Consider the following 144,179-nt stretch of genomic DNA (forward strand, 5'->3'; position numbering starts at 1 on the left):
ACATTACTTTGCCCGAAATCATTAGAACTGCCCAGGCCTTCCCCAGGTTTGTGGAGGAGGAAGATGCGGATGACCTTTTTAGAGAAGTGACAAAAGAAGAAGTAGAAAATGTAATAAAGTCCATGCCAAAAGACAAAAGCCCAGGACCCGATGGATGGACCATAGAACTTTTTACACATTTCTTTGAATCAATTGGGGCTGAGCTTACTGAAGTAGTCGAAGAATCTAGAGTTAAAGGGGAAATCTATGGTCCTTTCAATGCAACTTTCATTGCACTTATCCCTAAAACAGAAGATCCTGGCTCTTTTGAAGATTTTAGGCCTATCTCTCTGTGCAACACCATTTATAAGATTATTGCAAAGATCATCGCCGTTCGCTTGAAACCCTTTTTATCTGGCTGCATTTCAAAGGAACAATTTGGTTTCTTGGATGGGAGGCAAATTCATGAAGCAATAGGGGTAGCTCAAGAAACTATTCACAGTTTAAGACAAGCAAACAAGAAGGGGGCAGTGCTTAAAATAGATCTATCAAAAGCTTATGACAGAGTCAGTTGGATGTATTTAAAGCTTCTGCTGACACATTTGGGGTTCCAGGTGGGTTTCATAAACTGGATCATGGGATGTGTCACCAATGTAAACTTTGCTGTCCTGATTAATGGAGCTGCTTCTCAATTCTTTAGAAGCCAAAGAGGTCTGCGCCAAGGATGTCCACTTTCTCCTTTGCTCTTTCTACTTGCAGCGGAAGGATTGAGCAGGCTTATGGCAAAGGCAAAACAATCAGGTTTGGTAAAAGGTTTGGAAGTTGCTGTCAACCTGTTTATTACTCACCTGCTCTTTGTTGATGATATCCTTCTTTTTACTAATGGGAGCATAAATGAAATTTTAGAGATTAAGCGCATTCTTGATCTGTTCCTAAAGGCTACAGGGCTTCAAATAAACGAGAGGAAGTCACAACTTATTTTTGAAGGGTTCAATAGGCAGGAGGAGAATATGATCGCAGGCCAGCTGCCATTCGGCACTTGTAATATGGAGCAGCCCTTCAAATATCTGGGTTTTTGGCTAAAACCATCTTCTTATAGAAAGCAAGACTGGAATTGGCTTATAGCGAAGATTGAACAAAAAATAACCCATTGGAGCTTTAAGTGGCTTTCAAGGGCGGGAAGGCTTACTTTGGTAAAGGCTGTTCTCCAGGCTATTCCGGTGTTCTGGGCTGCTCTGACTTGGATTCCAAAAGGAACACTTCACAAAATCAAGCAGATTTGCAGTAGATTCTTATGGTCTGGATCAAAGGAAGATTCCGTGCTCCCATGGGTGGCATGGGACAAGATAGCAAGACCAAAGGACTGGGGTGGTTGGGGATTGAAAAGCCCCACAGATTTCAGTCTGGCACTAGCTGCAAAATCGGGCTGGCGGGTTATCACTATGGAAAATCTCTGGACAAAGGTGGTAAGGCGAAAGTACATTGATCCCACACCTCTGGAAGATTGGATCAGAATGCCAAATAAAAAAGGAAGAAGCTGCTCTGTGATTTGGAAAGCCACTACGGAGGCTTTCAAGATTATTGAACAAGGGCTAGCCTGGAGAGTGGGAAATGGAGAAAATGTCAGGATTGGAAGGGATCCTTGGGTTGGGTGTAACGAGGGTTTTGCTCTTTCCCCTGGTATGCTAAATCACCTGGATGAGATAGGCATCAGGAACCTAAGGCAGATTGCAAACTTGGATCAGTACTCCATTTGGGGACAGGTTTGGAGGTCTGAGGTCGAGATAGGAATCGATCCTGTTTGGAGAGTGGAATGGCAGGCCTTCATCCAAGAACTTAGGAGATCAAATATAAGAATTTCGGACAGACCAGATGCTCTGGTCTGGGCTCATGCAGAGACAGGCTCATATTCGCCAAAGGCTGGCTACAGCTTTCTGATGAAGAATAAAGGATGGAACCCGCCAGTCTGGTGGTCAAAACCTTTATTTAAGCTAAAGTGCCCTAAAAAAGCAAGAATTTTTTTCTGGTGTGCCTTAAATCATAAGATCCCTACATGGGAAGTCTTGCAAGCACGCTTCAAACAAGGACCGGGTAGATGCCCTTTGTGTTTCGCTGAGTCTGAATCCATCTCGCATCTATTCATCCTTTGCCCCTTTACAAAACAGGTGTGGGCTGAAGTGGAAAGACTGATAAATGTAAAAATCAGATGGGAAGGTGACTGTTTGCCCACCGCTTGGGAAAACTGGTGGAACCACTTTCAAGAGAGGAATTTAAGGAATTTACCTCCCATTATCTGCTGGGGTATCTGGATTGCTAGGAACCGAAGCATTTTCCGTGAGCAGCTGACTCCGGGGACAGCTATTGCCATCCAAAGCAGTGCCATCCTTGAAAGCATTCCTATTAAGGAGGCTTCCACAAACGCTATCCCGCGGAAGGAACCAAGCATCAGAGAAGGGATCCCGTGGGCATTCTTTGATGGGGCCGCTCAAAACGACTACACGGGGGCCGGTTTGTGCATACACCTCAGTGGCTCACATTCTCTCAAAGCTTCGGTGGGAATTGGAAGGGGGACAAATAATTTCGCTGAACTCACTGCCCTTAAACTTCTCCTATGTTGGCTTGTTCAAAAACATATCCTCACAGTTCAGATTTTCGGTGATTCGTTGAATGTTATAAATTGGGTATTGGGGAAGCATAGATGCCAGAACTATTTGTTGTTGCCTTTACTTGAAGAGATCCAAACTATAAAACAGCAGTTTAATGTTTTCTCAATTGCTCACATATACAGGGAATTCAATGAGGAAGCGGATAGATTTTCTAAAGAAGGCTTGCGGCAGTCTGTGGGTGTTTGGAGAATAACAGAACAGGAAAATGATCAGATCCGTGTGTCGGATCAAGCTCCAAACATATAAAATTTTCTCTAAAGATGCTCTATTACTTAAGCTGTTTTTTCCCTGTTAGCGGATAGAACTTGATGTCTTCGCACAAACTGATATTACTCTTATGGTTTTTTGTTTTTAAAAATGCTCTGGTTTAAAGAGCGAACTATATACTGGTCAAACTTATATGTTTTGATCCTGGGCTGTTTTCCATATGTATGGAAGCCCAGGAAGCTCTGCGGTTTCTTATATTTGACAGGACATGCACTACAGGAATGGCTGTAAAAGCCGGTTTCAGTTGAAGTTCTTAGAGCCCTGAAGGGACGTTAATGCTTCTAACAGAGGAGTCTTGGCTCCTAAACAGGCAGTCTATGCAGAATGTTAACTCAAAAGCATTGTAACTTTTTTATATCTTATAAGAAAGTTCGTTTTTTTCCTGGGAAAAAAAAAAAAAAGGCTTCCTACGCTGAGAGGTGAATAAAGCAACTTCATTGGGGTACTGAACGTGCCTACTGACAACAAAACAATGATTGTGTTTCCTTGGGGTGACTCCCTGTATTTACTGAACAAACTCAGTGGAATTAAAGAAACACAGGGGAATTTTCTTAAGTTTGATTATCCAAATATTGGTATACTTACTATCCTTCCCCCTATCGAAAATTTGAGGTATGACTAACCTTGTAAATGTGTTTGAAGATGAGAAAGGAAAGGAAGAGACTATATCTCTATCTAGGGTAAGTAATAAAGCTGGGGTAATCTACATGGAAAATAAACACTTCTTGAAAGAATGAGACCTTACACTTAAAGGAAATAACCTAAACAAAGAAGTTGGATTTTTACCAATGTGTCACCAAGTGTTGACGTTGCGATCAACATCTTCCAAATTTTTTCCTATACTTGAATTTTGGAGCCTAGTGAGGATCTTGTGATCTGTAATTCCATGGTCCCTTCATGGTTGATTGATTTTTTATTCTTCTTCCCAGATTCTAATTGCCAATTTCATGTGCTCACATATGCTCAGTCCTCGATAAATTCATAAATGCACTTCTTTCTATGTAAGATTAGATAGGCATTGTGTAGTTCCTGAGAATAAGGCTTGTGAAATCTCCAGGAATATTTATTGCGCAATGTTCAACATTGTGTAATATGAAACCTATGCCAAAAATTAGTGCACACTCTCCATTGACAGACTCCCTATCACTTTGGTTGCAATTTTACTACTATTCTAGTGAATTTTCTCAATTGTCGCTTTTGCGCACCTTTTCTTTCACAAGTGTCGCTTTCACTTTTGCAGCTATTGTTTTTTAATAGTTTCACTTTAACAAGTTTTTTTTTCAATTTATCTTTCCTCTGGAATGCATCTTTTTCACTTTCTTCAACTTTTGCAAGTGTCATTTTTATGTTTTCTTACTCTCGCAAGTGTTGTTTTGAATGTGTTGACTATTGCATGTGTCACACTTTGGCATACTACCAGAGGTATCTCTAGCACAATATTATACAATATTCTACATTATATCCTATATATCATAAGAGTATGCACTAGAAACTTTCCCCCAACTTAGCACACTTTCTGATCATAGTCGATAATTGTCTAGCAACTTGTACTCTAAATGTCGTAATTCTACATTTTAATTGTCGTGCTTAGAAATAAGTGTTGCTTTGCCATCGTTTCAAGGTAAGCATGCTGATTTAAATATTGTGCATATTTATGGCTCATTTTTTATGGAATTAATTTGTTATCATGTTTTGGAACTTGTTTGTATGTTCTCTCCTCTCTTGATCCACTGATCCCACACTTATCTATTTTCAGGATTTTCCCTGTCTTCGTACCTTTCTTAGTCAATGGATGAGAACATGTCACATTTCTAGTCAACAGTAATGCATCCCTTAACCTATGAAAATTCACATGGTGCCATCTTGAGGGCCTCCTCCTCCATAATCCATTGTGCAATATTGAACTACAGTCTCTTAGTCTCCTTCTTTCTTATCCTTGAAAACTACACCCAAGACTCAGTCATGCTTTCCTCCCTAGCACATGGGAAATTCTAGTGGATAGTGTAGCCTCTCCTAGACCACTACTAAATATGATTGCACAATTACTTGATTTTGTCCTCAATCACAACAAATTGCACAGTTTTAGTCAACAAGCCATTAACCCTTGTCCACTAGAGTTTCTCACTACGCAAATAACCTACTTAAACTCCCTCTTTACTGTGCATTGTGCATATCTAGTTAGCAGTGAGACACCCCTAGACCACTTTAACTAAAAAATTCACTATGATTTCCCTCCTTATTTCTTGGGTGGTTGCAATCCCTAGGCCCTTCGTCACTACATCCAACGCTACATACACATGATTGACTCTTTTTCTTAGCCATCTTGGATATCTTCTTCATCCTCCTACTCAATGCAAGTTATGAAAGCATTAATATTTCACCAGGTGATGAGAATTAAATATTCATGAGCCTCATTGTTCAAATATTTACCCCCTAAACTTGAGCACTAGATATTTTTTCAGGTTAGCTCCTACCATTATACATTGAGAACCTTCAAAGCATAGTCATCAACCCTTGTTTCTTGTACAAATTCACTGCACTGAGTTTTGATCAGTTCTTCTTGTATAGCACATGGATAATTTCTAGTTGATAGCAAGGCATTACCCATCTCCTTGCAATGAAAAAATGTGCAAAAAATAGTCTCCCTCTCCTTCATAGTGTAGTGGGAACCTTCCTATAAAAGTGACTTGACTTTTTGTTGCTTGCGTTATCCAACTACGCAATCCTCTCTTCCTGTGAGCCTCCCTTAGTGTAGTGCACATTCCTAGTGGACACAAAGTCCACCTCTGAGTCTCTGTAGTCCTCAACTATGCTAGCATAGTATCCTACCCCTCAAGCACTACACATTGCGCAGTTGCAGTGCCTAGTCTTGCTTTCTCTGTTGACTATAACCCCTCACGGTGCCATTCCTTGATTTACCCTTTCTCCCTTAGTTCAATGCATAGTTCTAGTGGAAAATGAGGTTCTATAACAATAACTATGAAGCTTAACTACACTATCAATATCTACTTTTTCCTTTAGCCGTAAGGACTACACAGTTTTAGTCAGTAAGCTCATCAACCCTATCTCTTACACTTTCTCATTCTGCTAGACCTTGAAGAACTCTTCCTTATAGCGCATTGCACATTCCTAGTAGGTAATGATGCCTTCCTCAGCTACTAATGACCTCAAATATGCCATCCCCAACATGCCTTCCTTTATCAGCCCGCACACAAGCTCATCAACGTTAACCTCTTCCATGAGCAAATTATAACTAGAATATAAAATTATCTGGACTAATGTTGCCTTGTAATGAGTGAGCTTCATCTACGTATGTACCATCTCAACATGGAAAGGTGATGCTCAAGGAAGATGTCAAGGAGAGGCTACAAAGAAGCACTTGCAAAGAAGAACCATCATGAAGATCTAAAGAAATCTTGGAACATGACAGAGTGATGGACTCTCATGTTGCCTTGGAAGGTTCCAACTTTGATCCAGACCCTTTGGAGAGTGAAGATGAAGTAGCATGAAAAGAAGCTTGGCATTTCCATGCCATCATGAAGTTCCATGTCATCATTTCCAAGTTATGGCTTGTACAAGTGTCATCAAAATGTTATATCTGTCAATTTATCTTGCCACATGATGTGGAATGTAATTATTTATTTTCAAGAAAATTACAAAACGTAAATGTGTGGAAGTCCAAGATTCACATGTGGAATATGAAAAGTTACATGTGGACCAAAGAGTCAATAGAAGTTCAAAGGTCACGTAGGAGTCCAAGAGTCATGAGGGTGGCTCAAGAGTCATGGGGATATGAAAGGACATTCCTCTTGCTATAAATACACCCTTATATCCAAGAAAAGGGCTTCTGGAGTCTTATTTTTTGGAGAGTTATCCTTGGCTTCTCTAGGTTGGCATATGAGATAGGTCATTCTTTGGAGAAGCAAGAAGTGACTTAATGTTCCACCATTGGAGCTAGTGGATCACCATTGTAACTGTGTACTTGGATCTTTCAGTTGATTGTTAGAAGCTCATTGAGCCAATAATTTTAATGCATATACCGTGAACATTGTAATACTAATCTTTAGATGTTTGTGGTATATGTTATTTTCACATGTACTAAAGAAATTGAACTACTTCATTGTCTTTGGTGCTTATCTTGTTGAATGTGTGTTGTATTTTCTTTAATGATCATTGTGTCTATGTGAACTACTTCTTATATAATTAATGAATCTTTCCTTGCTCTCGTGTGCCTCTCTTAGGATAGTACTATTACTTTCCTTCTAGAGACTCACTCTTACTCCCCTCTCGTGAAATCCTTCTTTTACACATTATAATTAGTGTTTCACAGTGTCGACTTTCTTGTTGATTTCAAAGGTTATGTGCATACTCTATTATATTATCCATTGCAACTAAAGAAAACCTTTGATTTATGGTGGCCAAATTGATACTCTGGATGGGGCTCCTACTACAAAATGTGTGAGGTCTAATTGGGACTTCATACTAGGGATACCCCTTGTATGTTGGCAGTATCTAGAACCATCAACACCCCCTTATATGTTACCATAGAGATGAGCCTCCTTGAATCCACCTTCACCATATTTTAGCTCCCAGGAATTTTTCCATGGTAAAGGTATCTCATAGTCTCAACATGCCTATCAATGTTGGAAAACAAAATTTTCCCATACAATTAACGACCTTTTTTTCCTCCAAATTGCTACCCACCCCAACAAAGAAAAGAATATTGGAGTTGGTGAATTTAATTTAAGATAGAAATAGGGGTCATGAGGGTATAACATAGATAAATAGGAAGGATATCTTTGAGAAGGACAAGGTGCCCAACAATGCTAAAAGTGTAGAATGTCCAACCTACTAACTTGTTGTTGAGCTTGGTTAGAAGGTCCTTTCATAATCTTCATTTGAGATAATTATCTTCCAAGGGAGCTCCTAAGTATTTCAATGGCATTTTGCTAATTTGGAACCTGAGGATTCTCACTATATGTCTTTGGACTAAGACATGAGTATTACAAAACAAGACTTGATATTTTGGCTTTATTGATCTCCATATCCGAGGCTTGAGAGAATTAGTCCAAGATTTTTGAGCAACACTTTTCCTCTTGGATAGTCGGGATTCCCAAAATCATGGTATCATTTACAAATTGTTGGTGACTCAGAGGGAGATGCTCTCCAAAAAAGTGTATCCCTTTGATATTTGTTTCCACCACTACCACTTTGAAAGCTCTTCTCAAAACTTCCACTACCAATATGAAGAGAAGGGTGAGAGAGGATCTCCTTGACGAATGCCCCAAGAAGTTGTGAATGGACTAGTGGGAGAGCCATTTATAAGGACAGAAAAGAAAACAAAAGAAAGAAGGCTAGTAATCCATTCAATCCACTCTTGATCAAAACCAAAGGTAGTGAGAGTGTTGAAGAGGTAGTTCCAATTAAGCTTATCTATGGATTTTGAAATTTCCAACTTGAGTAGCATGCCATGTTTCATAGAAATTTTTAAATAATGGATAACTTCGTTGACTATAATGTTTCCATCCAATATTTGGTTACCCTCGACATATATTGTTTGCTCCAGTGAGAATATCTCTAGTAGGAGAGGTTTGAGACAATTGGCGATAATTTTGGTAATGAATTTGTATATAAAACTACATATGGCTATGGGCCTATAACTACTAGTATCCTCCACCTTGTATTGCTTCATCATTAGCATGAGGAAGGTCACATCTAAGGCCTTCAAGATGGATTTTGATTACCTATATTCCTCCACAACATGTTAGACATCTTGCCCACTATAAACCAACAACTTGGAAAGAATATAGTCATGAACCCATCCACATTAGGAGCTTTATTACAGGGAATTTCTTTAATTACTGCCTCAGCTTATTCAAATGATATTTCCCTAAGAAGGGATTCATTCTACTGCCAAGTTACCAAATATGGGATGTGATTCATTATCTGTTGGATTGTTTGTTTCCTATTGGGAATGGGATCAAAATATCTTGATAAAAGTGATTCATCTATTGGGATATATCCTGATAGCCTTGCAATTTCTCCACATCTTGGTCGTTGTTGGAGGAAACTGTTGGAAATAATACTGAGAGGGGGGGTGAATCAGTATTATCCGATCAATAATTTAATTTCCCAAACAGATTTGTATACGCTACTTCAGCTAAGTGAACTAGCGTGTATACGTGACTGTACTTAATGCAACCAATGTATATGTAGAGAACTTTTGATTTACCCCATTTATCATGCATTGAAATTTAACCAGTATATTAGAGATTTATTAGACAGTGCAGTAAAAGGAGAATAAAGCATCACACATAAGCAACACACATGAACACCAAGAGATAAGGTGGAAACCCAATGTGGGTGAAAACCACATGTTGTTGTCATCTCCGCCTTCTTTTAATAAAAGAAAATTTGTTTACAATTTTGTATTGGTGAAGACTTATACCAGTACGCAGGCTTCTACCTGCAGAAGGTTACAACCTTCTCTCATTCTCCAACTTCTACTAGAAGGGAGCTACAACCCCCTAACTCTTGTACTAGACGATATGTTTACTAGTACGTAGGTGCTGACCTACAGAAGGCTACAACCTTCTCTCTTCCTCCAGGGACCATGTTTCATAAATTTTCAGACTGGATCCATCAACAACATTATAACTGCAATTCAATCATCAAATACATCTACATCAACCAATCACTAAAACTCAAACATCACTTTCTGAATCACCCATAACTGAATCGATCAATCACTTTGACAGTTAATCTGATCAGTCAAAATATTGTCACTAGAATACAGTCACCAAAACTCAAACCAGAACCCAAAATTCTGCCACAATAAACAGAAACAACTAAAACATACTTTATGACGTATATGCTACTTCCATGTGTCGAACCTACGTGTATACGAGCTTTTATCAAAGCCAACCAGCGTATACATTTGAAAATATTAATTCATAATTCTATAGCTATTCCAGACTTAAGTTATACCCAAATCATAATATTTACAGAACAACACATGCGTTAGTATTCAGATCTAGACTATACATAATCAAACCACATAATGATAATTCATTTCAAGCCTTAAGATCTCACTCCATCATTAGATCTTATCCTTCACCAATCGTTGAGGTTCATCCTTGGTTCAAATCAAGCACAATACCATAAGCCAATAACCTGCATACTAGATCTCACACTTCATCAGATATTCGATACTTGCACACCTGGCCTAATGATCTTCTCCTCCTTTTATAGTTGTAGGCCTTTCTCAATACCATGGACCAAAACAACTCAGGACCAATACCTTGGACCAAATACCTAGGGTCAATACCTCAGACCAGATACCTTGGACCAATACCATGGATCAAAATACCATGGACCAAATACCTTGGACCAAAAATTTAGTTTCCAAGATATACGCTCTTTTCCTTCTATGAAAGTGCATGTGTACGTATACTCTTCTTGTGTTCAGTGAACCTATGTGTATATGCACTTTGGTTAAGGTGAACCTATGTATACCTATCTTTCTTCATTCTTTGTAGTCTGATCTGTAATTCTTTATTGTTAACCTGTTGTACTGTGATCTTTCACCTGAGTGAGTTTCCATCAAGGACAACACCTGTATCATAATGCCAACAATCTCCCCCTTTGGACTTGATGGCAACAACAACACCAAGTCACTCTCCCCCTTTTACATCAATGGCGAAGGGTCATGCTCCCCCTGAGTACATGCTAAATTCTCTGATATGCTGAAATGTACTGACTGAGCTCCCATGATTGAGTCCATGCTCCCCCTGAGCACTAGCAAAGTCTGTAAGAAGATTTTCTAAAAGAATAACATGACTCTATAAATCAACTATGTGAGGATGACCTTCCTATCACCAATGACTCGTACATCCATCTCCCAACCAAGAGGGGATATACCAAATTTGACTCATCCACCGAACCAAGTGGGGATATACCAATTGTTGATACATGACAAAAACAAGAAATATTACATCATCCATCCCATGCATAGTGGGGTTACAAAATAGGTCTTTTCATGACCTTTACATTAAATGATATACATGACATCTATAATAAGGACAATCGATCTAAACAATACCATGATAGTCATCAGCAATTACCATATATGATTTGCACCATCAGCAACATCAGGATCAACAGCCTGTATATTTCCATCATCAAAAGAGTCACCTGAATCAAAACAATTATGTGGATCTATACCAAGATCTTCTACGATAATGCCAACAATGCATTATTAGAAGCATATGCTCCCCCTGAACCTGTGCCAGATGTTCACTGTCAGATCTGATTATTGCATATATCAGTAAGAAATATCAAGGCATCATCATCAATCAGATATACATCAAGTTATCAACAACTTATGAGGACCAACATATTTCCACATGTTATCAGCAGATTGTAACCATCATTAAACAAAGCAGATAACTGACTAAACCATATCAGACCCTTTTTTCCTGAGTCTGTCCCACTACTTTTCCTCAAACCAACATATACGCGACTGTGCCCACACAAACCCGCATATGTATGTGACTACGCTTCATGAAACTCGTGTATAACAACATTTCTCTGAAAATAGGATTTAACAGTGGGATGATGCAGCAACTACTCCCAGCTTTTGTCTGAGATATTCAAATGTTTCTCTGGGTAGTGGTTTAGTGAATATATCAGCAACATGTTCTTTGGAGGGAACATACTCCAATTTGACCTTTTGTTCAAGCACTTGTTCACATAGAAAATGATATTTGATGGGTATGTGCTTGGTCTTGGAGTGCATGACTGGATTCTTTGAAATACTGATGGCACTTGTATTATCACATAGAATGGAGATGGGTGGAGTACATGTGATCTGAATGTCTTGCAAGGTTTGCATCATCCAAAGTAGTTGTGTGCAGCAAGATGCAGCAACCACATATTCTGCTTCAGCTATAGATAATGCAATTGAACTTTGTTTCTTGCTGAACCAAGACACTAACCTAGAACCCATATAGAATGCACCACCACTAGTGCTTTTTCTGTCATCAACACTTCCTGCCCAATCTGCATTTGTATATGCATGAAGAGTAAGATCTGTATCTCTAGGATACCATAAACCAAAGTTCTGTGTTCCTTGAAGATATTTGAAAATCCTTTTGACTGCCTGAAGGTGTGATTCCTTTGGATTTGCTTGGAATCTTCCAACTATTCCTACTGCATGCATGATGTCAGGTCGGGTACCTGTTAGATAAAGTAGACTACCAATCATGGATCTGTAAGTTGGTTGATGTATTGTTGTTGATTCATCATTTGAGCTGAGACTGCATCCTGTTACCATTGGGGTACATACTGGTTTAGAATCTTCCATGCCATACTTTTTCAAGATCTGTTTGAGATATTTGGTTTGTGAAAGAAAAATACTATCTTTATTTTGTTGAACTTGTAGACCAAGAAAATAGGTAAGCTCACCAAGCAAGGACATTTCAAATTCTTTCTGCATTACTGAAGCAAAATTCTGACTTATGGATTCTTCATTGCTACCAAAAATGATATCATCAACATAAAAAATAATTATTAGCAATTTATTAGTTTCAATATTTGTATATAGATTGCTATCTGCTGACCCCTTTGAAAACCCTGTTGGTGGAGATATTTGTCAAGACGGTAATACCAGGTCCTTGGAGTCTATTTTAGACCATAGAGAGCCTTTCTGAGTCTGCATACAAGTTTTTCATCATTTCCAAGAATGAATCCTTCTGGTTGTTCAATATAGACTTCTTCTTCTAAGTCTTCATTAAGGAAGGCAAATTTTACATCCATTTGGTATATTTTGAATTTCTGAAAACTAGAAAGAGCAAGAAACATCTTTATGGCTTCAAGTCTAGCAACAAGTGCAAAAGATTATTCAAAATCTATACCTTCTTGTTGAGAATATCCTTTACGAACAAGTCTGTCCTTGTTTCTAATAACTTCTCCATTTTCATTCAACTTGTTTTTGAATATCCATTTAGTTCCTATGATATTCTTATCATGAAGTTTGGGAACTAATTCCCAAGTATTATTCTTTTCAATTTTCTCAAGTTCTTCATTCATGGCCTTGACCCAACATTCATCTTTGCATGCTTCATGTACATTTTGAGGTTCGTTGGAGGATAGTAATGCTAGATAGCTTGAGGTTTCTGTAATAGTTCTTCTTTTCTGTACACCTGCCTCTTTTTCCCCTAAAATTTGAGTTTCTGGATGATTTTTCTGAACATACCTAGACGGAGTCTTTTCTTCTACTATTATCTCTTCTTCTAGTGCTTTATTGGTTTCTTCTTCAGAATTATTGTGATTTGATGTGGGAAAATAATCCACATCTTCTTCATTGTCATAATCTTTGGTTTTATCTATTTTGGACTTTTGCATGCTTCATCAACTACAACATCAATACTTTAAACAATTTTCCCAAGTCTTTTATTATAACATTTATATCCTTTACTTCGGGAAGAGTAACCAAGAAGAATACCTTCATCTACTTTGGGCTCAAACTTACCAAGTTTTTCATCAGTCCTTTTGATATATCATTTGCTTCCAAAAACTTTATAGTATTTTACCATAGGAGTCTTACCATACCAAAGTTCATGTGGAGTTTGAGTGTTGTTTACTCGAACATTTGCTTGGTTGAGAATAGTTACGGTGGCAAATGCAGCTTCACCCGAGAAGGTTGCAGAAGTTACAGATTCATCTAGCATAGCTCGAGCTATTTTTTGAACAGTTCTGTTCATTCTTTCTACCACTCCATTTTGCTGAGGAGTCCTTGCGGTGGAGAACTACCTTTTTATTCCATGTTGTTCACAGAAGTCAAAGAATTCATCCAAGTTAAATTCCCCTCCTCAATCAGATCTGAGGCATTTGATTTTGCGATCTGATTCATTTTCAACCAAAGCTTTAAAGTCTTTGAACTTTTCAAATGATTCATCTTTATGCTTTAGAAGACCTATCCAACACATTCTGGAAAAATAATCAATGAACAAAATAAAGTATTCTTCTCCACGAGGTGACTTTTTCCTTGATGGTCCACATAAACCAATATGAACAAGTTCAAAAGGCCTACTAGCTGACCCTTCTTTTTCAATGAAGTGAGATCTGGTTTGCTTACCGAATTGACATGGTTTGCATATTGTATTTTCAGGAATTTTGATTTCTCGAAGATCGCGAACAACCTAGAATCTGCATTTTTTTCTTATTTGAGAAAATCTTAGTTGTCCCAATCTTCTGTGCCATAGCCAGTTTTCATCATTTTTTCTTAGATAGCACTGTTGTTGTCCTCCCTTGAGTATGTATAAGTTGTCTGGAGTTCTTGTACCTTTGATCACGGTTTCTCCTATATCAAGCTCACGAACAACACATCTGTTTGATCAAAACACCACTTCATTTCCTTGATCACACATTTGACTGACACTCGATAGGTTATGCTTTAAACCATATACATACATAACATTCCAAACTTTAACCTTTTCTTTCAAGAAAACGGATCCTTTACCTTTTATGACAGCAAGAGTGTCGTTTCCAAATGAGACATTCTTTTCCTTTTCTAAGGCATTATAAGAGTGAAGTTTTTCTTTGTCACCTGTCATGTGTTTTGAGCATCCACTGTCAATGTACCACTGATTTTCTTGTCCTTCTGCATACAAGGCTATACCACATCTTTCTGTTTGAGGTTATTTCCTTCTCCACATTTTGGGATTTAATGGAGTTTTCTCCTTTTGAGATATTTGCTTAAACTTACTCCTGCATTCAGATTCTTCATGGCCAAAGTTGTTACAGATTGAGCATTCTATTTCATTTTCAAGAAGAGAAAAGTTATTGTAGGAACTTTTCTTGATCCTTGTCACATTCCTTTGATTTCGTCCTTCTCTAGTCATGATGGTTTTGTAAGCAACACATTGAGCAACTTTGTGTCCAAAATTATGACATGAGAAACATTGACCATTAAAGAAGTTCATGCAATTATCAAATCTATTGACCTACTGATTGTAGTTTCTATTGATATTCATTTTGAAGCAAATTGAGTATGATTTACCTGAGGTTGGTTGTGGCTTCTATTCATCCTTGAAGCAAATTGAGCCTGATTTACCTGATGATCTGCTTTATTCCTTTGTTGACGATTGTCATGTTGTTCACTGTTCTTTGCTGCATCAAGATAGCTTTTAGTGGTGGTTGACGGCTTCTGTGATTGAGATGCTTCTTTAGTATATCCAAGACCTGTCTTTATTAGAGGAGAACGCTACACTTTGATAATTTCATTTAAGGTTTCTGATCTTTAGTAAATCTAAGATTGAGAGATTTTGTTTTCTCAAGATCCTTTCTTAGACCCACAATTTCACATTCTAGTTTTTCATTGTGTTTTTCTCTTTCAGCAAGTTGGTATGTCAAGGTATCTATAATCATATTCTTTTCTTCTAAACAGATTTTAAGTTTAGATATTTCTTCATGAAGGTCATCTTCCTCTAAAGCATCCCAAAAATTATCATCGTCATAAGCCATTAGAAGTCTATAGTCATTATTGTTTTCATCTTCATCAATATTTGATAAACCATCACTATCTTCATGAGTATAGTAAATCTTTTTACTTACATTTTGTTCTCTATTCCATTTTGCAGATTCCTTCCCTTTATCGTATTTATCTTTATGAGGACATTTGGCAGCATAATGACTGACTCTACCATAGGCAAAACATTTGAAAGGTAGTTTACCTCTAAATCTTCCGAAACCCCGTTGAAGCTTCTTGACAAAGTTTACTTCATCTTCTTCTTCTAAAATATGTCTTGATTCATTGAGTTCTTCCTTTCCTTTTGCTGAAGCTTTAAATGTGACTTCTCTCATATCTAATGGGCCTCCTTTTCTCATCTCAAAGGCAGTTAAGATTCTGTGAAGCTGTGTCATAGTGATAGTCTGTAGATCTTGTTTTTCTTCTATGGCAGATACTTTTGATTCAAATTTAGCAGACAAGGATCTTAAAACTTTCTTAACTAAGGTAACTTCCTTTATCTCTTCACCCAGATTCTTCATAAAACTAACAGCCTCATCTATACGTAAGAATTAACTAGCTATACTTTCATCATTGTGCATCTTAAGAGTTTCATATTGAATTCTGAGAGTTTGCAGTTTAGCATGTTTTACCTGAGAGTCTCCTTCGTAGCTTAGAACGATTTTGTCCCATATTTCTTTGGTTGATTTGAGCTGCATAATTTTGACAAACTCTAATTGTGACAGGCTTCCCAAAAATGTATTGACAACCCTGGCATTGGTTTCATATTTCTTTTTACCTACCGTATCTGTAGGAATTTCTAATGGAAATGTATATCCTCCTTCCACGATTTCCTAGACATCTGTTCCAAGTGATTGTAGATAGGTTGTGGTTCTTATCTTCCAATAAACAAAGTTTCTCCCATCAAAGATTGGCGGTCTGATGGATCCCACACTTTCTTGATTACTCATGATGATGGATCTCCCTTCAAGCGATCAAGCTTCTTCTGAAGGACCTGCTCTGATACCAATTGTTGGAAATAATACTGAGAGGGGGGGTGAATCAGTATTATCAGATCAATAATTTAATTTCCCAAACATATTTGTATATGCTACTTCAGCTAAGTGAACTAACGTGTATATGCAACTGTACTTAAAGCAACCAACGTATATGCAAAGAACTTTTGATTTACCCAATTTATCATGCATTGAACTTTAACCAGTATATCAGAGATTTATTAGACAGTGCAGTAAAAGCAGAATAAAGCATCACACATAAGCAACACACATGAACACCAAGATATAAGGTGGAAACCCAATGTGGGTGAAAACCACTTGCTGTTGTTGTCTCTGTCTTCTTTTAATAATAAGAAAATCTATTTACAATTTTGTACTGGTGCAGACTTATACCAGTACGCAAGCTTCTACCTGCAGAAGGTTACAACCTTCTCTCGTTCTCCAACTTCTACTGGAAGGGAGCTACAACTCCCTAACTCTTGTACTAGCCGATATGTTTACTAGTACGTAGGCACTGACCTACAAAAGGCTACAACCTTCTCTCTTCCTCCAGGGACCACATTTCATAAATTTTCAGACTAGATCCATCAACAACATTATAACTGCAATTTAATCATCAAATACATCTACATCAACCAATCACTGAAACTCAAACATCACTTTCTGAATCACCCATAACTGAATCAATCAATCACTTTGACAGTCAATATGATTAGTTAGAATACTGTCACCAGAATACAGTCACCAGAACTCGAACCAGAACCCAAAATTCTACCACACTAAACAAAAACAACTAAAACATATTTTATGAGGTATACGCTACTTCCATGTGTCGAACCTGCATGTATATGTGCTTTTATCAAAGCCAACCAGCGTATACATCTGCAAATATTAATTCATAATTTTGCAGCTATTCCAGACTTAAGTTATACCCAGATCATAATATTTACAGAACAACACATGTGTCAGTATTCAGATCTAGACTATACATAATCAAACCACATAATGATAATTCATTTCAAGCCTTAAGATCCTACTCCATCATTAGATCTTATCCTTCACCAACCACTGAGGTTCATCCTTGGTTTAGATCAAGAACAGTACCATAAGCCAATAACCTACATACTAGATCTCACACTTCATCAGATATTCGATACTTGCACACCTGGCCTAATGATCTTCTCCTCCTTTTATAGTTTTAGGCCTTTCTCAATACCATGTACCAAAACCACTTAGGACCAATACCTTGGACCAAATACCTAGGGTCAATACCTTGGACCAATACCATGGATCAAAATACCATGGACCAAATACCTTGGACCAAAAATTTAGTTTTCCAAGATATACGCGCTTTTCCTTCTATGAAAGTGCGTGTGTATGTATACGCTTCTTGTGTTCAGTGAACCTACGTGTATATGCACCTTGGTCAAGGTGAACCTGCGTATACCTCTCTTTCTTCATTCTTTGTAGTCTGATCTATAATTATTTGTTGTTAACATGTTGTACTATGATATTTCATCTGAGTGAGTTGCCATCAAGGAAAACACATGTATCATAATGGCAACAGAAACACTATTATGGTGGTGATGTTGTAACATTGTTCTGTGGAAGAATGTTGTGTTTTTATCCCCTTCTTTGAGCTAGTGTACTCTTGATTATTGTTGCCAGATAAGTTCCTATAGCTTTCACCACTCCTCGAGTTGGTTAAGTGTAGAGGCTTCTTATTTGATTAATTTTTATGATATACTATGAATGATAGCTTCCTATTGTGTGCTCTTCATTTGTTCTTCCAATCTCTATTTTTCTAGTGATATGTTTCCATATTTGTATTTGTTCCATTCTTTAAGTTGAGCCTTGATCTACTTTAGTTTCTCTTAAATCCTATAGATTGATATACCCTCTATATTTTCATTTTATTACCACTAGGTAATTATGCTCATGTGAAATTCAGGATGCTAGATCGAAATTTTTTCCAAACAAAAGGGTCTATTTATGGGGTAAGTTTTTATATCAATGTTTAGATTAACAGGCCAGTGATTTGAGCCATGGTTGGGAAGGATGGAATCTTCCAAGAATATGCACTAGTTCATGATTGATTCTAATACAAGGAACCAATATAGATTGGAGGTAATTTTTTGGGAGCCTCCTCATCTATTATTCAAAGTAAAGATGTCGGTTATTGTGTCTAGATCGGCAAGGTGAGACAATACCATTATTTCCTAAAACTTGGTGTATGAAACTTCAAGTATTCTTATGCCATGATTATTTTAAAGTGGGTATTTTATTATATTGAAATCACCACCTAAAAGCTAGTGAGAGGGGGAGAGCATATTATCGGTATGGGTGATTGAATGGATGAAATTGGGTTTATCCTTGGGTAAGGGTGGTCCATAAATATTTGATAGGAAGCATGTTTTGGTCGATCCTATGAACTAAAATTGAATAATGAGTATTCTTTATGTGGAAAACATGTTTAAAATAAGTACTTCCTAGGCATTCCAAATGATGCCCAAGCCACTAGATTGACCCTGAGCATCGAATGCTACTGATTTACAATTGTGACCCCATTTGTTCATCATTTTTTTGATTACTTCACTTGAAAATTTAATATCCTAAATCATCATGAAGGTAGGATGTTCTGAATACCATTTTTCCTTAAAATTCCTTTTCTTTCCTTTATAATTAAGGCCTCTGATGTTCCAAGAGATGATCTTCATGGTAGGGGTGTGTTTATGGAGAAATAAACCTTTGAGATCAAATTGATTCTCCATGAATTAACTAGGATATCCCCTAGTTCATCTAATATTTTTTTATTTCTGTTTATATCCTTTTTATTTTCATCCTTATGTTTTTTTACAATTTCCTTCATTGGTTGGGCTTGGACTCCTAACAATCCCATGTTGGGTTGACTTGTTCAATTTTTTTGAGCATATTAGTGGGATTTAAGGAAAGATTTGCCAAGGATATTAAACTAATGTTCTAGGATGGAGTTTGAATCCTTGTCTTTCCAGGGTTTGGAAATTTTGGGAAGATTGAGAGATTCTAGATCCATGTCCTCATTGAGATACATAGAGGGATATCAGATTCTTTCCAACTTTGGTTGGTCTTAGGGAGGGTGATTCAAAGGTGGAGAGGTTTAAGTATGCAGATTAACGAAGGGTTTAGTGGGAGGTTGGAATCCTACATATCAATTTTAGGGGACAGTGACATCAAAGTGGGATTGTGGTTATCTAGGGTAGAGAGTGGGTTGAAAATATTGTTTGTAGGTGGTTTTTTCCTAGATTGAGGTGACGATGGGGGATGGTTCTTAGGTCTCCAATGCTTTCTTCCTAGCTTTGTGAGCCCATAAAAATAAATAGTTATAATAGGGTTGGGATTGGGGTTAACAACAAGGAGGAGGGACTTCTAGTAGAGGTGTCCATACTCATGGAATTTTCTACAATAGAAAGGGATGTGTTCGTAATTGAGGGTTTGCTTCTAGAGCACATATTCATAATAAATATCCATGGACTCTGGGAGAGTTTCTAAAATATTCATGTGAACACATATCCAAGCATAAGAGATATACCTAACTTTTTTGGTGGCTTCTGAGGCTTCTAAGAAATGGTCAAGGGTGTTACCAATGTCGTCCAAGGTCTCATCATCCTAGAGCTCTCATGGCAAGGAGTACATTTTGATGCAAAGCATAACTACTATGAATTATTCCTTATCAGGTACAAATATTTGTGTCTAGAAGTGAAGGTATAGACTTCTAGAGTTGAAAAAAAATGATCCATTTTCAAAACCCTGCATACAATCCTCAATGCTAAAAAATACAATAATGAAGAATCCTTTAGCTCCTAGTTCAAGTTTGATTTTCCCCGTGGGTTTCCATTTCTATTGGATCTAATAAGAGAGTGCTTTCTCCAAGGGCCCAAGATTTTTTTTATCAAGGTTTGATCTCACATGTCTTGGATGTAATATTCAATGTGGCTAGATTGAACTTTAAATTTGGGATCCACTACTACCTTTGGAAGGTATCTTCCTAGTGTGTGTTTAACCAAAGAGGTGTGAGATGGTAGACCATTTTGGTGATCTAAATGAGGGTGTTGGGTGGATATGTTTGGGATAGAGGCAGAGGGTTACCCCATACAATTATAATAAATCATAATCTGACTGTAGGAGGGAGCTCCACTCCCTCCACTGACACTAGCCATGGAAAGAGTGGCTGAGGCGGTGGAGGAGGAATTGTTGCTAGGGTTTTTTTGTAAGGTTTGACAACCTGTTTGTAGAGACTTTTCCTACATATTATCATTTCATAGTCGACTCTCTTCTTGGTTGAATTTTTTCCAAAGTTATATCAACATGTATATGTTATTATGATAAGATAGTATGCAATAGTACATAGATTACAACTAAAAGATTAAGACCAAACATAAGGAATGTCAACAAAACCATTGAGAATGTTAGTATTCAAGTGAGGGAAGTTTTTATTACATCAACACAAATACTTTGTAACAACCCTGGTTAAAAATCCATGTAACAATATATAAGACCACGATCATGGAACATGTATTCCAAGACGAATGGTGGGTAAAACATACTAGTGGGTGTTCATTTAGGTTATTATGGATAAGGAAATTGGCAAAGGAAATGATAAAGGATTTGGAAAGGCATGAGGCATTTATTGGCATTTTATTTATGAAAATAATGGAAATTATGAGAAAAGGAAGGTGAAAAGCCACAGGCTACATGTGAGGTGGAAAATGAAGGAAAATAATGGAAATTGAGGAAAATATAGACCTCATTGATAAAAAGGCTTCTAACGATCAGTTGGCAAGATTTTCTCGAGATTTTTGCTCAGGCTTGGTCCATGTAGATTTTTGTCAATTTAGTTTTGGAGCTCTCATTCTATTCTCTCTCTCTCATACTCTTGGACAATTAGAGTTTTCTTGGAGCACTCTTGGAGAGTGTGGCATACTTGGATGATTGGAGAAAGAAGGCAAATTAAGAGCAAAAAAGAATAAGAGGACATCAAGATCAGTATCTACAACAATTTTTTCTTGCAGGTACCGAGTTGCATGTATGTTTTTCTCACTAGTTTCTTCATGCATGGCATATGCATGTGGTTTCATGGTTATGATCTGTCATTAGCATGGAGGGTTTCCTAGACTGACAGTGGATTTTCCTAGCCTTTCCATTTCCTTGATAGACATGGTGTTGTGGGTTCATTTCCTTTTTTTTTTCTATTTGGTTCTCATTTTCCTTTAGCCGTGGGTTGAGCTACTATTTATTGGAGCCTTGGTTGGGAAAACACTTTGGAGCCCTATAACAACTTGGGTTGAGTTACTAGTCCTAGATCCTTCATTGGACAAATGCTCTGGAGCCCTTAGTGGGTTGAGTTACTAATCCTAGAGCCTTGGTTGGACAAATGCTCTGAAGCTCAACAACAACTATGGGTTGAGTTACTAGTCCTGGAAGCCTTGGTTGGAACAAATGTTATGGAGCCCTAGAAGGATTGGTTAGAGACCAATCTGGTGATGGTTTGTGATGTCTCACTATGAGGTGGAATCATTGTTTGACGGGTTGAGGTGGTTAGGCCTCTAGAATCCCTAGTTCGGTTTTGATGGATTGTTCCATGAGATCTCACATTCATGCTTGGAATATGACACAAGGGTGAATGCCTGAAGAGATATTTGGGTTAGCCATGTCTATGGTCAGGTGGTTGTGGAAGTCCCAAAACTAGTTGGCCTTTGGATCATTAATATGAGGTTATTTCTACTTGTTATTCCATGAGTATTATATTGGTTCATATGTGGATTATATGGTTGTTGTTTCCTTGGTATTTATATTGTTATTATGCTGGTTATGAATATGTATTATGACAGTGGAGATGTATGGATCTCATCATGTTTTTACTTGTAAATGAATGAACAATGTATCTATGGCCTAATAGATGATAATGCTTCTAATGTGATAAGGAAACAATGCCTCATAATGAATCTCAGATAAGTTTGAGACCCCTATGCTCATCTCTACTATTAATCCATGTAGATTTCATATTTGTGATATGTTTGATGAAATGTATGTCATGGCTAGTAGGGGTCCAGTCTAGACATTGTTGATTTTTTTGAAAATGTATCTTTGTTCTGCTGTGAAATTTCATTTCTGAACCTATCATTGAGTTATGGGTAGTGACATGGGCTCTGGGACTGAAAAAGTGGCATAAATCCCGAATTCGCAAGCATAACACTGGGGAAAAAAGTTCCCAAAAGCACTCTTTCCCTTGTTGTGGGAACTTCTGGATCCTCCTAGATGCACCCTTGTCCATATCAAGGGAGCATCTAGGGTTTTGATGCACTAAAACTTTAGTTGGTCTTAGGGGTTGGTTATCAGAGTGGTTGGGATGGCTCCTAGGAGTTTTGTTACTGATGTGGACATCTGTGTGATGTGTTCCACCAGTCCCACTTCCTTAACTAACACATAGGGAGTCAAATCATATCATAGTAACTTGTTGTCACATATTTACCCAGGTTGGCCAATACTTGGGTAGATGTGGGAGGAGGGTGGTTACAGAGTCTAATCCAATTGGATCCTAGAAAACCCTCTAAGTCTTCTAAATATCAAAACTATCGCAAAAGAAGGACTCTTAGAAATAGCAGATAACACTATCGGGAGTGAAAAACATGAAGAAATGACCCAAAACAGAGCTATCGAAGGTCAAAGGAACAATGCATCAGAGCCGTCGGATTTGGCCAATCAACTGTCCAGATCTGATCGGCATATCGCAATTGGCGATGGAAGGCAAAGTCTATTGGAGTCATCTCCATGGGAAATCTGATAGCGATCAGTGCGATTAAATGAGAGCCATTGATCTATGCGCGCAAATCAACAGTCCAGATTAACTTGTGATATCGCAATCGGCGATTACAGAGGAGCGCTTACAAATGGCCTGAAGGATCAGCGATATGCGATTGCGATATCGCAATATCGCATCAGAGCTATGCAAAGGAACGGGGCTGATAATAACTATGACTGCAATAGATGGACCCGATAAAATTATGAATGATACTTGATATATTTTGAGTTTCGAAAAACAGGATTTTCCTTTGTATTTCGCGTTTTTCGTTAAATAAACAAATACAAAGAATAAAGCACCGATGCGATGAAAACAGGACCCGACATGATTATGGGTGAAATTTGATAATATTTCAAGTCTAGTAAAAGGGCTTTTTCAATGTAAATTGCATCTTTGTTAAATGAAAGAAAGAAATGCGAATAAAGCAATAAACTGAACCCAAAAGGGTTTATACATGCAGGTATATATGTTTTGAGATCCAAACAAGCAGGATTTCGGGCGTGCCGTAGCGGTAAGTGGTTTTGGCTGGGCTCCACCCGAGCCCATACATTAGCTGCCATGTTTCCAAGCGCTGGAGAGAGAAAACCACCCTTTTCAGGCGATTAACTCTTGTATGCATGAGCTGCTCGAAATGAACCTCAGCCATTGGATCTAGATCTCTCAGATCAACGATGGAGATGTGATAAGCGATATAAAGGCAGACCCGATAGGAGTTATAAGACGAAATTTATAATATTTCAAATCCGATAAATGACAAATTGGCAGATTTTCAAAATTTTATGTGTATTTATCTATGTAAACAGAGAACGACCATTTTTGGGATTTCAAAGGCATCGATGGTCCATTTTGTTACAGAACAGGTGGCCACCATCCTTGAAGGCATTTAGCAATGATTGCTAATGCTCAGAGGGGATTCAAGTGGACAGAGGCAGGGAGCCAGAGAGCCTGAGAAGGGGAAATGAACAAACAGCGCCGATTGGCTTTAAAGCCATAGAAGATAGAAGACAGGATAGGTAGTGTTGAGATAGAGAGAAAATAGAGACAGAGAGTTAGTGAGGAGAGTCTTTGTACTTAGAAACACTTGGGGGATCCAAGTAAAGCCTTGTTGTTTTGTAACTGTTGTGTGAGACTCAAATTGAGCTCACTTTTGTAAAACTTTGCTTTCAAAGACATAATAAAGAGGTCACCACTGAAGGCTGGACTAGGAGACGTAGCCCAGGAGTGTTGGTTGAACTCCTTATTATCTTGTTGTGTTATGCGTGTCTATTATGTTTCTTTAACTGCTTCATTTTCTATGTTATTCGCAATCCTATCGATCCATTGCACTAAGTAATATATAAAAATCCATGCACATGAGTCTTTAATACCTTAATAATTGTCTAAGATCTCATTATCAGATCAAGTGGTATCAGAGCTTTAGGTTTGTTAAGGTTATACAAGCTTGTGCTGGATTGTTGAATGCTAACTAGGTCAAAGCTCAAATTAGGAGAAGGAGAACTGGTTGAGGCTAACCCAGAAATTGGAAGAGTCTATCCTAGGAGGAAATGGTAAAACAAGTCTCATCGGAATCAGACTCTCAGTTCATGGACAGATTCATGACCATGAGAGCCATGGTAGAAGAGATGTATCGAGAATTTAAGAAAGGTCGAGGTGAAAGTACTTCAACCTTCAAACAAGATAAAGGAATAGAGGAACCTCTTCTAGATGGCCATTTAGAAGGCAAAGAGAAAAGGGAAGAGCCTCCTCTATCAACACCTCCTTCTAGCCCTGAAAATAAAAAGAAGAAAACATTTGTGATTAAATTAGATGTAAAATTTGATTTGCCAATATATGATGGAGAATTAAATGCAGAAAAGCTAGATAACTGGATTAGATAGATTGATGTATATTGCAGGGTGCAAAACATCAATTCAGAAAGGAGAAAGATTCAACTAGCCAGCGTTCGCCTTGGAGGAACTGCACTCATGTGGTGGGAAGGCAGGACACAAGCTGATTTGAAGAAGCATGGTAAAATTCTTTCTACCTGGAGTGAATTTGTTTCTGCCATTAAAAACAATTCTATCCACTAGCTTATATGTAGCAAGCAATGATGAGTTGGCAAACTCTTCGCCAATTAAAGGGGCAAAGTGTACAAAGCTATACCCAGGAATTTAGAAAAAGAGCTTTAATTCTAGGCATTTATCTAGACTCACTTGAAACTTTGTTGAAGTATATAGGTGGTCTACATTATTTGAGGCATACCATTCTCATGTTTAACCCTACTAGCATAGATGAGGTATCAGTTTAGGCTACACATATAGAGGCTAGAGGCAAGAATGTTAACCCAAAGATTGGGGGATCATCAAAACCCACTACAAGCAAGAACAAGGAAAAGAAGAAGTAGAAATGGAAAGAGAGGAAGGAAAATGTTGTACAGAAAGACAAACCTTCATGCACTCACTGCAAGAAGGATGGGCATGATGATGAACACTGCTAGTCTTTGCATATGGAGCTGAATCCCAAGAAGTTCGGTGGTAATAAGAAGAAGACCGCTGCTACTATTCAGAAAGACTTGGGTCAGACTCAGGTGATGAAACAACAGTCACAGCCACAGGTATAAAAGGTAAAAATTCTGAAGCATCTACAAGTAATTCTTCTCAATCTATTGATAATGAAGAAAATGAGAGGAAAAGACATGAGCTTTTTCATATTAGAGTTATTTCAAAGCATCAAAAGATTGATACTTTATTTGATAGTGGTTCAAAAGTAAACTTGATTTCTGAAACAATTGTAAAGAAGTTGGGCTTACTAACAACACCTCACAAGAAGCCATATCCATTAGGTTGGGTATGTGATAGAGCAAAGCTACAAGTGACTAGACAATGTAAACTTAGGTTTGTTATTGGGTCAACTTTTGTAGATGAGGTTGAGTTAGATATAGTTCCCCTAGATATATGTGGGATTGTTTTAGGAAGTCCTTACTTGTATGATAGAAAAGCCATTTTCTATAGAACTAAAAATAAGTATCAACTCACAAAAGATGGAATAGAATATATTGTAAGAGCTCATCAACTCAAAAATAACTACACTCTCATAAACTCAGGGTAGATGAAAAGAATTGTAAATTCATGCAAGCAATTTTTACTAATGATTGTAAAGGAAAAGACCCCTGATAAAACCAATGCATTTGAAGGCTATGATGCTAAACAGAAAGCTGATTTATATAAATTTGTTTCAGAATATGATATCCTATTTCAAGAACCTAAAGATCTGCCATCCAAAAGGGAAATAGTACATGATATTCATTTGATGCAAGATGCTCCATTGCCTAACATCGAAAAGTACAGGTTATCCGCTTTAGAGAATGCAGAGATCAAGAAGCAGATATAGGAGCTACTCGATAAAGGGTTCATAAGGCCAAGCACATCACCATGTGGATCTCCAATTGTTTGGTGAGAAAGAAAGACAATTCGTGGAGGATGTGCATTGATTACAGAGCACTGAATAAAATAACAATCAAGAATCGTTATCCTCTTCCTCGCATTGATGATCTATTAGATCAGTTGAAAGAAGCAGTTTACTTTTCCAAGTTGGACTTGCATAGTGGCTATCATCAGGTCAGAGTAGCAAAACAAGATGCATGGAAGACTGCTTTCAAGACAAAGCAAGGGTTGTATGAATGGCTGGTTATGCCTTTTGTCTTAACTAATGCTCCTTCCACTTTCATGAGAGTTATGAATGATGTACTCAAACCTTTTATTGATGATTTTGTAATTGTATATTTAGATGACATTCTTGTTTTCAATAAAACATGGGAAGAACATTTGAAGCATGTAAAGCAGACTCTAGATGTTTGGAAAAAAGAAAATCTCTATGTGAAGTTATCAAAATGTGAATTTGGCAAAACATCTTTAAATTATTTGGGTCATATTGTAGGGGGTGGTGAATTGAAGATAGATCCCTCTAAGGTTGAAGTCATTGTGAATTGGACTAAACCCAAATCTGCTACAGAATTTAGGAGCTTCCTAGGAGCAGCACAATATTGGAGAAATTTTATTGCTAACTTTTCCTTGATTGTAGCTCCCTTGCATGCTTTAACACGATTGAACAAGGTGTTTCAGTGGGGAGGAAAATAGTAAAAGCTTTCGACACCTTGAAAGAAAAAAAAATTTACAACACCATTACTAGCATTGCCAGATCTTCAAAGACCATTCGAGATTGAAAAAAATGCCAGTGACTATGCCATGGGAGCAGTGTTGATGTAACACGGTAAACCCATATGTTATCATTCTGAGGCATTTAATTCTGCAGTAGTTAATTATCCCACATATGATAAAGAATTGTATGCATTAGTGAAGAGTGTGAAAAACTGGAAACATTACCTATTGGGAAAAGAAACAATTATACATAAAGATCATCAACCACTTCAATATTTGCACTCACAAACTAAATTGCAGCAATCAAGACACTATAGGTGGATGGGTTTTCTACAATAGTTTCATCTTGTCATTAGATATAAGAAAGGCATACACAATAAGGTTGCAAATATGTTATTCAGACCAATCATAAATGCATCCACTATACTTGAGCATAACTCAGTATTGCATGAAAGCTACATTGAACAATATGCTCAAGATGCAGTTTTTAAAGATGTATATGCAACTTAAATCAGGGCAAACAAGTAGAAGAATTGGATTATCATGTTAAGGACCAACTCTTATATCATTTGGGAAAGTTATGCATTCCTCAAACTGAAAGAGTTAACATAATCTGAGAAGCACATACTTCTCTAATATAAGGTCATTTTGGGGTAAGTAAAGCAGTTGCACAGCTGCAAAGATTCTGTTATTGGCCAAGAATGCATGAAATAGTTTCTAGATATATTAAAGGGTGTACCATGTGTGCTAAAATCAAGCCCAGCAATAGAAAACTAGGCTTATATACTCCACTTCCAATTCCTTCTCATCCTTGGGAAAGTGTTTCCATGGACTTTGTTGGGGGATTGCCAAAATCTAGAAAAGGTCATGACTATTTATATGTTATTGTGGACAGGTTCAGCAAAATGTGTATTTTAATACCTTGTAACAAGCAGATTACAGCTGAACAAACAACAAAGTTGTTATTTCAACATGTATGAGTTCATTTTGGGTTACCCACTTCCATTGTATCTGATCGAGATTCCTGATTTGTTGGGAAGTTTTGGTCAAGTCTATGGGAGTTAATGGACACTAGATTAAAGAAGAGCACAACATTTCATCTACAAATAGATGGTCAAACAGAGGTGGTCAACAGGACAGTAATGCTGTTGCCCAGGGGCTTTTGCAACAAGCATCCCAAGCTTTGGGATGAAAATTTATGTTATATGCAACATGCTTACAACCGTGCTAAGCACTCTTCTACACAAAGATATCCTTTTGAGGCTTGTCTTGGTTTTACACCAAGGTCTCCCTTGGATTTTGTCTTTAGTATATCTGATCGAGATTCCCGATTTGTTGGGAAGTTTTGGTCAAGTCTATGGGAGTTAATGGACACCAGATTAAAGAAGAGCACAACATTTCATCCACAAATAGATGGTCAAACAGAGGTGGTCAACAGGACAGTAATCCAATTGCCCAGGGGTTATTGCAACAAGCATCCAAGCTTTGGGATGAAAATTTATGTTATATGCAACATGCTTACAACCGTGCTAAGCACTCTTCTACACAAAGATATCCTTTTGAGACTTGTTTTGGTTTTACACCAAGGTCTCCCTTGGATTTTGTCTTTAGTAAAGACATAGCAGTTGATGGACATAGTGATGTGGACAAAGAAACCAAGTTCATTGAACAAATCCAAGAAATTCACTAGGTGGTGCAGGAACAGCTAGAAAGAAGCTAGGCCAAGTACAAGGCAAGGCATGATAAGCATTGAATTGAGCATAGCTTCCAAGTTAGTGATCAAGTTTGGTTGTACATCAGCAAAGACAGAATGCAAGTTGAACGTTAGAAGTTTAAGCCAATAAGGTATGGGCCTTTCAAGATACTTGAGAAAATTGGTGAAAACTCTTTTTGCCTTGATTTTCCAGCTTACATACACCCCTATTCAGTAGTTAATGCAGAGAACTTGAGACTATTTGAACCTTCATTGATAGAATATCTCGAAGAGCAAAGTCAATTGCCTTCTATTGATGATCTGTTGCCTGAATATCTCAATGAGTTGCAGGAAGATACAGTTCTAGACAGGAAGGTGAGAACTATGCACAGAGGGGATGTTGAGTACCTCAGAATCGGACTCAAAGGTTCAAAACCAAGCAGTGCAAGATGGATAGAGATTGGACAAGTGAGGAAGCTGTATCCTCACTTGATTGATGCTTAAAAACCAACTTTTGGTGGTCCAAAATCCTTTTCAGTGGGAAGGCGTGATCCAAATGGATCCTAGAAAACCCTCTAAGTCTTCTAAATATCAAAACTATCTCAAAAGAAGGACTCTTAGAAATAGCGGATAACACTATCAGGAGTGAATAACAGAGCTATTGAAGGTCAAAGGAATAATGCATCGGAGCCATTGGATCTAGCCGATCAACGGTCTAGATCCGATGGGCATATCACAATCGGTGATAGCAAGCAGAGTCTATCGGAGGCAGCTCCATGGAAATGCCATAGCGATCAGCACAATTAAACAAGAGCTATTGATCTATGCACACAGATCAATAGTCCAGATTAACTTGAGATATTGCAATCGATGATTACAAAGGAGTGCTTACAAACAGCCCGAAGGATCAACGATATGTGATTGCGATATCGCATTGGAGCTATGCAAAGGAGCGGGGCCGATAATAACTATGACTGCGATAGCCAGACCTGATAAATTTATGAATGATATTTGATATATTTTGAGTTCCAGAAAATAGGGTTTTCCTTTGTATTTCACATTTTTCATTAAATAAACGAAATACAAAGAACAAAGCACCGATGCAATGAAAATGGACCCGACAGGATTATGGGTGAAATTTGATAATATTTCAAGTCTGGTAAAAGGGCTTTTTCAATGTAAATCTCATTTTCGTTAAATGAACGAAAAACGAAAGAAATGTGAATAAAGCGATAAACCGGACCCGAAAGGGTTTATACTTGCAGGTATATATGTTTTGAGATCTGAACGAGTGGGATTTCGGGCAAGCCATAGGCGGTAAGTGGTTTTGGTTGGGCTCCACTTGAGCCCATACACTGGCTGCCACGTGTCCAAGTGCTGGAGAGAGAAAACCATCCTTTTCGAGTGGTTAACTCCCATACGCATGAGCCGCTCAAAATGAACCTTAGCCGTTGGATCTAGATCTCTCAGATCAATGGTGGAGATACGATAAGTGATATAAAGGTGGACCCGATAGGAGTTATAAGGCATAATTTATAATATTTCAAATCTGAAAAATGACAGATTGGCAGATTTTCACAGTTTTACGTGTATTTCTCTATGTAAATAAAGAACGACCATTTTTGGGATTTCAAAGGCATCGATGGTCCATTCCATTACAGAATAGGTGGCCACCATCCCTGAAGGCATTTAGCAATGATTGCTAACGCTCAGAGGGGGATTCGAGCGAACAGAGGCCGAGAGCCAGAGAGCCCGAGAAGGGGAAATGAACAAATAGCGTCGATTGGCTTTAAAGTCACAGAAGAAAGAAGACAGGGACAGGCAGTGCTGAGACAGAGAGCAAACAGAGATAGAGAGTCAGTGAGGAGATTCTGTGTACTCAGAAAGACTTGGGGGATCCAAGTAAAGCCTTGTTGTTTTGTATCTATATGTGAGACTCAAATTGAGCACACTTTAAATTGTAAAACTCTGTTTTCAAAGACATAATAGAGAGGTCACCACTGAAGGCTAGACCAAGAGACGTAGCCCAGGAGTGTTGGGTGAACTCCTTATTATCTTGTTGTGTTATGCGTGCCTATTATGTTTCTTTAACTACTTCATTGTCTATGTTATTCACAATATTATCAATCCATTGCACTAAGTAATATAGGCAAATCCATGCACATAAATCCATAATACCTTAATAATTGTCTCAGATTTCATTATCAAATCAGAGTCGTATCAGAGCGGGTTGCGCTCTCTTTGGGTCATATCTGATACCACAAGGTGATATCAAAGTGAGGTTTCACTCTCTTTGAGTCATATATGATACCACAAAGTGGTATCAAAGTGGGTTATGCTCTCTTTGGGTCATATATGATACCACATAGTGGTATCAAAGTGAGTTACACTCTCTTTCGGTCATATCTAATACCACCAAGTGGTATCAAAGTGGGTTGTGATCTCTTTGGGACATATATGATACCATAGAGTCGTATCAGAGCATGTTTCACCCCTCAGATTGGATGGTAAGTGTGTTGGTCATGCATTCATGTCAATTTCATATGTGTTCCTTATGCTTGTAGTCTATGTGCTTGTTGTGTATGCATGGTAGTGGTTATTGTTATAGTTTTGTTTCCATGTAGGAGTTGATGATGTTGTTCTTGGTATGTGTTTGTCATGAATGCATGTCAATTTTATATGTAATTGTTATGCATGTCAGTGTCTATATGTTGTTATGCATGCATTTTCATGATTATGGTTATGCATGTATGGTAGGTCAGACATGCATTGTGAGGTCATTGTATGCAATTAGGTCATCATGATGATATTGGTATGTTATGATGCTAATGAGTTGGTTGAGATAAAGCAAGAGATGTAGATTGTTAAAGTGAAATTGCAATAATGGAATTTGGGGTAAGAGAATATCATCATACAGGTTTGCATGGTGGGCATGAAGGTATGTTGGTTAATGTTTGTTATAGGCATTATGGTTACTGATATGCTTGTCATTCTATTATTATTATGGTTACATGTGTGATAAATGCTAGTTTATTAGTGTATGTTAGGTCCCTATAATACTAGTGTATTCCCTCATTGTTATTGTCAGTGTACCCCCTTATTGTTTGTGCCCCATGTAGTCCCCATATTGTTATTATTGTGCCCCATATTGTTATTGTTGTGCCCTTACATTATTATTTTTATGTCATCTTTGATTATATTGTGACCCCTTAGATCCCTATATATAGAAAGGGGGTCTTGTCATTTGAATCATCCAAGAATTGTTCATTTATGTAATGAAAAGGAGTTTTCCCCCTCGAAGAGGTTGATTCTGAAGTCATTGATCTAGCTTTTCTTCTATTTTGTGAGTTGGTTGCATAACATTTGGTATCAGAGCTTTGGATTCTAGGGTTTCGTTGCTCCAAACAGGTCATCATGGCATTTTCATTATACCTTTTCTTCTACAACGTTTTATAAGATGAAAAAAACCCATTTGATCCGAAATCGTGCAGAACCTCGGGTCTGAATTTTTGATCTTGTCTTGCTATATTCGGAGATATGATCCAAGGAAGTTAGCGTTTTTGTAGGATCCCGAATTACATCCCAAACAAGTGACCTTGGGAAAATTGTCATAAATTTCTCTCTGAGTATCATATTGAAATTTCATAAGAAGGTATAGAAATAGGATAGGTTGTAGTTTTGTATATATCGTTTTCAAGTCCGACGGTTGAAACGGTGACATGTGGCACTTCGTACAAGTTTACTCTACTGGACCAGTCTATAATTAGGTCATCGTGGGAGATTTTACCCAACACTTTCTTGAAGGCTCCAATATTGATCAGACCTATGGGTTTGGAAAGAGGACTTAGAGGGCTACCACAAGATGAAATTTTAGACCTTGGAGACCCGAAATTACAGAGATACAATAGATTCAATATTGAGCTCCTACTAAGCAAAAAATAAAAAGGTGTGTAGTTTTTTCTAAAATTTGCATAAGTTTGGTTTGAAAAATTAGTTTGAAGTGATTCAAAGGGAATAGTGAAGCATAATTATCATTAATTGATGCCCCAAAGAAAGAAAATGGAAACACCTAGTAAGCAACCCACAAGCTCCACTATGGCACATGAATAATAGGAAGAAATGCAACATGATATATCAAAATTGCAAGACCAAATGCAACAAATTTTTCTCTCGCAAAAAGTAACAAAAAATGAATTGGAAGCCATGATGAATGTTAATATAGATGGTATAAAAAGGGACATGGTAGTTTTGAATGATGGTTTAAAATCAGACGTGGAAGCAATGATGAATGTCAAGGTAGAGGGATTTAAATAAGGTTTGGAAAAGTTGCTAGAAGAAAGGCGTCCCATTGGTGAAAATGAAATCCATGAAAATCATGATGAAGACAAAAGAAATATCAATCATGATTTTAGAGGCTCTAATGTGGGGTTTAAGAAGCACCACATTCCAAAAATAGATATGAGGAATTTCTATGGCAAGGATCCAGTAACTTGGATAGTATAGATGGAGCAATATTTTGATTTATATGAGGTACAACCCTCACAAAAGGTATGCATTGCATCTTTATATTTAGAACCCAACTAGTTTGTATGGTATAGATGCCTTTTCTCTCATAAACCACTTGTCACCTAGTCAATTTTTACAAAGGAAATGATAGCACATTATGAAGATACAAAGAGAAAAGCCTTCTTTACCCAATTGATAAATCTCAAACAAAAGGGTTCAATGGCGGAGCACATTGAAGACTTCCAAAAATTGAATATTAGGGTAGCTGATATTCCAGAGGAGCATAGGATTGATGTTTTCATAGGGACTTTAAAATATAACATCCAAAATGAGGTTCGCCTTTGGGAACCTGATTCATTGGAGAAAGCATTCAGGGTGGCAAGAAACGTTGAAAGAAAAATTATGGCAACACGGAAGCCTACCACTCAACTATAAATATGGAAGTGTTGGTGGTCCTAATCCTCCATAGCCTATAAGTTTTACACCGCAAAAATTGGAGGAAAAAAGAGCAAAAGGGGATTGTTAAAATTGTGATAGAAAATACATTAAAGGTCATAAGTGTGTTGAGAAGAAATTATTCTACATAGACTATGAAGAGGCGGAAGAAAAGGAAAAAGAAACATCAAATGAGGAGGATATGCAACAGGAACCAACCTCGGAGAAAGAAGAAATGAATCTGCCCATATCTTGTAATGCATTGGTAAGAAATTACCACTCCTCAAACTCTCTTTTTTTTTTTTCTAAAGTAAGCGTAGGTCCTTCTATTCCAATAAACGACAAGTTACATAATGTACATAAAGATGAGCATTTGCCCCAGCACAAGCTGAGCCTTACAAAGCCTCGGTCCATGGGTCCACAAACCGAGACTTGAGCCCAAACCTCCTTTCCACGTTACCACCTAAGACCCTCCGAACAAACATAACCGTTCGATCAAGCCTTGAAGATCTAACGATCCAGGTGATATATCGAGTTACCAACAAGCTCACTCGATAACAACAGAAACGGACCCGATATGAATAATGAACTACCACTATAAATGATTTCGGGTCCGAATGGGCAGATAACCTCCGTGTAGTTTATCCACCCAAAATTCCCCAGATGCATGCGATTTCAAAAGGCTGTCCAACCAGCACAGAACTTAACTACTACTTCGGACCCGAAGCCAGATAGAGACATCACCTAATCTCATTTCGGGTCTGTTTGGAAGGTTAACCAACTATCTGTTTGCCTCGTGAAATACATTGTATTTCAGCGATTTCGCTAATCTGCTCACTATTTAATGAAGCTCTCGGCACCAAACATTAAAAGGCTGTATTAAAAGACTTGTTCTATCATTAGTTTCCCGCCCGAGAAACTTAGGATTGTGGAGTTCTGTTTCCAATTTCCCGCCCGAGAACCAGAGTAAAACTCTGGATCCGTCCTTGACCTCCTGCTCATACTTCTTCCTCATGACGACTAAAAGTCCTCTGTTCTTGACGAACGCCCTACTTATTTCCTCTGTTCTGGCAGATCTCCCTATCTAAGGTTGCCTATTTGTGGCACTCATCCCGCAATCGACCTCGAGGAGTCTCTGACCATTCATATATTTTATTGCTTTTGGCACAGAGAACGCCTTCATTGGCCATGATGTCCGCTAACCTGTTGGCAATTCTTCGCACATGAATGAAACTAAGGGTTCTCATGGTGCATAGATGGGATTAAATAAGTTGATAAACTTGCAGTAATCTCCAGTGTTTCGACACTCTGTCTGGCACTAAGCCATTGCATATTTTCTTGACTGAATTGATTATCAGTTCAGAATCAGCTTCAACTATGGTATTATGTAAGTTTGAGTTCCTTAAAATTTCTAGGCATTGCTCAAGGGCCATGAGCTCTACCATATTATTAGTGGCTTTACCCAGATGACTGTGAAAGATGGTTTTTATTAAACCCTTGTCATCTCTTATTACTCCTCCATAACCAGCAATGCCAGGGTTTCCTTTTGAGGCCCCATCTATATTGCACTTCATAAATCCATGGGGGCGTGGTTGCCAGAAATCCTTATCAGTTGTTATATGACTTACATTCTTGGTTATTCCCTGGGGGAAGAGCCCTTGAAGGCCCAAATGCAGAAGTATCTGCATATCCTGATCCTGAGGTTGGTTCTTGGGGGGGATTTTATAAGGCTTCTTACAGTCTCTTTGAGTTGTCCTATGATCTGATCCATAATGCTCTGGGTAGAAGCAATCCTGTTCTTGAAGATTCTATTGTTGTGTTCTTTCCAGACATCCCAAATTAGAAAGCCAGGAACCAGCTCCCAAGCTTTGTTGATTATTTCATTTGCAGAGAAATTTCTCCTCCAATTCCTCAATGTGTTGTTGATGCTACCAATGTCCCTGTCAGACTGTCTGAAGATAGAAGCCACCCAATTCCACAAGGTGGATGTGAATGGGCATAGGTTGAGAAGGTGTTCCATAGTTTCTTCTTGTAATTTGCAAAGATGGCATCTTTATGGACCAATTACACCTCTCTTCTGCAGGTTTTCCCAAGTTAGAATCTTTTTATGTTGTACCAACCACATGAACAATTTGATTTTCGTCCAGCTTTGATTCTACCATAGGTCTTTCCATACCGTGTTAGGGTTTGGACAGTCAAGCCCCAGGGCTATTCGCTTGGCCTCTTTAAGGTTAAAGTTACCTTCATTTTTTTTTCCCCATCACAGTTGGTCTGAAGATGTTGAAAACAGAATCTTTCTCTGTTCCAAGATAACTGTGAGAGCTTTTGCCTGTGCCTTCAACGGAGAGTCCTCACTATAAATCAAGTTCTTCCATACTCTCCATTTTCCTTCATTTCTATCCTACTCCCAGAAGTCATTTACCCTGTGTAACCCTTTGTCATCGATATCCTTCTTAAGATTGTCAAAATCTTCCCTCAGCAATTTTGGTTCCTGTTGCCAATTATCTTCCCAAAACCAAGCAAGGTTTCCATCTCTGATTTCCCAGAAACTATTTTTTTGAACAATAGCTCCATTCTACCAAGCTTTGTTCCAGATGTGGGAGCCTTTGATTATTCTAGACATTCTAATGTGCTCCCTTTCTTTCCAGTTGTTTTCATATTTCTGTTTCCATATCTTGGTCCACAGGGCATCTAATTCCTTTAGCCATCTCCACCATAATTTTTCCCCCAAAACTTTGTTTAGGGTTTCAGGGTCATCAAGTCCCAATCCTCCATGTGTCTTGGGTTTATAGATATTTTCCCAGGCTACCAAAGCCCATTTCTTTTTCTCTTCCCCTTTTCCCCAAAGAAAATCTCTTTGAATATTTCTAATGTGTTGCATAACTTCTTTAGGAGCTGGGAGTGCTGAAAACATGAAAATAGGAACAGTTTGTAGGATGGCTTTTGTAAGCACTAGTCTTCCTGCCAAATTCAAAGACTTGTTTGTCCATTTCCAGATTCTGTCCTGGAGTCTATTAATAACAGGCTCCCAAACTATTTTGCTTAGAGGCTTGTCTGTAAGAGGAACTCCCAAATATTTGGAGGGTAGCATTTCTCCTTGAAAACCTAGAATTCTGGTGAGGTTTCTCTGTATAGCAATATCAGTATTAAAAAATAAAATCTTGGATTTAGTAAGGCTTACCTCAGTACCTGCAACCTTAGCAAAGTCTTTCAGGATTTGTTTGAAGGCATGCGCTTCTTTAACCGTAGGTGTGCCCTGCAGCATGGTATCGTCCACAAATTGTTGATGAGTCAAAGCATCCCCATTTGGGGTGAGTTTGAGACCTTGAATTTTGCCTTCTACTTTGGCCGCTTTTATCGCATTGCCTAGCCATTCCATCATGAGAATAAAGAGGAAGGGTGAGAGCGGATCTCCTTGTCTAAGTCCTCTTGAAGGTTTAAAGGTTTTGGATGGTGAGCCATTCAGCAGTATTGAAAAGCTTGAGGTGGTAACAAGGGCCATTACCCATCTTATCCAGTTATGGTCAAAGCCATATGATTTTAGAACTTCCGTGTCATAAGCCTTTTCTAGATCAAGCTGTATGATCATACTTGTTTTCTTATTGCTCTTCAGTGAGTGGACCACTTCATGAGCTTGAATGATATTGTTTAGAATTTGTCTACCTTCCACATATCTGGTTTGCTCCTCAGACACAAGAGTTGGAAGAAGGGGTTTGAGCCTGTTTGCAATTATTTTAGAAATAATTTTGTACACCACATTGCATAATGCTATGGGTCTAAATCTGTCTGGTGTCATTGCATTTTCCTGCTTTGGAATCAAGGATATGAAAGAGGTGTTGAGTGCCTTCAAAACAGTTTTGTTTTTCCTTGAGTCCTCCACTACCTCCAGAATATCGTGCTTGACTATGTTCCAGCATGCTTTGAAGAAGTCAACATTGAAACCATCCGGCCTAGAGCTTTTCCATTTTGCATCTCTTTGATGACTTCGCTGACCTCCTGTTCATTCACTAGCCTGTTAAGATTATAATTATCTTCTCTTGTCACTAGCTTGGGAATGTGCTTAGTGAATTCATTGATGAATTGTGATCTGTCTATGAGAGGCTCCTCTACTATGCCTTGGAAATGTTGAACCAGGGCAGCTTCTATTTCTTTGTGGGTATTGAGTTGATTTCCTTGCGTATCTTTTAGTTTTAAAATCCTGTTATGAGACCGATGATCCATAGTGGACTTGTGAAAAAAACTTTGTATTCTTGTCTCCTTCCTTTAACCATTGAACTCTCGATTTCTGTTTCTAGAAGATTTCCTCTTGCTTACATAAGCCTTCCCAGTCCTATTGAAGCAAGTCTTTTCAGATGAGTTCCTCGTTAATTTCCTATAGCTTTCCTTCAACTACCTTTTTGGCTTTGAAGATATTGCCAAACTCATTCTTATTCCAATATTTAAGCCTGCGTTTGATGTGTTTCAGCCTCTGTTGTAAAAGGAACATTTTAGTACCCTGAACATTCAAATCTTTTGTCCACCATTTTTCAATATTGTTGTTGAAGTCAGGATGGGTAAGCCAAATGTTTTCAAACCTGAAAGGTCTATTTCTTGGCATTCCTAAAAAGGATGCTTCTAATTGAATAGGCCAGTGATTCGAGCCTCCAAAAGGGAGGATCATAGCTGACAAGTCAAGGCCTGAGAGGATAAGGTCCTTAGAGATAATGAATCTATCTAGTTTAGAGGCCACTTGAGCAGCCCCTCCCCTTTTATTATTCTAGGTGAAGATACCATTGTAGGTCTCTGTATCTACTAGCCTCATGTTGGTAATGAAGTTTTGAAAAGCTATGGAATCTCTGCCTAGAGATCTAGTCCCACCTTTTTTTTTTCCGAGAGAGATCTGATCATATTAAAATCCCCTCCCAGAATCCATGGGATGCCTGGATGTCTTTCTCTTAGCTCCTCCAGAGAGGTTAGAAGCCTGAATTTATCTTCAAGCTTTTGTGGACCATAGACATTTGTGATCAGATAAACTTCCTTGTCCCCCAAGGTTGGATGACCACCGATTCCAAGTTTCTGAGGGTTCCACAGTGTAAGAATTCCCACTGCTACGTTGTCTGCTTTAACTTCTAGATATTCATACTTAATAAGCCACTTGTTGTGTATCTCTCTTATTTTGTCTATAGAACATTTTGTTTCCTGGATAAAAACCAAATCTAGTTTTTCTTCCTTCATTCTATTGCTGAGATTTTGTTGTTTCCTTTTACTTCCTAGACCCCTAATATTCCATGTTGTAAGCTTCATTAAGAAAGATTTGTAAATGAGTAACTAGTTAGGTCTTTCATCTTACCTGAGTTGCTCATGAGTTTTCCACATTCAATCAACAGCTCATTTTGTCATTTTCTTCCTCTTTTTCTTCCTGGGTTCTTCAGAGCTTGTCCCTCTTTTGCCTCCATAGTTTTGACCCCTCCGTTATCCTGACTATCATAGTTTCTTTTTACCCCAGAACCCTTTGCTTGAGTTCTCTAGAGGAATAGCTGTTGAACTCTATTAAATTCCTCTTGAGGTAGTGAGTCCACTCCTCTGGTAGTTCCTTCCTCCAGGAACTTTTCTAGATCGAGATGATCTCTTTCCATTATGTCCTGTAGTTCATGCTCCTCCGTTCCCACTTCGCTTGAGGTCATCTCTTGGTTCCTATCAAATTCCATCGTGCTGGGTTGATCCTCATTTTGTTGGCTTTTGTCAGGTCTATCCTCCATGTTGTCATCCTTTTCCTTCTCTACTGGATTGTCCTTTAGAACTTGCTTCACTCTTTCATCCCCTTCTTCTTCTTCTAATATCTTGAACCTATTATGACTAGGCTCTTTTTCCTCATAGATTTTTTTTTGGTTCTTTCTTCCTCCTTTTCATTTGCCTCCCACTTTGGTAAAGCTTTAAGTCTCTTTACCAGAGGTTGCTTTGAAACTGCTCTCCATTTTATTTAAAGGGAAGTCTCTGAAGAGGTGCCCGTGTTTAGGGCATTTCCTGCATCTGAAGGATATATTCTCATAGTCCACCGCTTGCACCCAATCTTCATCATAAACTTCTAGAATTATTTCATCTGGCAAAGCCCTAGAAAGGTCCATTTCCATGCATATTCTGGAAGATGAGGTATATTTTCTGCGTAGTGTGGCCTCTGATATTTTTATGAAATGCCCTAGTTTATCACCTATGGCTTTTATTGACTCCAGTAGCCAATAATCTAGAGGTAGGGAATAAAGTCTAATCCATACCAGCACCGAAGTAAATGTTTCTCACTCCGGGACGAAGTTCATCACCCAAGGTCGCATATAGAGACCTGTAGCTACATAGAAGTAGGGTCCTCCTTCAAATATCTTGTCCCTATCCTCGAGGTTTGTAAACAAAATAGTGAAGAAACCCTTGGATCCAAGGTGCAGATCTATATCTCCCTTAGGTTTCCAATGGTTCTTTATCCACACGTGTAGGGCCTTCTCCGTTGGCCATAACCCCATGAATTTGCAAATCACTGCATAACTCGCCATGTGCTCCCTGTGCGCCTGTAGTGCTGGGTCACTTAACACCACTCGGGGTGTAATGGAAGCCCTAGGTTTACATGGTCCTGTCTGAATTCTGGGGTTAGCTTTCTGACTGTCTACTTCTATACGTTTCTCCCTTCTGACTTCCTCTTGCGTTTCTGCCATCCTCTGTGCTCTACTGCTTTCCTTTTTTCCTCTTTCTGTATACCCGGTTTCGACTTCCATGGCCTTCTTGAAATGATTAGAGACTACATGACTATAGGAGGGAGTATAACTCCCCCCTTCTCACCCCTCCATGGTACCCAACTCCAAAATTCTTCTCCAAACCCTAGTTATGCACGTTTTTCCTCTTGCTCCGCTCAAACCACCTCAGATCAACCCCTACTCTAGCGCTTCAACCACTCAAACTCTCAATATAGAAGGGCATATCAAGAATAAAAATGTCATAGTTTTGATTGATTCAGGTAGTACCCATAATTTTATTCATTGTAAGATAGCCAATGAATTGAATTGCTTCCTATATCCAGCACCAGAGTCTCAACTAATGATTGCAAATGGAGGAACCATAAATTGCTGTAGAAAGTGCCATAATATCAAGCTATCCATGGGAGAATATGTATTGAATAGTTAAATTCTTTCCATTCCAATGGGGGGTGTTGATGTTGTACTAGGAGTCCAATGGTTACAATCTTTGGGTACACTAGCTTTTAATTTTCAAGAACTTTTCTTGAAATTATTTTGGGAAGGAAAGGATGTTGAATTTGAGGTATCATAGGGAAACTAGGAAAGATAATAATCTCTAATAGCATGACCAAGCTTCTAAATAAAGAACAATGGGGCGTAGAGGTTCAAACAATGAAATCATCTATTTCTCCATATCTCCAAAAAGTCTTGGACAATCATTCCAAGGTATTTGAGACTCCCAAAGGCCTCCAACCTATTCATGATAATGTTCATGCTATTCATTTGATTCCAAGAAGTGTTCATCCAAACATCGGGCCTTACAGATATCCCTATGCCCAAAAGAGTGAAATTGAATATATGGTTGCAGAAATGCTAGAGGCTAGTATAATTCAACCTAGTCAAAGTTCTTCCTCTGCTCCAGTAGTATTTATGCACAAGAAGGACAGATCATGGCACATGTGTCTAGATTATAGGGAGCTCAACAAGCTCACGATTAAAGATAAATTTCCCATTCCTGTCATTGACGAATTATTGTATGAATTACATGGAGAATTTTACTTCACCAAATTGGATCTTTGTTCAACATATAATCACATAAGAATGAAGACCGAAGATATTCCGAAAACAACATTTAGAACTCATGAAGGTCATTATGAATTTTTGGTCATGCCTTTTGGCCTTACCAATGCACCTTCGATCATGTTCAACATGTTGACAGGGTGCTAAAACTATTGCAGGATAAACAATTATATGCAAAAACATCCAAATGTTTCTTTGGAGTACACGAGGTGGAATATCTGGGTCATATTGTATCTCATGAGGGTGTTAAGGTAGACCCTAACAAAATTAAATCCATTAAGGAATGGAAAATATCCACATCCATAAAGTATCTGTGAGGATTTCTCATATTGACAGGGTATTATCGCAATTTTGTTAAGAATTATGGGAGAATAGTTGCACCTCTAACAACATTATTGAGGGAAGATGTGTTTTCTTGGACTCTAGAAGCAACTAAGGCCTTTGAACATCTTAAAGAGGAAATGTGCCAAGCACCAATATTAGCTACCCCAGACTTCACAAAAACATTTATTGTGGAGTGTGATGCCTTGGGAAATGGAATTGGTGTTGTCTTAATGCAAGAAGGAAGACCCATTTCTTTTGAAAGTCGTCCAATTAAAGGAAAGTATTTACACAAAGCTATTTATGAGAAGGAAATGTTCGAAATACTACATGCACTTAAGAAATGATGACCTCACCTAATAGGAAGACACTTCAAGGTAAAAACGGATCATGATAGTTTTAAATACTTTTTATAACAAAGATTATCTTCTGAAGAGCAGCAAAAATGGGTCACAAAGATGTTGGGTTATGATTTTGAAATCATCTACAAAAAAGGGAAGAAAAATTTTGTTGCAGATGCACTCTCAAGAAAGGATGCGAATGTGGAAGCATTTCCTTGTGCCATCTCTATTATCCAACCAGATTGGATAACAGAAGCAAGGGATGAATGGAAGAATGACAAAGAAGTGTGGGCACTCATTTAAAAGTTGCAGCAAGATCCCAGTACATCTGATACATTTAGCTAGAAAAATGATTCATTATGGTACAAATATCACTTATACCTTTGTAATAATTCCCAACTCAAACAAAAGGTTCTTCTAGAATTTCACACCTCTCCCATAGGAGGGCACTCATGAATTTTAAAAACTTACCACAGGATTAAGAAGGAATTTTTGGGGATGGCCTTAAATCTAATATTAAAAAGTTTGTGGCGAAATGTCTGGTTTGCCAACAAAATAAAGTTGAGAGAATTAGGACTTTGGGTTTGTTACAACCTTTATCCATTCCAAGTCAACATTGGGATGAGGTTTCAATGGATTTTATCACCAGCTTACCCAAGTTCGAAGGAAAGATTGTCATCATGGTGGTAGTTGATAGACTTACCAAGTATGCACACTTTTGTGCACTATCGCATCCATTTAAAGTTAGTATAGTTGCTATTGCATTTACGGAAACAATTCAAAAGATACATGGAAACCCAAAGATTATTGTAAGCAACAGAGATCCCATTTTCACTGGAAATTTTTGGACATAATTATTTTCTTGTCTGGGTACTCAATTAGCTCATAGATCATCTTATCATCCTCAATCTGATGGGAAAATTGAGATTGTGAACAAATGTTTGGAAGGATATCTTCGTTGCTTTGTATCCGATAAATAGAGAAAATGGGTCAAGTGGTTACTTCTAGCGGAATGGTGGTATAACACTTCCTTCCATACTACAACAAAAATGACCCCATTTATGGCACTTTATGAATATCATCCATGATCTATCACATCGCATTTAAGACAAAATTATAAGGTTCAAGTAGTGGAAGATCACATCCAGCATCAACAACAAGTTCTCCAACTCTTAAAGGATAACCTCACTTTGGTACAAAATAGAATGAAACAATAGGCAAATCAACATCACAGTGAAAGAAGTTTTGATGTAGGTGACTGGGTATTTTATGGCCAAAACCATAAAAACAAATGTCCCTCAAGCAAGCTAAGAAGGATAATAAATTATCACCAAATTATTATGGTCCTTACAAGGTGTTGCAAAATATTGGTACTATGGCATACAAATTGGAGCTTCCTACATTTACCCGGGAGGTCACCCATCCCAATACTACTCTAGCCCAAGCACGCTTAAATGTAGAGTTGTATGTGTGTGATGCACACTATTTGTATGTCTACATCGTTGAGGAGAAGGCACTGAGTGTTTGTCAGGTGTGGAAATCGATCCAAAGTGCATATAGAATAAGGACAAAGGTAGAAGCTAAGCATTTATTAAAGGATAAGTATTTGTATTTTATTTCAATTTTATTATGCATGTGATTTATGATTATGGTCCATGATGATTACATGTGATCTACGATTATGACTTATGATGGTTACATGTGATTTATGATTTTTATTTATGATGGTTGTGTTTTGAGCTAACCTGATGTGATATGTTTATACATAATGATTTTATCAAAGATGCTAGTTTGAGTTGTTGTGATAGGAAACAAACATAATTGCATGTATACCTTATTGACAGGCCACCAATGAGGTATGATTCGAAGTTATTTCGATTTATTTTGAATCTAATGGAAATTATGTGCTCGGTATAGGAAAACATGAAATTACCGGTTGGGTGGTTGAAACTGACGGCAAGCATTAGTAGCAACAACACAAGGAATTTGAACATGAAACAATATGTTGGGAAAGCATTCAGGAGCAAGGCCATTGTGGGACACTAGTACTTAATAGTGTAAATTGATTTCCATGAGCATGATATGACCGGTATGATGGTTTTTAGGTAGGGATATTCCATGGTTTTTGGACCTTCCGATGTGAGGAAACCTTGCCAAGGAATGGACTTCATGGGATGGGGGTGACAGTGGAACTTGGAAAGTGTGTGACTGCATGGAAGGGGGTGATCAAATTTCCCAAGGGACTATGTAGCAGAGAAGGGAATTTCAGGGATATATTTGTTTTGGTCATTAGCATTTCCAAATGGAATCAAATGCACATTGGGAATTTTCCTTGGAACAATGAGGGTAACTATTCACTAAGAGGACAAGTGGCACAGGATTATAACGTTGGATATTGGATGAAAATTTGACCTTGCAGTGGATTCTAGAAACCTTGCCAAGGAATAGATTCTAGAAACCTTGCTTATAGATGTATGAAAAGAATCACATGTGAAAATTGTAGCTTAACACCGAAATTTAATGTGCACACAAGAAAAGAAGAAGGAACACATAAAGGCATGAAAAGAAGACAACAAGACTTGATAACGGAGTTTGTCCAACTCGGACTACATCTCTGGGCCTTGCTCAATCAATGAGGAGGCCCTCATTCATTAAATGGCATGGAAAGAAGAGAATGTGTTCATCAAATTTACATAAAAAGAGGCTTATACCTCCATTCTGGAAAATGGCTATGAAAAGGAGAACTTAGATGGAGAAATGGATAGCACCACTACGTCCATCGCGTCAAGAAGGCAAAAAACCATACAAAATTCACCCAATTCAAACAAAATGATCAATCGGCCCTCCTACTGTTGGAAATAATACTGAGAGGGGGGGGTGAATCAGTATTATCACATCAATAAAACTTTTTCATTTCCATATTCAGATTCATATATGCTACTTCCACAACTTCTTATGATTCAGTTAGTTGATCCTTAATGAGTGCATTAGAACATTATCAACCATATTAACAGTAAACAGGTGCAGTAAAATAGAACAGATCATCACACATAAGTCACACACATGAACACCATGATATAAGGTGGAAACCCAATGTGGGAGAAAACCACCTGCTGCAATATGTCTCTATCTTCTTTTAATAAGAAACTCCTTTTATAATGATTTTGTACTGGTGCAGTCCTTTACCAGTACGCAGGCTGCAACCTACAAAGAGCTACAACTCTCTCTCGTTTTCCAGTCTCTCCTGGAAGGGAGCTACAACCCCCTACTTCTTTTCTTTCAAGGACCACTTTTCATAAATTTTCAAACTGGATCCAAGAACATCAAAAACCCATCAACTACACTTGCATCATCAATCTCTGATTTCACCAAAGCCAACCCGCATACAGGTCTGCAAATATTTCCTTATAACTTTGCAGTTGTTACATCAGACATACCCAAATCATAACATGTGTAAAATAAAACATGTATCAATAATTCAGACCCAGATTATTAGATTTATAGATCAAGCGTATGCCACATATCACAAATCAAAATCATATAGAGATACCACTATTCCAGCCTTAAGATTTTGACCCATCAATAGAACTTATCCTTCTCCTTACGCTGAGGTTCCTTCTTCATTCAGATCCAGATCTGCACCAAAACCCAATCACAATATTCCAGATCTAGCACTTTATCAGATATTCGATAATTCAGAAGATGCTTTGCCAAATGATCTCCTTCCTCTTTTATAGTCTTAGGCCTTTCACAATGCCACGGGCCAAAACCATAGGATCAAAAAAACTGTTGGACTAATACCATGAACCAACCATGAAAGTGCATGAGATCAACACTTTTGACAAGGTACCATGGTCCAAAACCATAGGTTCAAATACCAAGGACTAACTACCATGGACCAAAGGTAAGTTCCCCAACATATACGCGCTTTTCCTCATAGGTTCAAATACCAAGGACTAACTACCATGGACCAAAGGTAAGTTCTCCAACATATATGCGCTTTTCCTCATAGGTTCAATTACCAAGGACTAACTACCATGGACCAAAGGTAAGTTCTCCAACATATACGCGCTTTTCCTCATAGGTTCAAATTCCAAGGACTAACTACCATGGACCAAAGGTAAGTTCTCCAACATATACGTGCTTTTCCTTGCATGAAAGTGCGTGAACTTTTTCTCTACATGAAATAAACTTTTCTCTGCATCAAAGTGCGTGAACTTTTCTCTACATGAAATAAACTTTTCTCTGCATAAAAGTGCGTGAACTTTTCTCTACATGAAATAAACTTTTCTCTGCATATAAGTGCGTGAACTTTTCTCTACACTATAATTTATTATCTGAGATGAGTGGGTTGCCATCAAGTACAACATATGTATCATAATGCCAACAATCTCCCCCTTTGGACTTGATGGCAACAACAACCAATCACTCTCCCCCTTTGACATCAAGGGCAAAGGGTTATGCTCCCCCTAAGAACATGCTCCCCCTGACTATAAACCAGATCTGCAAAGAAGAACCATAATCCATGATCATGAAAGAGATAGAGACGTAATGCAGCAATATTCAGACCAGCATCCATGATCTCCTTCTGTACTTCCTCCATAATGCCAACAATGCATGATATGCTCCCCCTGAACCTGTGCCATTCGATCTTTGACCAATCCGCAACCCAGCACATGTACGCATATACTTCAGATGAACCTTGCGTACAACCAACAATCAGAAGAGATTCAACAACAAGATGATGCATCAACAACCCCCAGCTTTTGCCTGAGGTATTCAAAGGTCTCCCTAGGCAATGGTTTGGTGAGTATATCAGCAACCTGTTCCTTAGAAGGAACATACTCCAACTTGACCTTTTGTTCAAGCACTTGTTCCCGGAGAAAGTGATACTTGATTGGTATGTGCTTGGTTTTTGAATGCATGATTGGGTTCTTTGAAATGTTGATTGCACTTGTATTATCACATAAGATGGAGATGGGTGGTGTACAAGTGATTTGAAAATCCTGCAAGGTCTGCATCATCCAAAGGAGTTAAGTGTAGCAAGATGCAGCAGCAACATATTCTGCTTCAGCTGTAGACAAGGCAATCGAACTCTGTTTCTTGCTGAACCAAGATACTAATCTGGAACCCATAAAGAATGCACCACCACTTGTGCTTTTCCTGTCATCCACGCTTCCGGCCCAATCTGCATCTGTATAAGCATGAAGTGTGAGATCTGTATCTCTAGGATACCATAAGCCATAGTTTTGAGTCCCTTGAAGATATTTGAAGATTCTCTTTACTGCCTGAAGATGAGTTTCCTTTGGATTTGCCTAAAATCTTCCAACTATTCCCACTGCATGCATGATGTCTGGTCGGGTACCTGTCAAATAAAGTAGACTTCCAATCATAGATCTGTAAGTTGGTTGATGCACTGCTGCTGATTCATCATTTGCACTGAGGTTACATCCTGTGACCATGGGTGTACATACTGGTTTTGCTTCTTCCATACCATATTTCTTCAAAATCTGCTTGAGATACTTGGCTTGAGACAAGAAGATCACTGCTTCATTTTGTTGGATTTGCAAACCAAGAAAATATGTTAGTTCTCCCAGCAAGGACATTTCGAATTCTTTCTGCATCACCAAGGCAAAGCTTTGACTCATAGCTTCTTCATTGCTGCCAAAGATAATGTCATCTACATACACAACAAGTATCAGCAATTTGTCATTTTCAACTTTTATATAAAGATTGTTGTCTGCTGATCCTTTTGAAAAACCTTGTTGATGAAGATATTTGTCCAAACGATAGTACCAAGCCCTTGGAGCTTGTTTGAGGCCATAGAGAGCCTTTTTCAATCTGCATACAAGATTTGGATCATTTCCAAGAATGAAACCATCTGGCTACTCAATGTATACTTCTTCTTCCAAGTCTCCATTCAGAAAGGCTGATTTCATGTCCATTTGAAATACTTTGAAGTTTTGAAAGCTTGAGAGAGCAAGGAACATTCGGATGGCCTCAAGTCTTGCAACAGGAGCAAAAGTTTCTTCAAAATCTATTCCTTCTTGCTGCGCATACCCTTTACAAACAAGTCCGGCCTTGTTTCTAATTACTTCTCCATTTTCATTCAATTTATTTTTGAAGACCCATTTTGTTCCTATAACATTCTTATCCTTTGGTCTAGGAACCAGCTCCCAAGTGTTGTTCTTTTCGATCTGCTCAAGTTCTTCATCCATTGCTTTGACCCAACATTCATCTTTGCATGCCTCTTTCACATTTTGTGGTTCAGTGGAAGAGAGTAATGCCAAATAGCTTGAAGCTTCTGCAATTGTTCTTCTTGTTTGTACACCTGCTTCTTTCTGTCCCAAAATCTGAGATTTTGGATGATTCTTCTGAACATATCTGGATGGAGTCTTCTCTTCTATCCTTATCTGCTCCTCTGGTTCTTCTTGAGGTTCTTCTTCTTCATCATTCTGTCTTTCAGGATGGCCTTCATCTTCTTCGATATCTTCATGATTTACTTGCCTAGGAATGTATCCCTTCTCATCAACCACTACATCAATGCTGTCAACAATTCTTCCAAGTCTTTTATTATAGCACTTGTATGCTTTGCTGTGTGGAGAATAACCAAGAAGAATGCCTTCATCTGCTCTAGGTTCAAGTTTACCAAGTTGCTCATTAGTATTTTTAATATAGCATTTGCTCCCAAAGATTTTGAAGTACTTTACCGAAGGAGTCTCACCATACCAGAGCTCATGGGGGGTTTGAGTGCTGTTCACCCGGACATTTGTTTTGTTGAGAATAATAACCGCAGCATGTGCTGCTTCACCCCAGAAAGTTGCGGGAGTTCCAGACTCATCAAGCATAGCACGAGCCATTTGTTGGACAGTTCTGTTAATTCTTTCCACCACTCCATTTTGCTGAGGAGTTCTAGCTGTAGAGAATTCTCTTCTTATCCCATGTTCTTCACAGAAATCGAAAAATTCATTTGAGGTAAACTCCCCACCTCTGTCGGATCTAAGGCACTTAATTTTGTATCCTGATTCATTTTCAACCAAGGCTTTAAAGGATTTGAATTTTTTGAATGCTTCATCTTTGTGCTTCATAAGTCCTAACCAGACAAACCTGGAGAAATCGTCAATGAATAATATCAAGTATTCTTCTCCTCGAGGTGTCCTTTTCCGGAATGGACCACATGTATCTGTATGTACTAGCTCAAGAGGCATGCTAGCTGATCCTTCCTTCTCCGGAAAGTTAGTTCTGGTTTGCTTTCCAAACTGACATGATTTGCATATGGTGTTGTCTGGAACTTTGATATCTGGAAGACCACGAACTGCCTGATATTTGCATGCTTTCCTTATTTGTGAAAATCTTAGATGCCCCAACCTCCGGTGCCATAACCAATGCTCATCATCCTTGCTCAGATAGCATTGTTGTTGTCCTTCTTCAAATATGTATAGATTATTTGGAGTTATTTTACCTTTGATCACTGTTTTACCTGTATCAAGATCACGAACAAGACATCCATTTGATCTGAATATCACCTCGGTTCTTTGATCACACATCTGGCTGACACATAGAAGATTATGCTTCAATCCATCAACATACAAAACATTTCTAGCTTTAACCTTTTCTTTTAACTGAGCAGTGCCTTTTCCTTTTATAGTTGCAGGAGTATCATTTCCAAAAGAAACTTTCTTTCCTTTTTCTAGAGCAGAATATGATTCAAGTTTTTCTTTATCACCTGTCATATGCTTCGAACATCCACTGTCAATGTACCATATATTTTCCTGTCCCTATGCATAAAATGCTATCCCACATCTTTCTGTTTGTGGTTCCTTTATTCTCCATGTTTTGGTGCTTGAGGCTTGTTCCTTTGTCTGCTGAAACCTGCTTCTGCATTCAGAATCTTCATGACCAAAGTTATTGCAAATAGAACATTCAACTTCATTTTCAAGAACCGAAAAGTTGTTATAGGTCCTTTTTGTAATCCCGGTCATACTTCTTTGTTTTTGAGCTTCTCTAGTCATGATCGTTTTATATGCAACACATTGAGCTGCTTTGTGACCAAAGTTATGGCAAGAAAAGCATTGTCCATTGAAGAAATTTCTGCGGTTATCAAATCTTCCGGCCAAACGATTGTAATTTCTATTGTCATTCATTCTTGAAACAAATTGAGAGGATTTTACCTGTGGCTGGTTGTAGCTTTTGTTCATCCTTGAGACAGATTGCCCCTGATTTTCCTGATAGTCTTTGTTTGTAATTGGTCCCTGCTTTACCTGGTGATCTCCATTGTGCTTTTGCTCATTCCTTCTTGCTGCATCAAGATAACTCTTTGAGGTGGATGCTTGAGAAGTTTCTCCATTATAGCCCAGACCTGTCTTGTTTAGAGGAGAACGTTGTACATTGATGATCTCATCCAGAGTTTCAGATCCTTTGACAAACTTAAGATTAATAGCCTTTGTTTTCTCAATCTCTTTTCTAAGACCAACAATTTCACCTTCTAACTTTTCAAGATATTTTTCTTTTTCATCAATTTGAAGTTGTAGAGTATCAATGATCCTATTCTTTTCTTCTATACATGTCTTAAGTCTAAAAATTTCTTCACAAAAGCTATCCACATCTATAGCATCCATGTAATCATCATCTTCAAATTCCATTAAGAGTTTATAGTCATTACCTCGTTCATCTTCATCACTATTTGATAGACCATCACTATCTTCATGAGTGTAGTAGCTTTTCTTATTTGCAATATGTTTCTTGTTCCATCTAGCAGGTTCCTTTCCTTTATCCTTATGAGGACATTTCGCAGCATAATGACCTACTCTTCCACAAGCAAATCATTTAAAAGGTAACTTACCTCTGAACCTTCCAGTACCCCTTTGAAGATTTCTGACAAAATTTGATTCTTCTTCTTCTTCTTCTGGCACGTGACTTGCTTCATAATAGTCTCCTTTGCTTGAAGCCTTGAAAGCAGCTTCTCTTCTGTCTGATGGACCTCCCTTTCTCATTTCATAAGCAGTTAGAATTCCGTGTAGTTGAGACATAGTAATAATTCGTAGATTTTCCTTTTCTTCTATTGCAGACACCTTAGATTCAAACTTGGGGGACAATGATCTTAGAACTTTTTCAACCACAATAGCCTCTTTTATTTCTTCACCCAAGTTTTTCATGCAATTAACAATTTCATCTACCCAAAGGAAATAGTTAGCCACACTTTCATCATTATACATTCTGAGATTCTCATACTGAATCCTGAGGGTTTGAAGTTTAGCACGCTTTACCTGTTCATCTCCTTCGTAGCTCAAGACAATCTTGTCCCATATTTCTTTTGTGGATTTATATTGCATAACCTTCACGAATTCTGTTTGAGATAGGCATCCCAGCAGAGTATTGACTGCTTTAGCATTTGTTTCATATTTCTTCTTTTCGGCCGTATCTGTAGGAGTAGCTGAAGGAAAAGTGTAGCCTGTATCTATGATATCCCAAACTTCTGTACCAAGAGATTGAAGATAGGCAGTAACTCTTACCTTCCAATAATTGAAGTTTGTCCCATCAAAAATTGGTGGCCTGATTGATGCTTCCCTCTCGTAGTTGCTCATGATGTTAGATCTTCCTTCAAGCGATTAGGCTTCTTCAGAAGGACCTGCTCTGATACCAATTGTTGGAAATAATACTGAGAGGGGGGGGTGAATCAATATTATCACATCAATAAAAATTTTTCATTTCCATATTCAGATTCATATATGCTACTTCCACAACTTCTTATGATTCAGTTAGTTGATCCTTAATGAGTGCATTAGAACATTATCAACCATATTAACAGTAAACAGGTGCAGTAAAATAGAACAGATCATCACACATAAGTCACACACATGAACACCATGATATAAGGTGGAAACCCAATGTGGGAGAAAACCACCTGCTGCAATATGTCTCTATCTTCTTTTAATAAGAAACTCCTTTTACAATGATTTTGTACTGGTGCAGTCCTTTACCAGTACGCAGGCTGCAACCTGCAGAGAGCTACAACTCTCTCTCGTTTTCCAGTCTCTCCTGGAAGGGAGCTACAACCCCCTACTTCTTTTCTTTCAAGGACCACTTTTCATAAATTTTCAAACTGGATCCAAGAACATCAAAAACCCATCAACTACACTTGCATCATCAATCTCTGATTTCACCAAAGCCAACCCGCATACAAGTCTGCAAATATTTCCTTATAACTTTGCAGTTGTTACATCAGACATACCCAGATCATAACATGTGTAAAATAAAACATGTATCAATAATTCAGACCCAGATTATTAGATTTATAGATCAAGCGTATGCCACATATCACAGATCAAAATCATATAGAGATACCACTATTCCAGCCTTAAGATTTTGACCCATCAATAGAACTTATCCTTCTCCTTACGCTCAGGTTCCTTCTTCATTCAGATCCAGATCTGCACCAAAACCCAATCACAATATTCCAGATCTAGCACTTTATCAGATATTCGATAATTCAGAAGATGCTTTGCCAAATGATCTCCTTCCTCTTTTATAGTCTTAGGCCTTTCACAATACCACGGGCCAAAACCATAGGATCAAAAAAGCTGTTGGACTAATACCATGAACCAACCATGAAAGTGCGTGAGATCAACACTTTTGACGAGGTACCATGGTCCAAAACCATAGGTTCAAATACCAAGGACTAACTACCATGGACCAAAGGTAAGTTCTCCAACATATACGCGCTTTTCCTCATAGGTTCAAATACCAAGGACTAACTACCATGGACCAAAGGTAAGTTCTCCAACATATACGCTCTTTTCCTCATAGGTTCAAATACCAAGGACTAACTACCATGGACCAAAGGTAAGTTCTCCAACATATACGCGCTTTTCCTCATAGGTTCAAATTCCAAGGACTAACTACCATGGACCAAAGGTAAGTTCTCCAACATATACGCGTTTTTCCTTTCATGAAAGTGCGTGAACTTTTTCTCTACATGAAATAAACTTTTCTCTGCATAAAAGTGTGTGAACTTTTCTCTACATGAAATAAACTTTTCTCTGCATAAAAGTGCGTGAACTTTTCTCTACATGAAATAAACTTTTCTCTGCATATAAGTGCGTGAACTTTTCTCTACACTATAATTTATTATCTGAGATGAGTGGGTTGCCATCAAGTACAACATATGTATCATAATGCCAACACCTACAAGCTGTTGCCTTGAACTATGTGCTAGAAAATCCTCTCTCCCCATCCTTTTTCCAATCATTGGGCTTTTATAATGTCCCTTTTGGTTACAGGCGTTCTTGAATCAGAGGTGGTCTATTTATAATAGAAGTCGTTTCCTCGAAAGGATCGGTGAGCCGACCATCTACCCTTTCTATGCAACAAACCCCATTTAAAATGGCCCTTTTCCATTTAAACAGATAATACACAGAAAACACTAAAAAACCAAAACCTCGGACTTCAAATTTCCTTAAATCGGGCTTATTTTCCTGTCAGGTCTGTGCTAACCGCAAATCACAATGGCCCTGGGGTCTTTCCCTTAATTGTCTTGATTGTCGATCACCAATATCGCCAATATCGCCGATACCGGCGTATCGCATCGGCCCTATCACATCAGCATATCGCATCGCTGCTTGCAGGGGTCCTAGTCCAATCCTTTGTGTTTCACCGACTCGATCCGCTGATCTGATCACCCCGATATCACCAATTGCTTTCCCTCGACTCCGATTAATCGAATATCTCTGATCGAGGGTTCCTCTGTGCCTCCTTAAGTCTGCCCCTTTGGACCCTCTGATTGCGATTTTTCCTTTTAAAGGCTTAAAGCCATTTTTAGGGAAAAAGCCTCATTTTCCAAAGGAACAAGGCAACCTTCTTTCTGTCATAACTTCATCATCCGGACTCAGATTGGAATGCCGTTCACACCATTGGAATTAGGGCAACGAGCACTTCGATCTAATGTCAGGATACTTGCTTTTCTACCACTTTGAATTTTGAGATTTTCCATGCCGCTGTGTCTGAAGATCCACCTAGATCAATCCTCCCCATTAAGGAGCTTTTGGACCGCCAAAAGCTTTCATTAGTCAATTGGCAAGTAAGGGAATTGTTCCCTCACCCTTTCCTTCTCCAGCCATTTTGCCTTGTTGGGGTGCATTCCTTTGAAACCAACTCAAAGGTATTCCACATCTCCTCGCTGTGAAGTCCTGGTTCTTCTGTCAAGGATGATGTCTTCAGGTAACTTATCGAGATATTCTAGCACAAAATCATCAACTGTAGGAACTGTGCCCATCTCATCGGTGTCCATGATCAATGGTGGTTCATACAGCTTTAAGTTCTCTACATTCACTACTGAGTACATCTGCATATATATTGGCAAATCAAGACAAAAGGCATTGTTTCCAATCTTCTCCAATATGGTGAATGGACCATACCAGATGGGTTGCAACTTCTTCCCTTCTCCGTTCATCCTATCCTTGCTTATGTGGAACCACACTTAGCTCATAGATCATCTTATCATCCTCAATCTGATGGGAAAATTTAGATTGTGAACAAATGTTTGGAAGGATATCTTCGTTGCTTTGTATCTGATAAACAGAGAAAATGGGTCAAGTGGTTACTTGTGGCAGAATGGTGGTATAACACTTCCTTCCATACTGCAACAAAAATGACCCCATTTATGGCACTTTATGAATATCATCCACGATCTATCACATCGCATTTAAGACAAAATGATAAGGTTTAAGTAGTGGAAGATCACATCCAGCATCAACAACAAGTTCTCCAACCTAGGAAGTCTAGAATCCACTGTAAGGTCAAATTTTCATCTAATATCCAACGTTATAATCCTGTGCCACTTGTCCTCTTATTGAATAGTTACCCTCTCATTGTTCCAGGGAAAATTCCCAATGTGCATTTGATTCCATTTGGAAATGCTAATGACCAAAACAAATATATCCCCGAACTTCCCTTCTCTGCTACATAGTCCCTTGAGAAATTTGATCACCCCTTTCCATGCAGTCACACACTTTACAAGTTCCACTATCACCCCCATCCCAAGAAGTCCATTCCTTAGCAAGGTTTCCTTACATCGAAAGGTCCAAAAACCATGGCATATCCCTACCTAAAAACCATCATACCGATCATATCATGCTCATGGAAATCAATGTACACTATTGGGTACTAGTGTCCCACAATGTCCTTGCTCCTGAATGCTTTACAAACATATTGTTGCATGTTCCAATTCCTTATGCTATTGCTACTAATGCTTGCCGTCAGTTTCAACCACCCAACCAGGAATTTCATGTTTTCCTACCGAGCACACAATTTCCATTAGATTCAAACTAAATTGAAATAACTTCGAATCATACCTCATTGGTGGCATGTCAATAAGGTATACATGCAATTATGTTTGTTTCCTATCACAACAACTCAAACTAGCATCTTTGGTAAAATCATTATGTATAAACATATCACATCAGGTTAGCTCAAAACACAACCATCATAAATAAAAATCATAAATCACATGTAACCATCATAAATCATAATCGTAGATCACATGTAATCATCATGGACCATAATCATAAATCACATGCATAATAAAATTGAAATAAAATACAAATACTTATCCTTTAATAAATTCTTAGCTTCTACCTTTGTCCTTATTCCGTATGCACTTTGGATTGATTTCGACACCCGACAAACACTCAATGCCTTCTCCTCAACGATTTTCACATACACATAGTGTGCATCACACACATACAACTCTGCATTTAAGTGCACTTGGGCTAGAGTAGTATTGGGATGGGTGACCTCCCGGGTAAATGTAGGAAGCTCCAATTTGTATGCCATAGTACCAATATTTTGCAACTTCTTGTAAGGACCATAATAATTTGGTGATAATTTATTATCCTTCTTAGCTTGCTTGAGGGACATTTGTTTTTATGGTTGTGGCTGTAAAAATACCTAGTTACCTACATCAAAAATTCTTTCGCTGTGATGTTGATCTACCTGTTGTTTCATTCTATTTTGTGCCAAAGTGAGGTTATCCTTTAAGAGTTGGAGAACTTGTTGTTGATGCTGGATGTGATCTTCCACTACTTGAACCTTATAATTTTGTCTTAAATGCGATGTGATAGATCATGGATGATATTCATAAAGCGCCATAAATGGGGTCATTTTTGTTGCAGTATGGAAGGAAGTGTTATACCACCATTTCGCCAGAAGTAACCACTTGACCCATTTTCTCTATTTATCAGATACAAAGCAACGAAGATATCCTTCCAAACATTTGTTCACAATCTCAATTTTCCGATCAGATTGGGGATGATAAGATGATCTGTGAGCTAATTGATGGTTGCCCACTTGGAATTGATGGTCGACTCGGTGTTTGTCATGTCGAGCCTTGTAACGGGCTTGACTTTTCTCCAATTGCTCTTGTACTGCTTGGTGAATCAACTAGATTCGTTGAATGAACTACTAAGCTTTGTCCATATCATTACGTCCACTGGAGCCATCTTCCCTTCCAAATACCATATCAAAAGGATCCTATGGCAGGAAACCAAAACATGTCTCAAATGGTGAACGCTGCATAGACGAATGCACTACTCCGTTGTAGGAATGTTGTACATATGGGAGATGTTCATCCCACAACTTCGAATGTTTCCCATAATAGCCTCGTAGCAAGTGTACCATGGTACGGTTGACAACCTCTGTCTGTCCGTCAATCTGTGGATGAAATGTCATGCTTCTTTTCAATTTGGTGTCCATCATCTTCCACAAGCTGGTCCAAAATTCTCCGAGAAAGGGAGAGTCCTGATCTGACACAATCGATGTGGGTAATCCAAAATGGACCCAAACATGTTGAAAGAATAGAGAAGTAGTCTGCTCTACAGTGATCTTCTTTTTCTACAAAGTCCATTGACACACTTTCCCATGGGTGACTCGGAATAAGGAGTGGTGTGTAGAGCCCGAGTTTTCTATTAGAGGGCTTTGAAACAGAACACATCACACAACCCTTTACATAGCGAGTCACAATGTTTTTCATATGAGGCCAAAAACAAAATCTTTGTACACGACATAAAGTCTTTTTGACACCAAAGTGTCCAAACACCAGAGAGGTGTGGGCCTCTCGAATTCCATATACTCTTTCCCCTGTGGGAATACACAATTTACCAAGGTGATACAACAATTTCCCCTGCAAGTGATAGTTGTCCACCTGTGAACCATGGGTTAGTTTTTCATAAATCTCCTTAAAGTCATCATCGTTAGCATATTGTTCAGCATAACTCTCAAAAGACAACAAAGCATTATGCAAAATAACAGAAGCAGAAATAGGAGGGCGAGATAGCATATCGACCACTTTATTACTAGTGCCCTTCTTATACTTTATTACCAGATGAAACTGTTGAAGAAAAACCATCCACTTGAAATGACGAGATTGCTGCAACTTGGTCTGCGACTGAAGGTACTGCAAGGGTTAATGATCCGTATGGATGATGGTCTCCTTGCCAATCAGGTAGTGTTTCCACTTTTTCACACTCTGCACCAAGGCATAAAGCTCCTTTTCATAAGTGGGATAGTTTATCAGAGCTTGAGAAAACTTCTCAGAATGGTAACAAATCAGCTTCTTTTGCCGCATCAGTACAGCTCCCATGGCATAACCGCTGATATCGGTTTCGATTGCGAATGGCTGTTGGAGATCTAGTATGGCTAAGATTGGTGTGGTGCTAATATTTTCCTTCAACGTTTTGAAGGACTTCTATTGTCTTCCTCCCCATTGGAAGACCTATTTCACACTTGTCAATGTGTGCAGAGGTGCTGCAATAACAGAGAAATTGGCAATAAATCTCCTCCAATACTAGACTGCACCTAAAAAGCTACGAACCTCGGTTACACTAGTAGGCTTAGGCCAATTTACAATTGCTTCAACTTTAGAAGGATCAATCTTTAACTGACCATGACCAATAATATGACCTAGGTAACCCAAAGAGGTTTTCCCGAACTCACACTTTGACAACTTTACATAGAGTTTCTCATTTTTCAAAACATCAAGCACTTTCTTCACATGACACACATGTTCATTCCAAATTTTACTAAAGACAAGTATATCATCTAAATATACAAGAACAAATTCATCAATGAAAGGCCGAAAGAGATCATTCATGACTCTCATAAAAGTGGCTGGAGCGTTGCAAAGTCTGAATGTCATCACCATCCATTCGAACAGCCCCTGTTTGTTCTTGAAAGTGGTTTTCCACACATCCTGCTCTGCAATTCAGACCTGGTGATAATCACTGCGCAAATCCAATTTGGTGAAATAAACAGAATTCTTTAATTGATCCAATAAGTCATCAATGCGTGGAAGAGGGCAGTGATTTTTCACCGTGATCTTGTTTAGTGCACGGTAATCCACATACATCCTCCATGTGCCATCTTTCTTTGGGACTAAGACAATTGGTGAGCCACACGGAGAAGTGCTCGGCCTAATGACCCCTTGGTCCAGCAATTCCTGCACCTGTTTCTTGATTTCCTCCATCTCAATGGCCAACATCCTGTACATGCCAATATTCGGTAAAGGAGCATCATGCTGAAAATGGATTTCGTGTTGGATTTCCCTCTTCGGAGGTAATCCCTTTGGTTCCTGAAACAGCTCATCATAATTAGAAATTAATTCAGATAATTCCTGTTTATGTTCCTGATCACAACCCTGGAAAGCATCAGCTAATTCTGCCTCTTTTTCCCTTACAACCATCAGCATGCAACCCTTACTGGAATTCACCAGCCTTTTCATTTGTCCAGCACTTACAAGGCTGGCATTGATTTTATTTTGATGAGCCCTTACTATATATTCTACCCCATCTTTTGTGATTTGGTATTTGTTTTCGTGACGAAAGAAGACTACCTTTCTATCATACAGATATGGGCTCCCTAACACCATGCCACAGATATCCAATGGAATCACATCTAGTTCTACTTCATCCACTAGCTTAGAAGCGATTACAAATTTGACTTTACACTGCTTGGTTACATTTAGTTTTGCTTTATCATGTATCCATCCAAGCGGGTAAGGTTTCGGGTGTGGTTTTGTTTCTAAGCCGAGTTTCTTTACCAGGGATTATGCGATTAAATTTTCTTGGGATCTAGTATCAAACAGAGTTTCAACTTTAGTATGATTTACAACAACTCTGATATGAAATAGTTCAATTCTCTTTCGATCATTAGAAAGGGACTCATTTATAGAACTAGTGCCTTCATGCGATTCAGAATTAACATGAGGTGTAAGAGTACCTTTTGTTCCCATGGTTGTGATTAATGCTTCATCTCCAGAATCTGATCCAACATCTTGCTGCGCAGTTGCCACTATCTTCTACTTCCCTTTTCCTCCATACTTCTTTGGATGCTTTTCTGGGTGCTATTTCCAACAGTGATTGTCATCGTGGCCTTCCTTTTTGCAATGATTGCAATACGGCCTTTCTCCTTCTTTGGCTGTTTCCGTCTTCTTCTCCTTTCCTTTCCATTTCGCTTTAGATTTGCCATTGGGAGGTTTGAACAGTGGTTTTCTGGAATGATCATCTCTTTCATTTTTTCCCCTATTCTCAATATGAATTGCCTTCACACTGGCTGAGTCAATAATGGTTGGTTCAAACAACAACAACGAATGCCTAATGTAGCTATGCAATGAGACAATATATTTAGTTACAACTTCAGGTGTATCAAATGCAATACCCAAATTCAGTGCTTGCTTTCTAAACTCCTCTGTAAAACTTTGAACATCTTGACCTTTGCCTTGCCTTAAATACTGCCAATTCATTAATGCTTTTTTCTTGTATCCCAAGGGATAAAACTGTTACTTTAATGTAGAAATAAAATCAAGCCATGAGGAAAATAGGTTACCCACATTCTTACTGCTATGCAATTTTCTCTCCCACCAAACAAGAGTGGTGCTGCTCAGCCATAGAGAGGCCAATTGAATCTTTGCCTCATCCTCCACGATCTGTTGAATCCTGCAGTAGACCTCAATCTACCTAATCCAATTACTAAGCTTTTCTACATTTCTTTCACCATTAAACATGGGAAGATCAAATTTAACATCTAATTTAAAGAAAGGTTTCTTAGATGCATCCTTTGAGTTTCTACAATTATGGTGGTGAGAGGAAGGAGAGCCTTCGCTCGCAAAAGGAGAAGGAGGGGGTTCTTCTCCACCATTTCCATGTGTTGAACCTTGTTCTTCTGGGTTTCTCTCTTCTGCTTTCTCCAACCTTAAAACCAATTGACTGATATTCTCTGCCATTGAATAGAAGGTCTTGCAGAAATTGCGCTCCTCTTCAAGATGAGCTTCATCTTCTGCCATGTTTCTCCTTCGATGTGCACACCCCGCTTTGGGATCGAAAGGCTCTAATTCCCCTTCGCCTCTTCAGAGTCTGTCTCTTGTTAGCATACAAACATGCAATTCACATCTAAAAAGACCTGCTCTGATACCACTTAATCCAGGGATCTTTTGCTTATAGATGTATGAAAAGAATCACATGTGAAAATTGCAGCTTAACACCGAAATTTAATGTGCACACAAGAAAAGAAGAAGGAACACATAAAGGCATGAAAAGAAGACAACAAGACTTGATAACGAAGTTCATCCAACTTGGACTATGTCTCTGGGCCCTGCTCAATCAATGGGGAGGCCTTCATTCATTAAATGACATGGAAAGAAGAGACTACATTCATCAGTTTACATAAAAATAGGCTTATACCTCCATTCTGGAAAATGGTTGTGAAAAGGAGAACTCAGACAGAGAAATGGATAGCACCACTGCATCTGTGGCATCGAGAGGGGCAAAAACCATATAAAATTCACCCAATTCAGACAAAATGATCAATCGGCCCTCCTACAAGCTACTGCCTTGAACTGTGTGCCAAAAAATTCTCTCTCCCCGTCCTTTTTCCAATCATTGGGCTTCTATAATGTCCCTTTTGGTTATAGGCACGCTTGAATCAGAGGTGGTCTATTTATAATAGAAGTCGTTTCCTCAAAAGGATCAGCGGGCTGACCGTCCGCCCTTTCTAAGCAACAAACCCCATTTAAAATGGCCCTTTTCCATTTAAACATATAATACACAGAAAACACTAAAAAAACGAAATCCCGGACTTCAAATTTCCTTAAATCAAGCTTATTTGCCTATCGGGTCCACGTTGATCGCAAATCGCAATGGCCCTGGGGTCTTTCCCTTGACTGTGCCGATCACTGATATCGGTGTATCGCATCAACATATCGCATCGCTGCTTGCAGGGGTCCTAGTCCAATCCTTTGGGTTTCGCCGACCCGATCCGTTGATCCAATCACCCCGATATCATCGATTTCTTGCCCCCGACTCCGATTATTCGGAGATCGTTGATCGGGGGTTCTGCCGCTCCTCCTTAAGTCATCCCCTTTGGACCCTCCGATTGTGATTTTGCCTTTTAAAGGCTTAAAGCCATTTTTAGGGAAAAAGCCTCATTTTCCAAAGGAACAAGGCAACCTTCTTTCTGCCATAACTTCATCATCTGGACTCGGATTGGAGTGTCATTCACACCGTTGGAATCAGGGCGACGAGCACTTCGATTTGATGTCAGGATACTTGCTTTTCTACCACTTTGAATTTTGAGATTTTCCATGCCATTGTGTCTGAAGATCCACCTGGATCAGTAACTTTGCGTCACATGTTTACTTTGGTTGGACAGTTACTTGGGTAGATGTGAGAGGAGGGTGGTCACATACTTGCACTCTAAATTTAGTTTTTTGATTGGAAAATATATTAGTGTGGATAATGACTTATAAAGCATCTTTATCTCCCAGGTATTAAATCAGTAAGATAGCATGCAATACCACATAGATAGCAACCACATGCTTCAACCAACCTACAAGTCATCACACTTAACCTAATGGCAATGCTAGTATCATAATCAACAAGGGTGATATGACATCAATTCAAAGACCTAGATCTTTATACACTTTGTATAAGTATTTAATTGTTTTTTTTTATCAAATATAAGGAAATGTTAAAAAATGACTTGGAAGTTGAAACTAATCATTATGATGGTTTCCCTTCCAAGAGAGCCCATTAAAAATAAAGTATTTATAGAAGAAGGGCATTGAAATGAAAGAGAAGGGAGCAGAGAATAGGAGGAAATGAAGAAGGAAAATTATAGAGGGAAGAGTTCTAAGAGGCAATCAACTCAAATATCATAGAACAAGGGAGACAATGTGCCTAACCATACATCAAGAGAGATTATTTATGTCTAATCCACTTGTTAATTTGTTTCTACTAGTGAGTAACAATGCATAAAGTTTTATGTGAATAGATAACCCATATTTTAATCAATTCATCTGATAAAAATCCCCTAGAACCTGGTTTATCCATTTAGATTTCTATTGTAAAAAACCTCTACTATCTCATGGTGTCCATGGCAATGTATACTTGATGTGGTTTTTTTTTAACATGTTCTTGCAATTTATCTAAAAGAATAGGACTATAAAAAAGTTATATTGTAGTCCTAGTTGTTTTCATTAATTTAAATGATTACTTGAGTTTTGAAATTGGTTAAGTTTATTGTTGGTTCATTGTTTAACCACATTCTATAATCAATATTGCAATTTATTTTATGCAAGTGCTTGTCATTTTGTGATGGGTTTGTATGTGTACACAACATTGTTGTTCCAATACTATACACTACAACATTACCATATTCACTCATTATTCGCTTATCCGATCATTGTAATGATAGTTATAATGCTACCACATATCTTCCATTCATTGTGTGAATATAACTAAAAGCTTGAGAACATATTTGGAGAGACATTGTTGAACGAAGCTATGTCTATTCAAGCACGTAGTCGAGTAGTGAACCAAATATGAAATAGAGCCATTATTTTTGTATGCATGTTGGTGATTAGTAACAAAGAGCATTATTTATTTTTGCAGAGGATCCATGTTGAGAAAATGAACTAGCCATAGGCCTACTATTTATAGACCATACTTCTAAAACCTATTTTTGAACTAACAAATATTTTAGTGTGGATATTGCCTTATAAACTAGTGCTTTTGTCTTATAATTGTTATGCATATACATAAACACAACATACATAATTAGAGAAAAAAGATTATCGTAATATAAACACACACACACATACTTGTCAAATGGGTTTAGCTTGAGTGGTTGGGAGAAATTTTATTATCCTCCCTAGTCGAATTCATTTACAACATGTATGTATATTACTCTTATGAAATATTTAAAAATTATATATATATATATATATATATATATATATATATATATATAACAACATTTAACAACCCTGAGTGTTAGCTCAATTGATCGAGTCCCTATCATTAAAGAACCTTTGCTATTGAGAGAGCATAGGTTCAATTCTATCCACACTCCTAGGGTCAGGCTCTGTGGTTGAGCCCATAGGAAGTGACCCCTAGGAAGTGACCCCTTCGAGTGGATCTGTCTTTACAAATATTTCATGGATGTAGAGGTCATCGATCTTAGAGGTTTGTGAACCATGTAGATAAATAAAACAACCTTTAATAGAATTTTTTTAATATTATTTTTATTAGAAAAAAAAAATATTGAAATTATTTTAAGACATTTTTAAAATCATTGTTATTATTTTATTATGCTACTACATTATGTGAGTCTGATATGACTAGCACGCCTAACCTATGACTTGAGTAGCCACGACTTGGAGGCATCTAAGTTGTCAAAATCACCTAGAGATCGCACCTAGCCTAGACCACATAAACCCTTAGCATGGATGGATTTTTGGCCATGGAGTTTCGAACCAATGACCTTTACACCACAAAGTGCCTTAACAAAACATCCTGCCACCATCTACTCTACACCCCATGAATTTTATATTTAGATATAAACACTTATTTTATTATTTAATTAATACATAAAATTTATCATTTATTAAAATTATTTTTCTTAATTCCCATTAAAATTTATTATATTAAAAATTAAAATCAACATAACTATTATAAAAATAATATTTAAAAAATATTATAATATTATAAAAATATTAACTATTATAAAAATAATATTTAAAAAAATATTATAATAATATAAAATATTAAATCTTACAAATATTAAATTTATATAAAGTAAATTCTTTTTATATGGGCACAATCATAAACATATTGAATCGTTTCCCCTTTCTAAACTTACCATTAATATTATTTGGAGATAAAAAGTAAATGTCATTCTCATTACCAACAATCTTTTCCCTCTTTCTAAACTTACCATTAATATTATTTGGTGATAAAAAGTAAATGTCATTCTCATTACCAATAAGTGCTATCTAGTAGCTGGTACGTGACCCTCAGTTTAAATATAGGGAAATTGAAATTTGGATTGTTGAAAGGTGAAACTGTTATGAAACTATATAACTTTATTTAGTGATAGGTTTAAGTTAGGGAATCAATTTTTTACCAACAACTAAATTAATATATCCATTGACCCAATTTTTGGGAAAAAATAATATATCCATTGACGCTAAAATTATGACAATCTAAGTGAGTTTGTTTTGTGCTTACTGTTGTAATTAATAAAAATGGAGCAAAAATCAAAATCTTTATGAATTTTGTTGAGATTCTAAATTTATTAATTCTCTATCATTTAAAAAAAAATAGTAATAGTATTTAAAAAAATAATTTAACAACAATATTTTTTGAATAGTTTATATTTTAATTTTGAATTAAAATCATTATTATTTAAATAAATCTATTCAGTATATTGAAAATTCTCAAAACACTTAATTTCTACAATTTTAACAATTAAAAAGTTATTTTAATATTTTATTATTAAATTTAAATTTAATAAAAATCTTCACATACAATCTTCATATATTCACACTTATTATACTGAAGAAAGAAAGAAAAAAATTATATATATATAAACAAAATATAATGTAATAAGATAATCAAATGTAATTGAGCTAAGATAAATAAAAGATATTTGAATTTAATAAGGCATGTGAATAAACAATATGTAGAATTATTTCAATCAGATGAAAAAAGTTTATTAGATTAAGTAAATATATAATTTTTCAATTTTTTTACAAACGAGTTATCTGTTATGAACCTTAGAAGTTTAAGTTGTCTAAAACCAATTTGTCTTCCAAATAACAAAACTCTCCTTTGAACAAAAACAAAACAAAAAAACAAAAACAAAAACCACCAATTTGTATTCCAAATAACAAAACTCCGCTTTAAAATTATCCTTCTAAAAAAACAAGGGTTTTTTTTTGAAAAAAAATTATCTCTGAATTAGAGGCCAGTGAGGGGCGAATTAATTTGATCTCTGGATCCTCTAATCTTGAACGCAACACAATCACATGCTAGAGAGAAGGGCATCTTTGGCAATGTTAAAAGTGCCCAACCAAACTCAAGAGCTTTCACTGGAATTGACAAATCAATAAGTGATAACTCTTCTTTTCCCACGAATTCCCCATAAAAGAGAGTATTTGCATCTATTTGTAGTGCAACAATTAGTACAAGAATAATTGCACATTTTATATATCTCATATTCATCTTTGCAGTTCCTAAATTATTTCAAAGTATAGCCTATAGATACCAGTGGAACATAATTAAATTTTAAGAATAGCAAATGTCATAATACTTGACTCCGGACATAGGCCTAGACTAATGGATGAGGAAGCCCAATTCAGAATTTGAAGCCAGTTCTTTTGGACACCTAGCATCAGATACCATTCATAAAATATCAGCAAATCCCGAATTCAACGTTGATACAACCACAAACGTGGATCTCTTAACAACTTGGGCAATTTATATTGGTGTGAATAAGAATGGTGATTTGGAGGTTAGATATGTTTTTAGGTAATTCATTAAAAATATAGTAACTTATTTAAATGTTGGCAATGATTTTATCAGGGGGAGATAAATCCATACTTTTCAGACCAACTAGAATCATTTTCCCCTTCCACTTAGCCTAATATTTCTATTATAAAACCCAAAAAAAAAAAGTTAGTAACCCAAAAAGAAAAGAAACAGTGATAATTAGAAAAAAAATTATATTTAATTTCATTTCTATGAAAGTCCATATTGTAATAGTAAATTTTCACATCCACTTTTGAATGGCTTATTTTATTTTATATTGATATGGATTTTATACATTATGTTTTAATAGAAAATTAACAATTAACAATTTTCTAATAAAATTTATTAGATTACAAACCATTTATAAAATCAAAAAAAAATTATAGGTTTTTTCACAAAAAGTTTTTTAAAAAATCATAGGTTTTTTTATTCCCTTTTACTTCTAAAAAAATAAAAAAGTTAAATAAATAAAAAATCATAAAATTAAATAAAAGGGAAATAAAACTAAAAAAAAATAGCAACTATTAAATTACAAAGTTACTAAAAAGCTCATAATAATACCTCAACCAATCAATTTATAATTAAATAAATTTAAAAAATAGTAATAATAAAATAATAAAAATTGATTTCTTAATGTTAAACTATAGATAAATGAAAAAAAAAATTGGTCAAAGACAAACTAATTACTGAATGTGTTATACCATGCCTATGGCAGGTATAATAAGTGTTATTCTAAATACCTTTGGAATAAAAATCATTTTGAAGTCTAGAAGGACAAAAAGCAAACCCATGATTTGTGAAATTCAAATATTCGTTTATACTTTATGTATCTATAAAATTAAAATCTATTAGATACTTGTTCCTTTGAAGTGTGTAAGTATATAACAAAACTCATGGTTGTAAAAATGAAATATTTTCATGTTTATTTTTAAGGATAATATTAAAAAAACCTCAATGGGAGTGTTTATGTTAAATTAATGTGTTCATGGGATGACAGGACAAGGGCTCCCACTACCCTACTCCTTCACATGCCATCACACACATCAAGCATTAATGTGCCTTACTTACAAAGGAAGTTGGCAGAGTTCACTTCAATGGTTTTACTCCTGATCTAGACTAAATTATCTAAAGTCTTCGTGACTATCTTCTTCCTCCTTGGCAATGTCCTGGACTTTCTACTACACCTCTACCACATCCTTATTTTGTATCATATACCTACCATGACCTTTGACTAATGCTTTGTGTCTCAGGAATTATTGAATGGTCTCCCTCCATTGGCTTTCCTTCTATCATAAATGGCCTTCCCTAGTGGAGAAGGGTTTCCTGAGCCACCTCTGCGTCATTCCCCTCCTAGAAGGATAATATCTCTATCTTCTTCAACTAGTTCCTTCTCCATTCCCCATCCCCAAACCTGCTCATTATGTACCATGTTTTGTTGCATATAATAGCCATGATAGGACAATGAGCCCGTTATTGCGAAGGAGGAGGGGAACGATGCATGGTGGGTGGCTCCAGGGTGTGCTTTCAGATCAAATCCTCAGCATGAAGCTAGCAGGAACACACCCCGCCATAGATACAAGAGGAAATTCAGGATGTGTTAGAGGAAATTTGTCAAGAGAGGTAAGAAATTCTTGAGTCATATGCTATGGAAGGGGTAGCTCCGTGGATTCTAGACATTGCAAATTCACGTGGGCATCAAAACTACTACCTACATTCAGTGAATCTCTACTAGCATGTAAATTTGCTTCTTGGAAAGGTTCTGATGGACAAGAAATAAACATCGGAAAATTTGATGCATAGGTTGAACGAACTAAAGAATCTATTATTAGATGCAGAAGGACAATTGGTTAGGCTGGGGATGGATTCACCTCCTAGTTCTCTGGTTCCACCACCATGCAAGATCAAGGAGCATCATATCAACTTGGACACCTATTCTTGTATGCATGTTGGTGATTAGTAACAAAGAGCATTATTTATTTTTGCAGAGGATCCATGTTGAGAAAATGAACTAGCCATAGGCCTACTATTTATAGACCATACTTCTAAAACCTATTTTTGAACTAACAAATATTTTAGTGTGGATATTGCCTTATAAACTAGTGCTTTTGTCTAATAATTGTTATGCATATACAATAAACACAACATACATAATTAGAGAAAAAAGATTATCGTAATATAAACACACACACACATACTTGTCAAATGGGTTTAGCTTGAGTGGTTGGGAGAAATTTTATTATCCTCCCTAGTCGAATTCATTTACAACATCTATGTATATTACTCTTATGAAATATTAAAAAATTATATATATATATATATATATATATATATATATATATATATATATAACAACATTTAACAACCCTGAGTGTTAGCTCAATTCATCGAGTCCCTATCATTAAAGAACCTTTGCTATTGAGAGAGCATAGGTTCAATTCTATCCACGCTCCCAGGGTCAGGCTCTGTGGTTGAGCCGATAGGAAGTGACCCCTTCGAGTGGATCTGTCTTTACAAATATTTCATGGATGTAGAGGTCATCGATCTTAGAGGTTTGTGAACCATGTAGATAAATAAAACAACCTTTAATAGAATTTTTTTAATATTATTTTTATTAGAAAAAAATATATTGAAATTATTTTAAGACATTTTTAAAATCATTGTTATTCTTTTATTATGCTACTACATTATGTGAGTCCTGATATGACTAGCACGCCTAACCTATGACTTGAGTAGCCATGACCTAGAGGCATCTAAGTTGTCAAAATCACCTAGAGATCACACCTAGCCCAGACCACATAAGCCCTTAGCATGGATGGATTTTTGGCCATGGAGTTTCGAACCAATGACCTTTACACCACAAAGTGCCTTAACAAAACATCCTGTCACCATCTACTCTACACCCCATGAATTTTATATTTAGATATAAACACTTATTTTATTATTTAATTAATACATAAAATTTATCATTTATTAAAATTATATTTCATAATTCCCATTAAAATTTATTATATTAAAAATTAAAATCAACATAACTATAAAATAATATTTAAAAAATATTATAATATTATAAAAATATTAACTATTATAAAAATAATATTTAAAAAAATATTATAATAATATAAAATATAAAATCTTACAAATATTAAATTTATATAAAGTAAATTATTTTTATATGGGCACAATCATAAACATATTGAATCTTTTCCCCCTTTCTAAACTTACCATTAATATTATTTTAATATTATTTGGGGATAAAAAGTAAATGTCATTCTCATTACCAACAATCTTTTCCCTCTTTCTAAACTTACCATTAATATTATTTGGTGATAAAAAGTAAATGTCATTCTCATTACCAACAAGTGCTACCTAGTAGCTGGTACGTGACCCTCAGTTTAAATATAGGGAAATTGAAATTTAGATTGTTGAAAGATGAAACTGTTATGAAACTATATAACTTTATTTAGTGATAGGTTTAAGTTAGGGAATCAATTTTTTACCAACAACTAAATTAATATATCCATTGACCCAATTTTTGGGAAAAAATAATATATCCATTGACACTGAAATTATGACAATCTAAGTGAGTTTGTGTTGGGCTTACTATGGTAATTAATAAAAATGGAGCAAAAATCAAAATCTTTATGAATTTTGTTGAGATTCTAAATTTATTAATTCTCTATCATTTAAAAAAAAAATAGTAATGGTATTTAAAAAAAATAATTTAACAACAATATTTTTTAAATAGTTTATATTTTAATTTTGACTTAAAATCATTATTATTTAAATAAATCTATTCAGTATATTGAAAATTCTCAAAACACTTAACTTCTACAATTTTAACAATTAAAAAGTTATTTTAATATTTTATTATTAAATTTAAATTTAATAAAAATCTTCACATACAATCTTCATATATTCACACTCATTATACTGAAGAAAGAAAAAAAAAAATTTATATATATATATATATATATATATATAAACAAAATATAATGTAATAAGATAATCAAATGTAATTGGGCTAAGATAAATAAAAGATATTTGAATTTAATAAGGCATGTGAATTATCAATATGTGGAATTATTTCAATCAGATGAAAAAAGTTTATCGAATTAAGTAAATATATAATTTTTCAATTTTTTTACAAGCGAGTTATCTGTTATGAACCTTAGAAGTTTAAGTTGTCTAAAACCAATTTGTCTTCCAAATAACAAAACTCTCCTTTGAACAAAAACAAAACAAAAAACAAAAACAAAAACCACCAATTTGTATTTCAAATAACGAAACTCTGCAAAACAAAAAAACAAAAACAAAAACCACCAATTTGTATTCCAAATAACGAAACTCTGCTTTAAAATTATCCTTCTAAAAAAACAAGGGTTTTTTTTTTTGAAAAAAAAATCTCTCTGAATTAGAGGCCAGCGAGGGGCGAATTAATTCGATCTATGGATCCTCTGATCTTGAACGCAACACAATCACATGCTAGAGAGAAGGGCATCTTTGGCAATGTTAAAAGTGCCCAGCCAAACTCAAGAGCTTTCACTGGAATGGATGAATCAATAAGTGATAACTCTTCTTTTCCCACGAATTCCCCATAAAAGAGAGTATTTGCATCTATTTGTAGTGCAACAATTAGTACAAGAATAATTTCACATTTTATATATCTCATATTCATCTTTGCACTTCCTAAATTATGTCAAAGTATAGCCTATAGATACCAGTTGAAAATAATTAAATTTTAAGAATAGCAAATGTCATAATACTTGACTCCGGACATAGGCCTAGACTAATGGATGAGGAAGCCCAATTCAGAATTTGAAGCCAGTTCTTTTGGACACCTAGCATCAGATACCATTCATAAAATATCAGCAAATCCGGAATTCAACGTTGATACAACCACAAACGTGGATCTCTTAACAACTTGGGCAATTTATATTGGTGTGAATAAGAATGGTGATTTGGAGGTTAGATATGTTTTTAGGTAATTCATTAAAAATATAGTAACTTATTTAAATGTTGGCAAAGATTTTAGGGGAGATAAATCCATACTTTTCAGACCAACTAGAATCATTTTCCCCTTCCACTTAGCCTAATATTTCTATTATAAAACCAAAAAAAAAAAATAGTAACCCAAAAAGAAAAGAAACAGTGATAATTAGAAAAAAAAATTATATTTAATTTCATTTCTATGAAAGTCCATATTGTAATAGTAAATTTTCACATCCACTTTTGAATGGCTTATTTTATTTTATATTGATATGGATTTTATATATTATGTTTTAATAGAAAATTAACAATTAATAATTTTCTAATAAAATTTATTAGATTACAAACCATTTATAAAATCAAAAAAAAAATTATAGGTTTTTTCACAAAAAGTTTTTTTAAAAAATCATAGGTTTTTTTATTCCCTTTTACTTCTAAAAAAATAAAAAAGTTAAATAAATAAAAAATCATAAAATTAAATAAAAGGGAAATAAAACTAAAAAAAATTAGCAACTATTAAATTACAAAGTTACTAAAAAGCTCATAATAAGACCTCAACCAAACAATTTATAATTAAATAAATTTAAATAATAGTAATAATAAAATAATAAAAATTGATTTCTTAATGTTAAACTATAGATAAATGAAAAAAAAAATTGGTCAAAGACAAACTAATTACTGAATGTGTTATACCATGCCTATGGCACGTATAATAAGTGTTATTCTAAATACCTTTGGAATAAAAATCATTTTGAAGTCTAGAAGGACAAAAAGCAAACCCATGATTTGTGAAATTCAAATATTCGTTTATATTTTGTGTATCTATAAAATTAAAATCTAACTAGATACTTGTTCCTTTGAAGTCTGTAAGTATATAACAAAACTCATGGTTGTAAAAATGAAATATTTTCATGTTTATTTTTAAGGATAATATTAAAAAAACCTCAATGGGAGTGTTTATGTTAGATTAATGTGTTCATGGGATGATAGGACAAGGGCTCCCACTACCCTACTCCTTCACATGCCATCACACACATCAAGCATTAATGTGCCTTACTTACAAAGGAAGTTGGCAGATTGCACTTCAATGGTTTTACTCCTGATATAGACTAAATTATCTAAAGTCTTCGTGACTATCTTCTTCCTCCTTGGAAACCTCCTGGACTTTCTACTACACCTCTACCACATCCTTATTTTGTATCGTATACCTACCATGACCTTTGACTAAGGCTTTGTGTCTCAGGAACTATTGAATGGTCTCCCTCCATTGGCTTTCCTTCTATCATAAATGGCCTTCCCTACTGGAGAAGGGTTTCCCAAGCCACCTCTGCGTCATTCCCCTCCTAGAATGATAATATCTCTATCTTCTTCAACTAGTGCCTTCTCCATTCCCCATCCCCAAACCTGCTCATTATGTACCATGTTTTGTTGCATATAATAGCCATGATAGGACAATGAGCTCGTTATTGTGAAGGAGGAGGGGGACGATGCATGGTGGGTGGCTCCAGGGTGTGCTTTCAGATCAAATCCTCAGCATGAAGCTAGCAGGAACACACCCTGCCATAGATACAAGAGGAAATTCAGGATGTGTTAGAGGAAATTTGTCAAGAGAGGTAAGAAATTCTTGAGTCATATGCTATGGAAGGGGTAACTCTGTGGATTCTATACATTGAAAATTCACGTGGGCATCAAAACTACTACCTACATTCAGTGAATCTCTACTAGCATGTAAATTTGCTTCTTGGAAGGGTTCTAATGGACAAGAAATAAACATCGGAAAATTTGATGCATAGGTTGAACGAACTAAAGAATCTATTATTAGATGTAGAAGGACAATTGGTTAGGCTAGGGATGGATTCACCTCCTAGTTCTCTCGTTCCACCACCGTGAAAGATTGAGGAGCATCATATCAACTTGGACACCTCTTTATCCTCTTGATGCACAACTTTTCTTTATTGTTTTTTATTTTTAATTTATGGGAAGTTATTTTAGTTCTAATGGGGAGTCTCCCCCCATCTATGAAGTAATTTTTGTTTATGCTAATATTAGGCAGACGTCCTTGAATTGCAAACTTCTAGAGCTGCATTTTTTACTATACTTAACTATTGGTTTCCTCATCTATGGGACAACAACACAATTCCTTGTTCTATGGTTGATTCATGGTTTTTCTCTTTAATTTTGATACAATGCAATCTATACCTTTTATCTCTAATCTGGTTTCTCGAGCAACAAACTAGAGTTAGCTGGTGCCTTAAACATGATGTAGTTTTTTGAATTATCAATGAAATGTTCATCTTAAAAAAAAGATAATATTTTAAAAAAACATCCTTTTACTTAATGATAATATCAAAGATATTATGAATTTAATATCAAAGTGAGTTAAACATTATCACCTTTAAAAAAAAATGTATTTCTAAATTGATTAAAAAATTAATGTAAATAATATTTTGGAAAAAGATTTTTTTTACTTATAATTATTATTATATAAATTATTCTCAATAGAAATATCTTACATAAATAGATATAATTAAAATAAGATCGTTATTATGGAATGATCTTATAGTAAGACATTATAATGAGTCAATATGCCATTATAATAAGATATTATGTAATATTGTCACTTGGATTTATTTTGGGAAGTTGGGAGGATAGATGGTTATCCTCTTCTCCCACAAGTGACATTCATATCAGTATCTTTTTGTAATGGCTTTGAGTCTTCTTGTTAATCAACCTTATACCCTAAAGAAACTAATGTTTACCCATGTACCATCTTTGAAATAATGGGAATTACTTAGGGAATTTTCCATGGGCTTTGTATATATATATATATATATATATATATATATATATATATATATATCAATTGGATATAACCTACGTGGTTGGGTGAAATGTGTTTATCTTTTCCACCTAGGTTCAATTCTTGCATGTGACATGTTTACCTTGTAATGAAAGTATTATTGTAATGGTTGCAAGCTTTGTTGTCTGAGAATCCCTCGATCGCCATAACATGTATATTTCTCGTATTCAATATATATATCTTTGAAAAAATACTATGCAACATCACATTCTAACAATCACAAGTCTAAGATAACAAATAAGGCATGGCATTGAAATTGTTGATGATAGTAGTACTAAAGTGAGAGAGTATGTTATCATATCAACTCGAGAATTTTCAATCCAAACTAATCATGTATATCTCAAAATAGTTATGTCTATACAATTATTCACAACACACAGATACCCAACATAAAATTAAGAGAGTACTAATTTAGAATGAGAAGTAAATATAAGGATATGTTATTGTAATAAGATAGCATGCAAGTTTGCATAGATAACAACCACAATCCTAAGATAACACATAAAGTATGATACCAAAACGTTTGACAATCTTAACATTGAAGTGAGGAAGTTGTTATCGCATCAACCAAGATACTTACGCTCCAAATCTAATTTTTGGATTAGCAAATATTTTGGTTTGGAAAATGTCACATGAATAATATTTTCCTTTCAAAATATTAGATAAAAAAAATAGTTTATATTAGCACATTATAACAACCAAAAGCATAAGCTAACTAAAAGTCATGACATTGAAACTAATGGTAATGATAGTACCACAATGAGAGAGAATGTTATCACATACACTAGAGATAACTTCTAAATTGGCAAAAGTTTTATTATGTAATGCCCTAAAAGCTCACATCTTTAATTAACAATTATTTACAACACACATTTAACTAAAACTATTGTTAAATCGAAATCCAATAAATTTATATATAACCATCACAACTCTAAAACATCCCTAACTTAATTTTTTAGAAAAAATTATAAAAATATAAAAAATATATCATATAATGTGAATACAATGCAAATTTCTTTGTAAAAAAATGGCGTGAAACATCCCTAACTTAATTAAAAAAAAAAAAAAATGCAAATCTCTATGTAGGAAAAAAAATATAATATATAATGTGAATCAATTGCAAATTTCAAATGAAAAACAAAATTTTATATAATGTGAGTGCAAATTAATTATGTAATTATTTAATCATTAAATACAATTAATTATTAATTTTATTAGGTGAAATCTTGTTAATGTAATTGGAATTTGAAAATTTCATTTTGTAAAATGATTAAAATTCAAAACTCATATTAAAAATTAACTTAAAAAATACCCAATAGTATTAAATATCAATTTAACTCAATCAAATGCAATCCCTAAAAAAATCATTACAATTTCTTAAATTACAAACTAATTTCACAAATCACAAATATGCTAACAAATAAATAAATTATTCATTTTAATAAATGAAATATTATTATACTAAAAATTATATTTAAATGTATTGTAAAATTATAAAATATTAAATATTAAAAAAAACATAAATTATTACCGAACTGCAAAGGGAATACTGTAACGTTGTGAATGTTGCCCTCCTTCATTTAAACTTTCGATATTATCTTTTTCTTTATCGAAACTTTCAATCTAGATAAGTGCTATTCCTTGACCCTTTGAAACCAAACCAAAATCTTAAGAGGATCTTTGTTCTTTGAAGGACAAAGAGTACCTGGAAACAAAATCTTAAGAGGATTTTTATTCTTTCAAAGGTTAGAAGGACAAAGCCAAACTCATGATTATAAAATTGAAATATTATTGTTACTTTGGTATAGATGCATTTAGTAATTGGTTATGAGAAAGGGAGCACTTAGTACTCGAGCCCACATTGTACTGCATAGATGGGGTAAAATATAAAGATGAATTTTGACCAGATGGTATTAAAACTTTTAAATAGAGAATACTCCTCTATGCTAAATAGTTTGTTATAAATAATATTTTTTTAATAATATAAAATATAAGATATACTAAATAATTTGTTATAAATCATAATTTTTGAATAATATAAAATTTTATTTTATAATATAACATCATTATAATAATAATATAAATATTTTATTTTCTATTTTTGTTTGGTTAAGAGTTTGTCTTTTTTGGATGTAAGGAAACAATGTAACGACCCAAGATCTAAAGGTATCTGGCGAGAGTGAAAGCCTGCCTCTTTACAGACTACTAGTGAGTTATTCCAGGTGGCGTGGTTTTCCTTGAATAACGATGATGAGTCAACTTGCATTCGTGGATAGCAACCAGATATGGTTGTCCTCAATGTTGCTTTGACCACTGAGTTATGATAGGTTTTCCCACCCTATGAAAAAATAATATAAATACTTTGTTACAAATTACTATAGATTCATCTTAATTAAGATATACCAAGAATGGAGAGAGATTAAATTTTCTAAAATGCAAATCTCTTTTTGAGTGTAAAACTTTCAGCATTTTTTTTTCTCTCAAAAGATTTGATTCCTCTATGTGCTTGATAAATTTGGAGTTAAGATGAACCTATATAAGTTCTTAATAATATTATTTATATTTATATAAATTTCAAATCTCTTTATATACATATATTCGTATTTTTAATTTTATTAGAATGTTAATAATACATATCATTCCATATATATGAAATTATAAAATATAATGAGTAAGAATATGATTTTTTTTGTTTTGTAAGTCAACATTTTTCTATTAATTCAAGAAAATGATACATTGTGAAAAAAGAAGGATCCATGAAAACAAGGCCTCACTCCTACTAGATTTGTTGGTCACTAGATGCATACAAAAAATATGTGAGAGTTATTGTTCAAAACTGGATAGCTTCATATCAAGACCCCACTAGGCACAAAACTGAGCAAAAACCAGAAACTATCCTACTTGCTTCATTACATATTTTCTCCATTCATAGCTTGAGCATTGTTATCTTCGTAAGTCGGGCAATGAAAGGCATCATGGATCTATGATTCCATATGCACCATCTGCCCTTCAAAACCATCCATTAGATCATGCAACCTTTGTTGATTGCACTGAAGTCATGCTCGACAATCCATAATGCGCCCCTAATTATGCAAAATATTAGAAAAGAAACTGATTATTTCATTGCGGTTTTCCTAGTGGTCTTGAGCTAGCTGGTCCATCGAGGCTTGTACAAGGCAGATTTGGGCTTCAATGGAATCAAAATGAGGTGGAAAATCAACATGCCTAGGTGAGCTTCCTTGTTGCATGTCGAGCTCACCTTCATCCATCGGTTGATCCCCTAGTCTTATTTCTCCCTTGCCCTGATGCCCACCCCCCTGACAAGGTCAACCTCACTGGCTCAACATTAGTAGCACATAGATAACACGACTCTGACCTGAGCTAACTAAGCCCTCCAAAGAAGAGCAAACATAAACACCTGATTGGAGATGACTGACATAATAATTTTTCCCCTAAACTTCCTCCTTTGGCACTGCAAAGGTCAAGCCTAGGATCTCTTGGATACCAATGAAAATCACAATAGAATCCACAACTTTCCCACTATCTGCCAACCATAAAATACCACAATTATCCCACATAAGAAAAACAATAGGGTAGATAACCCCTCAAGGGCATTGACAACAAGCACAACAAAACAATTCATCTAGCCTTGAGGGAGAAGCAACCCGCGCATCGGAAAAGGCTAGACTAACCTTTTGGGGAAGGAAAATGGGAAAATAATTACCTATGAAAGAGTCGAAGAAGTCCAAACAACCACCCAGACATACAACCTACTTAAATCCCAAAGGAAACCATGCAGGGGGATGGAATTAGAATGCAAATGGAATCCCTTCACCTAGTGTCCCCATAAGATATTCGAGCCCATGTCCCAGATTATAAGCGCAACATCAACCCACTTCAATGCTCTACCATTGCCTGAACTTCGGGTTGCAATATGAGCCTCCCACCCACCAAAGAGATGACTCGTGGCTACAAGGAGACTCGTAGAGTCATAACCAACACCACCCTCGATTGCACCGAATTTCATTTCAAATTACAATTGCGTGTCCAGACCGGCACCATCACTGTTATACCAAGAGGAGCCTCGAAAATGTTCTCTCGGAAGCTTCCCAATGCATATTATCTACCATGTTTATGCATAATTGTTGCAGCATGGGAGATTAATAATCCCTCATGGTCTCATACATTCCTCGTTCCTCACCCCCGATGAAGGTAAAAATATGAATTATTGTTTTAATTTATATAGTCAATAATATATATATATATATATATATGTATATTTAAAAATATTTATATTTTTAATTATATATTTATTAATTAAATTTATTAAGTTTTTTATTATTGTTATAAATATGAATAATTATTAGCTTTGAGGGTTAGCTCAATTGGTCAAGTCCCTGTTGTTAAAAGCATCTTGCTAATGGGAGGTCATGGTGTCAATTCTCCTCAATGCCTTCAAAGAAAGGCTTTGGTAATAACCCCCTTGCTAATGGGAGGTCATAGTGTCAATTCTCCTCAATGCCTTCAGAGAAGACTTTAGTAATAAGCCAATAGAAAGTGATCTATTTTGGTGGATATACCCAGATATTTCTAAAAAAAAATAAAACATTATTATTTAAATTTATTTTAATGTGAAATACATAAAACAATGGTCTATAATTTTCTTATAAAATATAAAATTATAATATAATAAATTATATTTTGTTAGACTTACACTTAAATATTTATATTTATTTATAAACCCTAAAACAATTCTTTTTCGACACAATAATAATTTTTATTATAAAATATTATTGAATATATGCTAAAAGTGAATCATTAATTTATATAGCAATTTCCATTATAGCAACGAACTTTTAACAATGAAATATTGCACTTTTTATTTTAATTTATTACTTAAATAATAAAATTATAGAATACAGTGTATCATTGTGATATTGTAATTTCAAGATTTATGTATTTTTTTTTTATTTTTTCCATATTAAGTTAATTACATATTTTAATTGGGGTTTGAATGAGTTTCCAATTAAAAGATTTAAGTTGTGAGGACTCGATAATGTAAATCTGTGATATAGTGGGTAAAGGTTGATATAATGTAAATTTGCGATATATTTTGAAAATGTTTATAATGGGAAGGAAAAAATTTTGATTAGTGAATAGCTATGAGTTTGAGTTTTGGATGGATTTGGTTATTTTTTATTAGAGTGTGTATAAAATAAGAAAATGTAGTTTCGAGGGTTAATTGAATTGGTTGATTTTCTGTTGTTAAGTATTTGCTAATGGGAGATTACAACATCAATTTTCCTTGACATCTTCGAGATTAGGTTCTACTAGTTTGGTCGACAGGATGTGATGGACCTTTTGGGTCAATCTCTCAGATTTTCTTTTGAAAAAAAATGAAAAGAAAATGTGATATATATAATCTCTCAGATTTTCTTTTGAAAAAAAATGAAAAAAAAATGTGATATATATATATATATATATTAAAATGACCACCAAAATAGTTGGATGGAATTCAAGAACGCTATGAGCTTATAAGAGGGGAAAAGGAAAAGGTGTCCTTGAGAAAATAAAATCATTAAAATAATGTTGCAACATGCCCTTTGGTCCCTATTTTTTTAAAACCTCTCTTAGCCTATCTTTCACCATATTACATCCACGAAGAAACCTATAATATTAGTTATAATACAAGTATGCCTCATTCATGGAAAATATATAACGTGTTGTTTTTCTTGGAGAATGTTCTTCTTTGATTATTCTCCCATTATTCCTCATGTTATAGGAAGGAACATGTATGTCCTTTCATGGTCGTCACATTTTCTACTAGTGCAAGAAATCTATCATCGTATTTTCTACAACTAGTGTAAGAAATCTAGGAGCTTAAGTGGTTGGTGAGTCTTTGTAAGCTATAATGATTGTTTCTAGTACTAGAAGGCATGTGTTATATTGAATGGATAATCCATGGTTATGGAGTGAGTGGAAATGCTCAATAGGTTCAAACCTATATCCATTTATTTAAGATGGCTATTGATTATATATAAGCCAAGGTCAACTAATTCAGGCACTCAAAGGATAATCAAAAAATTAAATTATCATTTCTCACATAGGAGAATTGAAGGAGAGAATTTCTTTTCGAGGGACTATATGGCAAAGAAGGGGAATCCTTACCTTATGTTGTGTTTGGATAATACAATGGAGTTCATGGTTGATTAAAGGTTGGGTTTGTTTCTTGGAAGAGATTTCATAGGAGGAAATTAAATAAGTGTGTGATTCTCATTGTGATCCAAGTATTGTGGGATGGTTTAAGCGATGGAAAAATTCCAATAGTAATCCTTCTCCCTTGTGGTCTCATAACTCAACTTGGGAGAGGAATCTAGAACAAATTCCTATAGTTTTATGGTAAATGCTCCTTTAGAACCAAATTGGTAAACATTATTATTTTGAATAAGGATTATCCAAATGGATTCTCAATTAGAAAATATGTCTAGAAAATGAGAATAAAAGTTATTGATTAAACTGCCTCAATGATCAAGGATGATGGGCTCATGCACTTAATACACCTCATTACTGATATAGTAAGTACAAAGAAATAGGTATATCCAAAATTATTACTCTAATCACACTAAGAACAAAAAATGTCTATATACTAGGTGAGAAGAGGTGTAAATATCAATATCTACAGCAATCTTGCAATATGGGCTTGAAGTAATATATAAGAACCACACAATAAGCTCATATAATAAATCTATGCCACATAAACAACCTCAATCATCAATGCAAGTTTAGAACTTCACCATAAATATTCATGGAGTGATGAGTAGGGTTAGAAGGACGAGTCTATGAACCAAATCCAAAAACATCAATATATCATAATAGACCTACAATTACAAAGTCTTGACATCTCAAGAGACTCTTGTGATGATAATGTTTGATGTGAAAAAGTGAAAGGGTGTTTATTTATATAGATTAAAATTAAGAGTGGATCATTTGTAAGCACAATTTCCTTTTAATGAATACAATCTTTAGCCTCCAAAAGTGAAGTTGTGTACTCCCATACATTTTCATAGTTCCCAACTCCCTACCGAACTCTTCATTTATGTCTTTGATTATTCAATGTCATATCATTTGTGTCATGACCATAACCTTCCTTCAATACATTTTTCTATCTCAATGTTCTCTTATTGCATTGTCTTCATCTCATATTCACCCTATATGCTCCTCTTGCACTATTTCGTGTACACCATGTTGATCTTCTTGCACTATTCCATCCATGTATTTCTTCAACAAAATTTCACATTCTTCTTTGCTTTACCATTTTCATGCTTCTTGCAAACATCATTTTTTATGTGCTCCATCCTTAGCTATCATGCACTTTCTTCTCTTACACCATGGCTACCAATCACTACATATTGTCTTTGTGTGCATAGACACCTTTTTAAAATCTCACTTATCTTTCCATGGTTATCTACATTGATCCCCACATGAACTAACTATGCTTATACTTAGATTATGATGCTTTTGCATCACTGTGCTATTTCACTAAATTGTTTACTTTTCTTTATAACTTGGTCTTACTTAATTTTAACAACACAAAGATTTTGTAGACACCCAACCCCCTAATGTCATATTAGGGTTGTGGGGCATAACCAGAACCGACCTTCAAGGTTTTTTATGAACATGGGTTATCAAATTTCCTCTTTATTACATCTCCTCAAATCACAATTATGATACTTCCATCATCTTCTGCTCATTGACAGCTATCAAATGATACATTCTGAGGTTCAGGCTCAAAGTTGTGCCCGCTTGAAAATATTACCATTTTTACGCCCCATTACATCTATATAATCCATGTGGCTTATACATGGTAGCCCTTGTCCATTTGTCTCACCCACACTGTTCAATGTCTAGTACCTATCTATTATACCGAAGCCCCCCCTCCTATAATATCAACTATTCTATAAATGAACATTTCCAATGTTCTAGTGTTTTAGTATCCCAAACCATAAATATGCCAATATGCTTATTTTCACAACCTTCGATATTTCAATATGTTGATATGCCTATTACCATAAAACCCTTGATATGTTGATGTAGAATATTGGGATATCAGGATATCGATAGATCTCTATAATCTCCATTCCTTACAAATTTCAGATAGGTTGATAGATAGCTTATCATGCCACCTCATATCTATGGCACCTAATTGACATACAACATGTGGCGAGTCGTGGCATGTCAAACACATGGAATTGTTGATGTGTATACTGGAATAGTGCGATATCAGGGATTTTCCATCGTACAAACCTCATGAAATTTTGATATGCCAATATGATCACTCATCATGCCACATCATTATCCAACATCCAATCACCACCTGACACATGGTGAATAATGATGTGTTCAATGCCGCATGGCACTGTTGACATGTGCTATCTGTCACTCATATTTTCCTAGCTAGTATGCCAAAAACACACAATTTTCATGGCATGTGTCCTCCATATGACATTCCCACATCATCCTTTCTAATGTAATCATGATGTCATCCTTTACTATCCTTGACATGAAAATACCTAGTGTTGTCAAGCAATGGACCCAGTTTATGGATCTTTTGTTGTCAAGTGGCATCCATTGATTGAAGCCATGCCATACTGGAGACTCCCTGAACATTTATATTTTAACCTTCCAAGGCTTGATATCTCAGTAAACCCTCCTTCCACTTGGCTCTTGGTCCTAGCTCCTAACAAGCCATGTGACTGGGGCTAAGGTTGAAACGTTCCAAACTCCAAATTTTCAAGGAAAACTTGGGGAGGTCTACCTAGTTTACTTATGATGGATCGAATCTCTTCAATCACTCCTAACCAAATAGTTCTCTATCTTTAACCATGAAAGATCCATACTTCCTCATCTCCATTGTTTATGGAATAGAGAGGTTTCATGTTTCCTTATCTCCAATGACCCACAACACCAAAATCCCTACCAACATACTAGTGTCGTTTCATGATTATAATACACTTAACTATTCCATTTGAATTTGCTACAAACAAAAGAAGGGATAAGCACTCTCCACCCAACTCTAGGCATAACTACATTGCAATTTTCCTGCAATTGGCCACCTCTTAGTTGGATTTGATGTCTGAAAGATTCTTCTCTTAGTGAATTTCAACAAAGGTTCAATTCAAGTTATAAAATTTGAAGTCCAATCTCCTTCACTTGTAGGAAATAAGAGTGATAGCCCTCTAATACTAAGTTTTGGTTATTTACACAACAAAATATGGCCATTGTAGGCCTACACAACATAAAAGGAAATCCCTTCATTGCTTCATATGGTCATTTAGTGATTCTCATTCTCTTTAGTGCTTCTTGTGCACAATATAGCTAACCATACAAGATGTTCTTGTTATACCTATCTCAGTATGAGGGCTCCTCATAGGTTTCCAATCATAATTCAAAATAGAGACTCCCTCAAAGGCCATCCATTACTCATGGGATTACTTTGTATCCCCCTTTCTGATTCAATCTCACATGGCCCATGCGATCGCTAATATACACAAGGGTTTATAAGTCGTTGGTGCATAATTGGTTTCAGGTTCTTTTCCCCACACATTATCTCTCTCCAATCACTCCAATGTCTAGGCTCCTCTTTTCCTCACAAGCACTTCATTTTTCATGGGAGTTTTAAGGTCCCTCCTTATGCTATGGAGTCAACCAAGACTTACCACGTGGTATGTATCCCATTCTTAGGTAGTGTGGTACCTCCTCCCCCATCTCTCTCATAACTACTTTTGTGGCTGATAGCTCAGCTAGAAAATTAGGGGTTAGAACCATTAATATCAAGAAATATAGGAAACTTCCCAATCCTGGTTAGAATATTCCTTAAGTAAGATATACATTCATGTAATTGCCTAACTAATCCTATTATCTTACATTATCTTATTATCCTACACGCCGAGTGATTCAATTTTGTGCTTAATTACAATAAGTATTATTACTATACGTAGGAGGCATGCGTATGTTGACTACATACCCACACCTCTCATGAATAAACTAGTATTCTAAAGCTTAAAGTGTTGGATGATTAAATAAAAGGTTAAGCTTGATTAATGGATAAACATGATTAGTGATTAATTAACCTTAAAAAATTATTTATAGTTAATGATTATTTTTAAACATGGTTCATTTAATTAGTAAATTAATAACATTATTCAAGTTTGATTAACATTTCAAGAATACGCCCACGGGGCTTTGGATTGACGGTGAATGGGTGCGTTGTTAAGGCACTCCTTGCGATAGGTCACTGGTTCAAATCCCCCGTGGGTACTTAGGTTAGTCTTAACTAGAAAAAAAAAACATTTCAAGAATGCTATTATTTTATTGAATGGTAATATTTTATTTAATCAATAAGGGGTGGTTGGGGAATGAACCACCCAAGTGTTAATGAAGGGAGAAGGGGTAGGTGGAGTGATAAGGAGAGGGTGCGTTGGCTTGAGGGGGTCTCAAACCAGGTTCAGAGTTAGCTGCGCCAACCAACAAAACCCTACACTGTCGACCTTTTTAGCAACAACCAATGTAGCGCAGGCTGCAGTCTCACCCGAGGCAGAATTGTGGGATGACAGAACCAAGTTTTTGCACCTGGAGATCTGTTTGATTGGTTTCTATTACTTCTAGGGCTTTATTCAGACCTCTGTGAACCATATCCCTTAAAACGAGGGAATTACAATAACTTACAGAAAACAGATTCTAACTCTGGGTTGATTGCTTCAGACATTCATAACATCAAGTAAATTAATAGACCTACCACTTTCATGCATCTATTAAGTGTTTCTTATGATGATTGCAATAAACAGAGTGAATTCAAAAATGAAAAAGTAAACATAAACACACAGATAAACATATATTTCTCCAAATAGGCTTCATTATGCTCAGATCTTCTCTTACAGACTCTTTCTTCCCTATGCACACAGTGGCACGGGCCCACACACTCAGCTGCGAACTTACCAAGGTCTCTGTGTACACAGCTACAACAGCCTTCCCCTTTTCCTAAGTATATAAAATAGACTCTTCTAACTTAGATTACTTGCCCATACATAGATCTTCAATGGATTGGTTCCCCCTATGGCTCTCTATGAATCCTTTTTATAGCATCTTCTTTTTATAATACCATGGTCTGCGAAGCATGGGCGGGTCACAAAACTACTTAACTTATAACAAACTAATGAGCTTTGACCTTCCTAAAGCCCCTTTGACTCCTAACAACCTTCGCGCTTGATGAGCACCAGTATTGCAGCAAGGATGCTGCAACTCCTAGGCTACCAACTTTACTTATCAACCCGGGGTTCGTACAAACTTGGAGGTGACAGTGTTATATGCACAAGTAAAAGTGAAGGTCCTACCTGTTGTCACTGTTCATCCGGAGAGAGACCCCAGGGGTTCCAAGCCAGACTTCTATAGAGTCATAAGAAGCTTGATTATTTTATGGAAGAAGATAAAATCTATTCTAAGAGAGCTACTTTACTTCAGTAATGAAGAAAACAACATGTAATGTTAAATCACACCATATACTAATTAACCATTTAAATAGCTATGCTAATAAGAATTGCTAAATCAACACTAACTTAATGCTGCTATCTAAGCTACAGAAGTAAAGAGCATCAAACCATACAATCTGTAAGCAAGAAAACTAAACTAAATCTATTTTCAATTTTTTGGTTCTTTTTGGAAAAATCAAGTAGGCAAATTAATTGTTATTATGGATGTGACAGGTGGATGGAAGGTGATTGAGGATGGCTAGAAGGCTTATCGAGTGGTTGGATGGTGTGGAAGGGTCCTAGGAGGCTTTTTGTCACTTCCTAGAGGTTCCCCATCAATTCGACCTCAAAATAGGCCGTTTCAGGAAAACCTACAAGATGTACTAGAAACCTACAGGATGATCTCGTAGGAATTACAGCAAACCTACAGGATACAGACGAGAGCTAATTGTGGGGTGTTTGAGGTGTTGGGAAGCTTGGAAAAGGTGTGTGATGAGTGGGATGGGGTGTTAGAAAGTCTAGGAACACTCAGGAGTCAATATCCAAGAGAAGAGATGGCTAGATTCGCTCAATATATCTAGGGGAATTTCAACAAAATAACTAGTGAGGGTGATGGTGGAGAAAGAGAAGGCTAAGATGGATGAGGTGGAAGGTGGCTGCTAGTAATGAAGTCCGGGTCTCCTCCTGAAGTACTTGTTTTTCTTAAAACAGTGTGTCTTCCAAGAAGTATGCAACAAGACACATTTTCATAACCTAGAAAAGCATGAATCAATTGCCTATATTATGCATGAAGAAGGTGTTGAAGGGAATGAAAGCATGAGTGATATCTTATTGCGGAAATAGAGTAATGGAAAAATATGACAATGAAATGAACCAAATACTGAATCAAGACAACAAACTCCAAAGCTCATGCAAGAACTAGAAATCTGTGTTTTTTGGGGTTGCTGAAGGGTCTCTTCCTCAATTCATGGTCCCAAAGGGAGGAAGTGAGGCTGAGACACTTGCTGACAACCTTATGGTGATCCTTTTTCTCCTTGCTATCCTGCTAATTGAAAAAAAGGCACATATGGAAGCAAACTAACATACAACCAATCTAATCTACATTGTTGTAATGGAAATGCAACTACTTAAGCAAATGAACAATTAAACTATGAATCTATGCTAGCATACATGTAAAATAAAGAGAAACCTTGGCTTCTAGGGTTGGGCCCTAACCCAAGATCTTTAGCTCTCTGAATTAACTCAGTGCTGTCTCAAATCAAAACTCATTCTTATTATCTGGATTACATCAAAAACTGTCACAAGTCTTGCAGCTCGAAAATAGAGTAGAGTTTTACAATCAAAAAACCGAATTCTTCTGAGGTCCTAGGCCTCTCTACTTATACATATGAATTCTCCAACGAATTCCTTAAAATTAGGGAGGCTCGACTCCCAAATTCAAGATAAACTGATGCTTTGTCTTCACTTGCTCGGCTAGCTTCTAGTCCTCATGATTGGGTTGTTGGAACTCCAAGTTGATGGAGGAATATTTGAATGGAGGGGTAGTAAATGAGGAGGATTTTCCTCTTATAATTCCTCTCCCTTGTCCCATTCAAGTTTTGACCAAGGTCTTTGCCAAGATTCCTTGCTTTTATCCTTTAATCTTGCATTAAATGCACATTAAACCACAAAGCAAAGTATCCAACTCTAACTCATCTCATAAACAAAATATAATCAAAAGTATGCAATAAGTTACGAGAATAGTCAGTTTGACTAAGCTAGGAGGTGAATTAAGGCCCATATAATTACCCAATGATGAGGCTCATCAACACTCTGCTCCTCAAAATTCGGAGACTTTACAAAAATACAAAATTATTTTCAAAATTGACCCCAGGGGACTCTGTCCCAACAAGCCCTCAACACAAAGTCATGACTCATCCTCAAGTCACTTTGCTAGTGGCGAATCGATCTTCAATACTTGTGGGTCATCAATTTCATTCTAGATGAGCTTTCCCTCCTATAATCTGGTGAACCTTTGCACTGGTGCTAAGGTTCGTGTTATAGACCTTATCTCGTCGAACTGCCTCTGCTTCTCTCGGATATCTGCTTCAATTTTCTACAGAGTTGGATCCTCCTGTAGCGAGGTCCATAATTCCATATCTTGTTCGAACAAATGAGTGCATCCTTTGACTGTAGCTTCTAAGGTATCCATTTCACCTTTAATAGCATCATCACGCTACTCTCTAACTTCTGGAGGAGTGGTTGATTGCAGCTTGAGTTGGAGCTCAGAGACTTATAGCTATAACTCAAATATCACTTTTCCAATTTCCTCCTTCGACTCCTTGAATATGGTAGGTAGATTCTAAATCTTCTCCACAGGGTCTGTTTAAGTTGGTTGAAGCTCGAGAAGCTCACTACATGCCTACGATATCATTGCTTCCAGCTGGTAACTTTGCGCCATCACTTCGTCCCTTTCCTTGAGGGCCTGTTCCTTTTCTTTGAACACCTTTTGGTTATTGGTTGTAACTTTGTTGATGATTAGCAGTGTGCATTTTTCCTGAATTCTAAGCTTGTTTGACACCCCTTGATGCAGGTCATGTAGTGTATGAATAGGAAGCGCCACTAGATTCAGACTCAAATCCTTCATGTGTAAGAGGTGTGCCCTGACTTTTCTTGAGTCAACATGTAGGGACCCCTCTATTAATTGCATTGTGTGAAGGTCCATGATGAGTTTTGCTACTAGGGCCTTCTTGCTCACTTGTTTCAGGCTTGCTTGCTTCGGGCTTGCCTATCCCACACTCACTTGAATAATGCCTATTTGGACCTACAATTCCCGTAGGCCCTGCTACACCTTACCCAATGTTTGTTTTTATTTTTCTTCGATGTGGCCCCAAATATTCTCCATGGCATTGTGGACCACATCACTGATTTCATCTAGCTCCCCCTCCACAAGGACCAAAGGTGTTGCGTTTGTCGATTTTTCTGACTTCTACTTCTTGCACGACCCTGTAGAACTCCTCTTTTTCCTCTTTTTGATGACGAAGGGGGACTCCAAGCTCGTGCCCCCTTCCTCTTCTGCCTCTGTCTCTCCCTCCACATTTGTGTGCTTCATGTTTGACTCACTGAGGTCAATGGTGGCCTGCGACGTAGTGCCAGTCTTCTCCTTGGTCATGCTGGTCTCTTTCGCAGAGACCAGTTCTTTGGTTGCTTCTTTCTCCCTTACAACAACTTCTTTCTGCTGTGCAGCCTTTTATTTTTCCATGATATTTTCTTTTGTGGAAGCCTTATGTGCTTCCTTTTTCTTATTTTTTGTTGTTGTTGTTGTGGTCTACGCTGCTTCACCTTCAGCGACCTTACTAGTTCCTGCACCAACATCAAAGGGGGTCAGCCAATGACTCAGTCATTTACTAATGACTCCCATAATATCATCCTCAATGACTAAGTATGGCAACTTGTGCCATGTGCACGTGGCATATTTCTTCGCACTAATGTGCAGATTATGGAAATCTTCCTTGAAATATGCGACATTGAAGTACTGCACATGCAAACTCGGTGATAACCTTGGCTGTTGGTTAATCACCATCCTCAGCTCTTACTCAAATAAGACCCAAAAGATCTTTGTCTCCATTACACGCTCAGGGTCTTTGGTGGCCCACAACGAAGCAAACTTCACGGCCTCAGGTAGATTTGAGTCCTGCTAAGGGAACTAACTTTCTTCGAGCGTCCTCCAAGCCACCAACACGATCAACAACAACAACCACATGTAGTGGAATTCCTTGCCCTCATCCTGGGCCTCTCTATAGTCCTCCAAAAATTCATGACATAGGTATTGAGCCCAATTTTATTGGACTCCTTTGGCACACTGTGCAGCCAAAGAGACTACTAGTGTCGACACTTCATCGGCGCGACACTTCCTCATGATCTTTCTAGCCAAGGTTTGTGCAGCGAATTGCACCGCACCATCTGATATGGAACTTATGGCTTAGTCGTGTGACTTCTTCATCAGCTTGAAGTCACTCTTCATTTGATCTACCAATTTATTCTCCTATGATTTTCCTACGAAATCATTTGCAGGGTCCATTTCTTGATATGGAAACAAATTTATTCTGTGGATTAGCATATCAATGATCGAGATGGGCCCTCCCAACCAGAGGCACCCATCATGCACTAGCGTCAAAATTTGATGCACACAGACTATTTTTATAGCATTGTGGCTAAAATGCAGCACCCACAACATGTTCAGTAGCCCCACGCACCCAACTCCGGCTACCCATTTCATTGGCTCAAGCTGTGTGATGTCCAACTCTTCATAGTATACCTTCTTCAGGTACTTGCTCGGCTCCAACTGTGGGAACTTCACGTGGTCCCCAAGGTCCCAATCCTCCATTTTTAAGTATGGTACTCATTCCAACAAATTTCCCTCAAATGACACATTCTCCGACAACAAAGGTGTGGAAATCATGAACTTTTCTAAATTTGGGTCTTTGGGTACTTTAGCCGTTCACTTTCTTGGTGGTATATATGGCGGTAGCCGAGTTATCGACTCAACCTCCTCTACGTCGATATCCTCAACACCCCTGGCTAGTTATTCCTTATCTAAGTCTAGGGGCTCCATCGGTTACCTGGATCAGTCCATTTTTCCCTTATGTCAAATCTCTGTCGGGTTTTTGCATGACGATTTCCACACTGGTTCTTGTAGAGGATTCTTCTGTTTCTTATATCTCGCTGTGGAAGTAGATAGCTTAGGCCTTGGTGACCTAGGCGTTGTAGTAGGCAACCCTGTAGGGACAAGTTGAGCAGACTCCGTCTCAAGTCGAATTGCAGTCATTTTCTCAATGAATATCTCACGCTGCCAATCAGTTATATTTGTGAATCCTGACTGTGAAATATGCTCCTTAATTATTTCCCACTCCTTGTCATACATACAACACTTCTTTTGACACAAACAAAAGCGCAAAAACTTATCGAAATTTTTCAGGAAGCAAAGTGTTCGAATGTGGAACGACATTCCATATTTATAGCTCAATTTGAATTCAAATCCATCTATTCCCTCCAAATTCCTATCATTAATGCTTCTTTGGCGGCATATTTCCAAATATATGCTCCATAAATTCTCCCTTCCTGCTCCCTTTAACAGAAAAATTGCTATCCAATCAACCACAATTCTTCCAATGGTCACTTTTTGTCTAGGCTACATGGGACCCACCATCCTAGCGTAGCTCCTTCATCCCAGCTCTCCTCTGTGCCTTCCCTTGATTCGTCCTGCAACCACTCTTCTGGAAGTGTAGTTTATAGTCTTGCACCCCCTTGCAACTGCTTGGAGTACTAAGACTATCCTGCGTCCATATAGTCATTGCGCAAGGGCAAGATCACCCCTATACAAGTTTAATCGAATCCCATTGACTTTTCCTGGAAACAACTCACCATTAAGCTTCACGAGCTAAACTACACCTCCATCTGTAATCTCCTTAATAACATATGTCCCCAACCAATGCATTTGGAGCTTCCCCGGAAACTTCGTGAACTTAGTGCCATATAGAAATACCAAATCTTTGTTCTTAAAGGTGCGTTGTTTAATATGGCAATCATTCCATGCCTTTTCGAGATCCTTCTGCACCTACTGAGGAAAACCCGCGAAGAAGAAATCTTCCTCCAGCTCAACGAGCTGGGAGAGGTGTTCTTCCATGGTATGTCGATCGACCATGTTTATAACTACAACAATCCGCAAACTGGGCACTATGTACTCCATCGGCATTACAACTTCTTTTCCATACACCAATCTGAATGGTGCTTGTTCCGTCAACTTCTTGCAGGTAGTTCTATACGCCCATAGAACATATGGTATGCGCACATCCCAATCATTTCGCTTCGCATTGCAAATCTTCATCAAGGCATTCTCGGGGATTTTTTTAAATGCTTCCATTGTGTCATTCACTTGAGGGTGATATGACGTACTCTTTTGGTGATACATATGGAACTCTTTGAGCAAAGCAACAATTGTTTCATTTAAAAACTTTTAACCTATATCGCTCATCAAGATCTTAGGGCAGCCAAACTGAGATAGGATATATTCAAAAATGAACTTTGCAGCTGTTGTTGTGCTACAGTCCTTCACAAGATGTGCCTTACCCAACCTGGTTAAATATTTAGTCACTGTAATGATGTATTTGGCCCCTGTCTTCTTTCCTATTGGTTGAATTGGACCTACAAAGTCTATCGCCCACTTATTAAACTCTTGTAACTGCGCTTGTGGGTTTAGAGGAAAATCATCTCTTCGTGAGGACCTCCCCATTCTTTGACAAGCATCACATGCCCTGCAATAAGCCTTGGAATCCTTATGCTCAGTCGGCCACCATAATCCTGCTTGTAGAATCTTCTGCGCAATTTCTCTTCCTGCATAATACCCTCCCGCCACCCCTCCATGGGCTTCAGCGAGGATAATTTTTTGTTCATACTCTAGGACATACCTACCCAATATTTCATCTAATCCGATTTTATATAAATGTTCAGTGATAACAAAGAAATTTGCAGCTCGGACCACCAATTCCTTCTTTTGTTGTGTCATATACCCTTCAGGAGCTATACCTGTAGATAAGAAATGGATTATGTCTACGAAATGGTCATATGCGATGTGCAAAGAAAAGAGTTGTGCATCAAGTAATCCTTCCTCCAGATTTGTAGGTTCATCACCATTCTCAATCCGCGAAAGGTGATCTGGTCCAACATTCAATCACCCTAGCTTCACAATTACTTCAAAGTCATATTCTTGAAAGAGAAACAACCATCTATAGATTCCCCCACCCCCCCCCCCAACATAGGCTTGTTTACCAGGTACTTCAAAGAAGAATGGTCTGTGTACATCTTGAAGTGTGTACCCAACAAATAATGCTTGAATTTATGGAGTGCCTACACCATTGCTAATCCTTCACGCTCTGTGGTTGAATAATTATTTTCTGCCTTCGATAACTTCCTACTCGTAAACGTTATTAGATGGTCGATATCACCTTCTCCTGGTTGGGTTAGCACAACTCCTAGTGCTATGCAGGATGCATCTACATGGATGTGGAATTCCTTCTTCTAGTCGAGGAAACTAGAATAGGCGCAGTGACCATCTTTTCCTTCAAGACATCCAAACGATTTTGGTAGTCCTCGTCCCAGCAAAACATCGCATCCTTCTTAAGAAACTTTTTCATGGGCGTGGTGATCTGTGCATACGCTTTGATGAATTTCCTGTAATACCCTGTGTGGCCCAACGTCATGCACAATTGTTTGACATTCTTTAGAGGCTCCAAATTAATAATCACTGCAATTTTGGCAAGGTCTACCATCAACCCCTACTTACAGACTACATGGCCCAAAAGTATCCCATATGGTATGCAGAATATGAATTTCTTTAGATTAAGGCATATCTGATACTTTCAATAAGTATCCAACATGATGCGAAGACTGGCAACATTTCTCTTAACTAACACAAAAATAGTTCAATCGTCGAAATAAACTTCCAAGAAATTGTGAATAAATTCTTTGAAAACGGTGACTACCACCCAAGAGAATATTGTAGGGGAATTCTTAAGTTCGAAAGGCATAAATATTATACTGGACACAACCCCATTCACTAGCGAAGGTAGTCTTACTTCTATCCTTCGATGCGATCTTGATCTGATGGTACCATAAGAATCCATCAGTAAATGAATAAGCTTTTTGACTTCCAAAATTTTCTAGTACTTTGTTTGTGAATGGCGTAGGAAATGGATCATGGACACAAGCGTCATTCAACTTCCTTAAGTCTACACATATCTAAATCTCACCTTGTTTCTTCTTTTCCTGAACCACCATGGGACTAATCCAATCTGATTCCTCGATAGGTTCAATAATCCTAGCTACACGCATCTTATTTAATTCTTTGAGAACTCTTTCCTTATACTTAGGATTCAACCGGTAGGGGCGCTACTTCACTGGCTTCACATATGGCTTTAGAGTGATCGTCATGGCACCTATAGCCCCTATTATCCATTTGAGATCAGGGAACTAGGTGGGAAACAAGTCGTGATGCTCTTGTAGAACCTCCGCAACTTTGATCTCCTGCAATGCTTCGTCAATACATGCAAATCTATCTTCAAAGCTAAAAGTGAGCAGAAAACTTTCTTTCAGAACATCCCATTATGTGGTTCCATGTCACAACTTTGTTTCTAAAAGCTAGTTCATCAGGATCATATCTAAAGTGTGGCAGAATATATGAACCCATTATGGATGCAGTTCTTCTCCCCATGTTTTCATCCATTGAGCTAGATGCTCACGCGGATCATCCTTCCCTATATATTTCTCCATGATGCAAGTATTGGCATACCCAAACCACAGCTTCATCATCCGTCAATATTCCTTCCAATCCGTAAGGTTGTTCTTATGCGTACCCCACTATCTAGTAGGCGTAGCTCTCAGTGTGATGTCTAGTACTTGGAACCAATGTTCCTCTTGTACGTCCCTTTCAAATTTATCCAGAAATAAATTGACATATTCTAAACCATCATAATATAATAAGTTGTGTACCTCAGTGGATATACATTGGAGTGACTTTGTAAGCTTGTTGCATCGTAGTAATGATACCTCATGCAACCTATTTTTCTAGTGTTCAAGCTCTTCATCTGAATCTGAATTACAGGAGTTGTCCTTCTCCCACGTAATTCTCCCATCCGCCATAGGGTTGATCCAATCTTCATCCTGCACAGTAAGCTTATATATTTTCTCAATATCGTCTTCCTCATCATAATCGCAGACTGGTTCGGTATATCACGCACCCTCAGCTGGATCCAATGGAACAATAACCCTTAGTTCCTTATTTTCAAATGGCATACTATATTTCTTAAGGTTAATGACTGCATTCATATCAAATGCCTAATCAATTCCAAGAAGTTCTCGGTATGGGTTACTATCGTCCACTATTTCAATTACTTCAAAATATTTTATGGTGCTCGCCCCTTCAATATCCATAGTCACCTTATCTAGGCGCCCCATAGGAATAATATTTTTCTGATTCACCATTCTCAGCTAGATCGGGGACCACTGTAGCATTGGTCTTCCCATTCTTTCCCAAGTTTACTTTGGTAGAACATTTTCATCAGACCCCAAATCAAGAATTACCTGGTCCATTTCGAATTCTCCAATCTGAGCAGTCAATCTCATTTCATGACCAATCCTTTTCTTACTTTTGTCGACCTTATGTACCACACGTTGTTTTGGCAGTGGCTTATTCTTGCCAGTGCAGTTATCTATCAATTCTTGCAGTCCCTCTACTACCTTTTTATCCCTTAGGAGCTTCATGTAGGTTTGTAAAAATGATGCTAATAATGAGGGGTTTGCCTCCTGCACAGTACTAACGTCTTCAGGCTTCCCCGTGCATGTACCTTGAGTCCTTGATGTAGAAGCTCCTGCATCTACGAAGCTCCTTTTTTCTTCCATAAATGTTTCCTTTACTTTATTTACATCGAACCCAACCTCCTTGTCAACAGCCTTGTGAACCCATACATTTTCCTTTGGTTGCTTCCCTTTATCCTCCTTAGTAGTTCTACCACTTCGCGTGACGATATTAACACTAGGACCCTCTTTGCGCGGTTCTGACCTCATCATCTAGATGTTCTGGGTAGTTTGTTGAGTCTGAGTCTTCTTTTCTTGCATCTTCTCTATGAGAATGATACAATATTATATGACATGATCAAACTATCTACAATATTGACATGAGGGGTGCTTTTGATTTTGACAATCTCGCACAAAGTGACCTTGTTCTCCAAAATTATAACAAATGATTTGGCCACGACCTCTTCCATATCCTCCTCCTCGTCCTCTTCCTCATCCCTAAAATCCTCCGCGCACTGGAGTTGCGCCTTGATCTTAAGGACGGGCCTCCATCTGTACTCTATATGTTGGTTTCTTGTCCATCATCAATTCATAACTTCGGCAGTTAGGCTCGTCATGACCCACAGACTTACAAAAATTATAGAACAACTGTTGGGGAGTCTGCACAAAATTCTGCAGCAAATGAAAATTCTACGTTGTGTTTTTTCCTATGATTTGACAAATAGTGCACCAGGTTACCACTCTTGTACTTGGCCCAGCGGTGTTTTCTGGATTCAGTGGAATAGGTCCTGAACAAGGTAATTCTGATACACTGGGAAATGGTCCTTTTCGTGACCATGGCCCTTACATTTCAAAGACCATACTTCCACGTGGACCTCATTCTGGAATTATTTTCCCTGTTTGAGGTTCTGCAACTCCATATGCAAGCTATCCTGTTGTGACTGAATCTGTTTTACTCCCATATTAGTATCCTGAATAGGTGAGGCTTCTTATTTCATAGCAATCTCTAGGTCCTCAACCTGCATTCCAATCTTCTACTACGATGGTGGCAATCTCAAATGGGGTAGTAGTGAAGAAATATACCAGTCCTTGTGTTGGTCGTCTGTGATCTACATAGTAGCTTGTTGGAGTAGACATTTGAACCTCTTATCAAAGTCCCACACGGACTCATTTACCTTTTGTTGGATCTCTTTAACCTTTGTTACTGACTGGGCTGGCAACTTAGGCTTCTTGAATTCTTTATCTAGGGCTTATTTCATTTCTTTTAGTGTCGAATTTGGATGGGTTGAAAAATACTTAATATACCATCTCAACGCTATGTCTTGCAAGGGTGTGACTAGCTACACTTTCTTCAGGTCATCATCTGTAATCTGTTGTAACTTTCACACAACATCTGCTACAAACCAAAATTGTTTGGGGTCTTTTGTCCCAAAACCTTTGAATATGAGCATCTGCATAGCATTCCCCATTTTGAAGAGTGGAGGTGCAGGTGTATGAGGTGGAGTGGATGGATGTGGTATTCCTGCGATGCCCAGCTTTAACGTTTGTAGTGCACCTTGATATGTTTATAGAATACTACTTTCTTCTATACTATCAGACACTCCCAATAGAGGATTGTACTCAGTGCCTAAATCTAGATTTCTTCTGAGCATCCTTCCACTTTTCATAGTTCCCGTCAAATCACTATTAATTCAATGGCATAACCCTTTTCTCACACAATATCATCTTAATCCAAGTTTTCAGGGACTTTATATACTTACCTCTTGGTCCTTTGAAAAATTGGGGTTCAGCATCACTATAACTGACAAATGTATCAATCACGAATTCAGTAATGAAACCACCCAAAATTTTATCGATTCAGTAGTCGATAGCCCTCGTGATCTTGTTTTCTGAAGCTTCTAGGTGCTTTACCAACTCTGGAGTCCACACAATAGGGTTATCCAACTTCCACGTACCTTGGTTTTCTACCAATTTAGAAAACCACTCGTGTAATTCACATGGAAAAGAGCAGAAGAAAAGTTTGTGTTCATCTGTATATAGGTATCTATTCAACCACTCTTCCTTTGACAGGCATGAATTCCTGTTTTCCTAGGCTGCAAATTTGTGCAGCTTCCGATCTATCCACTTCTTGATCTCCTTCTTACTTAGGAACCATTTGTTCAACATCACACATCCCTAAGACAGATCCCAATCCCAACAATGAAACCATTTGTTGGTTTGAGGGGGTCTGGACATAGGGTCAGAGTTAGATCTGCCAAGCAACAAAACCCTACATTGCCAACCCTTTCGGCAACAACCCACGTAGTGCAGGCTGCAGTCTCACCCAAGGCAGTATTGGGGGATGATAGAACCATGTTTCTACATCCAGAGGTCTATGTGATGAGTTTATGTTACTTCTAGGGTTTTATTCCAACCTTCATGAACCCTAACCCTTAAAACGCAGGAATTACAATAACTTATAGAAAACAAATTCTAACTCTGTGCCAATTGCTTCAAACATTCATAACATCAAGTAAACTAATAGAACTACCACTTTCACGCATCTATTAATTGTTTCTTATGATGATTGCAATAAATAGAGTGAATTCACAATAAATTTAGAGGTAAACATAAACACACATATAAACATATATTTCTCCAAAATAGGCTTTATTATGTTCAGATCTTCTCTTATAGACTCTTTCTTCCCTGCACACACAGTTGCAAGGGCCCGCGCACTCAGCTACGGACTTACCAAGGTCTCCGTGTACATAGCTGCAGGAGCCTTCCCTTTTGTCTAAGTAGAGAAAATAGACTCTTTTGGCTTAGATTACTTTTCCATACATAGTTATTCAATGGATTGATTCCCCCTATGACTCTCTATGACTCCTTTTTATAGCATCTTCTTTTTACAATACTATGGCCCACAAACCATGGGTGGGTCACAAAACTACTTAACTTCTAACAAGCTAAGGGGATTTGACCTTCTTAAAGCCCCTTTGACTCCTAACAGCCTTCACACTCTGATACTCAAAATGTGGAGACTTTACAAAAGTACAAAACTATTTGTAAAATTGACCCCAAGGGACCCTGTCCCAACAGGGTGGCTGGAGGAGGTGTTAAGGGGTGAAAATTCAAGTCAAAATATGGGGGGAATTCAAGGAATTTACCTCAAAGAATGGGGAGGATTCATGAGAGGTGGTTGAGATGGGTGAGGAAGGAAGGCATAAAATGAGGAAGGGGGCAATGGAAGATGGGTTATTGATCTTTCTTTTTCTGGGGGTGGGGGGTGTTCTTTTGGTATAGGATTATTTTTGGAGTGGCATGGAGAAGGAGATAGGTGAGAGTCGAGAGAAAGGTAGGAGAACTCACACTTTCATCTCTAAGAGAGTGTTGGACCTATTAACACACTATGACAATTATTCTCAGAATTAGGATTGGAGGGATAGGGAACCTATGGAGGTTCCCTAGACTTAGAAGTCATTCCTAGTTGTTTGGGTGGAAAATTTTGTTGGGAAGCCCCACCAGGGGCACCCCAACTGAGTCACCAAATCAAGTATTCTTACCATTTATTATTTTATTTATATCTATTGTTACAAAAAAATTCCTTACATGTTTAATATGTTGTAGATCAAATATTATATATATGTTAGTGTTGTTGTATTATAAACATTAAATTTTCATTGTTCTGAAATTATTTTGAAATGTGAAATTATTGTGAAATTTATTGAATTAATGTAGTAGTAGTTAGAGGACCCCCAGGTTGGTTCCTTAACATTCATGCAATGGGACCCATATAGAATTTTCATCCTTATTCAACTTTAGCAAGTTATAATTGAATTAATTAGGGTATTTACATCAAATATTTTTCGAAATATATCCATGTTGACCATCCATTATCATATTTTGATTACATTTACAAAACTCAAGGACTACAAAAGGGATACTACAATCCCCCCCCACTTTAAAGGAACATCATAATTGGTGTTCCACTATTCTAGATTGGATCATTATATTTTTTTTCATCCATATTGAAGCTTTCAAAGTGGAAAAAATGGAGGAACTAACACACAAGACCATTTTTACCATTGAGACATAATTTGGAAAATTGGGGTTTGCAACCTTTTGAAATGAATTTGAGGCATCAAATAATTTTTCTTGGGGTAAAAATTTGGCACTTGAGTGTGGCACCCTTCTGTGCTATTATAGAGACAAATACCTTTCCAATGACACAATAATCACCTCAATCAAACTCTATATGCAAATGTTATGCCACTTATAATTTGATCTTCTTGTTTTGACCATGATAATTCGAGGGGATGCCACAGCAGCCCAATTGTTCATGGAAAATGAGATATCCACATGAACATGATGAAGAATACTCTAAAAGAGACCATATTGTAACTCTAGTTAAGAGTTGAGGGAGTCAAACCTAACCACTAGTAGGCTATCGGGCTATGTTATAACTGAGGCACTGGAAGGAAAAGGGGTTTCATTCTATTCAATTTCATTTTGTTCTATAGATGAGAAAAGTAGCATAGAGTTGATAGGGAGAGAGAAAATAGCTAGGATTTGTGCATTGTAGCAACCCACATTCCACAAGCCTCACTTTTTTGTAATTAAATCCATTTTCCATTTAGAGAAAGAGAGCATAGAAGCCTCACCTCCCAGCTGGGTTTTCTCCCAAAAGTGTTTCCCAAGTTATATCTTGTGTTAGTTTATGGTTTGTGAGCTTTATTTTGTTATTATCTATTTTCTACAAAATTATAATTTACATGTAATACAATAAACAATAATAAACATATCAAGAAATCAAAGGAGAAATAAACCATCATATTGTAGATTTTGAATTTTCTAATATATTTTAGTAGACCGGTTGTGATGATATTTCCAGTGGAATATACATGGAATTTTACTGATCATGTTGGTATCAAAGCAGGTTTATTTGGGTATATTGTGGGGAGTTATAGGGGATCCATATCAGTTAAGCCAAAAGTCACAAAACTCTAGCCATGGATGACGAATCTATGATTAACCCTCATGATCCCTTAGAGGAGAGGTTTGTGCAAATAGAAGTGTTGGGATAGGGTCCCTGGGATAAATTTAGATAAATTTTGTAAGTTCTTTTTGTAAAGATGTAAATTCTTTGTGATTTGTGAAAGTGGAGCATGAAGATAGTAAAATTCAAATGGCCCTTAGTCCCTTAGGTTGGTAGGTGATAGGAAGGTTTTAAGACTCACCCATGGTCCGCAGACCATGGTATTGTAAGCAAAAGGGCTATAAATAGAAGAGTCATAGCAAGTCTAAGGGATAACTCATTGATAGAAATATTTGTAAAGGCAAGTCAGCTAAGGTAGGAAAAGTTTGTTTCGTGTACTTAGGAAAAGGGGAAGGCTCCTATAGCTGAGTGCGCGGAGACCTTGGTAAGTCCATAGGTTGAGTGCGCAATCCCCTGTAGCTGAGTGCACAGGGAAAAAGAGTATGTATCTAAATGATTAAATCTAAATAAAGACTGTTTTGATCCAATACTTGTGCATCTGTGTATTATTTCTTACTTCTGCAAGTTTCTGTATTTCCACTATGTATCGCAATTTATATGGATGAAGGCTTATCTTGTGCGTGAAAGTGGTAGATCAATACTATTTATGCATGTTATGAATAATTAAAATCCTTCGCGAAGATTTAGATACTATTAAAGTGAATTATTGTAATTATCTGTTCGGAAGGGTTAGGGTTCGCGAAGATAGATCCAAGCCCTAAGATCCACAGGAACCTATCACACAGGCCTCTAGATGTAGAAACCTGGTTCTCTCATCCCCCAATACTGCTTTGGGTGAGACTACAGTCTGCACTACGCGGGTTGTTACCAAAAAGGCCAGCAGTTTAGGGTTTTTTTGGTTGGCATAGTTAATTTTGAACCTAGGTCAAGCCCCATCAAGCTAAAAAATGGTTTCGTTGCCGGGACCAGGATCTTGCTAAAGGGATATGTGATAAGTTGTTCCCCACTAAGAAAGATATTGAAAAGTGGATCAATCGAAAGTTGCACGCGTTTGTAGATCAGGAGAATAGAAATTTGCGTTTGTCAAAGGAAGATTGGCTGAATAGATACCTATATACAGACGAACACGAAATATTTTCTACTCTTTTCCCTATGAATTGCATGAGTGCTTGTCCAAATTAGTTTATAGTCAGGTTACATGGAATCTTGACGGCCCTATTGTGTGGGCCGCTGAACTGGTAAAGTTTTTGGAGGCTTCAGAAAATAAAATCACGCGGGTCATTGATCACTGGATTGACCGTATTCTGGGAGGATTCATCATTGAATTTGCGATCGATACATCCACCAGCTACAGTGAAGAAGACTGTAGGTTCCTCAAAGGACCAAGAGGTAAGTACCTGAAATCTCTGAAGACTTGGATTAAGTTTCTATTGTGCGAAAAGTGGGTTATGCCTTTAAATTGATGTTTGGGGCTATGCAAAGTGGGAGAGAATTCAAAAGGAATGAAGAATCAAGCTTTGAATACAGAGCGATGTTAGGGTTTTATGATAGCAACGAAGAGGGTAATATTATGAGAACTTTGCAAAGCGCACTACAGCTTGTGAGTCAGGGTATCATAGGGATACTTCATCCATACATTCCACCTCCACCTCCATCTCTGCCTCACACACCTACACCTCCACCTCCACCTACACCTCCACCTCCACCTCCACCTCCACCTCCATCATTTAATATGGTGAATACAATGGAGATGCCTGTGTTTAAGGGTGTGGGAACTGAAGGCCCCGAACAATTTTGGTTTTTTGCAGATGCTATGGATGACACAACAAATCAATGATGTTAATATGAAGAAAGCAGAGCTAGTCATAGCATTGTAGGATAGAGCATTGAGTTGGTACATCAAGTTATGCACATATAAGCCCAACGCGAATATGTTGGAAACTCAGCAAGTGTTGAATAGTGAGTTTACGAAGCCTAGATCTCCGGCCCAGTCTATAACAGATCTCAAGGAGATTCAATAGAGGGTAAATGAGTATGCGTGGGACTTTAATCAAAGACTGAAGTGTTTGATTCAACATGCTAATATGAAGATCATGAATGATCAACACAAAGACTAGTACATTGCTTCAATATTGCCTCCTTTGAGATTGCCATTCTCTCAACAAAATAAGAACACAAGTAGAAGTAGTGGAAATCACCATGAGATTAGAAGCTTGATCAGTGCAGGATACGAATATAGGGGTACAGTAGATTCAATCGCACCTGGCAAGATTGCACATGGAATTGTAAATCTTGAAGAAGGGAAAGGAAGTCTAGCCTGAGGTGCATGCAGAAGTTTGGTGCCTCAAGTGTAAAGGCCAGTGTCATGACAAGGACCACTGTCTTATTTATCAAAACTACCTCATTGGGGGAGGTCTTGTTCCTCTAAAACTAGAATACATTGTTGGACTGAGCACGGGAGTACTCTTATGGTGCGTTATCTGTCAACTAATGGGGAAGCACGTGACTGACAATTGTACTTTTTGTAAGTCAATTGGGCATGATGAGCGCAATTGTCGGAGCTAACTGATGATGGAACATACCCCTATGTATAGAATTCATATAGAAAATTGGCCTCAGGATCAACGCGTGGATGCAACACACATAGGATTTCAGGGCCGAGGAAGAGGACGAGGAGGAGGGGTTGGAAGGGGTCGCAAACAAATCATTTGTTATAATTATGGAGAATCCGGCCATTTTATGCGCAACTGTCAGAACATAACACATCCATCAAGTCAGTATTGTCGATAGTTTGATCAATGTGTTATAGAAGATTGCCCAGTATTAATAGCATGCAGGATAAGAAGGCTCAAACACCTACACAGGATATTCAAATGATGAGAGCAAAGCCTTGAAAAGAAGAGCCTAGTATTAATAATGTAACGTGAAGTGGTATTTCCACAAGAGAAGATAAGGGAAAGCAGCCAGAAACTAAAGGATGGGTATGTAAGGCTACGGAAAAGGAGGTTGGACTCAACCTAAACTGTGCCAAAGAAACCTTTATGGAAGCCAAAAAGAGCTTCGTTGAGGTCTCCACCTCAGGAAGTCAAGAGAAGTGTGGCGGAATTAACAAAGCACAGGACATAGATCCTTCTCTATTAGCTACCTTTCTGAAGACTTGTATGAAGCTATTATGGGATAGAAAGATGGTAGAAGGGCTTCAAGAGTCAATTGATAATTGTATAGCTAAGTTCAAACCTCCTCCAGAACAACATGCTGTATGAAAAATGGGCAAAATCAAGAACAAACAGACCGTGAAATGAGGCTAACCGCACAGATTAGGGAGTACGAAATGGATCAGGTAATTCTTGATCTATGATCTTATGCGAATGTGCTACCAAAACAAACTTTGGAAAGAATGGGGAGACCTGTGCTGTAGTAGTCTTCTATCCAGCTTCGTGTGGCCAATCAGCAAAAAATCATGCCTATGGGGCACCTCTATGGGGTAATGGTGAATATTGAAGGAGCAAGTGCTTTAGCCAATTTTGAAGTGATTAAGATAGTGGATGATAGTAATCCTTACCCTACGCTATTAGGCATTGATTGGGCCTTTGACATGGATGTGGTTATTAATATTTACATAGGTGTCATATAGTGGAAGAGTCAAATGCATCTTTATAGTATATTTTTTAAGTTTTGGCTTTTCCTTTTTTAAATATAATGTTTGGGTGCATATTGTGAAGAGTTGGAGAGGAATATTTGGAAAATGAGGGAGGTTTCTCTCAAGGATACCTGCATATATAAAAACCTCCTTCGGTTTTGTAAAATATTTCAATATTATGGATATATGATCTCGTCTTTGAACCTTATTTTTCCATAAATTCGGTCCCCTCTGTTGCACAAACATATTAGTCCCCTCTGCTACGCAAGTTTATCAGTCATGGTTATTTTTGTAAATTTGTATTTTGGGACCTTATAGAAGTGATTTTTCTGGTTGGATAAGTGTGGATAAGTTAGTTTAGTTGAGTTTCCAGACATGATGTTTCTAAACTATTTTAAGTTTTAAATCAATGATGTTTCTAAATTGTGATAACTTCGATATGGTAGTTCCTGCTTTTCTGCAGATGCATTGCATCTAGACTATTCTACTTTTGTGAAGTGAATTCGACCACATAGAGTGGTAATTTTGAATTCCTTGTTGTATTTAACAATGTAAAGATATGAAAAAAGGAATTGGGGGATGTGAAAACAGAAAACTTTGTAAACAATAGAGAAAGTTTTAAAGCAGTGATCAGTACATCAACACAGGGATTGTTTTGTTCCAGGATTCTTGTGTCAGACATAATGGTAATGTGCCTCTCTTTTTGATTTGTCTTCCCTTCTAGTTTTCACATGTACCTTTTCTTCTTAATTTTTTGAAAGAAAATTATGTTGCAAATTTTACATTGGTAACCTGCTCATGCTTGTCAAACAATTTCAATGTTTTCTTCTGAAGTTAGATATAAGATTCATTTATACATGCTTTATATTTAATGGATCCTTACTCTCATTTCATCTCAGCCATACTACAACAAATTTTGTAGATCCAGAAGTCTGCCTACCTCGCCCTAGTTCAAACTGCTTTGTTGATTGTGATTGGTTACTAAAATATTATTTTGACTCCATGCCCAATGGAATCTCTCTTTCACCTTGTAGCCACAATTTTAAAAACATTTTCACTCTGATTATCATAACCAACCTAAAACCCAAATCCCTTCATTCATTTAATTTATTGATAGAAGAACATAGTGAGAGAGCCCTCTCTAAGGCTAGGGTGCTAGACCTTAGACTAAAGTTTTTTGTGGTTACCTATGGGATTTATCTCTGCATCCTAGAGAAATTTACGGAGTGCTAACAGGTTCTGCGATGGTGCAGGTTGATTGGGATAGTATCTTAGGTTGGATGGTGGTCATACTGCAGGTGTGGTACCATATGGTTGGTAAGTGGTTAGGCCATTGTACACATTTCAAGGTTGATTTTTGGCTATGGTTCCAATCAACCCATCTGTAACACTCAATGGTCATCGTATCTCTAGTTTGAAAGACTGTAGGCGAGGGGCATCTGGTAGAACATGATAGAGGCATCCAGGTTGAGAATAAATGAGCTCAAATTGTTGAGCTTTACTGATAGCCTCTTCCTCTGTTTGTGGGAATGTGGAAGCCACATATTTTGAGATTTCTGATGTAAGGGATATCAAAAATAAGTCAAGGAGAAGGTCCTCATCTATGTGTACCTTGCACAAGCTATGACATTTCCTCCATTCATGGACATGGTTTGAGATATGCATGGCCGACATTTGCAGGAAATGGGTGAGTAGCTCTAATCTCGAATCATAGTGGATTAGGAGTTGAAAGAATGAGATATGGCCTAGATAGAGAGTCAAAGGTTCCACGGGAACCAAAGGCCTCACCTATGTACCATTTCATCGTAGGCCCATTGAGAGTGCATTGAAAAAATTGTAGGAGGACAGAGTCATCTATGATGTTGTTGGATGAGCATCAAAGATGAAAATTCATTATATGGTTTCACGGATCTTCCCCTTGTTTCCCTTAGAACTTTGGTATATTCATGGGTAACTTGGTTGGCATGGGGGCCAATTTTGACCATGTGCAATGGGGTCATTTGTCAACTTTCTTAGATTTGAGAGATTTAAGGGAGCTAGAAATGGTATTTTGGCGTTGTTTGCCATCGAAAAATGATTTTGAACTGTAATGTGAAAAGGAGTTCCTTGTGTAAAAGTGTGAGATGTGCTACCTAAGGGCGTAGCACGTTGAATCCCCAGAGGGTGGTGTGAGGACTCCCCTGAGAGGTAGTGAAAGGATTACTTTGAGGTAGAGGGGTCATAATCAAAGTTGCACCAATAAAGGATGAACCAATAACAATGGTTGTGTGATGTCTTCTACGCCAAAATAGCGAGAGACCTGGAAAACCTCCTGATAATGGGGGAAGATTTTGGAAGTGCCTAGAGCGACGGGGTATCGTGGGGTCCCCCATGGTGTCAAATGGACTATGTGTTACTTCTGTGGTGAGGGGAGAAATGTATCAAAGTAAGTAAATCACATACATAAAATAAAGCGAAAAATAAATGGTTAATTTCCCTTTAAGTTATGCTATGTGATTAATCAAACAATAAAAAGGTCTTTGTTTGTTTTGTGAATGATACAAATTCCTATCAAGACTTATCATCCTTCCCACTCTCAAAGTAACTTGGCCTTGCGAAGATATTGCTTTTTAAGGGTATTTGGGCTTCAGCTCGAAAGAGCCGGTGACACTTCTAACAGCCAAAAGAATCAACCAAGGTAATGAATCAGGCTTTAGTGCTTCCCGAACCTCTACCTATAAGGAAAGATGCCCTAAAATTGGCCACTAGGATACCTTCGTCCCACGGGGGCAGTCGAGTTTACAGCTTCTTGGTAATTAGTCACCAATATCGATCACTATACAGGTCAGGTAGCCCTGTACAGAACTGCACACACTTGGACCTAAGTCAAACCCCCTCTGAATCGAGTTTCAGACATGAGCAGGTAGTCTTTTCCGTGGGATGATGAAGAATTTGAAGCATCTGAAAAGAAAACTTCTATGTTTCAAAAGGTGACATGAACATGACATCTTATGGGATTCCTACCCCAAATGGTCCTAACCCGAACTATAAATTATTTTATGGCCCCTCTTGTAACTCGTTTCAAAATGTGAAAAGAAAAATTATTTATTCCAAAAAAAAAAGTAATAAAATCTCATGAAGTAAAATCAAGATCATATAGGAGGGTGTTTTCCTTTAAAATAAATGGGAATTGATTTTCGATTGAGATAGTGCAGGATCGCAATAATGTATATGATTTGGTGGGGGATGGTAGGAGTCAAAATTCAAAAATTAAACGTCAATAAGATTTGGCGCGCATTGTTGACGATGATGTCAGGCCTTCCCCATAGGAGAAACCTGACATCACAACAAGTGTGAGCTTTATCTCTATGGGTGCCTCTGTAAATATGTCATCGAGTAAACCACTCTTTCATGATCGACGGTTGAGAGCCTTTGTGGCATCATGCTCTGATGGGCCCGCTTACCACCATGGGTGCTCCCGTGAGCGATAAGGCACTGCCATCTAATTTTACGACAAGCAAGCATGGTTGGTCCATGTCACTTGACATATCACCTCATTCCATCATGTCATCAACACCACGTCAGCCATGTCATCCATTTCATCGTCTCGTACACCCGTCACCTCTTTATTTAATTCTGTTTTTCCCTGCTTTTTCCCGTTTACCCATAAAACCCCATATTTACGCTAAAATATCATTTATTTGTTGTTCATTCTGGAGCATGCCCAAGTACAAATATGTCTACCAGCTCATCAATTTGCAATCCAACATCATCTGAAAACTTCCAGGTATTTATCCATTGTGTCTACCCCACTCAGTTATTCAAAATGTCAAAGAAAGTTTCTATGGCAGGTTTTGCCACCCACATTCCCCTTATGGACACATAAAGAGACATATTTGACCCTGTCTACTCGTTGAACCTGATGGAACTTTGTCAAGAAATTTTAGCTAGCCAATTAGACTCCCCTGTATACTCTTCAGTTGTAAAATCAGGGCTATTTTCTGCCATTATCCCTCAAACATATGTCTATCCAAAATTTATTACTTGGTTGGTCTCTTCCCTGTATCCTCATAAATGTTTTGTCATTAATTCACTGGGGGAGAATATTTTCCAAGTTTATGCCTTGTTAATTCAGCAGGCCCTTGATTTTCCACCCTCATAACATTATATTTATTTTTCTTAAGAAACCCTAGTTTATGAGTTCCAAAACTTGTCTGGAGAAAATTATGCTAAATTGTCTTTCCACCTCATGCTAGTTGGACATGTTTTATGTCTGGAACTAGTTGTGTTTCCCCTAGATTGTTTTGTTGAAGATTCTCAACCAGTTTTGAAACTAATTGCCAGGGTTTTGGGGAGAGAAAATACTTCTACTATTGATCATGCAGTTATAGGATTGTTTAATTTGGTCATGCAGCCTGGAGTGACTCTTAACATACCAGCTTTCTGGGAGGTTTTAGTGAATTCCCAATTGTCAAATTTGAATCTTACTGGTTGTTTCATATTTCCATATTTGTTGATTTACTTGTTCCTCTATGTCCATGTAGAGAAATTCATGCATTTAGGCCTGAACATAATGGATTTACATAAAAAGAAATAGTCAATGATAAACTAGACAAACATTGTAAGAAGTCACCCTAACCATGAGGGTTTTTCATATTTCACTGCCTCTTTTATGTCAGTTGTTTACTCAATTATAAACAACTCAGTTCCACCATGCCTCTTGCCAAAATCCCAATCCCTTTTACAACTCAGCAAGGATGTCAAAGTGGGGGATTGGTTCCAGTTTGAAGATTATGTTGAGATCAGATTATATGGAGCAGAGGTTTCCCCTTATAGGCTTCCTTCTTTTGTACCAATGAGATTGTTTGCTTTGGAGTTCATTAGACAAAGTTTGAATGTGGATCAAGTTCATTTTGTACCAGCAAAGAAGGGACATTTATTCAAGTTTCCCATAACTATTGGGCCATTTATTGTTAATAATAGACAGGCTATGAAAGAAGTTGAGGAAATGCTTCAAGATATGCATCTTCAACAAGGAGATAAATGGACATATGATCCTCATCAAATTATTTCGAGGAGAAGGGTGGAGATTATTATTCTCCTTATATACATGAACCAAGACTAGAAATTGAAAAGTTGGCTAATGGTGGTCAATCTAAAGCACAAAAGGGAATGGAGATTGAAACTCCTCATCCTGTAGAAAGAGGATTGAAAAGAGGAATTGAAGAGATCATTGAGTTGGATGGTGAAACTACTCACAGTTCCAAGAAATCAAAGCTACATGAGAAATAAAAGGAGTCTGAGCCTCTGGTAGAAAGTTCCTCTACTGTAGTTGGTTTCCAATTACAATTGAGAGAGGTGATATGCACAACTTCTTCTCTTGTTCCTGAAGACATTCAACAGAGATGTGTTTCTGTTTTGAAGGAGTTATATGGTCAAATTGAAGAAAAGAATAAGAAGATAAGGGAAAATTTTGTGTCTCAACTTGAAGCCCAATATGAATCAGAGTACCACACCAGGTTATTATCAGCCATGGATTTGGAAAGGAATCAACTTAAATTGTCCTTTTCTCATCCTTCTGCTTTGACTGTCTCCTCAACAACAAGTTTCAAAACTATGAATCTAACTGTGGATGCAAGGGATATTCCATTTCCTAAAAAAATCAATCTGCATAGGAAAACTGGAGAACTAATCTATAGTGATTTGAGAAAAACATCACTAGTAACAAGCAAAACAGAGGCCTTATTGGGGAAGGTAATTAATCAATTGAAGCTAGAAAAGGCAAACTCTAGAGCCTTGTATACCCAAAATGAAGAATTAAATAAATTAATTGTCAAGCTTGGGGTAAATCCTGAGGATAGATCTATTGTGTAGAAGCTTTTGTAGGGGTAGAGTCAAAAATTCAAGTGTTGAGGAAGAAATTAAAGTTGTCTACAGTTGAACATGTTATGGCCCCAGAGGTAGCCTAGATTGCAAAAGAGAAAGAACTTCTAACCAAAGAATTACTGGAGAGGAACAATGAAGTGGCTACCTTGAAGGAATTGAATGATAGCTTGCAACAAATTATGGATACCCATGTCTATACAATTCTAGTACAACCAGATTCAGAAGATCCAGCTGATAAACTAACCAAGGTTATGACTGAATTGAAAATATCAGAAGATGAAATGAAGAAAATGTAGAAGAATCTAGATGACACCAAGGAACTATTAAAAGTTAAAGAGATTCAATTTACTATGGAAAAAGATAGTGCATCACAATACCATAAATATTATTAGAAAACCTGTAATGAGATCAAACACTTGAAGGAGAAGGTAAATGACAATATGTCTCTTATACAGGCTAGAGAGATAATTTGGAATGATATCTTCCTGCAAGTGAAGGCTATTTGGGATTATATGTTGATCATAACAGAAGAGAAGATCATTATCAGAGACTTAGAAAGCATCATTTCTTCTCGTAAAGAGAAATCCCAATGAAGTTCCCAGCAAGCAAAGAAAATGATTGATTTTCTTAATTGCAAATCACTTCAAGAATTAAGAACTATGCAAGTTGAAGACAGGATAAAGCTGGTGTTAGAAATAAATAAAATGGTGCAGAAGAATTTGCATAGTGTTGTAGCGGATGCAATACCCTCCAAAATTTTGGTCTGCATCCAATTTCGCAGCCTTCCTTAGGTTTTTCCTTGATGTTTGCAAGCAGTCGGGCTCATCCCATGAGCCCATGTCAAGTCTTTGCACCCTCCTTGCTTGACCGTTCATCGGACATAGTTTTGCATGTTGGTCGCAATTTCATGCTTGTAGCCATGTTCTGGTTATTCATAAGGTTTGTCTTCATGTGTACAAGTTGTATTTTCTATGTAAACACCTGCCGCACTCACACACTAAGTTGTATGCAATTTCACGCAAGTGTTGTTATGGTCATTCAACAATCTATCACAAGTGTCTCGCTTGTCGCTCGCACTGTTGGTTTGTCACACTGGATGTTTGTTGTCTTGATGGTTCGAGGTGTCTTGTCGTTAAGTCATTTTGACTGTGTGTTCGCAAGGTCATGCATGTACAAATTCACTCATTCACACACTTAGTCATTTTGTTGAAGTTATGTCGACCAGACCTCCATTGAGCTACACTACGCCGTTTCAGTGCTCAATGAACATGTATTGTTGCCCAAAATTGCGCATATCTTAAGGCCGCCTCCCAGGTAGTCCGCACTGCACAATCGTGGAATCGACCCAACCAATGGTCACCCAGAACAGCGTAGATGTTTCTCAGTAAGAAATCTTAATCTGCGTTGCCCGCAATAAATCAACCAAGCCTCTAGCTGGTCAACCAGAGAGTTTGGATAGGCAGTGACCCTGGGCCTCACTCCCTCAAAAATTGTACAGAATCTGCCAAGCATGCCTACTTTTTCTGATTGAATAAACTACACAAACATGCTGGATAGACACCCTCTACCTTTCATTGCACTGCCCTAAAAAATTGCATAGTTTTTCCAGCGAGTCACCGTGTCAATTATCCTGTTGCTCATCTTGAAAATTGCGCAGTTTTCATGAGTAGTCTCCCAGTTGCCCAACATCCCACTCAGCTCAGAAACTATGTAGGGATGTCCAGTAGACCAGCCTCCCAGCTCTGCGCAGTTTTTACCAGCAGCCTCCTGCAGCTCGCTGCCACCTCATCGGAGAAATTACACAGTTTTTGCTGCCAGAATCCCCCTACTACCTGCACTATCTCCCTAAAAAAATTGCACAGATCTGCCCTCCAACTAAGCTATATCCTTCGAAAAGTCACTACCAATTCGTATTTCCCATCTCAGCCTCCCATTGACCTTTGCACAGTTTTCACGGATAGTGCTTGGAGCCCGCATCCCAGCTTGAAATCTTCCTTATGTAGTTTCATAGCCTTGTCCTCTCTGTTAGTCACCTGCATCCTAAAGTGAAAATAATGCATCATGGTAGACTAGGATATTTTTAGATTTGAAGTCGCCTCGTCATGACTGATTTCATATACAGGTACATGGATGAGACATGGTGCGATGACAAATGGGATGAACAAGGAGTGCATGCAAGGAGACTTGTTCACGGATGAACGAACACATAAAGCATGCCAAATTAAAAGCAAAGGAGCAACATGCACATGCAACATCAAGCGAACATTAATACCATCGAAGACTTCGCACACCTTTCCATGTGGAGGTGAAGCTATGATACACCAAGAGCACATCCGTCAGTCAGCAGCATTGCAGCTCAACATGCACAGCACCAGCAACATGAACATACCAGCTTTGTCGTGTCGAGTCATGTCATGAGTCATCTCAGCCACATCACTATTGTGGTCCATACTGTTGTAATCAATGTAATGTAACATGGAAGTCCAAGAGACCCACATGTAAATCTAAAGAGTCATGTAAGTCAAATAGTCATGAGGGAAGTCGAACAGTCACAAGGGCCAGTTTTACCCTTGGTTATAAATACCCCTCATTTGTACATGTAAAAGATTTTTCACCTTGGCTCCTCCCACATAACCTTGAGTGTCCATAGTATTTTCTTTGAGGAGCGAGTAGTGGCTCCAACACCCCATTATTAGGGTTAGTGATGTATGGTCTATCGAGGTGTCTTGGAACTTTCGCTTAATTCACAAGCTTGATAACAGGTCAACACATTTTCACACATGTATTGTATTTGTTTGTAAGAATATTCTTTGGACACTTGTAATGCATGTTACTTTAACCTATGTTAAAACAATTGAACTATTTCGATTGTTCTAATACATATGCTTATGAAAATGTGTTGTATAAGTTGTTAATTTTGTCTTGCTCGTGTGGGCTATCCCACCAGACACTTGACAAAACCATTCCCATAAAATTGTTATAACGATCATCGCACTCATGTGGACTACTCCACTAGGTGTTGTACGTGTTATACATTCATTGTGTGTTTGCTACTGCCGCATCCGTGTGGACTACCCACTAGAAGTTTCCATGTCCTATTTTGTTGTGTGTCTTTGACAGAGTTGGGACTATTCCCTTATGACTTGAGACTCACTTCCACCCTCTCCCTCTGCGATGAAAGAACCTTAACCCAAGTAACACTAAGCACTCACCAGGCACATGAACCTCATTGTTTAAAGATAAAGCAGACCACTCTCATGTGCTAACAAGAAAGAGCTAAGGAAAACCTTTAAGATAATGGAAACTGGGCCATGGTACCAGATGGGACTCCTACACCAAATGGTGTGAGGTCTAGTTGGGACTTCATACCAAGGAGATCCCCTGAATGTTGGCGGGTCCAGCACCATCAACATTTCTGGCACTAGAAGGAGGGTCACCAGTTGTTTATGGTTGAATGTCCTCTCACCCCCACTCATCAATCATCTGGTCAAGGCAGTAACTTGTACTCCCTCTCACCTACGCGCAACTCTAAATTTGGTTACTCCTCACCTCCCAAACATGAACACAAAATTTCGTATCAACACCTCTGCTCTATCTGTCCCATCACCCATGAATTCACGAAAGTAGTCAGACTGATCCCAAGAATACAACATCTTCCATATGCATCAAGGAAGCTAAATACCACTCCCATAGGAGTTGTTGTATCATCAGTGGAAGAAGTAGTTCTTGCCACACTCAAAGGTCTGGCAGAAGTTTTTGAGAACGGAGAGGAACCTCCAATATTCCAACAAGGAGAACAAGACACCCTCATGATCTTGGGCTTAGATTTTGATATAGGAGGTGGAGGGGAAGGCAACAAAGGAGGCAGAGGCGGAGAAGAACCAACGGACTCAAAGCTGGAACCATCAAATTCTGAAGAAGAGGTGGAGGACAAAGAAGAAGAAGACATGGCTGACCAAAACTTGGAATGGATGAATCAGGGACCATTGCCTCTCTCAGGTGCTTTTCACAAGATGCCAAAGAGTTTGGAGAGAATGCTCACAAAGTATGACCCTGACAAAGCAGTGAAGGAAGAAGATCTCTTGGACAACTTATACCTACAACTATAGACACTCAAAGTACAATACGATGACGTTGCATGTAGACTGTTCCCATGTACCTTGGATGGCCACACAACAGTATGGTATCACAACCTTCCTGTCAACTCCATCCATAATTGGGGTATGTTCAAATGCATGTTTCTGGAAAAATTTGCTGATGACAAGACCCCGACCATGTTTCTCAAAGAGTTGGGTAGCCTGAAGATGGAGGCAAAAGAAAAGGTAAAATATTTCAATCAGAGGTTTTTGCGCATATTGAACAAGTTTGCAATGGATGTGAAACCTCATGACTCCATCACTATCGATTACTACACATCTGCACTGCCAACTAGCATTCCGTAGTTTGTCAAGCAAGTTGCAAAACCAAAATTACTAGAAAACTGTGAAGAGGCAATTGTCGTAGAGAAGGACCTATGCGCGATTGGAGTCATTGAGGATGATGAACCAATGAAGGACTCTAGAGATGCAAGCAGGAAGCCACCGACTATGGAGATCAAGGGTAAAGACAAGGAAGAAAGTGATATTGAAATCCTTACTCGTCTTGTCAAGAACTTGACAATAGAAGTGTCTGAGCTCAAACAACAAACAATTGACACATCTGCAAGCAGTCAGCTACACAGACAAAGACAAGGAATCATGTCATCATGCAACAATCGCTTCCTGGATAAAGAGCTCCAGTCCAGTGTTCTAGTTAGAAGAGTGCACGAACAACGAATTTTTCTCATTTCATGAAGATAAGCACCTGGAAGGGTCTTGTTCAGACTGGAAACAAGTTGTAGGCTCAGTATGCGACCATATGCCAAACATAGTGAGTAGTTCGCAGAGCCAATTGGAAGACATGGGTGATGAAGAATATATTGCACCTGATGAGACATCAAGCACTAGGTAGGTGGTCAACATGTATCAGTGCTCGTGAGCAATGCAGAAGACAAACACCGAGAAGTAGCCCTAAAATAAAAATGGTTGATATAATGTCAGAAGTTAGGGGGCTCCCCCTACTATTGGGGAAATGCGAGAAAGGCTCGAACTACTGAGGAAGGTTCATCCACCAGCCGTCCAAAAGGAGAAAACACAGAGCAAGCCCTGGAAGATAGCGAAAAACAAGAGTATGTCCATGAGCAGCAAACTGCAGAACACTCTGCGAGACAATATGAACACAAGTCTTACCCCGGACATCTCAGTGATTGTACTCGCTCTTGATTACAACATTTTGGAAGACATGAAGAAAAATTGTGTAAACATCAGTTTTTTCCAGTTGGCTAAGATTCAAAGTCAATGGGATATTCTGTTGTGCGCACTGGGGCAAACATCTATAGACAGTGCAGCCTCTACCAAAAAGGGCACAAGCACATCTCCCGGTTGACTCACAATTGTGCTCAACACACTCCAGATGGAAGAAGCAAACTCTATTTTCCCTCCATTCTTGCTTTCATTCAAAAATTTTAACTGTAATGTTCACAACTATTTGGTTTGTTCTAGTGCATCAACCAATGTCATGCCACTCTCCCTCGCCAATAAGATCAATGCGCAATGTACCAAGACATCCACGCAGATCATCAAACTCGACCGAACATGCGTATCATCCATTAGTGAAATTTGGGATGTGATCATCTGACCATCTCATGATGGTTGAGTCCACCAATGCATAAACATTGTTGTTATGGACATACCGGAAGCATATGGCTTACTACTTAGCAGAGACTGATCTAGCAAGTTGAATGGATATTTTTCTACAGACTGGTCACACTTGTGGCTTCCGTTTTAGGGAAAAAGAAACCAAAATTGAGTGTTATCCAAGAGATACATGAGGCATAACATCACTCCCATCAATGGCGAGAATGAACCATTGCCCTTCGAAAATCTCAAGTTAGGAAACTGCATCTTGGAAACAACATTGGGGTGTTATCTCGCATAGCCAGCTCCAACCCAACTAGATGTATAGTTGGGTCTCCTTCCTTGCACAACTGATGGAAATGAAACTTGTATAGCGCATTGTAACACTAGTAGCAATAGCAGTAGCAGTAGCAGTAGCAGTAGCAGTAGTAGCAGTAGTAGTAGTACAAGCGCGTCGAACGGTCCTTATACAGATAAGTTGTGGACCATGTAATTTGACAAATCAAAGACACAGGATGGCTCTAGAGCCGGGTGTGTCTTGATCGACCCAAAACATAGGAAATATTTGATTTCGAGCCGGTTGGAGTTCGAGTGCACAAACAACATTATTGAATACGAAGCACTTGTGTTGGGCTCACAAAAATCCATCAGCCTCAACGTGGTTGCGCTCAAAGTGGTAGGTGATTCAAAAAAAGTGGTACGGAAAGTATGTAACACCATACACTATTTATCACCTCATCTAAAAAGTTACCAACAAGAGGTATGGTGACTGTTCTCTAACTTCCAAGCATTTAATATCATTCTTGTTCCAAGAACAGGTAATACAATTGCCAATGCTTTAACAAATGCAGCTTCTAGGATATCACCGCTTAGGGATAGATTTACTATTGAAATTGTGTATAAGCCCTCTATCCCTGATAACATAACTAATCTACATGTTTTTTACGATGATCAATAGATACTGCATTTCATGGCCAACACTAATGTCTTCAAAGATGCAACGATTGACGAAGACAAGCACGAGAAGTCTCTACAAGCTGAGGTTGATGACAAGAAAGGAAACCTCATCCCCAAGGGTGCGGTATCTTTGGAAAATATATATGAGTTTCTTAACCGCTTTCAAGGGCCAAGGAATAGCAAAACCCACAACTCCACCATGATGCACGAACAGGTAAACTATGGAACATAACAAGATTCGAAGTTCATCAATCTCGATACGTGTTGCACACAACAAGAGCGGAAAGCCTTTGTCCAATTGTTCAAACAGTACTGAGATGTGTTCGTGTTGAAATATGATGATCTGAAAATTTACAACACATGAATAATACAACATGTCATTCTAATCAAGGAAGGGGTCAGTCTGTTTCACTAGAAGATGAGGAAAGTACATCCGTCACTTGAACCCCTCATATAGAAAGATCTGGCCAAGTTGTTGGATGCACGGATCATATATAGAGTTCATCATTCCACATAGGTTTCCAACCTTGTTCCAGTACGTAAGAAGTCTAGGGATATCTGTTTGTGTGTTGATTTCCGAAACATGAACCGCACCACGGACAAAGACAATTACCCCGTGCCGTCTATGGAGCATATTTTACAGACATTATCTGGGGTAGAAATGTTTGCCTTAATTGATGGGTTTTCAAGATATAATCAGGTCCTTGTAGTGCAACCAAATTGACTCAAAACTACCTTCCGTACCAAGTGGCGTACGTTCACATACATGCGAATTCCATTTGGGCTTCTGAATGCAGGCATAACCTTTCAACACTCCATGGACACCGCCTTCTGCAGACTCATTGGACAAAGCGTAGTGGTGTACCTCAATGACATGACTATGTTTTTCAGAAACGGTCAAACCACATATGCCATCTGAAGAAAATCTTTGAGCGATGCCGAAAATACAGGATTTCCTTGAATCCCAAAAAGTGCGTATTTGCAGTGTCTGAGGGGAATGTCCTTGGGCACATCATTGCCAGAAGTAGGATCAAGGTTGATCCAGACTGGGTCCAGACCATTACACAGATCCCTCACCTAGCCAACAAGAAAGCAATGCAATCCTTCTTGGGAAAGATAAACTTCCTACGGAATTTCATCTCGGACTATGCGTAGATAGTAAAACCAATGCAAGACATGATCAAGAAGGATGAAATCTACAACTGGGGCAAGAGGGAAAATAATGCATTCACCTGTATCAAGTAGGCTATAGCATGAGCGGCTGCACTTTACAGCCTAAATTTCAACAAGGATTTCTTGCTATACACCTTCGCCTCCGACAACTCGCTTGTTGCAGCACTCACTCAGAAGGATGAGCTAAACGGGGAACTTCCCATCTCCTTCATGAGCACAAGCATGCAAGGACCCGAACTCAACTACCTCGTCATTGAAAAATAATCATATGCAGTATACAAGGTGGTGAAACAATTCAGACCCTACTTGCTAAAGAACCATTGCATAGTCTATGTGCCTCACCCAGTAGTCCGCTCACTACTTGTACAACAAGAAATGGGTGAACGATGTGCGAACTAGATGACAGGCTTGAAAGAGTATGATATTGACATCAAGACAGTTCACACTGTCAAGGATCATGGTATCTGCAGACTTGCAGCTGAGGCAGTCCAGGCACGGGAGGAAGAGGAAGAGCTCACTGGTTGGGAGCAAGAAATCAAGATGTATGATGTAGAGCAAGCAACACCCACTGCATGCAGAAACTCTTGGTACGAATATGTGTGCTAGTACCTTGAGCATGGAACCATACCCTCTCACTTCTCTGTGAGACAAAATAGCACACTGCGTCTAAAAGCTTTAGCCTATCAGTTGGTGCACGGAGTGCTTTACAAAAAGAATAGTAACGAAATCTTGCTCCGCTGCCTGGAGGTGCATGAATCAGAGAAGATTTTTCATGATCTGCATTATGAATGATTCAGTGACCACTTCATGGGAAATACCACTGTGCACAAAGTTATGCGAACCGGTTTCTACTGGCCCACATTTTTCAAGGATGCACACACCTACACCCGCAAGTGCCTGACCTGTCCGCGATGCATCGACAAAACACGAAGATCAGTAGCCCCGCTGCACCCTGTTGTAGTGACTAAACAATTCCAATAATGGGCCAGGACATCATCGGGGAAATTTTACCACATTCGTCAAAACAACACCGCTAAATCTTGACAACAACTGATTACTTCATGGGGTGGACAGAAGTAGTTCCGCTCAAGCAAGTAAACGACTAGGAAGTCATCAGCTCCTCCAACAGAACATCATCTCATGCTTTAGCATTCCAGTATCACTTGTGTTTGACAATGAAACGTACTTTTCATCTTTGAATCTTTATGATTTTGCATTGCAATATGGTATTGTTTTGAAACTTTAATCTAACTACTACCCGCAGGGAAATGGTCTCGTAGAATCCACGAACAAAAATCTTATCCACATTATCAAAAAGACCATTTACTCTGAACAATGTAACTGGCACTCTTCCTTGATGAATGCCTTATGGGATGACCATATAACACCCAAACCATCTCTAAATACCTCGCCATACTTCTTGGTTTATGGTAAAGAAGTCATCCTATACCAAACATCTACTTGCTTGCACTCCAATTGTCTCAAGAATCCCAAGGCAAGCCTTGTCTACTAGTTCAACATAGGATGGATACACTTCACAAGCTGCAGGAAGAAAGGATGAAAGCAAAAGAAAAATTTACACTCCACCAAAACCATATCAAGAGATGGTTCGACAAGAAGTTTGTAGGGAATGCTAACTTCGATGTTGGTGACTTAGTCTTGAAATGGGACAAACCCCATGAAGACAAAGGCAAGCATACGAAGTTCTAATCCCTGTGGATTGGTTCATACATTGTCCACGAGAAACTTGGCCCACACACATACCATCTGCAATCACTTGATGGGAGGATTGACAACCTTCTTGTCAACAACCAAGATCTCAAACATTATTTTCAATAAGCCAGGGTCACACCCTGCGCCATGTACATAGTCTCTTTACTGCTTTTTGTTTTGTTTTTTTCGCTTTGCTTACCATTTTTGTTTTGTTTTATTTTGTTTTCTTAGTATCATGTTATTTTTGGTTTTGCAAATAAGTGTTACCCTCTACTGAGTTTTGGCTTTTGAATGATTATGTGGCTGAGATCTAAAGAGTCTTGTGACCCTACAGCACTTGGCTAGTCCTGTGTCTGTCTTCTCTATGCTTGGTTATAACCTTTAACCAATGAAGTATTGATGGAAAATATGAGTCATCTATAAGGGAAGCTTGGGTCCAACCATGAACTTGTGTCGGCATTGGGAAACCCCATGCCTGTACTTAGCCTTCTGCTCTGTGTGATCAAGCTCATCCAACTAGTAGAAATGGAGAAGGGGAAAATCTAAATGAGAAAACCTATATTAGAGGTCTTACATACTTCTCTAAAGGAATAACCTCGTCTGCTCTCAATAATTTGAGATCCCTCTTCCACCCCAAAAATAAATAAGTGCTTATGCACAGTCCTCTTTAAAAAATACAAAGGCAAAAGAAGAGAAAGGCTTCCTGCGCAGAGAGGTGAAGCATGCAACTCCACTGGGGTACTAACTAGGCTCGCTGGCAGTGGAGAAATGTGTGTCTTCCTACATGACTCCATCGGGGTACTGTCCAAGCCTACTAGCAGTAGTGCAACACTAGAGATGAAAACTTATACTCTAAAAAAATTTAACTCGTGAACCAAACTACCCTTCCTAATTTCGAAACACTATGATCATGCTGAAACTTGTTGTTGTGTTTGACTGAGTTGGTGAAAGGTGAACCATGTTTGTCCATGGGGTAAGTGGGGAAGCCGAAGTAACCTGCACAGTGATTCAATACTCCCTGAAAAATCAATTCCCTATGTTGTCAATGGACCAAAACAAAGAAGCTAGAATTCAACCAGTGTCTCGCCAAGTGTTGTAGTAGTTGCAACACCCTCCAAAATTTTTGCCTGCATCCAATTTCAGAGTCTTCCTTGGGTTTCTCCTTGATGTTTTCAAGCACTCAGGCTCATCCCGTGAGCCCATGTCAAGTCTTTACACCCTCCTCGCTTGACCATTCATCGGACATCATTTTTCATGTTGGTCACAATGTCATGCTTGTAGCCATGTTCTGGCTATGCATAAGGTCTATCTTCATGTGTACAAGTTGTATTCGCTATGTAAACACCCGTCGCACTCACACACGACATTGTATGCAATTTCACATAAGTTTCGTTGTGGTCGTTCAACGATCTATCACAAGTGTCGCGCTTGTTGCTCACACTGTCGGTCCATCACACTAGACGTTTGTTGTCTCGATGGTTTGAGGTGTCTTGTTGTCAAGTCATGTTGAGTGTGTTTTCACAAGGTCATGCATGTACAAAGTCACTTGTTCACACACTTAGTCATTTTGTTGAAGCTATGTTGATTGGACCAACCCCAACAACCGAACCTCTGCTGAGTTGCACTACGTAGTTTCAGCCCTCAATGAACATGTACTGCCACCCAGAATTGCACAAAGCTTGACGCTGCCTCCTAGGCAATCTACACTACACAATCCTGGAATCAACCCGACGGACTATCACCCAGAATAGCACAAAATTTTATCAGCAATCCATCTCAATTTGCATTGCCCACAAGCAAATCAACCAAGCCTCCAGCTGGTCAACCGAAGAGTTTGACCGGGAATGACCCCGGGCCTCACTCCCCCAAAAAATTGCATAGAATATGCCAAGCATGCTCGCTTCTGCTAACTGAAGAAACTGCATAAACATGCTATATAGACACCTGCTACCTGTTGCTACACTACCCTCAAAAATTGCGCAGATTTTCCAGCCAGTCACCCTGTCAATCGATCTGTTGCTCATCTTGAAAACTGCGTAGTTTTCATGAGCATTCTCCCAGCTGCCCAGTATCCCTCTCAACTCATAAACTATGTAGGGATGTCTAGTAGGCCAGCCTCCCAGCTCTGCGTAGCTTTTTCCAGTAGCCCACTACCAGCACCCCGGAGAAATTGCACAGTTTTTGCTGCCAGTCTCCCCATGTTGCCTACACTGTCTCCCTGAAAAAATTGTGTAGATTTTCCCTCCAGCCAAACCAGATCTCGTGGACCATCACTGCCAATCTGGATTTCCCATCTTAGCCTACCAGTGACCTATACGCAGTTTTCATGGACAGTGCCTAGAGCCTGCATCCCGACTTGAAATCTGCCTTATGTAGTTTCAGAGCCTTGTCCTCTCTCCCAGTCACCTGCATCCGAAAGTGAAAACAATGCATCATGGTAGACTAGGATATTTCTGGATTTGATGTCGTCTCATCATGAGTGATTGCAGATACAGGTACATGGATGAGACATGGCACGACGACAATCGGGATGAGCAAGGAGCACATGCAAGGAGACTTGTTTGCAAATGGACGAACACATGAAGCGTGCCAAATTACAAGTGAAGGAGCAACGTGTGCATGCAACATCAAGTGAAAACCAAGACAATCGAAGACTCTGCACACCTTGCCATGCGGAGGTGAAGCTATGATACACCAAGAGCACAACCATCACTCAACATGCACACCACCACCAACATGAACATACCATCTTTTTCATGTCAAGTCATGTCATGAGTCATCTCGGCCACATCACTACTGTGGTCCATATTGTTTTAATCAATGTAATGTAACATGGAAGTCCAAGAGACCCACATGTAAATCTGAAGAGTCATGTAAGTCAAACAGTTAAGGTATGCCACAACCAACCTATTTTTATAAGTTTTTATTTACAATATGCTTTATTTAGACAAGCTCTTAGAAACCTCAAGGCTCTGAACTTATGTCACAGGTCAGGTTTCCCTTTGGGTAGGCCAATAGCATAAATTTTTTGGTTTATCTAATCCTCATTTGACGTAATACAAAGTGCTTAAAATTAAAATTTGTAATATGGTTTGTACATATTTTTAACTTATAATTCAAGGAAAATGTTTAATTAGTGAATGGTTATGCGTTTGAGTTATGGAATAGATTAATTTTCTGTACCAAAGGACTGCAAAATTAAAAAAAAAAATGTGATGAGTAATAAAATAACCATCAAAATGGTTGGAAGGAGCACAAACAGTTTATGATCCCATAAAAAGGGGAGAGGAAAGAGAGTTCTTAGGAAAATAAAACCATTAAAATAATGTCACAATATGTCTTTGGAAGATTATTTTAATTTTTCCCATGTTTTTTTAAAAACTCTCTAACCTACCTTTAACCATATAACATCCAAGAAGAAACCCATAATATGACTTAAAAGGAAAGTATGCCTCAATTCTGGAAAAATATACAATGATTAAGTTTACTTGGAGAATATTCTTCTTCAATTATTCTCCCATTATTCTTCATGTTACAATAAGGAACATGTATGTCCTTTTATGGTCGCCATATTTTCTATAACTAGTACTAGAAATCTAGGAGCTTAAGTGATTGGTGAATCTATGTACACCATAATGGTTGTTTCTAGTCAGAGAAGGAATGAGTTAGATTGAATGAATAATCCATGGTTGTCAAATGAGTACAAAGGCTTGATAGGTTCAAACCTATACCCACTTGTCTAAGATGACTATTAATTGTACATAAGCGAATGTCTCCTAGTCCAAGCACCTAAAGGACAATCAACAAATTAAATTTTCATTGACTACACTGGAACATTGGAGGAGAGAAATTTTTTGAGGGACTATATGGCAAAGAAAGGGAATACTTAGCTTATTTTTTGTTTGGCTACAAGGTTGGACTTCATGGTTGGAGGTTGGGTGTGTTTCCTAGAAGAGTTTTCTTAGGAGGAATTTGATTAAGTGGCTAGTTCATATTGTGATCTAAGTATTTTGTGTTGGGCTGAGTGAGAAAAAAATAAATCCAATAGAAATCCTTCTCCCTTGTGGTCTCATAGATCCGCTTGGCAATGGAATCTATCACAACTTCATATACTTTAGTGGTAAATTCTCCTCTACACCCAATTTGACAAACATTATTATTTTGAATAAAGATTATCCAAATAGACTCCCAACTAAAAAAATTGTTTGTAAAATAAGAATAAAAATTATTGATTGAAATGTTTGAATAACCAAAGAACACAAGCTCATGCACTTGATACACCTCATGATGTAGTAAACACAAAACAATATATATATATCCAAAAGTATTACCAATATCTTTAGTGATCTTGCAATATGGACCTAAAGTAATATATAATAACCACAAAATAATCTCATATAATAATGTTATGTGATATAATCAACCTCAATGATCAATGCAAGTTTAGAACCTCATCATAAATATTAGTGGGGTGATGAGTAGGGTTAGAAGGACAAGTCTATGAACCAACCCCAAAAGCATCAATATATCCTAATAGACCTATGAATGCAAAGATTTGGCATCTCAAGAGACTCTTATGATGATAGTGTTTGATGTGGAAAAAGTGAAAGATTGTTTATTTCTATATGTGAAAATTGAGTGCATCATTTGTAAGCACAAATTAATTGAGAAAATTTATGCACAAAGAAAATACTTTCTATTATTATTATTACTATTACTACTACAAACCCATATACAATACATTTATATAAGTGTTTTCATATCCAACTTATTCAAACTTGGAAATAGGGGTTAAGAAAATATCTCAGCAATCTCCAACCAACTCTAAAGTAAGGATTAATTTTAACACCCTCCCTTAATGATTACATCACAAATAACAATACTAAAATCGCATAAAGGTACTTTTGGACTATGATCTCTATCTTTTATAGTCTTCATTAGCATTTCTATCCACTTATGAACTCCCATAGTAACACTCCTTCTCAACCATTCATTATTAGCTATCACTTCATCCATTAAAGATACAATTGCTTTTAACCATCAATGATGTATTTGTATTGGTGACGATTCTTGACATACTTTGAAAAATAGTCTAGATACTCAATCATCCTATTGACATACTTCCATCTATAAAAATGCGTAGTACATTGTGTTTATCAATTATATAAGGAAGAAATCTTGATATTGAATGTATCCAGTGGTCAATCATACAACCTTACCTTTTTTCACATACACAAGCTCACAACACTCAAAGATAACTAGTAATTATTATTTTTGGAACACTGAAGTACAACAAGAAACACTAGCTAATAACATATTGTAGACATAATCAAATCAATGATGTGTTCTTATGGCATCGAAGTATGTCAATTACCACTAGCTTAAATTATGTTGCCCTATTCTATGATTGGTTCTTCATCATATAATTTTACAAAATAAATATAACATAGATAACATCCATAATACAATTCACTAACAAACACCATTCTTCTTGCACTCGGGGTTGATCTTCTAACTCTCATGGCCAAATATGGGATGAGTGGAAAGTGTTCCCTCCTAATTGTTTGTGTAATGTATTGGCTCTTTGTAGCATAAAAATTGTTGTCTACAGATGACATCGCAACAAAAAATTATGCAACATGTTTACTTGAACCAAAGACATGAGATTAAAAAAATTGATTGTCTATGGGACCATTTTTGTGAAGGTTTAGGTTCTAGCAAATAATTTGGCATAGGACCACATGGCCTCTATATGAGGGCAAAGGTGAAGTCATGAAATAACTATCAACTGACCCCTGGGATATGGAACTCTCTGGGAACTTTTTTGTCAACATAATTAGTGTTAATTGATTGCAGTAATTATCTTACATCTGTGTGGAGCACCCTATCTCAGTCGAGCAAGCCTTGGGAAAAAATGAATTAACCAATTGTGAGTCTGGTTGCCTCTGTGGCGCTTGTGATAACTTGAATTCCCAGTCAAATGACATGGATCAATTAAATCATCGAGAGTGGACAATGTGAGAATATTGCTTCCACACACCACTCTCAAGGTTGAACACAGACTTCCTCATTATATGGCTCTTTACACTAACAGGTTATTCAATAGACCCATACTTCAGATACACTCATTTGATTCAAACATCCATCCTCTACTTATGTGGCTTTCATCCACACAATTTTGTCCATACACTAAGGTAAATGTGTATGCTATACCACACCCAACTAATAGCCATACAAAATTCTTCACTCAAACACCAATATATATACCCTAACCTATTTCGATAATAAAGTATCCTCACATCTAACATATTCCTAGTCCTCCCATAAGGGAGTAAACCCAAAGTTGGCTGCTCTGATACCAAATTGGAAAAATTTATGCATAGAGAGAACACTTCCAATTATTGTTATTATTATTTTTTAGTACAAACCCATATAAAATACACTTATAAAAGTGTTGTTAAATCCAATTTAGTTCAAACTTAGAGATAAAGATTGAGAGAATAGCTCAACAATCTCCATTAGACCCTAACCAACTTTGAAGTATGCATTAATTCTAACAAGTTTACCTTTAATAAATAGATTCTTTAGCCTCCAAAAGTGAAGTTGTGTACTCCCATAGAGAGATGTGACTTAGTGTGAATGAGTAAAAAATAAAGGATGATGTAGTTGGGACCAAGTGATGGGACTAAGGTCAATAATGTGGGTCTTACAAGTACTCATTGGAAATGTCTTAATGACCAACTTATGAGTCAAGTAAGACTAGTGAACTCATGAATCTAAAGGGACCATGTAAGTGGTTGGAGATGTTTTAATGACTTACTGTAGGGATTTCACCATTTAGAGAAAAAATACTAAGCCAATATTTATGGAAAAGTATTTGGAAAATACAAAGTTGGATGAAGTGATTATAATGTTTTAAATGATGGGGCCATGCTCCTTTATACAATTATGGAATATATAATTAGTGAACTCGTGAATCTAAAGGGACCATGTAAGTGGTTGGAGATGTTTTAATGACTTACTTTAGGGATTTCACTATTTAGAGAAAAAATACTAAGCCAACATTTATGGAAAAGGATTTAGAAAATACAAAGTTGGATGAGGTGAGTATAATGTTTTAAATGATGGGGCCATGCTCCTTTATACAATTATGGAATATATAATTAGTTCATATTACATTGTTTTGGATGAGTTACGACATGTTCTATATATGCATGAGCCATCCTTAAACTCATTAGATTGCTATTAGATAATATTTTCTTATTACAAAATATATCCTCATTTTCAAATGTATCAAATGTGTGGGTGAGATCTATGGGTTTGTAGGTTTGCATTAGTTAAAAAATCAATTCAAATATGTGTGTGTGTGAGAGTTACCCAGTCATGTGTATATGTATATATGTATATGTATGTAAATAAATATTTACGAGGTGTATATAAAGAAGACCAAGAAAGGTTATGAAATTCAGTTTGTAAGTTAAAGGAGGAATGTATTTGACGCAGGGAAAGAGTTATTAATGATTAAACTATGAGCAAAAAAATGAAGGCAAGTGAATATATTTTTGAAGATGGACAAATGAATATATTTCAAAGATGGAGAGAACACATTGGTATGGAGAGCAAATACATATAGAGCAAGTACACTATCAACTTTGGTAGCAAAGTATCTTTCCTTTTGTTGACAAAGGACCATACATAACAATTATGGGATTTGATATGAATGTTGAAAGAAAAGCACCATATATTTGTGGTTACTACTAGCTAGAAAAAAATTAACATGATACCATTTAAAAAAAAAAAGTTAGTATGGTCCACGTATGTGCCCGTTGTGCAAAGAAAATAAAATATCTATTTATCACCTCTTTGTTCATATATATATAACATAATGCTTCAAAACGTTTATTTAAATTATTTTGTATATAAATACAAAATAAAAATAACATTAGTTCTTCAACTTATCCTGACGATGAACCACACTGGTTGGTTCGAAACGCGTCGACAAATCATTGATTATGTGATTTTGCCGAAGATTATCTAAAAAATAACATGTATCATTCAATAATTTTTTTTATATGTAATTTTTTCAACATTATTATATTTACAAATTAATTTTTTTTATCTCATTCATATATATAGACATATAAACAAGCCAGCATCCTCCTCAACCTATCTTACATAGTTGGGGTTGAGTCGATAACACCAGCCTTAATCCTTCGCGTATTAGTTATCAACGCAAAATCACTTCTGAAGTTGACATCTTGCACACCAAGAATGTCAATTTCCTTCCTCGGAGTGAGAGGTATCCTTAAGAGATCGAGTTTTCTCCTCAACTTTCTCCGGAAAAAAAATCAATTAATTTGATTTAATATATCATTATATCAATTTAATATATTTTAATTTAAAATATATATATAAAATAATTAATAACATTGTTTTTTTCCAAAAAAATATTTGGGTAAATTTATCCAAATATTTGGGTAAAAATGTCCAAAAAAATTGATCTTGTGATTTTCCATCATTCAAGTACTTTAATGATAGAAACTCAACCAATTGAACTAACCCTCGAAACATTTTATATTGATTTTCATCATCTATAAAATATATAAATTTATTCAGTATTTATATAAAATGTCATAATTTAATTTTATTGTTTTTATAAATTTTATTTTAAAAATATTTATTTAACTTTTAGAAATTTACATTATTTAATCATGTCATTATATTTATATTTCTCAATATTACACAATATATATATATATGATTGATAAGTTATTATTATTATTATCATTATTATTATTAAATAAGTGTTTTCAATAATTATTATTTATAAAAGTAATTTTTTTATAATATTTTAAGTATTTTTTTCTTTTCTTTTCTTTTTTATGTGGTTCATAGACCCCAAAGAATGCTACCTCCACAAAATGATTGTACTAGACAGATCCACTCGAATGGATCACTTTATACATGGATCCTGATCTTAAAAATGTCAAGAAAATTAAACTTGTGTCTCTCAATAACAAAAGTGCTTTAACTACAAGAACTAGACTAATTAAACTAATCCTCACAACTATATTTTTGTAAACCTTTTATTTTTAGTAACAACATTAAATTTTTTTAATAATAATATAACAAAAAATTTATTATCTAAAAATAATAATAATAATCTATAAAAAAAAAAATATTATTTTCAAAATAATAATTATAAAATAAAATCTTTAAAACCATTTCTAACTATTTTTTTCAATGAACATCATAATGATGGTAATAAACTTCATCCTTTTTATGCCTATGCATGTGTTGTTTCATGTTCCTTGGCACATCCTATCTTATATGGATTTGTTATTCCTTTGGCATTAATTGGAGAGAGTCGACACATTGTATAAGGGGATGAGAATTTTAATTGTCTTCATTGCAGTAAGATTAAAGTAGATTATGATTTCTTTACTTGGTCGTTTAATCTTGATAGGTTTTTCACCACCTTTAAAAACATGTTGGTCTTTGATTTTATTTACTTTTGAGTTTTTCTCTATCCTATTTATTTTCTATTTTTTATATTCTAAAGATGAGGAAGTAGGTATGTTCATGGACATTTTGATGTCATTTCATGTTAGTTATGACCTTTCATCAATCCTCGCAATTCTCTTAACAATGAAAAGTGGAAATAGGTATCCCATGGACATTTTGATGTCATTTCATATTAGTTATGACCTTTCATCAATCCTCACAATTCTCTTAACAAATAAAAGTGATAGTAACAGTGAGGCATCGTGTGGTGTTAGTGGTCTCATCTAAACCTTCAAAAGCATTAGGGTCTCCAATCTTATACTAAATAATGCAAACAACATGCACTTCCTAATTCCCTCATTGTGTCACTCCAAATAACCAAATTACATTCTAGATCTAGAAAAGAATGATATGCCAACTTCTTAACTTTCCAATCAACCTCAATTACATCACAATTTTCCATGTAGGATGAGACAAATATTAACATTTATCAACTTCTTGTAGAGGTTTGCACATAGGAGGATCATATGGAAATATGTTGGTGGTAAATGCCCATTGACCAGACGAGGGGAAGAAGGGATGAGACTTAACAAGGAGTTGGGGGAGACTCCTCAATTTTGTTGTTAATAACTTTAAACCCATTAGGTAGAGTCATTCGTCTAAGTCAAACCATGATAAAGGTAGGGAAAGGAGGGATTTTCTTATCCCCCTAATATCACTCAAAACAAACTCACCCTTGATTAAGATAGCTCCAATGGATTCAATTTTGTCTACCTTTTTATTAATCTCTCTTAAAGTGGAAGTGGGAACATAATGGAAGCCAGAGAGGTTGCCCTCTAGATGATTCCATCAACTCATGATTCTTTTAATGGTTTGCCTATAGAAAAAGTGAGCAAATGATGATGTTCAAATTCCTTATTATAAAATATTTAACTATACCATGGTTTAAGAGCACATTGATTCTTTCAAATATTGTTAGGGGCTTTGTCTCATTATTAAAAATGATACTTAAAAAAAAAAGAAATTCATCCATCATAATTAAGAAAAATCTCCTATCATCTCCCACCCGAGAAAATATTATGATTATTTGCACATTTAAAATAAAAAAGAAGAAATAGTTGTATTTGGACTTTCACTATAACCTATATATATATATATATATATATATATTACATTTCAAAAAAACACATCACATATATACATATACATAACATTGATGGTTGAAACCCATATGATCATAAATTCAGGAGTTGTCTTTAGTGCCATTTTTTGGAGTTTCTGGTGTGGGAATGTGGGGGAAAATTTTGTCATGAAATCTTGATTTGTGTTATTTAAACTAGTTTTTCCACTCTATATATGGATTCAGCACCCTGAAAAAACCTTAAGCCACTTCTATTATGCAAGTATTACCCATCAAACTTGTAATTTCAATAAATTTTTAAGAAATTTAAAAAAATTAAACCAGAATAATCGACTCGTATAGACTCCATGGTTTAAAAACTACTCTTCTTACTCTATATATTGCTTATAAAATTTGTATATCATACTTCATCGGTGAGAAAATTATTTGAAAAAGACAAATTAATAAATACCATGCCTACTCGGTTCGTTGTAAAGGTTGATGATCACGTGTATGTCTCAAATATCACCGACACTAAATTTTTGTTCTTATTCATTCATTTCTAAAAGTTTTTATTGATATTAAAAAAATGTTTTAACGAATTGTTTTTATCGTGTGCTGCTTGACATTGATTGATCTCTTCAAATCTTTTAAGTATTTTTTGTAGGCGTTAAATCTATAATCAAAATGTATTCGGGAAATAAATTAATTTATTTAAATTTCATTTGTTTAGTAGTGTTATCGTATAATATTATGATTATTGTGTTAAAAGATGTTTTTTATTTTAGTATGGAAGAGATGTTGTAATGTTTTCTGGAAATATTTTGACTCAATCAAATTACATGAAAATAAAAATAAAAATAAAATTAAGCCTTTTTCAAGCTAATATGGAAGAGATATTATCATGTCATGCAAATATTAGCGGTTTTTTTGACAACCCATAGTTTTTCCTATAATATTGTTAACATGTGGTTTTTCCCAAAATATTCTTCTCTAATGTAGCCGATTTAAAAACATCAAATTCCAATTAATTTTCCTTCTTTTCAAAGAAGGATAATTGATTAAAACAAAAGCTAATTTTTTTTTTCATTTTCCTAAATTGCATTTTTTCTTCTTTTTGCATTCACTAACGGCCTCCTCTTCCTAGGTTGTCTTTGCCCTGTTTGGTCTAGTGTGTCCCATGTTCTCTCATGTGTAATGTGATATGTTTTGTGAATAATTGTATAATATATGAAAGGTGGAGGCAACATTTTTCAGCTCTCAAGTAGTGGATAATAGTTAGGACAATGCATCTCCATCCTCCTCCATTGATCTTTATACTCATATTTCGTAAATTTTATCATTATCATTTTACAAATCATAGATGAAATTATACTAGAAAGCCACTGAGCAATTTGTATAATTGGAATTACCTATTCTACATAGGTATATCTTATAATTCTTTAAAATGTGATTAATTTGCAACTAAACCCTAAATATTAAATTTCTTTTGTTTGTTAACAACCTCTTGGATATATAGTGCAAAGAGGAGAGGAATAGCCCCATCCATAACTAATGTGCTTAACTTTCTTGTCATTTCTCTTATTCTTTTATAGGTACCTAACTTTCTTGTAATTTTTCTAATTCTTTCGGAAGTAGATAACTATGTATAAATGAATTTATCTATTTGTGATCATTTTTATGAAAATTTTCTTTGAATGTGTGATCAATTCATAATGGAAACCCTTATCTTTCTTTGAATGTGTGATCAATTCATAGTAAAAACCCTTATCTTTCTTGAATGTGTGATCAATTCATTGTGGAAACCTACGCCTTAAATTGTATTTGTTTGTTAATAGTCTTACTTTCATCACTTTGTTAATAGCCTCAGTTTTATCCAAGAACGTGGAGATGGATATAGTAGAAAGGAGAGGAGTGGCATAATTTTCATTTTTTTTAAAGACCATAATTTAAATATATATTTAAAAAAAATAAAATGGAAATTTAAAAAATATTTAAATTAGATATTAATTATTAGAATTTATCTAATTTTGAATTTGTATAAGTAAAATTAGTTATTCTAGATATTTTTTATGTTATAATTTCTTGAAATATTTTTATGTTATAATTTTTTGAAATGTGATCAATTCACAACAAAATTTCTAAATCTTAAATTGCATTTGTTTGTTAATAGCCTCAGCTCCATGTTAGAGTTTGGAGATGGATATATAGCATAGAGGGGAGAGGAATAGCTCAATCCATAACTAATGTTTATAACTTTTTGGTCATTTTTTTTATTAGCAATCTATTAGCTTGTTAACCAATATTAGTTTACCATTGACCAATCCAAGTAATAATAATTAATTTTGAAAAATGAATATTTATTTTTCAATATTACTGAAAATGTTATTTTTCAAATACTTGATTGGGCCATAATTTTGAAGGTATATTTTTTTTGCCATGTGGATAACTACATTTTTTTGCCATAATTTTTAGATGTAGTTGCAATATTTATATTTTTGAATATTTGTGCAATGATTTTTTCATTGTTAAGCTTCATAATTAAAATCTTGCTCATACTCAGGGAAATGACATATTTACCATCATTTACGGCCCATCATAATTTAAGCAAGTATTTCTATAAAAAAATGAATAGAAATAAGATGGAAATAAATATACCTACCCGAAGTTACTACCTACCATTATTTATGGTTTTTTCAATATAGAAATAAAAGTGTAAATGTGCCAACTTAGTAGTGGTTACTAGCCACCAAAAATTTATGCAAGCTCATATCTCTTAGTAGGGAATTAATTTTTCTACTTCATATATCAATTTGTAATTTTTCTAAATGCATAACGTCCACTTAAATATATAAATGAATTTATATATTCTTAATAATTTTCATGTTATGTTTGGTGTGTGATCCATTCATAGTGGAAACCCTACCATAAACCTTATATTGTATTTATTTGTTAACCGTCTCTATTTTATCTAAGAATGTGGAGATGGATATATAGTGCAGAAGCGAGAGGAGTACCCTAATTTTTAAAGAGTGTAATTTAAACATGCACCTTAAATATGGAGCTTTTTTAATTTTTTTTAATTAAATAAAAATTTTAAAAATATTATTTAAATTAAAATTTTAGAAAATTTATTAAATTATATATTAATTATTAGAATTTATATAATTTTGAATTTTGTTTAGAAAATGTAACAAAAATCTCTCCAAAAGTTTTAACAAACAAAATACAACTAACTTACATAATAAAAAATTTAAAATTTAATTTATTATCTAATTAAATATATAAATTAATAAATTTTTAGTAGATCCATTTAAGTTTAAATATTTATATTTATTAAATAAATAACAGAAAAAATCAAAATTAATTTAATATATTATATTATTTTAAAAATAAATAAATAAAAATGAATGCTCTAAAAGAAATGATTATGGGGTATTATTTTTAATTATTAAAAATTTAAAGAAATATTTAAAATCAAATTAAAATTAAAATGTTAAATAAAATAAAATAAAACTTTGTTTAAATTTATTGGAGTAAAATGTGTTATAACTTTTGAAATTGTCAATGAAATGCTAATATTTGAAAGACTTGTAAGATATGAATATATGTAAAAGATTGAAAAAAAGGGTTGTTGTTAATTAGAAAAGGGATTATAATTGAAGAAAAGTAACCAATGACAAGTAAATGGATAAATATATATTAAATAAATAAATAAATATATAAATCATTTTAGATCCATCTTAACTCTAGATCTACCAAGTGTTGAGATGAATCAAAACTCTTTTCACTCTAAAGGAGGTTTGTACCTCAAGAGATTTGATCCCTCTTGGCACTTGGTAGATCTAGTGTTGAGATGGATCTAGGCTGGTGTAAGTAGTTTACAGTTACATTTTGTTAAAAAGGTGTTAAAGAGGTTGTCAATATTGACCTTATTATGCAATATTGAATATTATGTGGAATGGTGTATAGATTGTCAAATTTAATGTTTAAAAATGATGGCCTCTACACCACCCTAATTAATACTAAATTTAAATCTGAGTAACTATATGCCACCCTAAGAAACATTCAATGTTGCTTAGTAAGTTGTATATTGATCGCCCTAAAAAGGGTACTTGGCTTAACCCATCCCAATTACATTTATCTATCATTTGGTGGTAGTACTCCACTTACATGGGTTGCATTAGATTAGCACCCCATTTCATATCTACACACTTGTCGTTATGTCCCCATTTAGGATTGGGAGTCTATATAGTTTACATTTAAGGGATAAATCCATGCTTCTTCTCACCATTATTTTAACTTATTATCCCACACTCTCAAGCAATGTGTTAAATTGGCATTTTATGCAATGTATCATCAAAAGTCATTGACGCACTACCTCTTCTATAATGTGAAACTTATTTGCATTATTACGCCACCATTCATCATTGCCTCAAGGAGATTTCCATCGATGCCTCACCCTTGGTTGTTTTCACCTTTCATTTAATATTCTTTACATCAATTACCCATTTGGTTGCAATTTAGGGCACCTATCTCCTTGTTTATAATTCATCCAAAATTATTCATTCCTTGGGGAAATTTTCATTACTATCCTTCAACACCATTATGTTACATGACCTATTTTAGTAGTAGTACTAATTCCCCTTGTTCAACACATCCCGAATTAAGTCACTAGTTTATACTTTAGAGTCTCTTTATCAATATTTCATCTAATGTTGATATAACTTATATGTCTCATTAAGTCACATTTACCCTATTGGTGAGTCACCTATCAAAAGTAAGGAGAATCATGGTTGCTCCATGACTTTATAATTTATCCATGCCTACATAACTATGGGTGTATAGCTAACCAATTACCAAACTCCCTTCAGTAACTGATTTTGGTGAAGGGGGAAAGAAGGAAATAATTTCAAGTTCAAATTTTGGCATTTTGGAAATATGGATTTTTGGCTATGGTTATTTTCTTAATAGGATAAATTATTTCCCCACCCCATCATTGATTTCCACTTGTGGCATCATTTCTATTACCAATGATCTACCCTTCAATCAATTGTTCTATGATGTTTTATTAATTAATGAAATACATATACATAATTTAAAATTGGTCCATCATATTTCAAAAATCACCAAAGCATTTATACACAATTTACAGTGACATTAAGTCATAATTAGGGTTAAATATTGGTAGAAAATGAGGTGTTACATTCCCCTCAGCCTTAAAGGAACACCACCCTTGGTGTTCTACCATTCATGAAGTTAATTTTATAGAGTAAACAAAAATGAGTATGTCGTTTTCATGGCATCCTCCAATTCCCATGTGGCTTCATCTACTCCATAATGCTTCCACTTCACCTTAACCTATGTGATGGCTCAGTTCTAGAGTAGCGTCTCCTTCCTATCTAGTATGTATTGAGGCTCAAACTGGAATTCTACTTTTGGTTCCACTAGATCACAACCCAATCAATGTTAGGGTTCAAGAGAAATAAATATAACAAACAAGAAACAAACATTGAAACCATGTACACCATGATTTACCTAGAAAACCCCAATTGGGGAAAAACCAACCAACAATAGATCTATTATTGTCCTTGGCTAAAACACAACCAAACAAACCAACAACCTGAGCTTTCACCACTCAACCATGGTTCACTACAATGGAGAATAGTCTGGCCTTTTAATGGCTTCAACTACATGTAATAATATGAGCTTATTACCATGGGTCACCAATACCGGGTGCCCAAAAAACCAAAAATGCTAACCATAATTGTTGACACAACCTCAACTCCATCATAGGGTCAAGTTTATCTAGCAACCAATGATGTAATTAGAATCATAAACATATTTTTTAAGCAAAGACGCATGGAATACATCGTGGGCTTTAACATTAGGAGGTGTGGCAAGCCTATATGCAACAAGCCCAACTCTTTCCAAAATATTGAATAGTCCACAATAGCTAGGGGGGGAATTTGGCATAGGTTCCCATTCTTAAGGAACTTCTCTTGAGCTTAACCGAGAGATACACATGATCTACAAACTTATATTCCTTATGGATTTATTTTTTTATCTACATAGCTCTTTTGAAGATCATATGTTGCCTTCAACCTTTTCTTGATCTATGAGACCTCCTATTCCATTTCCTTTAGCATCTCAAGTCATATTGTAATGTGATCCATTTGATGGTCCCAACTAATTGGAGTACTACACTTCCAACCAAATAGTGCCTAAAACGGGATAATTTTCAACAATTCCTCTAAGGAGCCATTGTTGTATGTAAACTATAATAAGGACATATAATCCTCCCATTTATTTGGTTTACCCACCACGCACATGTGAAGTATATCTTCTACGATTTGATTTGTCCTTTGTAACATGCCCCTCCCCACATTTACCCACTTTTACAAGCCCTCTAGGTAAATGTGAAGTGGAGTTCTACTATGACATGACCCAGCCTCCTAGTTCTAGTTAAGGAAGTGGGGCCTACAGCTGAGAGTTACTGACCTTCCTTAGGGGCTATAGACCACCTAGGAGCTAAACAACCACCCCAAGTGACCAAACCCTGGGATGAAACCTTGTTTCACTGACATAAACCCACAATCATACCCTTGACACTACTTCCATGCGGTTATGAGGCTATAACCACACTCACAAGATTGCCTCCATGTGGTTATTTCCCAACAACTCTAGTTTTGTGCCTGCAGTTCTGGGATCTGAGCCACTTTAAGCTAATCTCCGTAGCACTGCACAAAACTGCCTGTAACTTTCTAGAAGCATAAATAAGATTATAACAATGCTAATCATTCAAAACTTGAACAAGAATTTGACCTAACCATGCATATCCATGTCAGGCAATCCATTAAACATATGACAAGCATAGAAGTTATAGGTCATGAATGCATATATGATCTTAAATCTCTGAATTTCATCTGGAAATCACTCAGAAGGTCTAATTACCTCTCAAGTAGTTGCAACAACACTTGTTAGCCCATGCATTCATCAACCATTAATTAACTTATCAAAGCATAACAAGATCCATAGTTGGAGCACATCATAAACCATGCTTATAACCATAATATTAACCATGACAGAATATCCATCAAAGCCACATAATAACAAGTATAAATTCTCATGAATCACCATATGAAATATTTCTTATTAACATATGCAAAATCCAACCAAGTCAGGACTTCCACATACCACCCGACCATAAATTGAGTTGAACCAAATCTTTCTTTCAGCTAATCAACCCTGTGCCATATTCCAAGCATGAATGTGGGATCTCATGGGATAAACCAAGAAATAATAAACCAAGGGAATCCATCATTTAAACCACCTCCACCCTCAAACTACCACGATCTTGCCAAAACCGGTCAAGAGATCACAAAACCAAAACAATCTTAGATTCCTCAGAATTCATTCACCATACCTTGAGGAATTTTCCTGTCTCCTCCTACCTATCAAGGGCTTCCTGGAGAAAACCATCTCCAACCCCAACCCTTGGGAAGTTTCTTGAGACCACCTCACCCGGTTCCAAAACCTTTCAGAAATCCAAAGCTTAACCAAGAATGAACTCCATCATAACATGGCTATCGAGGAAATCATAAGGAAAGGTTGAAACCACTATCAAACTAGGAAAAAACCATGCCAATGATAGAAAATGAATGGATAAAAAATGCATGTACCATGCATTCACACCTCAACTAGGAAATCACACATGAAACATATTACTTGCAAAATCTTCTCGTTGAAGTTGTTGATCAAACCTTCTTCTTTCTTTCCTTGCTTGTCCTTTGTTTTCCTTTTTCCTTCCTTTGCTTGATTGTCTAAGTACTTGTTCTCTTTCCTTTGATACACTTGCTCCAAAACTAGGCAAAAGTTGTCAACTGATTCTCAAGTTCCTTTTTATCATTGATGTCTCCTTTTAATTCATTTTCCCTCCTTTTTCCTCTAATTTCCTCTCATGCAAATGTGTATCTCTTCACCTTCATTTTCTCCTATTTTCCTTTATTTCCATAATTAATTGCCAATTATTTCCTCTTTGCCCTTGCCAATTTCCATATCCATTAATAAATTGAAAGTGACCTCCAATGTGATTCTTTCCCCACCATCCAACTTGGAATATGTGTCCCATGACCTTGGTCTTATATATTTTTTACACGGAACATCGACCAGGGGTTATTACATCCTTTCTGTCTACATCCATCTGAAGATGGTAGGAAGCATTTAATGAGCTATGTTTTGATTCCTTCAAACAATTCTTTCCAAAATATTTAGGTGAACATAGCATCTTAATTAGACGCAATGACCTTTGACATACCATGCAAGCTAAAAATTTCTTTCATGAATATCTCAGCAATATTAATCGCCTTGTGAATGGACTTCATTGGTATGAAATGACCTTCCTTTCTCAAATTTTCCACTACTACCATTATGGACTTGTGTTGTTTCATGGTCTTTGGCTATCCTATGATGAAGAACATGTTTATAGTTTTCCACTTCCACTGTGGAATCGAGATAGGTTGCAACAAACTTGCCAGATGTTTATGTTCATCCTTAACTTGTTTGAATTCCAAAAATATAGAAATGTATTTCACAACTTCCTTCTTCATCCTATGCCAATAGTATAGTTTTTTCATGGTTATAATCATATTTTAATATCTAGGTGCGCAGAGAAAGGATTTTTATGTATTTCATCCATGATGAGCTTTTTCAATGAAGCAAAATTGGGTATGTATAGCCTATGATGGTATATCAATAATTTGTCCTCAATAACTTGATATCCTATACACCTCAATCCTTCAATCCTTTTCTACAAGCATTTATTGATGTTCTTAAAGTGTGCATCATTTTATAAAGCATATTTTATATTAATTCTCAAATTAGTCTCATTGGTGTTTATTATTGACATGTGCATTAACTGCATTTTGTAGCTTAATGCATTTTCCACATTATTTACTTTTCTTTTATGTGTTGGATCTCAAATTCATATTCACTAATGAGTGCCAACCACCTAGCTTTCTTGGCATTCATATGGGGTTGCCCACTGTGGTCGATCATCAATACAAACCTACGTCTAAGCAATTGGCGCCACCAAATTTTAAGGGCATGGATAATCCTTGTGAGTTCCAAGTTGTGTGGGACAAAATTCTTCTTGTGCTCATTGAGCTTATTGGACTCATAATTGATTGCATATCCATCTGACATGAGGAATCCTCCTATCATTGTTTTCATGCATCAGTGCACACCAATAAATCTATGTTTGAACTTGTAATATTCAATACTAGTGCATTGGTAAGGAAATGCTTTAGCTACCAAAATCTTTCCACATTCCTTTGACCCAACAAGATTCACTGCTTTCTTTTGCAATGAAGTGATTATATGTCCAATCTTAGAGATTCCTTGGATGAAGCTTTGATATCATCTTGTCAATCCCATGATTTATCTCACTTTGATAATATTTCTCAGGGCAAGCCAATCCATGATTGAATTTTTCTTGTCAAGATCTACTGTGATCCCTAATTTGGAGATCACGTGAACCAAATAGTGAATTTTATTTTGGTAGAAGTCACACTTGTTGAACTTATCATATAATTTATGCTCCCTTAGCACTTGTAGCGTTGTCCTAAGGTGTTCCTTATGCTCTTCCTTAGTCTTCAAGTAAATGAGTATGCCATCTATGAAGACCAATATAAAGGTGTCCAATTACTTACTAACGATGTTGTTCATCAGACACATGAATTTAACTATGGCATTGGTTAGCCCAAACGACATGACTATGAATTCACAATTCTATCTTGTGAATACATTCATATTTTATCCCGACTTTCTGGTGAACATTGTGGCTCCTCACAATTGATTGATAAAATCAATGATCTATAGAAAATGATACTTATTCTTAATAGTCACTTTGTTCAATTATCAATAGTTAATACACAACTTGAGAGTGCTGGTGCTTCCTGGAGAGACATGCTTCACTTAATATATCCTTTGTCCAACATCACTTTTAATTATAGCTTCAACTTCACAAACTCATGTGTACTCATCCTATAGGATAATCAATATATTGGTACTACTCCTAGAATGAGTTCTATCAATAAGCTTGTATTTCATTTCAATGGGAATCTTGGTATGTATTCTAGAAACACATTTTGGAACTCTTGAAATAGGGGACAATCTTTGATCTTTGCCTCTTTTTTTCCTATTTATTTTATTTAATGAATTGTATACAACTGGAATCATTTCCTATAGCATTTCTTAAGTTTCATTTTTTATGTGTCTTACAACCACATCTTTTGATATACCTTTGAGGTTCCTAGGATGTCCCTTATTATCCAAACATTCTAAAGTCTTGTTATAAAAATCTAGCTTGATTCATTGTACTTCCAATCAATCCATGCCAATTAAGATATTATGTGAGCTTAAGGGAAATATATATTCAAAGTTTCCTACATGTGTAAACCATTTATTTTAATTAGGCACATTTCCACTAATTCATTCACTTTTATCTTGGTCCCTATCATTAGTTGGACCAACCATAGTTTATTATGCTTTTTTTTTTGAAGGACACCAGCATTACCTTTTACTTCGACCACTAAATCCTAGTGATTTGCATGTTGATTCTCCATACTTATGTGGATTTGAGGAATTACTTGTGCTACATTATTAATGGTGGTAGCTTCTTGCACTTGATAAATCCTTTTGTTGTCATCTTGTTTGTGGGAAAAATCCCAAAGTATATTTTCTTCTCCATAACACAAACACTTCAAGGATCACTTTTTCAATCCGTTATCTTTCCTTCCATGGTCTTTGTTGGCTTGCTTCTACTTTGCATGTAGAAATTAATGTGTAGATTCAAAACTTCTCATGAAATTCACCATCTAGAACACAAATCATAGACATAAAAAAGGAAACATCACACATGCACATCGATTTATCTAGGGGAAAGAAAATGCTCAAAACCCCTTACTATCTATATTGCATTAATCAAAGAATAGAGATGAAATACATATGCTTTCTCAAGCTTGAGCACACCCTGCAAGTGTATAGTCTATCCCTCTGCCTGACTGGTTGTCTCTGGCCAACACTTATCCAATTTTAAGGTCGTCCAAGCTTGTATTTCTTTGTGATTTTCCTCCAAGAAATTGGCCCCTATTATTTAGGAATTTCCCACTATTGAATTGTTTAATTCCTCTACATCATTCCTCTAACTGCATGCACCACCTGCACACATTTGGAATATGCACCAATAGTTCATCTGGCATTTAGAACTAGTTTAACTGACAATAACTCAAGTTAACTGAAATAGATTGCTACAAATTAGCAATCAAATATATTGAACTGAACTCAAGCTTCCCCAACACAAATTAACTGAGTTAACTGAGTGACAATTTCCATTTCACCTCAGTTAACTACCTCCAAGGTTTTTGCTGAAATGGAAAATCGATTTTTCTCTAGTTTGACCAATGAAAAATCAGACTAAGATTTTCTTATTGCATCTTCAACACTCCCTCTCAGCAAGAAAAGGATTATCAACCACCCCTATCCTACACCTATGGAACTCGAACTTCCCTCTTGACAAGGCCTTTGTCAAAATATCAACATCTTGTTCCTTTGTCAGAATTTACTACAACAACATAATCTGCCTCTACACATAATCCCGTAGATGGTGATACCGGATATCAATATGCTTGGATTGATCGTGAAAAATAGGATTTTCAGAGAGTTTGATGCAACTTTGTGTTGAGAGTTTTAATTAGTGATTAAACCTCCTAATATTTAATTTTCAACCAGGACCCGTAAGCACGAGTTGTACTATGTTTTTGGCTCAAGATTAAATTTAGAGTATGTAATTTTCCTTGATAATGATCGTTAAGTACATAATGATGGAAAAAAACACTATCAATTAAGCAAACTAGCACTCATCTCATTCTCAGAAAACATAAGCAATCTAAAGGAAATCAACTTAACTCAATCCATTTTTGTTCCTTATTTTAAATCTCTGCAATCAAAAGATAAACTAATTGAAACCAAAGGCTTAATGAAATTCACTCTAAGCACAATTCTTGAAATAAACCCTTTTCAGAACAGGAAGTTCAAACTCTAATTATTCAAAACGCAAGAAATCATCAAAACCTAATCTCTGAGAAATCAAAATGTAATGCTACAACTTGAAAAAGAAAACTAGAATCAAATCCTGAATTGTCAAACTAGACTATTCTTGCTCAGAAAGAAAATGTATTCAAATCACACTGCTACAAAGACTAATTTTGAAATCAACTTGAACTGATCTATTGGTACTTAAAGGAAAATGAAATCTTAATGAAATTCTCTGATTTTATAAATGAAATCGAATTGTTGTCACACTGCTATGAAATCAATATCTATACTACAGCACTAGGAATGGGAATCAAACTTATTCTATCATGCGAGAATAAATCTAAATTATCCTATGATAATTTAATGACTCAAATCGATGCTCTGAATGAAATTCTTTGAAGTAAACCATGCTGCTTGAACTAAATCATAATGCTTGAAACAAATCAAACAATTCAAATTGTGGAAATGAAGAACACAACACCTATCACTACCAAGCACGAATTCGTTTGCAATCACAATCAAAACCTTTCAAACTATAAATCAGCCACTCAATTATACAAAAGGAATTCTTCATTCACACTCATACCATACATCATAATTTACATGGATAAACACACAGGAATCATGCTTCTTAAACTTCAAGAATCGATTGATTTTCTCTATCGTGGACACTCCAATTATAAATATGAATAAATGTGACTTAAGTGGAGGAACAAAGCATGGCTCTGTGTTAAAATATAAGCTCAGGTTATAAAATGAATTAGAGATCTTCAACACAGGAAAGAAATCCTTAAATCATTTAATTTGTAAGGTAACAAACCACACATATGTTATGAAATCGTATACCAATATTCGTAATTCTAACACATAGGATTGAAACCATAAAATCACACGCACACACCTAGATTTTTTGAACTATTAATGAGGCTTATTTCCAGAGGTGGTGGTCCCTCCCACACCTGGAATAAACTAGCTTACCACAATTAAAGATGGATTTAAAACATCAGAGACATAACTCACAATCAACCATGATAACAATGCTTCTGGCTCACAACTTGGAAGTGTCATGTATATTTTGAAAACAGAGTTTGGGAACCAATTAACCTAAGTCACAGTGTATCTTACAGCAACAATTCTAACTCTAACCAGCTAGCTCTACTAGCTCTGTCATTGCGTCACAACGACCTTTATAGGCGACTGTGTAAAAGTAAAAATAACAATTTAACTAACTATGGGAATCTTAGCAACTATAAAGTAATCTAAGCACTGCTCTATCTGCTTCAAATCATATTGACTCTACTTAGAACAAACTGCTTCCTTCTAGAGTAACTGACTGCTATTATCATAGTATTCCACTGTTATTTTGATCTAGAGGACCTTCAGCCTTGGAATTATCATTCTTATCATAACAAATCGATCCTAGAAGCATCGCACTTGTCCTTACAGATCGTTATGTAAACTTCGATGGTCAAAACAAGAAGAAGGAGCCCACCTGGCCAGACTGTCTCGAACTCAGTCAAGGATCGGTTGTTTGAATATGAAAGCTAAGATCGATGTTGATGACAAGGCATATTTCCATTTATGCTGACCTGCCAATCCTGCAACCAAACTTCCAACTAGACCCATGAATAAATAGTTAGCATATAAGGACATGACTCAAGAATTCACTTAAATTCAATCACAAATAGCAAAACGATGTCAGTTAAGTGCATTTACCTCTTAGTCATGTACTAGTGGGGTTTAGGGAGTGATGTAGGTGATAGGGTAGGTAGTAGGAGTACTTTCATAGGCAAAAGATGGTGAAAATAGGGATGAGAGGTAGAAAATTGGGGACAAAAATGGGCGCCAACATCCCCCCATGCCGATTTGAATGCATGTTGCCATAGTATGCCAAAAATAGTAGTGATAGAAAAAGAAACTCTAGTCAAAGACCAGTGACCTTAACCAAAACCTCTAACCCATGCTTAATTGGAACATAACACTTCTTAAACTACAGAGCAAGCTCTTGAGCACTTAGCTTTTTGGTGGGTTTCATCCTGGAGATTTTCCAACGTAGCAACTACTTGTTTTTCCGCATTAGCCCATCATTCTGAGAAAACAGCCGAAGATTAGTTTCCCTGATATGATTGTTAACTTCTCTAACATATTGAAATAAGACTCGATACTTGTTTTCTTGCTTATGAAGTTTAACAATCTTTCTCTGCAACTTCACTAAATGAATCTTCAGGTTTTCTTCTTCTATAGGAGTCATGTTTTCATGGGTGTTGTATATTGTTGAGAGGAACTACCTCTTAGTGTTCTTCTATCACCTTTCCACTGTGAGGAAGCTTGCTGAACTTTTCTGCTAACCTTTCCACTAGGATTCTTGTTGGGCGAGGA

The sequence above is a fragment of the Pinus tabuliformis genome, chromosome X (genome assembly GCF_031772625.1).
Source record: "Pinus tabuliformis cultivar Carrire ecotype Pingquan chromosome X, CPIR1, whole genome shotgun sequence".
Taxonomy (NCBI): Eukaryota; Viridiplantae; Streptophyta; class Pinopsida; order Pinales; family Pinaceae; genus Pinus; species Pinus tabuliformis.